We start from the raw sequence: 116,638 nt of genomic DNA, 5'->3' as shown, positions 1-116,638 counted from the left end.
ATTTCGCTTTGGAATTCCCCCCCCCAGCCCCTATGTTTTAAAAAATAACCCACCAGATATAGTTTGTTAAATTTTTAAAATCGCCCTGAAGCTCTTGGGGGCCATTTACAATAAAGATATAAACATGGACTCACTTGCTAATATCTGTACCCTCTTTGGTTTCTTCCAAAGAATCTTCACTGGCTGTGTGGGCTTCCTCCTCAGCGTCTTTTTCAAGTCTTAGTTCTGATGGAAATCAGAGATTTTTCCCATTAAAAGACCTAAAGCTTTGGTCCCTCTGCTTGACAAGAAATCAGGGATGCAATGTGCTAAAAGCTTCACTGCTGGGTGTAACTGGAGGAGGGAAAGGGGGGTATTGTGTAAAAAAAAATACACACACACACAGGGACAATTCTACAGGCAGGAATTTCCAGCAGACAAAGCACTCCACTTGGGTGTCAGAGCCGATCAGCTGTGTTTTCTGAAGGACCTCTGACATAGCAAACAGCAGAGATTTTTGATGTGATGGAGATCAGAAGCAAAGGGGGTGGATGTAAGCCAGTGTTTTTAAATTTGGCAACTTTAAGATGTGTGGACTTCAAGTCCCAGAGTTCCCCAGTCAGCATGCCACACAGGTTACAGTTGCCAAGTTTGAAAAACGCTGATGTAAGCGGTAGTCATTAAACTACAGAACCGAGAAGCTGCTCAGAGGCCATCTAGCCCAACATCTTGCTTCCTCTGAGAGGCAGCAGCCAGGTGGTTTAATGCTGGTTTATTTAATTAAACACAGTGGCTGGGGTCATGTAAGAGGCGGAGCCAAAGGATGGCACGAGCTTGTTTCCACCAGCTTGCCAGAATCAAATGTCTCTGCTGAATACTGAGGGAGCTTCCACTTTCCTCGGTGAAAATGTAAGGAACTAATGGCTTGGCTTAGACAGAGGATAAGCCCAAAAGGACACAGTTGACAAGCTGCCTTCTTGGAAATGCCTGCACAGACTGATAATCTGGCTTTACTTTACATCTCCTCATGCAAGCCTCTTTATTGATTGGCTGGGTTTACCCTTCTTTTCTCTAGCTTCAAATCCTTGGCCAAACAAGCCACTCTCCTCCCACACGGAACTGGGCCTGCGGCTGTTTTATTCACAAGTGTTCTGGAATATACGTTATAAAGTCTCCATTAAGTTGAACTGAATCTCCTCATATTGTCCATCCATTCTTGGGTATTATTATTTTCCTACTGGAATGTTTTTTTTTTAATTTCCCAGCATACCCTATGAGCATGGGACGCCCTGGGTGATCTCCTAGCCAAGTATTAGTCATGTTTGACCCTGTTTTGCTTCTCCAAGATCAGCCAAGGCCTTAGACTCTGCCGCTTGGGGAGACATCATACAGGCTAGCTTTGCAAAATAAAAATAGGGTTTTACAGCTTAACCTTTCCAACTTTCCTTGCCCTGCTCAAGTTCTTCAAGCGTATCCATTTCTCCTTCCTTGTTCTCTTCTATGATGGAATACAGATCAGGAGTCCAGTCCTCTTCTGAAATAGTATGGCATTCCATTTTGCTCATTTGGGGAAGCTCTCCTCTTCTCAAATGGCAATTAACTACAAAATAATATTAACAACTTGAAACAAAAACATGAAAGGATTCCTATTAGCCTTTTTACTCCTGGCATGTAACAAAATTTTCAGTACTCTCAACCCACCTCTCTCGGTTCTTAGACATTTCTTAAAGTCTCTCCTCTCAGAGAGATGGTTCAGATGGTCAAAAGGTGGTGTGCAGATGTTTATACATAAATATAAAGGAAAGGCCAGAACACAAGATCCTGCAGGAAAAGCACTGCCTATTCCAAACCACCTTTTGAGAACAAAGGAAAATCCATTATCTGAGCTGGATGAGGCCCTCAAAAAGTGGGACAGTGGGGGGATATGTCCCAGAACGAAGACTGTCTTTCCCATTAGGCGCAATTGCCTAGGGCCCATGAGAATGTTGTAATTTTTTTAAAATCAGAAAGAATAAAAATAGACGTTTATTTCATGCCTTGCCTTTTGGCCTTGAAAATGCACACAATAAATCAAAGACAGATCTATTATTTACTATTCCCTATTTCTCCGTAAAACTATGAACAGAATATTGAAAATCATATAATCTTTAATAGTATTATTTTTATGGAGGGAGGGACCCACGAAGGCAAAAGGGCCTAGGATCCACAACAAAAGCCGCAACGCAACCCTGCCTTGAACAAATCCGAAGGCAAAAGCAATACATCCGGACCAAACATTAGTACCAAAGGTTCCAGAAAGGAAGTCTGTTTGTTTGAAATGGCCTTAGCTGGGATCCAACCAACTGTGGTTTCCTCAGAAAACCAGGGCTAAACATATTATGGCTATACTCAATAGATGAACTAGGTATTTGTATGATCTGTGTCAGAATTTAAAATGCTTCAGTGAAAACTAGCAGCCAGAAACAGTAACAAAAAAACATGGACTTTCAGTACAGTAGTGGCAAAACAACACAGCCCAAATTCACACAACCAGCTGAGCCAACAGTCATGTTCTGCAATCTACAATGGCTGGGCTCGCCCAACATGCTAAACCTAACTAAGCAAGCCACTTCCAGGCTTAATACAGGAGCCAGCACTTACCTAATGATCAGTTACAATCTTAGCAATTACATTTGCCCAGCGGGCCAAGTTAGTGGGACTTTTTTTGCGGGGGTGGGGTGGGGTGGGGTGGGGGGAGAGAATGTATTGTGCATTGGATTCATTTATAAAGCTGGGTGAATTCAGTAACCAGGTTGAACAGGTTGTGCCAACTCAGTCATATTCTATTGCATTGCCCTTCTTTTATCCAGGCGGATTTTCAGGGCAAACGCCATCAGCTCCGCGAACCCAGCGCTTCTGCTGAATGAATAACAACAGTAATTATTATTACAGCGCCAATGCAAGCCTGGGGCGGATCAGTACCCTACGTTCACACCACCGTCCCGTCACATCACCCGGTCCCCTTCCGCTTACGGTACCTTCAAGCAAACTCGCCCCGCAACTTTGTGTTTCCGCGTTTCCAGCGGTCCGTTTGGAAACGCTCCTAAGGCAACGGAGACAACCAACTGGAAAGAGGAGCGGGTGACGCCAGCTTTTTTGGCAGGAGGAAAGATAACGGCGTTTTTTCCCCTCCCAAGAAGTCTGCGGGGCAGCAAGCGCCCGGCTCGCTCGCTTGCGCAATTTGCGAGCTGCCGGGGGATGCGGGAGAGCTCTCGCTCCCCTCTGCTAGGAAGTGAATGGTACATTCCAAGCAGCCCGTCGTTTTCTCTCGAGGTAGGCTCACGAGAAGCGGCCGCCGGTCTCATTCTCCGGCCAGGGAACTGCTGAGGGAGCAGCACCCTCGTGGCTGCCTTTCGAGAGCCTGTTGGGCCGCTGCATCCAAAATCGTGCGAGGGAAGCGAAATCGCAGAGGGAAATCAAGCGGAACGAACAAACAGAATTCCAGGTAACAGGCGCCCCCCAAATAAAACGTGGGTTCCTTCCACCCAGCACAAAGCCTAACCTGTTTTTGCGCCACCCCACTGTAGTCCTTACTCCTAGCCATCCAAGGGGTGGGGGGAGCGCAAAAATCAGCATTTAGCAGGCCTACCTGGCGCGGGGGGGGGGGGGCTCCACAGGTCCAGAGTTAGGCAGGACTGTCCCACGTTTCCTCCACAGTGCCAAAACTCCAGCAGCTTAGCCGCAGGAAGGCTGGCAGAAGACCCACAACAAGGAGGACCTTGAGGCTAAAATAGGATTATTTAACCTTTGGGGTAAGATAAGTTGCAGCACCAGGGTTCTGGAAATCAAAGTTACAATTATTGATGGTTGTTGCTAATTATTACCACCTCTACTACTGCTAATAAGCAGTGTGTCTCACCCGTGGCAACTTCAAGCTGTGTGGACTTCAACTCCCAGAAGTTAGAACAGTTGCAGCCAGTATACAGGTAATCCTTGCTTAAAGACCACAATTGGGACCAGCATTTTGGTTGCTAAGCAAGGCAGTCATTAGGCAAATTTGACCCAATTTTATGACCTTTTTGCAGCAGTTGTTAAGTGAATCACTGTGGGCGTTAAGCAAACCATGTGGTTGTTAAGCAAATCACACAGTTCCCCATTGATTTTGCTTGCTAGAAGCCAGCTGGGTAGGTCAAAAAGGGTGATCACGTGACCACAGAGTGCTGTGATGGTCATAAATGCAAACTGGTTGCCAAGCGCCCAAATTGTGATGATGTGACCGCGGGGACACAGCGATGGTCGTAAGTGTGAGGACTGGTCACAAGTCAGTTTTTCCAGCACCATTGTAAGTCTGAACCATCACTAAACAAATGGTTGTTAAGCGAGGACTATCTAATGCAGAAGTCAAAGGTATCAGATCGGGGAGCAAAAATGCAGATGACCACTAGATGGCAGGATTGAAATTAAAAATCTAATTCTTTGCTGCCATCTTCTGGTTGACTCAATTGCTACAGTGTAGATCTGCTAGCCCTGGCCTAAGTCAACAAGTGCCTCATCAGATGTTTTGGACTTTCACTCCCACCTGCACCAGCCAGCGTGGCCAGTGACAAAGGATTGTGGGAGTGGTAGTCCAAAGCAAATGGAAGGCACCAGTTTTCTTTTGCTTGTTCTTCCTCACTAGCCGAGAGTGACTCTTTAGATATCCTAATTCTAGGCCTTCAGAGTTTTGAATGACAGTGACGTGATTTGAATTTTGCTCAAAGACAAACTGGAATATTTTAAGGGCAATGAAATCTGTACAGTATGGCAGGAATAAGCAAATCACCTGATCACCAGTACTTTTCTGAACAGTATGAAGACATTTTTAATTAGTCTGCCAACTGGTTGGCAAGGAACTGCCAGCCAATTACTAAAAAATATGCCCGATTCAAATCACTTGGATAAATTCTTGTTTCGAGGACTCCAGTTGCTCTTATTCTCTGAGCTGTTCCTTTTGGCTCCCTCTTCCCCCCTTTCTATTTTTAGAGTTGGCAGCTCCTCTAAAAATTAATTCTTGTGTTTTGTTTGAATGACAGTTCCTTTGTGATCAGTTTCAAGTTGGATTTCACATTCCCTACACCTCCACCCATACACGAAGGGGGCAAAATATTTCTCCTTCCACTGTATTGAAGCTCTTTTGTTTCTTATGACCTTTATCCAAAGTCAGTTCTGACAGACCATCTTTGACAGATAAACATATTCTCCTTCCTTCAAAGTGCTTCTTCACATGCGACCATCGTTTTATTTACCTTCTAAGATGTTACTGCCCTAGCGTTAATATTGTTTGCCCTTTCTTAAGGAGTTATGTAGTTATCGCTGTACTCAGTACAAACACCTTTTACAGCTCAGCTTGGTGACAACAGTTGATTATCCTAAAAATTGCACGGTTTTAGCCTTAAAGTACACAACACAGAGCAAGGACATTTTTGGTTCAGCCCTCCTCAAAGAGCGGTAAATCAGAGGATCTGGAGACTAATATATAACATACTTTTTATATCTAGAGATTCAACCTACATGCACCAGCCTGACACCATTTGTTTGTTAAATGTCTCCTTCTCAGCAGATCTTAGATCTATCTGATTTATGATCCAATGTGCGGACAACTGTGGGACATCAGCCAATGGAGGGAGGCCTGGAAGTGATCATCTTGCTTCCCTGGAGGACCTTCATGGCAAGGAGAAGACCAGCCTGGCACAATCTTCACTGCTTGCTCTTTCACTTCCTCCCAGAAGAAACTATTCTGTTTTAAATGCTAATAAGACAGTGGTAGAATGCACACTTGGACTGCCAAGGCAGACTAGTTCCGCCTTTCAGGAAGGAAATCATTTGATTCCATTAATCCCATTGTTGGGTTCCAAGGGACACCCTGAACTAGAAACTACACAAGCCAACTTTGTACCACACACTCAGACAAAACAAGGCTGGCTAGTTTGTGGTTCAGTTTCTCTCTCTGTCTCAACACAACTGTGAACAATCCCGGAGGAGTCAAATCAAGCGCTGGACTCAGAATGTCCCTAGCTCGTTTTACCTGTTGGCCGCAGGCTACACAGAGGCAGAAAATGGGGATAACTGCTATAAGTGTCTCACTTGTGGATGCAGTGGAGAACACCGTTGGGTGTGCATAGCTGGAAATGGTTGCATCTACAGTGTTGGGTCCATGGGTATTAAGCTCTGTCTGACTTACATTTAAACAAAAGTAACCACATTTAACCGTAGCCAATATCTTGGTTCATTTTTTGTTAAAAATACCTCAAGGGTCCCAGAGATGCTCTTAGAAAATGTCAGCAACATAGGACTTGCTTGGAAATGAATGGACTCTTTTGTCCCCCTGCCCCCAAAGACCTGGGAGGAGAAAAAGACTTCCAGTATCATGGGAAGCTAAATGGGTGGCAGAGAACTATTGCACCACTCTGTCTTCTTATAAAGGGCTGTCTGAGGATTGGCCATTGCCATCACAGCTGCCATTTTGTGAGAGCACCCATGACCAGCATCAAAAATTCAAAATACTCCAGGTTAGAGAGGTTCGGCAAACTTGGGGTAAAATACTGCACACTTCTACATGCATTATGCAAAAAAAAAAGGGGGGGGGGTAATGTGATTGCTTTAATTCCTCCCACATTCTCAACACACACACACCTGCAAATCGGCAGGAAACGTAATTGTCTGGTCCATCCAAGACTCCAGAAGAATTTTCATATTCTGATTAATTACTTGTGGCAACGCTTTCTGTTGACCTAGCTCTGTCCAGCTGCCTCACAGATCAGAGATTCAGATTTCCTCGTGAGACAAGGGTTGCTCCAGCCACATCACTAACACCCACTCTTGGATGTATGCCAGATTAATAGTAAATTACATGTCGTATATTGCCAGTGCTATATATGGCAGGGAACATTTAAAAACCTATCTGTAAACATTTTTAGAGTAACAGTATAACTCTGAACGTGTTAGCTCCAAACTAACTCCCACTTGCCTGCCCCTGCTGTATTTCACATTAGGCTCGTTTAGCTCAAATGAAAGATTTTATGCAATCTGTAGTAGTGGCATTATCCTAAGCATGGTAAGATTCTCAAATGGCAAGGATGCCCTTGTGAATGCTCATGGACCTAATTCTGCAGTTGACTTGGCATTCAGTCTTACTTTACTTCTCTTGTGCTGTGTTACCAGCCCCTTCAACATATTGGAACAGCTGCGGGAAGAGAGGGGGCTTGGGAGAGAAAATAGACTTCAGAAAATATGCCTCTTCAAAACATGAAAAAAGTGGGGATAAACAGCCCCCCCCCAAAAAAAAACTTTCAGAGAAGATGGGGGAACTCTGCAAAAGCCTACAAATTTCTTGCTAGAAGTATCACAGATTTCCCAGGGGTGCTGAGAGCAAAGTAGCTATTAAAAGGATTACTGGGAGGTGTGTGTGGGGTGGGAATAATTGAAACAATTGGAACGCTATAAAGATGGCTTTCTGCTTTGTGGAGGAGGTAGGTATTGCATAAAAGAAATGCCATGTAAAGGCCTAGCTGGAGCTCCAATGTATGAGCTCCTGTTTCTTGTCTTCTCTAAGCCGTGCTAAGACAGACCCAGGCCTGAACCCAGCGTGAGCTGCTGCTCTCAGATTGTGTCCACATATCCTGCTAAACCATGGTTTGGTCAACTGACTGAGTAAACCACCATTGCCTGGGGTTGTATAAGACACAAAGCCATAAACCATGGTTTAAGTTTGACAATGCCCAAGGGTATGTTTAAATGTGATTTCCCACATTGGCCACAATTGGCTGGGTTTGCCCATTGTGCTAAGCCAGAATGTGCTTTGTTTGCTTGAGGCTTAAGAGGTTATTTGGCCTCAGCCAATTGTGGTTTATATGATAAAGCATGATTCAACAAACAGTGGTTTAGTGCACGTAAGGCCAAAATAAATCAAGTACTGAAAGAGAGGAAGGAGCAAAATGGATACAAGTGTGGGCCATCTACAAGCTATGCTTTTTTCCCTCTCCCACCATGGTTTACGGCGAGTGGGAACTTATATCTCACTTTGTAACACCTGAGTAGAAATGCCTGAAAAAGTGTTCATCAAGCTTTATTGTTGTTTTATTTTGAGGACCTGCTCTCCCCTTCTCTCTTGTACTCCAGCTCTCAAGTTTTAAAGGGGAGATAGCTGGCCTGTGCTGGGCAAGGGCAAGAGGGGTTAGCCTCCTATTTAAGATGGCTTACCCTAGGGGAACAAAAAAAAACACATTAGTTGGATCTTTATTACGCCCCCTCCTTTCTGCCAGGGATAGAAATTTTTAGCTTTTTTGAGAAGCTGTCACCTTGGAAACACCGAAAGGAAGAGAGAACATATATCTGTAAACAGTGGTACTATATATACAGCTATATACAGTACTGCCACAAAGTTGAAAAACTGCTGCCTCCTTTTTGTTGCCTTTAATTCCAGTATGCCTGTCCTCTGGTGCTCTTTAAAAAAAATCACTTTCAGGTTTTTGCATCCACACAGCCACCCTGTGTGGGAGGTCCATACTATTCAATGTCATGACAAATATAGAATATGGTTACATGCCGCCTCCTTCCTTAGAATGGGAAAATGTTCTTTGGCAGTTTAGGAAGGAAGATTGCAATGTATTTGCAATAGTTGGCTTTTTAACAAGGCAGGTGGAGTGTCCCAAGGTGTGGCTTGAGCTACTTCTCCCTGGATGCACTCAGTATAATCCCAGGATTCATTCCTGCGCTGTGCTAAGCTATGGTGTGATTGGGGCTCACGGACTAAGTTGTTATTGTCTGGGTTCACACAACTTGTTCGCCTATAAACTACTGTGCTTACAGTTAGTATAAAGTGCAAATGCTAAGCTATAAAGTGGCTTGTTTGCTTTTTGCTGAGCGCAATATTGGAACCTACCACTGTGGTTTGTAAATCATGGCTTATGGCTTTGGGGTGAGCATGGCCAGTTATGATGTTTAAACAAATAATGGCTTAATCCACCCAACCTTTAACATACTTTCCTCAAGTCCTAGACTCTTGTCAGACGCTGCTATAACTAGAAAGCACAGCCATTTTTTTTGCCATAATTAGACAATAAATTCACGCAATGCCTTCATAGCAACAGTCACTTTGACCAACAATTCCACATTTTGACATCGCTCTTAATTTTTACAGAACGGTTTTATGAGTTGCCTTAAAAATAGCAAAGATATTTTGTACATCTGTGAGCCACAAGGTTCTGCCAAGTATTTGGATTCTTTCCCCCCCCCCTCAATATCCTAATTTTGTCTCTCTTCCTCTTGGCATTCCTGACCATGATTAAAAGGATGGGTTCACAGAAATATTATTCAAGGGATGCTGATCCTAAGTGTAAAATTGGAGGCAATTCTCTCTGGAAACATCCTCTCCTGAAAGGGATCTAAATCTTCTGGCTGGGAGAGACAGCACTATTGTCCAGCTTGGCTTTTGAAAATAGGCATGAGCGTCTGACATTCACAGACATTTGGAGACACTGCCACACAACAATCACCCACTTGGGTGTCCATAGGAAAGAGCAACACTAATTATTGATGGTCTGCATTGAGTGGGCGGAAATGGGTATTTCATTTATTGCCTCATTGAATTGGCTGTCAGGATGCCAAGAAGAAGGCGCTTCTTGGAAAATGATCCATTAGCAAAAGCCAAAACAGCTGCAGTGCACCTTTACATTTAAATTTTAAAAAAATAGAGGCAAAGCACTTTGAGATCTACCTCAGAAATCCTCAAGCCCTTGGAAACATTTTCTCAGGTGAAGAAAGCATATTTCCTGCAATGGAATGTAATTCTACAAGACCTGTCCTATAATTAGGAGCTAAATTGCATGTTGCCCAGCTAAGTGGCAGCCCATAGTCAATCATGGCTGATTTGAGGGGGAAAAAAGCTAATCTGGGCCAGATCTGGCTAGTACTTGGATAGGAGACCACCAGAAATTCCAGAGTTGTCAACTAGACTGCGAATTTGAAAAACATACTAAATGAAGACAATGGCAAACCACTTCTGTATTGCTGCCAACAAAACCGCATGCATGTGTCCATGTAATCTGCCAGCCATGGTCATTCCCACCCTTCTTCTGGCCATCCTGAAGACTTCAAGAAAGCTAACACCACACTCATACAAATTAGTTGGAAGCCCATAATTTGTCCATTATGCTAAATGTGGTTAGTGACTTTGGGGAGAGGGGAGGCGGCGGCTTAGTGCATTGTGTGAAGCCAGCCCATTTGCTTCATCTGTAGGTCAGTGTAATCTGTGAACCCAGAAAATGGGTTAATTCAATATCCATGCTAAATGTGCTATGCAAAGCCAGCCGCAGAGTGGACAACACGCCAACGGGTCTGGAATGTAGCAGTTTCAGGACCCTGGAGAGCTCACCGTACATAGTTCCCAGCCTGCATTCGCAATGGAAGAGTTGTCCATTAGGGCTTGTGGCCAAGAAAGGACTTTAAAAATCCTGAAAGTTGGTTCTTCAGCTCTACCTTTGACTGCAGTTGATCCTACACTTCAAATGTCCTTGGCCATTTCTGATATCACTGACTCGTGTGGCTAGGAAACTCCAAGGCCTACAGAAGAGTCATTGCCTTAGCTCTCCAAAGGGCATATAAAGAAGGGAACCTGGCGTTCATCATATTCTACACCTTGCTGGCAATATTTTCTCTAAGGCTATGCCACCAAGCCCTCAGAATGACCTCCAGTGTGCCAACTCAGTCTCTTGGGGGGAGGGGGCAAGAGGTCACACTTTCAGGCCAAGCACTAGGCACTATTTTTATGTTCTCAAAAGATCTATGAGGGCCTTGAGGCATTCTTGGAAATCAAGAAGATGCTAGGGGAAGATGCTTGGCTTTGCAGAATTCTGTTTCCCATTTATCAATATTTTTTAATTAAAGGAAACTTTTAAAAGGTTTAGTCAGGTAAGTTAGGAAGCCTGACTACAAGGGAGGGATTCTCAGGCATGTGGCAACTGTCCTGTGAACCACTGTGAAAGAGAAGTTGTCTGATAAATAACTAAATGAAATTCTCAGGCATTTGCTTAGTAGTAAATGCATCCAGGATGGGGCAGGTTTTATCCTGCAAATGTTGGTTCCAAAGGCGACCAACCATCTGGCTGAAAAGAGAAAAAGTAAAGCAATCCCCATGGCTTCTTAAAGATTTAGAAGACAATGAACTGAAATAGATTTGACTCTAGGGCCCCAAACTGACTTATGTGGTGTGACTCCGGTTTACTTGGCTGAAACAAAGGACACCCCGGGGGCCCATGATTTCCTTCTAGCTTCTGCCAGATGTAATTCATTCACCTATTATTGTCTTTTATCCAGTGAGCTCACATCTGCTCTGAATTTCCAAACATTCACATGAGCTCCTTAGCCAAGGCAATATTTCCTTCCATTACAAAAAGCTGGACAAAAAAAAAAAAAAAGCCAAGAGAGGCACATCAGTCAAACTGTGCTCTTCTTAAAGCAAAATGACAAACTATTTGCATGGCCCACTGAACCGTATGCTAATCACAATTCAGGATGTTGGATCAGCTGAGCCTAAACTGGGGACAGAAACCCTTCTTCATAGAGCCAGGATTCTCTCATTGGGGCTACATGCTAGTAGGTGGGCGAGTTCAAACCAAGCGGGGAATGAGTTATCTCATGCTGTTCATGCATCGTGCTAAGCTACTATGTGTTGCGTCAAGTTTTGGATTACTGCAATTAATTAATTACTGCAAGGTTTATGGCTTGGTGTAATGTGTGAATGGAGATCCTCATGGCTAAATCAAATCATGGCTTAACACAGCCTATGTTCTTGGCCGTCATATTTTGACATTTGGGTTTCTGACACTGCCTTCTTACACAACAGATTTTTGGAAAAGACACAGAATGCACACCAACAGCTTCTGAAACTATTCTAAGAGGCACAGCATACACAATGCTCCCCCTCCTATTTTTCCTCATAACAACAATCCTATGAGGTAGTTTGGTCTGAAAGTGATTGTCTCATGAATCTTTCCAGGATTATTTTAAAAAAACAGGTTTATATCTTTGGGGTAATCATTTTCAAAGGTGATGCAACTCAACACTTCTGCAGGAATTTCTCCGCCCTGCCCCCTTTATCCTTAGCACCCAGTCTGCCCATTTCTGGTCTGGCAGGTGTGCAACCCAGGTCCCATACTTCAAAGCTACAATCTAACCAATCACAACGTAGCCTGGGATGTTGTGGGAACCTGGCCCAGAAAGCTAGTTTATAGTTCAGGGTACCCAGAAAATCAGACTGAACAAAACCACAGCTCTGTTAAGCATGGCTCAACATATCACTGAACCACAGCCACCAAAGGTTACCTTAGAGATTTGGCAGCAACTGTGGGTTCTCATCCCCATAGCGATTGGGCATTCTGCATTATTCCTGCCCCCCTGGGAGATGAAAAGTTGCGAGGGGAGAGGAAGGGAAGAGAAGCATTGCATTTAACCTCCAAGCCAGCCAGCATGCCTAAAACTGACAGCTTGCCCTCTTCTGGGAAAAAAGGAAAAACTCATCTCTGGCTTTCTCTGCCTGTCCTCAGCCCTGTCCTTATTCTTTTGCTCCTCAGATCCTCCTCCCCTGCATGCTCCAGAAATGCTATCCACCCTTCTCGTTTCTCTTTTTCAAATGCAACTGTTTTGTTTCACCTCCTCTGGCTGATCTTCCTTCCTTTTCTCTTGCACTTCTCTCCCTCCCTTCCTTTTCAGTCTTTCCATCATTCTCCCTTTTTCTTTCCTTCTCTCCCTCCCTCCTTGGTCCCCCCACCTCTCTTTCTAAATCTAGGCACTCAGTGAACACGTGTAAACGTGCTTCCTCCTCCTCCAGCTGTGGTGCTCCTTTGGTAACACTCAAAATCTGTAATTTCCGAAGGGGTTTATTTTCGGCCACCAGCTTTGTGCAGTTCTGCGCCTCGCTTTTCTTTCCTTATTTAAAGTGGCAGCCGCCGCCGCCGCATTTCCTCGGACTGGCCGAACCCGCGAGGGAGGGGTGGGCGGGGGTGGGCGGGGGTGGGCTAGGGGAGGAGGAGAAGGAACCGTTGCCCTCGAATTTTATTTGGCGCTCCCGAGGGTGCCCTTGGCAGGCACGCGGGAGGGAGAGGAGGCCGCCCGGGGTAGCGCCCGGCCCTTCTCTCCCTCTCCCTTTCCTACTCCGCTTCACTTCCAGTTCGCCAACGTGCGCGCCTCTGGTTGCTGCGGAGCCACGTCGCTTGGAGAGGCTGCGGAGCCTCCAACTTCTCGCTCCCCCCTTCTCCCGCTTTTACTTTCGTTGTGCGGAGCACGACCGACCTTCGCGCCGCGCCGCCCTCCGGAGCTACATCCGTCCCCCGCGCCCGAAGGGACTTTCGAGAACTCCCTGCCCTACGTCGCTCTCTCGCAGCTTCAGTCAATGTCCCTGACTCTGCCTCTCGGCCGAAGATGGAATCGCTCACCTGGGTTTTCCCCTCGCTGCTGCTGCTCTGCGCTCAGCAGCACACCTGGACCAGGTAAGAGCGAGCGAGCGAGCGCAGCCTCCCGGACTATGCTAGCCTGCGCCCGGGCGCTCTTTCCGCGCCTGCCTGGAGCGCGTGGGCCACTGCTGCGGCCGAGGCTGGCGTCGTCCTGCGTGTGCGCCCCGAGTTTTATTCGGCTTGCTAAAGGCAGCCGTTGGAAGGGAGGGAGGGAGAGCGGTCCCGCCGTGGTGCGGAGCCAGGCGCTATCCCCAGGGACTGGGCGATGGAAGGAAGGAAGGAAGGAGTCCCTTTGCGCGCCACCCTGCGCTCTCGGGGGGAAACTACGTTTGGGGGGCGACATTTCAGGTGGGTCGCCCGTCCCTCCCTAGCCTCGAATCCGATCCGCCTTGGGAGGGAGCCTCCGGGCGCGCGGGGAAGAGGCCGGATCGGGCTGCGCAGCGCTTCTGGCGCCATCCCCCTGCGCGGGGCTATTCGGAAGCCAGACCTTGCTGGCATCACACGCGGGAAACGCTGACCCGGGTCGAAGTTCCAGTCTCACGGAGCAAGCCAGCTTTCCGGAGCTGGCTTGTTGGAAATGCCAAATGCTCAGCAAATAAAGGAAGGAGGGGAGGTGGGGTTCTTCCCCTCAGGTGTTTCTGGAAAAAGGAGCACGGACTCCCCAAGACATCAGCCCCCCGTCTGCTCTGAAATCCCCCGCTTTTTACTGTTGGCACAAGAGGGTAGCCTGGCCAAGCGGCAAGGGGTACTAGGGGTACAGGATTCAAAGGGATCTAAGCCTTGGATCCCCCAAATTTCCCTCTAATGGGTTGCTTCTGAGCACACACAAGGGCAGCCGTGATCTGTACACCTCCGGGAAGGGGCTTCATCTCCTGACAGCCTTTGAGTCCCAGGCGATGCCTTCCCCCGCCAGCCCGCAAGGTTTACGCAGAAGAATGGGAGCCCAAAGCAGAGCCCTCCCCTTTGGAAAGAGATTTCTTGGCCTCCCCACTTGTACTGCAATTGCTTGGGGGGGGGGGTTGCTGGGTCCACTGGGCATTGGGTGGAACTCTCTGTACTTCACTGCAGGCAAGCGTTTGTGAGACTGTATGTGTGGCTCTGAACGTGCACATGCAGAAGTGTCCCCTTTTTGCCCGGAAAAAGAGGAAAAGCTGGCTTCTTTGCTTTGGCTTTCTAAAATGGGATTTGAACAGGGCCTCCACAGTTGTAAGGCCTTTGCCCTAAAGCTGGCTGCTTCACTTGGGAGGGTGGTGAATTAAGACCACCCCCTGAGGAGGCTGGGTCAGGCCAAGGGTCTGTCTAGTTGCCAACCAGGTGCATCAGGGATGCTCCTTTTCCTGTGGCTCCCCAGCAGCTGTTGGTGTCCAAGGCATGGCCTCTGTGATTGAAGCCAGCAATACTGTGAGAGCTTGGTTGCCCACGGCTTCGTCTAGCCCCCTTTTAAAGCCATCTAAATTGGTGGTCGTCACCACCTCTGCTGACAGCAAAACGCCATGGTGTTCACTCCGCCTGCCCTAAAGAATGTGGGTTACGCTGACAAAGGGCAAGGCAGATGAGAGAGTTTCTTGCTGGAGAACCAAAATACACGGTGGCCTACTTGCAATTCCAGAGGGACCCTCAGTAACAAGCTGAACATCCTCAGGGGGTGGTCTCAAATGAGGCAACAGTGCACTTCCTTCCTCTGCATCTCCTTTGGAGGCACTGGAGGTACGAAATGGGAAAGTGAGACAGGTCTCTCCCTTGAGTTAAACAGGTTCTTTTTTTCCTGGGGAGGGGGATATGAGTCCCCTTCCAATTTGGTTTAGGCATTTGCTTCTGAGTAAACTGGTACAAGTTCAGCCTTTGGCACCAAGCACATTATTTCAACTTCAGGCAAGCTTTTTTTTGTCTCTTTATGGCATGCAGGTAAATTGGGGAGGGGGAAGCGATCCTCCTAGCAATACTTTCCCCCCGAACCCCAGCTTTACAGGATGAACTGCCCTGTAAAGGATTTCCAACATTCCCAGAAAGATGGAGGTGTTCTTGCCTTTCCAGTCTCCCTCCCATTGGCAGCTACTCTGCTGCGTTCTCAAACGTTTGCCATTAAATGCTCACAAACAACTACCTGCACTTCGGAGAAGGGAAGCTTGCAGCTTGTTGCTTAAAAACAACAAAGCCCTCGTGCATACATTGTGTTTAACCACTGTTGCTTGATCATGGCTTGTTGAATAAGCCATGATTAGCTGGTCTTCCATAATACCAAAAAGGGTAAACTGTGACCTGTAAACTGTAGGTAATTACCTACAAGGAATGGGTTTGCACAACGTGGTCAACCAACCACCGAGATAGGGCCATGAAGGCTTTGTGAGTTTTGTGGACCCAGCTTCAGAGTCTTCGAGCTCTTAAGAACTAACAGGTTTAGTATGTCTAGCAATCTCTTGAACAGATGCCCCAAATTTCCTGCATCTGATGAAGTGGATACAGTCCTCAAAAGCTAATAGGATTTTAAAATCTGTTAACCTTTAAGATGGCACAGGACTCTGTTCTTTTACAGATCCCAAATTTCCCTCCTTCCATCAAGGGGTGTTTAACTGGATTAATTGTTAAGCATATCTTTTTCGCTTCTAATACTGTCTTAGACTTTTACTCAGCAGCTAAGCTAAGCAATGTGACAAACAGTATCAATATCCTACAAAAATGCAGTTAAAAGTACTTTTGCAAAACCCTTCATCGATCTCTTGATCTATTCTGCAGCTTGACAGAATACCAATTTACATTGTACATGTAAACAAGGAAAGATTCTAGTTTTTCAGATTCTGAAAAATGGATCTAAACATGTTGGCCCTTCTCTGCTTGCAGCTAAGAAAATAAAGATTGCAATGAAGGAACATCTGTAGATCTTTGCCATGTTATATCATTCTGTTGATTGATCAAGCAGGTCTATAAATCAGTAGGATCACCTTTTTCAAACCTTCGGCTTTTGAAAGGCTTGGTGGAAGCCATGTGCAAAAATATTGGCTGGGCTAGTATAAAGGCAATTTAACTGAACACTGTAATTGCTCCCCATATATTTAATAATTTCCCCCTTTTGACATAGTCACGATTACTGTTTTGATACTTTTCCGCAGGGGCTGTACAGGTGACACCTGAGGCTTCAATAATTGGGTCCGAGCCAATGAGGTGTGAGAAATAGTTATATTTCAAAGGTGACTGATACATTGTTTAATTCTGAACATTGTTCATGGCTTTGAGTTCAGTCACTATAATGGTTTAGGGGACTCAAGCACTGTGGTTTTGTATCCAGTAAGCCAGGGCTTAACAAGTCACAACTTAACACAAAATATGAACCCAGCCAAAGGCAGTTTATGCAGTTATGGTTAAGCCAATAATGGTTTAGCACAATGTCAGTCTGTAGCTGGGCTTAGATGCCACTCTAAATTAAAATGTGGCTTCCTTGTTGGTGGCTTTGGCATGCTGTGTGAATATGCATTAAAACGTTTCCTAAATAAACCGCAATTTGGGATTCATACAATGTTCAGCCATCAACCAATGTTCAGTTACGCACAGGCAAGCCACACCTTGGCTTTTTCTGATGCCTTAACAGACAGTGTGGTTTGTGAACCAGAGTTTGGATAATCCAGATGTAATTTTTCACTGTTATGTACGTTTGAACTTTATAGTGGCAATGAGTGCGCCATTGGGAGACTTGAAAGAACAAGTTAGGGACAGATTGTCATGGAGAAAATCTAGCTATGTGGTTGCTAGGAGTTGACAATAACTTGATGGCACATAATCGATCAACCAACCAATGGTGGTTAGAGCCTTAGTTTCTTGCCTGTAATTTACTTCAGGGTTCACTGCTAACAGCAGTGTTTCTCAACCCTTGCAACTTTGCAACCTTGGCAAGTTTAAGATGTGTGGACTTCAACTCCCAGAAGTCCCCAGCCAGCAAGGGGACTTCTTACCCATCTTAAATTTGCCACGGTTGAGAAACGGTGGCCTACAGTTTTTCTACAGCACCCTTCTGCCTTGATCTCCTTGTATAAAGCACTGATGCCCAGGTCTTCAATCAAACAGGCCGCAAGGGTATTTTTTAAATACTCCAGAATTAGACAACCCGTGTCTTGGGATGGCAGTCTAAAAGGCACCACAAAGAAGGAAAGGAACAGGGGAGGAAGAAAAGTGGGGCAAACATGGTAGCTTTGCTCTTCCTGCTTAGAGGTGGGGGGTTGTCTTCTCTTTGTTAAATGCCTTCAAGCAGAAGCGGATAGACATTGATCAAAAGATGCTACACTGACGGGTGGGGGATAGAGAGGGTCGGACAGATTAATGCCTTAAAAGCCCTCTTCTAATATCTTAAAAAAAACAACCACAAGTTATGGGTCTTGATGAAATGTCAGATGACATCTCACAAAGGCTGGGTAAAACTGCCTAAACTTCCTTAAGAAGTTTTTCACGCAGAAGATGCTGACCTGGTTCATGCACCAGATGGTTTGGTTTTAGTGCCATGTGAGCCCATTCATTATAGTTAGTGCTCCGGGCAATTTTTATGTTGAATGTAGAGAGCTGGGCTTTTTTTCCCTCTCTTTTGGACAGGAATATTACATGAGCTCAGCCAGTTATAATCGCTTTAGTAACCTGCAGTTAAAGAAAATGAGGCTTAGCACAAGAGATGAATGCAGGAACCACGTGGGGGGAGTTGGGGACTCCCCCCAACAGACCACGTGTGCAGTTTGGGGGTCCTCCTGGCCTCACAACTCCTGCTCGAAGAGAAGGTGGCAGTTGTGGCTAGGAGGGCCTTTGCACATCTTAGTGTTGTGCGCCAGTTGCAATTGCCTGTTCCTGGACCTGGAGGCTCTCCTCACAGTCACTCACACCCTGGTTATCTCCTGGTTAGATGAGTGCAACATGGTCTACATAGGGCTGCCCTTGAAGAGTATTTGGAAGCTTCAGCTGGTACAAAATGCGGCAGCAAGGGCAGTTATGTATGCCTCTAGAATGGCACATGTTACACCTCTGGTCTGCAAGCTGCATTTGATGCCAGTTTGCCTCCAGGTCCAATTCAAGGTGCTGGTTTTGACCTTTGGAGCCCTTCGTGGCATGGGGCCGGGTTACCTGAGGGGCCGCTTCCACCCAGTTACCTCTGCCCATCCCATCAGGTCCGGCAGAAAAGGTATGCCACAGGTCCTGTCTGCGAAGGAGTTCTATCTGGTGGGACCGCGGAGATGGGCCTGTTTTGCCGTGGCTCCTGCCCTATGGAACATCCTTCCCTCAGAGGTGAGGCTGGTCCCTGACATACTTCCGGAAGTCCCTTAAAACATGTTTGGGTCATCAGGCTGGGGGATTCTCAAGGAAGCGGTGAATGAGTGAGATGGCGGTGTTACCTATCATGGTTGCTCTCCCTGCTGCTCTGCTGATGGTAACTTTTGTGTCTTTAATTGCAGAATGCTTTTTAATTGTTAGTTTTTAGGATGTGTTTTTATTGTACGTCACCCAGAGTCACGTTAGGCGAGATGGGCAGCTATAGAAATGTGATTAAATAAATAAATGCATTTCAGTGTAAACTTTTGTGGGCTGTAGTCCATTTCACTGGATTATTTTTATGTGACAGGTGTGTGCAGGTGAGAGAAAAGAAGAGACCCTCCCTCTTCCTCCTGCCACCAAATGTTGACGATTACCTTTTTTTGCAATTTCTGGTGATGCTTTTTCGCCCCTGTATTTATCGACTGTCCTATAGATGGGGAAAGAGGTTTTTTGTTTTGTTTTTTAAATCCCCACCTTAGAGATTGTGGACCAGAATTCTTTTAAGATACAGCTCTACCCACCACTTGATTGCGTTGCTTGGCTTGAGTGGGGAGTGTAGCCGTTGGATGCTAAAATGTGGGTAAGTTTGCACTTGAAAACATGAGAGATTCCCGAAGCCTTTTAAAGGGAGGAAAAACACATGCCTGAGCAAAAAACAGGGTGGGTAGGTGGGTGCTTCTCTGCTTCTTTCTTTCCCTCCCCCCAACCCCCCCCCTCCAATGACTCCATGGTTTCTGGCAGCTCTTCACACAGTGACTTATTAAACCCTGATTACAATAATTGAGTAGAAATGAGTCATTTTTCCTCAGATACAGTTTCAACTTATGCTTGCAATATGTGTTTTGCAAAAGGAGGTGGGCTGCAGATCTTGTTTTCTCTTTTTTCCCCCCTCTTAGTGTGGTTATATATTTTATTATTTTATATCAAGAGTCCCAGACAGATCTCTGCCTCTGCCCCAAGGAGGTTCCAGCTTAACCCCAACAGTTGGAAGAAGTCCAGAAAGCGGGTGGAGGTGGGTAAAGTGAGAGCAGCCATGAATAAAAAGGTGAAAAATGGAACAGCCCTACTTGAATGTGAGGGCAAAAGGGTATGTTAGGCTGTGTAATTAGAGAAGTGGGGGAGGATAAGAGCCATACTTGATTATAACGATGTGCTAGCAGGAAATAGGATTGCTCACTATGAATTTCTTTACTAATCAGTCCCTTTTCATTATGTTAAAATTATAATTTAATGGGGCCTACAGCTGCTATTTTGTAGGAGTATCCACAACAGGCACTTAAAGTTTCAAATGTTGCCCCAGCTCAAAAGGTTGCCTGGTTCTGCTCTAAGTTGTTTGCAGATCAATCTGTGACAGTACCCACAACCCCCCAGCCATAACTCTAATCCAGGCTCTTTGTCAAAGGCTGACAAATGTCTCTTCCCTCCCCTCTGTTCTCTCCCAACATGAATTGAAACTAAGATAGTAAGATTCTTCAGGCAGAGACCTTGCACTCTTGTTCTGCTTTTTAACATCTTGTTCATCAAATTGTTTTCTTAACTGCCTCTGGTCCTCCCCCATCATTAAATTAGCCTTTGGGCTTAATTGCACTTAAAGCCAGTTAACAGTAATTCCTAAACATCTAGCAAAATTTTAATCTTTGTGACAGAAAGCTGCTGTTTTGAAATCTGTTAATGATAAATAAAATGTTTGGTTTTCTTCCTAATGCCTCCCTTCTTGTCTCTTTCTTTCTTTTAATGGAGAGCCCTGAATGACATTGGAGATTATATAGGGTCAAACATAGAAATATCTTGGTTGCCCAATTTGGATGACTTGATGAAAGGATATGCCCGGAATTTTAGGCCAGGAGTTGGAGGTAAGGCTCTTTAGCATGGAATAACTAAAGGATGTGTTACTTATAGATTAACATTGGGTTGTACTTTTTAATTCCTTCCTGTTACCCACTTTTGTCAGGGAAGAGACATAAAAACTGTTCGGATAGAAATTTGACAAATAAAATTGATAAATAAAAAACACATCAAAATAAGCCCATGGAGATGAGCCATGGTTCTTATCCTGTCTGGTCTGGTTCAAGGCCTCAGTATAACTTTTTGTACTAATTCACGCCTTACACTAATTCACGCAGGACAGAGAAACAGACTGGCCTAGGATCAAAGTAAATTCCAGTGCCTCTGTTTTAATCTCCCTCTTTGTCTCTCTTCAATCCAGGCCCTCCTGTTAATGTCGCTTTGGCTATTGAAGTAGCTAGCATCGACCACATCTCAGAAGTCAACATGGTAAGTGAGCACTAGAGCTAAGACAGACATCGTGACACCAAGCCCTTTGTTCTACTCATGGTGAAAATAGTAATTGTTTTTAGACTGCATAGAGTTGCCAGCAAGAGTGACCAGCCTTTTAATTTTTTTTAAAGGAAACTAGCTTCTGTCTCAGTATTTTAGGAGCCTATCCTCATGCAGCCAACAATCTGGAAGTACATTCCACTGATTCTGACTAGATTTTTGGGGTTTTATGAAGCAGTTAAGGGGAGATAGAGGCTGTGAACTTACCTCCCCAAAGGAATCGCTCAAAAGCCTTAGCATGTTGCCAACCTTCCACCCTGCTTGTTGCTGTGGAAAACTGCAAATATGGCTGCAGACCACTGAGAAGCTGGGACCCATGGGCCTGAGGAAACCGAGGTTTGCTGGAACACTTCCTGCCAATGACGTGTTCCCCAGCAGTAAGATTTCCAAGCAGTTGGCATGGCTGGATTTCCGTGCAGATGGCCAGGCAACTACTGACATGGGCTTATATGTTCCATAGCTAAAGCAAATACACATTCTTCACCTTGTTGTCATTTAATAATTAGTATACTTATATCCTATTCATTGGCCTAAAGAGCTCAGTGTGATTCACAGTTATACCCCTCCCTTTATTTTCACCACAATTCGGGGAAGTAGCAAGAAAAAGTGGTTGAATAGCATCCATCATGCAGTGGAGATTTAAAACAGGGGCCAAGTTCACATGTTAAATTAGCCAAGGATGGTTGAATAATCCCAATGGCTAGGATAACACATTTAGCCAGAAACAAACTGTAGTATGGTTTGGTATACCGTGTGAAGTATTGCAGAAAAGGTCGCCCTGGCTGCTGCTAACCGGCACACCAGCCTGATTCTGAATAAATTATCCCCACGTGACTATGGATCGCTAGCATGAAAAACATTGTTTAATATAGATACCTAGGTCATGAACCTTAAATTGTGACAAATAAGCTGCAAATCTAATTTAAGAATAAGCTGTTAGGAACATGACAGAATGGAGAAACAAAGGAAAATGCTCCTGTTTGGCCCAGAGTTGTCACAGCCGCCCCTTTTTTATATCGGAATTTTTTAAAAAAAATCTGCTACTGCTAATTCTTGTCCTTAGGAATATACAATGACTGTCTTTCTGCATCAAAGCTGGCGGGATGACCGGCTGTCGTACAACCGGACCAATGAAACTCTGGGTTTGGATAGCCGTTTTGTGGACAAACTCTGGCTGCCAGACACATTTATAGTCAATGCTAAGTCAGCCTGGTTTCATGACGTGACAGTGGAGAATAAGCTCATCAGGCTGCAGCCGGATGGAGTCATTCTTTACAGCATCAGGTAAACAGCAGTTTTGTGGCCAGAGGTGAAAAGCTGCATTCACCAGGCAGTAAAATGGCAGGTGGTTCCTCTAAGCCAGTGTTTCCCAACCTTGGCAATGTCCAGGTGCTGGGACTTCAACTCCCATAATTCGATGGCCGTGCTGACTGTGGAATTCTGGGGTTTGAAGTCCACATGCCTAGAAATTCCCAAGGTTGGGAACACTGCGCTAAGTGGTGCTGGGTAAGCAGAAAGGTGCTTGAATGTAAGAGCTGCCTTTTTTTTGCTCTCTTCACCTGGAGCAGGATTACCTCTACAGTGGCCTGCGACATGGACCTGACCAAATATCCAATGGATGAGCAGGAATGCATGCTGGACTTGGAGAGCTGTGAGTTTAACCCTGGGATGACTCTAAGGCTCAATCCCAAATAGGGAGTTTGGAGGAAAGAAGGGAGGGCTTCATATGACTTCATATGCTTTTGCCGTGTTTTTGAATCAAATTTATTAGGAAAACCTAAAAAAGAAGAAAACGGGGCCAGGTCCACACATTAGGCTAAACTCTAATGTGGTTGGTTTGGTTTGGGATTAATGGCGGTTAATCTGATGAATCTCACCTTTGTAGTTTGTCAATCACGGATTGGGGCTTGAGCGTGTGGAATGAGTCCCAGGCCCGGCAGTTTCCCCAAGAAATCAGAGTTAACCAAACCATGACTTCACATGATCTGTGAATCTAGTCCATGGGATTTTTAGAGCCTGATTGCTGGATCTGATTAGGAATAGGATGGGAGATCCCAGGCTGGTAGGCTAAGGAGGGAAATGGAAAACATTACTTTTACTTGCAGCGGCTTATTTAAAACAGAGCAGGCTTAGTCTATTATGTGAACCCAGTTATTTACCTTGCTCTTTATTTACTTTTATTTATCTATTTATTTTTATCCTGCCTTTATTTTTTTTATAAATAACTCAAGGCGGCAAACAGACCTAATACTCCTTCCTCTTCCTATTTTCCCCACCACAACTACCCTGTGAGGTGGGTTGGGCTGAGAGAGAGGGACTGGCCAAGGTCGCCCAGCCGCTTTCATCCCTAAGGCGGGACTAGAACTCTCCTGCCATGCCTGATTGGCTCTTGGGCTGAGAGAGAGGGACTGGCCAAGGTCGCCCAGCCGCTTTCATGCCTAAGGCGGGACTAGAACTCTCCTGCCATGCCTGATTGGCTCTTGGGCTGAGAGAGGGTCTGGCCAAGGTCACCCAGCCGGCTTTCGTGCCTAATGCGGGGCTAGAACTCTCCTGCCACGCCTGATTGGCTCTTGGGCTGACAGAGAGGGACTGGCCCAAGGGCACCCAGCTGGCTTTCATGCCTAAGGCGGGACTAGAACTCTCCTACCACGCCTGATTGGCTCTTGGGCTGAGAGAGAGGGACTGGCCAAGGTCGCCCAGCCGCTTTCATCCCTAAGGCAGGACTAGAACTCTCCTGCCATGCCTGATTGGCTCTTGGGCTGAGAGAGAGGGACTGGCCAAGGTCGCCCAGCCGCTTTCATCCCTAAGGCGGGACTAGAACTCTCCTGCCATGCCTGATTGGCTCTTGGGCTGAGAGAGAGGGACTGGCCAAGGTCGCCCAGCCGCTTTCATGCCTAAGGCGGGACTAGAACTCTCCTGCCATGCCTGATTGGCTCTTGGGCTGAGAGAGGGTCTGGCCAAGGTCACCCAGCCGGCTTTCGTGCCTAATGCGGGGCTAGAACTCTCCTGCCACGCCTGATTGGCTCTTGGGCTGACAGAGAGGGACTGGCCCAAGGGCACCCAGCTGGCTTTCATGCCTAAGGCGGGACTAGAACTCTCCTACCACGCCTGATTGGCTCTTGGGCTGAGAGAGAGGGACTGGCCAAGGTCGCCCAGCCGCTTTCATCCCTAAGGCAGGACTAGAACTCTCCTGCCATGCCTGATTGGCTCTTGGGCTGAGAGAGAGGGACTGGCCAAGGTCGCCCAGCCGCTTTCATCCCTAAGGCAGGACTAGAACTCTCCTGCCATGCCTGATTGGCTCTTGGGCTGAGAGAGAGGGACTGGCCAAGGTCGCCCAGCCGCTTTCATCCCTAAGGCAGGACTAGAACTCTCCTGCCATGCCTGATTGGCTCTTGGGCTGAGAGAGAGGGACTGGCCAAGGTCGCCCAGCCGCTTTCATGCCTAAGGCGGGACTAGAACTCTCCTGCCATGCCTGATTGGCTCTTGGGCTGAGAGAGGGTCTGGCCAAGGTCGCCCAGCCGCTTTCATGCCTAAGGCGGGACTAGAACTCTCCTGCCATGCCTGATTGGCTCTTGGGCTGAGAGAGAGGGACTGGCCAAGGTCGCCCAGCCGCTTTCATCCCTAAGGCAGGACTAGAACTCTCCTGCCATGCCTGATTGGCTCTTGGGCTGAGAGAGAGGGACTGGCCAAGGTCGCCCAGCCACTTTCATCCCTAAGGCGGGACTAGAACTCTCCTGCCATGCCTGATTGGCTCTTGGGCTGAGAGAGAGGGACTGGCCAAGGTCGCCCAGCCGCTTTCATGCCTAAGGCGGGACTAGAACTCTCCTGCCATGCCTGATTGGCTCTTGGGCTGAGAGAGGGTCTGGCCAAGGTCGCCCAGCCGCTTTCATCCCTAAGGCGGGACTAGAACTCTCCTGCCATGCCTGATTGGCTCTTGGGCTGAGAGAGAGGGTCTGGCCAAGGTCACCCAGCCGGCTTTCGTGCCTAATGCGGGGCTAGAACTCTCCTGCCATGCCTGATTGGCTCTTGGGCTGAGAGAGAGGGACTGGCCAAGGTCGCCCAGCCGCTTTCATCCCTAAGGCAGGACTAGAACTCTCCTGCCATGCCTGATTGGCTCTTGGGCTGAGAGAGAGGGACTGGCCAAGGTCGCCCAGCCGCTTTCATCCCTAAGGCAGGACTAGAACTCTCCTGCCATGCCTGATTGGCTCTTGGGCTGAGAGAGAGGGACTGGCCAAGGTCGCCCAGCCGCTTTCATGCCTAAGGCGGGACTAGAACTCTCCTGCCATGCCTGATTGGCTCTTGGGCTGAGAGAGGGTCTGGCCAAGGTCGCCCAGCCGCTTTCATGCCTAAGGCGGGACTAGAACTCTCCTGCCATGCCTGATTGGCTCTTGGGCTGAGAGAGAGGGACTGGCCAAGGTCGCCCAGCCGCTTTCATCCCTAAGGCAGGACTAGAACTCTCCTGCCATGCCTGATTGGCTCTTGGGCTGAGAGAGAGGGACTGGCCAAGGTCGCCCAGCCACTTTCATCCCTAAGGCGGGACTAGAACTCTCCTGCCATGCCTGATTGGCTCTTGGGCTGAGAGAGAGGGACTGGCCAAGGTCGCCCAGCCGCTTTCATGCCTAAGGCGGGACTAGAACTCTCCTGCCATGCCTGATTGGCTCTTGGGCTGAGAGAGGGTCTGGCCAAGGTCGCCCAGCCGCTTTCATCCCTAAGGCGGGACTAGAACTCTCCTGCCATGCCTGATTGGCTCTTGGGCTGAGAGAGAGGGACTGGCCAAGGTCGCCCAGCCGCTTTCATCCCTAAGGCAGGACTAGAACTCTCCTGCCATGCCTGATTGGCTCTTGGGCTGAGAGAGAGGGACTGGCCAAGGTCGCCCAGCCGCTTTCATCCCTAAGGCAGGACTAGAACTCTCCTGCCATGCCTGATTGGCTCTTGGGCTGAGAGAGGGTCTGGCCAAGGTCGCCCAGCCGCTTTCATCACTAAGGCGGGACTAGAACTCTCCTACCACGCCTGATTGGCTCTTGGGCTGACAGAGAGGGACTGGCCAAGGTCGCCCAGCCGCTTTCATCCCTAAGGCAGGACTAGAACTCTCCTGCCATGCCTGATTGGCTCTTGGGCTGAGAGAGAGGGACTGGCCAAGGTCGCCCAGCCACTTTCATCCCTAAGGCGGGACTAGAACTCTCCTGCCATGCCTGATTGGCTCTTGGGCTGAGAGAGAGGGACTGGCCAAGGTCGCCCAGCCGCTTTCATGCCTAAGGCGGGACTAGAACTCTCCTGCCATGCCTGATTGGCTCTTGGGCTGAGAGAGGGTCTGGCCAAGGTCGCCCAGCCGCTTTCATCACTAAGGCGGGACTAGAACTCTCCTACCACGCCTGATTGGCTCTTGGGCTGACAGAGAGGGACTGGCCCAAGGGCACCCAGCTGGCTTTCATGCCTAAGGCGGGACTAGAACTCTCCTACCACGCCTGATTGGCTCTTGGGCTGAGAGAGAGGGACTGGCCAAGGTCGCCCAGCCGCTTTCATCCCTAAGGCAGGACTAGAACTCTCCTGCCATGCCTGATTGGCTCTTGGGCTGAGAGAGAGGGACTGGCCAAGGTCGCCCAGCCGCTTTCATCCCTAAGGCAGGACTAGAACTCTCCTGCCATGCCTGATTGGCTCTTGGGCTGAGAGAGAGGGACTGGCCAAGGTCGCCCAGCCGCTTTCATCCCTAAGGCAGGACTAGAACTCTCCTGCCATGCCTGATTGGCTCTTGGGCTGAGAGAGAGGGACTGGCCAAGGTCGCCCAGCCGCTTTCATCCCTAAGGCAGGACTAGAACTCTCCTGCCATGCCTGATTGGCTCTTGGGCTGAGAGAGAGGGACTGGCCAAGGTCGCCCAGCCACTTTCATCCCTAAGGCGGGACTAGAACTCTCCTGCCATGCCTGATTGGCTCTTGGGCTGAGAGAGAGGGACTGGCCAAGGTCGCCCAGCCGCTTTCATGCCTAAGGCGGGACTAGAACTCTCCTGCCATGCCTGATTGGCTCTTGGGCTGAGAGAGGGTCTGGCCAAGGTCGCCCAGCCGCTTTCATCACTAAGGCGGGACTAGAACTCTCCTACCACGCCTGATTGGCTCTTGGGCTGACAGAGAGGGACTGGCCCAAGGGCACCCAGCTGGCTTTCATGCCTAAGGCGGGACTAGAACTCTCCTACCACGCCTGATTGGCTCTTGGGCTGAGAGAGAGGGACTGGCCAAGGTCGCCCAGCCGCTTTCATCCCTAAGGCAGGACTAGAACTCTCCTGCCATGCCTGATTGGCTCTTGGGCTGAGAGAGAGGGACTGGCCAAGGTCGCCCAGCCGCTTTCATCCCTAAGGCAGGACTAGAACTCTCCTGCCATGCCTGATTGGCTCTTGGGCTGAGAGAGAGGGACTGGCCAAGGTCGCCCAGCCGCTTTCATCCCTAAGGCAGGACTAGAACTCTCCTGCCATGCCTGATTGGCTCTTGGGCTGAGAGAGAGGGACTGGCCAAGGTCGCCCAGCCACTTTCATCCCTAAGGCGGGACTAGAACTCTCCTGCCATGCCTGATTGGCTCTTGGGCTGAGAGAGAGGGACTGGCCAAGGTCGCCCAGCCGCTTTCATGCCTAAGGCGGGACTAGAACTCTCCTGCCATGCCTGATTGGCTCTTGGGCTGAGAGAGGGTCTGGCCAAGGTCGCCCAGCCGCTTTCATCACTAAGGCGGGACTAGAACTCTCCTACCACGCCTGATTGGCTCTTGGGCTGACAGAGAGGGACTGGCCCAAGGGCACCCAGCTGGCTTTCATGCCTAAGGCGGGACTAGAACTCTCCTACCACGCCTGATTGGCTCTTGGGCTGAGAGAGAGGGACTGGCCAAGGTCGCCCAGCCGCTTTCATCCCTAAGGCAGGACTAGAACTCTCCTGCCATGCCTGATTGGCTCTTGGGCTGAGAGAGAGGGACTGGCCAAGGTCGCCCAGCCGCTTTCATCCCTAAGGCAGGACTAGAACTCTCCTGCCATGCCTGATTGGCTCTTGGGCTGAGAGAGAGGGACTGGCCAAGGTCGCCCAGCCGCTTTCATCCCTAAGGCAGGACTAGAACTCTCCTGCCATGCCTGATTGGCTCTTGGGCTGAGAGAGAGGGACTGGCCAAGGTCGCCCAGCCACTTTCATCCCTAAGGCGGGACTAGAACTCTCCTGCCATGCCTGATTGGCTCTTGGGCTGAGAGAGGGTCTGGCCAAGGTCGCCCAGCCGCTTTCATGCCTAAGGCAGGACTAGAACTCTCCTGGCACGCCTGATTGGCTCTTGGGCTGAGAGAGGGTCTGGCCAAGGTCGCCCAGCCACTTTCATCCCTAAGGCGGGACTAGAACTCTCCTGCCACGCCTGATTGGCTCTTGGGCTGAGAGAGGGTCTGGCCAAGGTCGCCCAGCCGCTTTCATTCCTAAGGCGGGACTAGAACTCTCCTGCCACGCCTGATTGGCTCTTGGGCTGAGAGAGAGGGACTGGCCAAGGTCGCCCAGCTGGCTTTCATGCCTAAGGCAGGACTAGAACTTACAGTCTCCTGGTTTCCAGCCCATTGCCTTAACCACTAGACCAAACTGGCTTTATCCACCTGTATTTATTCAGGATTTTTTTAAATAGATGGTTACTCCTCCGAGGACATTGTCTACCACTGGTCTGAGAATCAGGAGCAAATTCACGGCTTGGATAAGCTGCAGCTTGCTCAGTTCACCATCATCAATTATCGGTTCACTACTGAACTCATGAACTTCAAATCTGGTAAATGAAGCAATTGGCTCTTTAATGGTGGGATGGTTATTGGTGAGCCTATTTTCTAAGGAGACAGGAAACTAACCAGGTTGAATGAGCTATTAAGAGCCCAGTTCACCAAGATGGGTAAATTTGCATTTTAAAAGATAAATCTTGGGCTTTTAAATACAGGGCTCACTCATTATGGTAAATAAGTGTTAATCATGGATCGTTCTTTATTTAGCTAAGTTCACACAACACGCTAAGCCACAAGCAGCGATTCACAAAGTACAAAACTGGGGTTTCACACTGTGGTAAGCAGAAATCTTGTCCTATCTTAGAGCAAAGAACCATGCTGAGACGGTAGCTTGAGTCTCTAGTGTTTACTGTTCTACTCTACTAGACAGGAAATCCTGCCAAACTGAAAGGCCGTGGGAAAACCCACACAGATTAAACCCCAAAATCAAGGCGGGTCAGCTCTGAGTTTCTTTGAAGGGAAATTCAAAGCTTCTAAACTACGCATGTGTTCCTCCCACCCCCGGATAGGGCCCCCCTCCTGCTCACCATCAGTACTCATGACAAATCTAACTACATGATGGCTTCATGTGACCTGAATCTTTCTACTGCGGTTTGTAATCCATGGTTTATGGGTTCATATGTTGGTGAACCCAACCGATTAATTAATTAATTTCTATAGCCACCAATTAATTATTTGATTAATTAATTAATTTCTACAGCCACCCATCTCAACCAAGCGACTCTGGGCGGCGAACAATTCTAAAACCATTGAAACAATTATAAAACAATACAAAAATAAATATATATGGCAGCCAAGAAAATTATCATAATAATTAGCAGTACAGCCAAGAAATGGGGCCCTTAACACTTTTGGGGGTCGTGGCCCGGGCACATAGCCAGGTCTTTAAAGCCAAAAAGGCCAAAAAGATTGGGGTCATCCTAATCTCTGAAGAGAGAATGTTCCAAAGGGCAGGAGCTACAGCAGAGAAGGCATGTCTCCTTTATGTAACAAACCATGGTTAAAATAATCCACAATTTAGCGTGGCATGTGAATTCTGTTTAAAAGTGGAGGAATTACAAAAACACAAGGAAATATGAAAACCTGCTCAGAAGCCTTGTTCTTCTCTTTTACACACACGGGGAAGAGGGTGCGAGGTCAAAGTCATTGGGTGAAAAAAATGCAGGGGTGGGGAAAGAGGATGATGGAAGCCATTTTGTGGACAGGATAACAAGGTCAACCAAAAAAGACACTTCCTTTTAAAAAATCTCCATCCTGCAGCTGGCCAGTTTCCCCGCCTGAGTCTCCATTTCCACCTGCGGCGGAACCGAGGTGTCTACATCATACAGTCCTACGTGCCTTCGATTCTCTTGGTGGCCATGTCGTGGGTTTCTTTCTGGATCAGCCAGTCAGCTGTGCCTGCCCGGGTCTCCCTAGGTAAAAGAGGACTCTACCTGACCTTTACAAAAACAGAGCTAACCGTTTGGAGCTGGTGTGGCCCAGTGATTAGAGTGCCCAATTAGGATTAGTTGAAATCTTCACTCAGCCATGAAGCTCATAGGGTACCTTAGGGCCACCTGCCTCACAGGTTTGTTGCGAGGAGAGTATGAGGTGTGTGCTACCTTAAGCTCCTGAGAATCCAAGGTTGGAAAAGTAACTAAGTGATCTTCTGTCTCCTTCAGTCAGAAGTAGATCAAAGATGGGGGGTTATGCGTCATGCAAAGACATCATGAACCAGCTGCAAATTGGTTAAATAAACCATGTTGTTTGAACCCAGACAAGATGTCTTATAACAAGTCAGCCCATCTAGATCAGCACGCAAGCCAGCTGAAGTTCTACACAGATTGAGGAACTGATATAAATAAGGTTATTGTCATTCATTTGTGCAGACAAATTCCCTCTAGGTGCAATAAAACTTTCCTTGTTTCTTGAAGGCATAACCACAGTCCTTACCATGACCACCTTGATGGTGAGCGCCCGTTCTTCCCTTCCCAGGGCTTCGGCCATAAAAGCTTTGGACGTCTACTTCTGGATCTGCTACGTCTTTGTCTTTGCTGCGCTGGTGGAATATGCCTTTGCCCATTTCAACGCTGACTATATGAAAAAGCAAAAAGACAAGCTGAAGACCAACAGGCAGGCAGAAGAGGTCAGTACAATCTTCCGTGGGTTCTGGCTGAGATCCATCTGTTAGCTTGGACGGACGTTCTAGCTAAAAGAGGTGCTCTAGCTTTTGACGGAAGTCACGTACCACACTCAGCCATAAACAGCACTGTTAATTGAACTAACGCCTAGTTGTACAACACACCACATCAGTTGATATGGTCAACTGACTAATCAACAAAGTTATATGACATTACATTACAACACACACAAACCCTAAACTAAGCTTGACAAGCCCCAACGGCCAGGTCCACACAACATGCCAAGCCAAAGGAACCACTGCATGACTTCTGGTGATATATGAATCCAGGCAAAGTGTGTTATGGCAAAAGACATGGCTTAATTTGGCAGAAGGAAAATCAGTCTGAATTTCCTTGTAGATCTGTAGAGTTGACCAGAAAGGATGTTTAATTCCTCCTAGTCTGACATACACAGCTAAAATGTTTTCTCCTTCTAAATGATGTTGCTGAAAAGAATGCTGTAGTTTGCTTGGTTCTGGCTTAATGTGTTGTGTGGAGCAAGCCATTGGTAAAATAGAACTTGGTTTAAGGAGGGTGCATGAACCCGGCTGTTTTGGCTTATGCAACAAACCACGGCAGAAGGTAGTGTGTGAACTCAGCCTCTGTTTCTCTTTCTGTAACCTTTTGCTAAACTATTGCAGCCATATCGTTCCAGGTCTACTTTGGTAGGCTAAAACATCTGGAGGAACCCACTTTGGGGAAGGCTGGACCTCCTGTTGATCATCTTCCCGATTCTACCTGCTCTCTTTCCCCTTTCAGGTCAACGTGAAAAACGCCATTGTTATGTTCTCCCTTTCAATAGCTGGAGTCAACCAGGATGTTGCCGTGTCCAGTAGGCACCGCCGAGCCGCCCCAAACCTGCCTGCCTTGTTTGGCTCAGCGGAAGTAGAAACGGGGCAGACCAAGCAGCAACAGGGAGTGGAATCCAAGCCGAAAAATGGCCTCAAGTCTCTCTTCAAACCCATCGACGCCGATACCATCGATATCTACGCAAGGGCAGTTTTCCCAGCTGCCTTTGCCGCAGTCAACGTCATCTACTGGGTGGCCTACACAATGTGAGGATTCTCAAGAGCAGCCAATCCTTTAACTATTCCCTGAAATTGCCTGAGGACAATCTAGGGAACATCACAGGAGTGAGCCAAGCTTGGGAGCACTTTTTCAGCACAGCTGTTCCAAAGCCAGAATGATCTTTTGTGGACACGGTTGTTTTTCTGCCTTTTCTATCACCAATGGGAGTAAGTTGCATTAACAATGACGGCAATGGAAGAATGGTTCACTTTATAATTTGATTTTGTATGCTTTGGTTTTCTTGCAGACCCCAAATGACAGTATTTTCCCCAGAAGGGCAAGACGGCTCTGCCAAGGCTTTACCAGCACCTAAGCCTATGCAGTAAGAATGTCTTTTGCTTCCCCATTAATTATGCCAGTTTCTGAACTAAGAAGACTGCCTTTAGAGCATCTGATATATCTGATATATCAGGAATCTATCTGAAATAATTTGTTGTGACAATAGGACACAATTTATTTTGTCCGGACAACATGCATGGGATGAAATGAGCAAATTTACAAGATGAATGGGCTGGGACTTGGAATGGCTGCTCTGGATTTTGCCAGATTTTAAAGCCTTGATAATTTACAGGTTCAGCTACTCAAAGGTTGGCTGGTTGACATTTTGGAGACTTTCTTTCTTTCCTTCTTTCCTTTATTTATTTATGAATGAACGATCTGCAGCATTGCCATGGTCCTTTCCCCGCTTGGCTGCACAGTGGCCATATCATTATTTATTTTTATTTATTTTTCAAATTTCTATCACTGCCCATCTCTCCCGAAAAGGGGACTCTGCGCGGTCATTAATGGAATGACAATTTATATTTGGTAATTTTGAAGGCCAGGGGGATAGGGTGTGTATATGTTAGGCAGCTAACAAATTGCTACCCTTAATTATTTCTTACTTCTAAATCACTTTTAAATTTGGGCAGCAATGATAATGTTCTGTTTTGGGTCTTTGTATTTCTTCGTGTACCTTTTGTCTTGGATAAAGGATTTAGAACACTTCAAAAAAAAATCTAGCCAAGCGTACGAAACAAAGCCTACAGCGAAGAATTTTGCTGAAATGTAGTTCACTGCAAGAATCAAAATCCTGACAATTCTTTTAAAACTGTAAAATCATGTGTTGTAATAATTTTTAAATGCGCTATGATAACAAAACATCTGAGTCTTATTAATATCACTAGTAATAATTTTTTACTGGAGACAGGTAAGGAAGTCTGAAATTTCTACCCTGAATGCCTTACTTAAAATCCAGAAATACCCACATTGTTTCTAAAGCATTTGCTTTGCAGTTGGGAGTCCTCTTATGTTATTACTATTATCACTATTAATTTGCAAGCAGCGGTTTGCGTACATTTCCCTTTATATAGTATTATTATATAATCTATACTGTATGGATTTTTGTATCAATTGCATATGTTTGCTATGCAGTTGACACAAAATACATACAGTATAGATTATATATATATATATATATATATATATATATTTATATATATATAGTTATATATGGCACACTAAGTTCTCATGCAAAGGAAGGTCTGTATAAAAATGAGGATGTCAGGAGTAGCAAGGAGGAAAAACATACATGAATTAGGGCCAGATAGAAAAATACAAAATTGCCTGTCTCAGTGTCAAAGACCATGGCATGGAGCCTAGATGCCAACCTGGCTGGAACAAAACCAGAGCAGCTGAAAAATGTGGGCTGCAGAGCTCTCTTTTCTACTTCTCATAAAGAACAGAAGCTGGAAAGCACGGGATGTTTATGATGAACGGGATGGTGGCATAGTTGAACTATACCGTTGCATCTCAGAAAGTAAAAATGTAAGGCGAGGGGAAAGTGGGCTCACTGAAGCTGATGAAGATGGTCCTTGAAAGGAGTCCCTCTTTGGTCTTTAAAGGGAATTGTTTTCTACCAGCAGATAATGAACTTAAAAAAAAATCAGTGCCAATCCAATAAGTCTACAGGAGCACCAGACTCTATTCACTTCTTGATCTGCTTACAGCTAATAGCTTCTGTTGTTAGGCAAAGGAACTGAAACACTTTTTATGTTAGAAGTAAAAACTGACACCCACCCCGTTGTCTGTCTTTCCTCTATGCCAGCACAATTAAATGGAGTGGGGAGGAATTAATCAATGGAGCCTCCCCAAAGATTGCACACAAGGTGCGTTTTGGGACCAGCCAGCCATGCTCTGATTGTCTGTTCTGCTCTCCCCTTCTTTTTCTTTTGAGTTTTCTTCTGTCTCTTGCTATTAGCTGCTGCCCAATTAGTGAACCATTTTTATTGAACTAGGTTATTTATCTGACCCAGATTACTGAACCAGCCATCTTTACTTACCTCTCCCTTGGAGGGCCCTTGGGGATAAGTGGTATTGCCAGTCAGCTTTTCCGAAGAATCATTAATCCCAGAGATTTCCAATGTCCTAATTTTTTTTTCTTGTTGCTTTCCCATTTTTGTTCTATCTGGATTGTGTTTTTTTTTTCAAATTAACATACACACATTTGTTAAAAGGCTGTTCTGCAAACCTTGGATCTCTCCTAGATCCTAGGATAACTAACACAATTGGCTGGATATCCACATCACGTAAAACCCCATTCTGGCTTAGATGTATGAACCCAATCAATGTGAGTGTGGGGCACCACTGCTAAGCAATAATGTGGCTTGATCTGGTTTGGGTTTGGCATGATGTATGGAGATCTCATGGTACATTTTACAACACTGTACACTGAGCACATCTCTGCTTGCTTTCAGTGTTATTTGCCTAACCGAGATCCAGATTTTGAAGGACTATTGGGGCTGGCAGGAAAGTCTTTAGATAGCTGAATACATGCCAAAGAGTGTAATTTATGTGTACATTTAATGTGCTTGGAAATTCCTCACCCACACCCCATTCTTGAAAAGAATTTTAAGAAAAGGCTAATAGGAATACAGGACAGCACACATATCTCAAGGACTTAAAAACAGTGTTAAATAACATCACAGGAGCCCTTTCTGTCTTATGTGGCTCCTTTAAAAAAAAAATCTCTTTCCCTACCTCAAAAGAAGCATAGCTTGGATTTTGTGACATCATATCTTTATTTAGTTGTAAGGAAATAAGCTTGTTTTGACTCTGCCTGAATGGATCCTGAACAAATGTGCTGGAAGGATGGGGAGTCTGTTAATGCTAAATGTAGGAAAGACAGTTTTCTTCCCCCACTCACACCCCATCTGGTGTAGATAATGTAGGAGGTGGGGAAAACTGTATTTTGTGGTATTTGTAAGAGTCCCAACAGCCAGTGAGATTAAGCAAAAACAGTTGGCCAACTGAGTACAATCTGTAAGACATCTGGTACTGTAGCTTGCTTCAGCTCGGCCTTTTCCTCTCATGGAGGGTGAGAAATGCAAGGATGCTTCTTCTCCACCACAAACATACTACCGGATATATGCAGGTGCCCTCAATCTGCATGAAACCCTCTACATTTTATACTAAATGTTTATATTAAAAATGCTCAGGAGTAGCAGTGAGTGGCTTGTGTTAAGGATCCATCTGCTGGCTTAATTTTCCTTGCAGTTTCTCATGGTTGCAATTCTGTTAATTTCAGAAGGAGTCTTAGTACCTTTTCTGAAGCTTTCATGAACACTTATCCCTTTTAATAAAATTGGTTAATCTGAAAAGATGCTCCCAGACACCTCCTGATTTTTTACTACCATGGAGTAACATAGCTTTTCCCCTACACTGTCAATTTCAGTTTCTCATTTTTGGAGCTATAAATTTGGTCAGTCACAAAGCTTGGTTCGCTAGCATTCTGTACTAAAATCCATACGTGTTTTTACACATGTTCCTTCAAATGTACACATTTTTGGATGCAGCACTGCCTAAGCTAATTTTCCCAACTGTAATATACTGTATTTTGTAGACTGTAAAATATTTTTGTGCAGCCCTCACTCCAGTATGTATTGCTATTTTCTAGTGAATTGCATTACAAATTTAGGAAAACTGTGAATTCTGAAGGATATCTTTGATTTGTGCATTATTTCAAAAATTGAAAGTAATTAGGCTCATCATGAAATCAGAACATATCTTCAAATGCCAACTAAAAAAATATCTACCCTGTCCTTATTTTAAGAGGCCAAATTCTAGATTGGTGGAAGCTGTGAAGAAATTTCCTGGACTCAATAACTCCTGGAAAATGAGACAACTTTTTCCATTAGTAGTGCATTGAACGACTGTAGCTCACCTGAGTTTCTAATATACACAGGTCATGGAACTGAACAATACTTTAACCTTTCTCTAATTGGAGAAAAAGTAGTTTTCTTCCTGTAAGCGTTAAACATAGATGTGGTCTATATTAAGAAGCAGTTAAATAATATTGGTATGCCATCGATCATGCTTAGTTGCAAAGCAATTACCATGGAGATCAGCTTTTTTTTCATACATCGTTAGTTGATGGTCTCTATGCCAGATTGGCTCACATCCAGTTTTTGGTACACTAAGTGAGAACTTGTTCTCTGTACTTTCTATGCATGGTTGTGCTGACCTTCAAACTTGAAAGAACATAAATCTTTCTTTCCTTAAAAAAAAAATCCAGGACATCTCTTTTTCCAAAATACTAAAGTGCTTAATAATTAATCGTATGACCAACCACATCCCTTCTATCTAGCAAAAGGAATCCAACAGAATACATGGGGAAAGACATGAAATTCAGGATAAAATGCTCAGAAATAATGTATTCATTCATTCATTCATTAATCAAATTTGTCACCGCCCATCTCCTCCAAACGGAGGGACTCTGGGCAGTTTACAGCATAAAACAATAACTATACAATAAAATTCCAATATAAAATATAGACTAAAACAATTTCTCAACTACCAAGTATAATAAAATCCAGATGGCTGTGGTCTCATTCAGTCCTTGTGTAGGAGGGGCGCTTCAAGGCACTAGCTAACCCCAAGTATGACTATTCTCCTCCCCACCCCAAGCCCGGTGGCAGAGCCAGGTCTTCAATTCCCTCCAGAAGGCCACGAGCGATGGGGCTAATCTCACCTCCGGGGGCAAGATGTTCCAAAGGGCGGGTGCCACTGCAGAGAAGGCCCGCCTCCTGGACCCCGCCAGATGGAATTCTCTTGCAGACGGGGTTCGCAGCATGCCCTCTCTGCATGACCGGGTGGGGCGAGCTGATGAAGCGGGGAAGAGGCGGTCCCTCAGGTAACCCAGTCTCATGCCATGTAGGGCTTTAAAGGTGATAACCAACACCTTGAATTGGACCCAGAAGCATACTGGTATCCAGTGCAGCTCGCGAAGCAAAGGTGTTATATGCGCCCTTCTAGGGGCGCCAAAAATAGCCCGCGTGGCCGCATTCTGGACCAGCTGAAGCTTCCGGATACTCTTCAAGGGTAGCCCCACGTAGAGTGCATTGCAGTAGTCTATATGGGAGATAACAAGGGCATGAGTGACATCTTTAGAAGAACAAATAAGCCTGAAGCCTTTTTATAACGTATTAAAATGTTGTTTCAAAAAGCTCTGTCCATTAAAATATACATACATACAAAATAACCTTCTAGTTACGACAAAGTATTATGTCTTGACACCATGGAGATATTTCAGAGCTGACCATAATGTTAGACACAACTGATTCTGATAGTCATGAAAAGGCACCAAATGATTAATTTGCTATTATTGTAATATACGGGTAGTCCTCATTTAGCAACCACAATTGGGACCAGCAACCCGGTTAAGCCAAGTGGTCACTACGTGAAACTGTGACTGTACTTAAGATCTTACTTTGAGCTTTCCTTTGCTTTATAGACCTGCAAAGGTCATAAATGTGAGGATTGGTCACAAAGTTACTTTTTCATCACTGCCATAATTGCAAATGGTCACTGTACGAGACAGTTGCTAAATGAGGACTGCCTGTATAGCAAGGGAGGGGAGAAATACTTTTGCACTTTTCTGCCTCAGTTATCAAAATAAACCTTGGTTGCTTTTAAATCTTTAGAAAGAATGTGGCTTTTTTTATTTGGAGAATTCCAACTCATGAAGAGAAATGCTTAATGCTATTAACAGGGCAGTTTTATTTGATAGAAATATTCACACAACATGCCAATTGTGGTTTTCTGTACTAAGTCCTTTGGCTGGGTTCACATAATATGCCCAGATACCATGTTAAGCCAGACCTGCCAATTTTCATGCAAACCATGCCTTAACAGGGTAGCTGTAAAGCATCCTTTACAAATCATACTGGCCTGGTTCACACCAAATATTAAGCCATAAGCACATCAACTATGTTAAAGGCTTTGTGTGTTATCTGAACAGAATCAATGTTTCTCTTATATTGTCAATACCTAGAATGTTTACAGAAGTGGTAAGAGAAGGGCATGCTTTGTAATAGATATATACTTTGCTATTCAGACACTGGGGCATACAATTCTTTTTTTTGCCTTCAAATCAATTTTTGTCTCCTGGAGACTGCCTGGACAAGTCCCTGCAGTTTTTCTTGGCAATATTTCAGAGATGGTTTGCCACTGCCTGCTTCCTAGGGCTGAGAGAGAGGGACTGGCCCAAGGTCACCCAGCTGGCTTTGTGCCTATGGCGGGACTAAAACTCACAGTCTCCCAGTTTCTAGCCTAATGCTTTAACTGCTATACCAGACCAGCTGTCTGGTTAATAAAATACTGGGTTTAAATCCATTCCTTGTTTTAACCTCTATTTTTATTTTTTGCAATGGAGCAAAGTGGCATGCTTGCACTTTTCCAGTAGCAGTACAATACATTTTCACTAGGGTAAAAAAACTGGACTCCCACCCCTGCCACTACTACCACTTATTCTCTAATATTTGCAAATACAGAGATGTCTTCTTACAAAACCATGAATACTCTGTTGCCCAAAGGCCACTTACATTTCTTTTTCCTTTTGCTTTTTTCATAATGGTCTCTGAAATTCAAAAACAAAATTGAATCAGATGATTGGCTGAAATATTCTTTTCACTACCATTTAGCTAATGTTCTCTTGCCCTCTGCTGGAAGAAAACAATACTGTATAGGCTCCTTTTGTGCAGAAACCTGGTATTGTGTTTGGCATAAAATAAAGCAACAGACTATGTTTTTGTAGCTCATTCTACCACAAATGTTTACTTCTGAAGGTGCCTTAAGATAATGTTTTTGTATCGTAAGAATACGATCAGACTTGCACATTGCACTAAACCATGGTTTGCTTATAAGCCACATTTATTGTGCTCACATGATTAACCAGAACAAATCACATGATGCCTGGGATTACAGAATGCAAGGCTACATTGTGGTTGGCTGCTTTATGGCCCAATGTGTTGGGCAATCCAGATAAGGTGGTTATTTTATGTTTTAGTGTGTTGCGTGAACCTGGGCAATTGGGTTAATTCAGTAAACCATACTTCATTTCTCCTATCTATGGTACAAACCTTTCCTAAAGCTTAGTGCAATGTGTGACTCAAGCTGAAGAGAAGCTTCTTTTGCACATGGTTGTATTTTGATGTCTCCTATTCTCTTACAAGAGTACAAAGAATACAAGGAAGTTAATCCTGCAACTTTTATGGAAGAAAGAAAAATATAAAATATTAATAGAGATTCCTGTGATTTATTTATTTTAATAATTTTAAAGCCAAAGTTTAGGATTATGCTAATCTTTCCCATGGTTTTATAAGCAAGGGTATCTTATCAGGTAGGCAGATAAATGGCATTTTAACGATGTTTAAGTCTTAGCAATGTCTGGATCTTTTAGAACACAATCCCGTGCCATTAGCCCTGCTGCATGGGAATGATGGAAGTCCGAAATTTGGTGGCATCCAAATGAAATTATAACACATGCTAAGTGGGGAAGAACCTTATGTTGTGATATTCTTTGGAAGTTAAAAGTTTTGAACCCTTACATATCACATGAAAGTTGTAAGCCTTACAATTTCATTTGCACTCCGAAAAACCAAGAAACTGTCAACTTCAGGCCCATCTTTTTATGGTTATACTCAATACATAGCATGATATGGTAAATTCCCTTAAGTTTGCTTAAGAGAAATAACGTGCGTGGGAACAATGAATCCAGACCTGCTTTCCTGGCAAGAATGGTGACATCTGTTGGCAAAGATGGCTGGACTTTGTTTTCTAACAAACAAAACAGAATAAACTGTACGTGTAAATATCAGACATTTTTTTAGAAAGGAAAGGAAACTGAACCAGAAGTAAATAAAACAGAAAATAATAAAGGTGAAATGTAAGATTTATCAGTAGAAACTGGTTGAAAATTCCAAGACAGATTGCACCAGTTTTGATAGATAATCAATTTATATATACAGTATCTTGGTCTGCATAACTATCCATTTAAATGGGGTACAGGGAGGGAAAGAGGGCTGCATGCTTTATCTGGTTATTGGTTACAAACATGCTTAATCTGGTTACTGAATTAATCCCAATCTCTGCATTTGCACAATACAATTAAACTAAATGGGCTTTATTCACACAAGACAATAACCCACTAAAACAATTAACTAAGGTCTGCACTAACCAAGCTTAGCAAGACATGCAAATGCAGCCAACTTGGTTAAACATGTTGTGGAGACAGCCCAGAGTAACGAGAGCCATTTCACAGCTTTTGCTTGTTGCTACTCTTACCTAGCCAGCAGGGTATAAATGTAAGAAACATTTTTTTCCTCTTCCCTCCCCATCCTTTCTTCCTTTTATGCTGTAACTTTTAACCTGCAAGACTAAGGACCCATAAAGTGTCTCAGCATTGATACTTCAGTTTAAGCTAAAAATACGGTACAATAAGCTTCAGTTAAGCAATTACTTAACACAGTCGACTCGTGTCTGAACAATTACATAAGTCAGTGACGGCAACAAAATGTGGCGCCCTACAGGCAAACATTTTTTTAATGGATAACCTTTCATAAACTCCACCCTCCTTTATCAGAGGTTTAACATATAGTTTTCAGGTACGAGCGTCACCCACAGCCGCCTCGGCCAACCTGGCGAGCTGGACTCAGACCCTCGACCGCGCTTCTTTTTACCTCAGCCCCTTTTCACCTTGTTGCTAGGCGAATTAGCCCCACTAGGAATCCCCATTGGTGACAGGTGAGTCTCCTCCGCCCCTTCTCGGGTCTCGCTCCCGCCATTGGCTCGCCGCAATCCCGCCCTCTGCTTGTCGCCAGGTAAGGACATCCTGCCGAGCCCTGATTGGCCCATCCCTGCTCCGAGGGGAGGGCCGTGGCTCCAGGTGAAGCGCCAGCCCGGCCCTGGCTTCCGATAGGGCAGGTGAGGAGAGGCGGGAGCTGAGGAACAGGCCATTGGCTGGCGGGGGAGGCGGGCGCGGGCGGAGGTGGCGGCGGGGTTGGGGAGAGAGGGACTTGTCCCGCGGTGGGGCGGAGGCCGCCATGTTGGGAGGCTGAAGAGCGGCTGCGCGGAGGGCGCCTGGGGGGCGCTGAGGGGTGAGGAAGGTGGCGGGAGCGCGCGGGAGCGCGCCACCTCTACCTGCGGGCGTCCGCGCGCGCACACGAGCGCGCCTCCTTCTCCTCCTCCTGTGGGGTTAAAACCCGAAACGAAACAAAACCCTCTCAGGAAGGGGCGGACGCGAAGGACGACTTTGCGCCCTTCCCTCTGCCGCCTCCTTTGGGAAGTTGGAGCCAAACTTCCGCGGAGGGCGAGCCTTGCCGGAGGAAGTCGGGTGCGAAGTGTGGAGGCGCCCCCCGCCGCCCCCACCCCACCCTGAGCCTGGCAGTGGGGGGGAACCTATAGGGAGGGAGACTCCAAAGCAGGTGGGCTTCCTCGGGGGACCAGGAGGCGGGGGGGGGGAGTGGAGGGGAGGGGAGGAAAGGGGGCAAACAGGAGAGGCCTGGAATGGAGGGGGAGGGGGGCAAGGCAAACAAGACCCCCAAACAGCCCCCCCCCATCACTCAAGGTGGAACATTAAACTAGTGGGGACCCCAGGGAACGGTGGGTCAGGCTATTGCTGGTTTTATTAATATTTCCTCTCTCTTTAATTAGGTCACATTCTTTTACAGTTGAGAGCCAGTTGGTTGTGAGGTGCTGGATTGGAAACTGGGAGAGAGGTGAGTTCTAATCCTCCCTTAGGCCAAAAGCCAACTGGGCAGCGTCTTCTCTGGGCTCTTTCTCTTCTCTGGGCGAAGGTATTGGCAAGCCACTTCTGAAAAACGTTGGCGAGAAAGCTACGTGGATTTGTTCCTGTCGTCTCCAGCCATCAGGACTGACTGGAAGGACCGTAACAGCAGCAGCAGCAACAACATTCTGTTGTTCGAGTCGACAGAGAAGGATAGGAGGGACTTCCCCCTGTTACTGATACTAGTATTCTCTCTCCACATATCTAATTAGATCATATCATTTTTTTTTAGATCATATTATTCTTTAATTGAATGTAGATTAATTAGACATTTGGTAGAGGTTTATTTATTTATTTAATTTTTATCCCGCCTTAATTGTTTTTTATAAATAACTCAAGGCGGCGAACATAGCTAATACTCCTTCCTCCTCGTATTTTCCCCACAACAACCCTGTGAGGTTTGTTGGGCTGAGAGAGAGGGACTGGCTCAAGGTCACACAGCTGGCTTTCAGGCCTAAGGCGGGACTAGAACTCTCATGCCACGCCTGATTGGCTCTTGGGCTGAGAGAGAGGGACTGGCCCAAAGTCACCCAGCTGGCTTTCAGGCCTAAGGCGGGACTAGAACTCTCCTACCACGCCTGATTGGCTCTTGGGCTGAGAGAGAGGGACTGGCCCAGGGTCACACAGCTGGCTTTCAGGCCTAAGGCGGGACTAGAACTCTCATGCCACGCCTGATTGGCTCTTGGGCTGAGCGAGAGGGACTGACCCAGGGTCACACAGCCGGCTTTCGTGGCTAAGGCGGGACTAGAACTCTCCTACCACGCCTGATTGGCTCTTGGGCTGAGAGAGAGGGACTGGCCCAAGGTCACACAGCCGGCTTTCGTGCTTAAGGTGGGACTAGAACTCTCCTACCACGCCTGATTGGCTCTTGGGCTGAGAGAGAGGGACTGGCTCAAGGTCACCCAGCCGGCTTTCGTGCCTAAGGCGGGACTAGAACTCTCCTACCACGCCTGATTGGCTCCTGGGCTGAGAGAGAGGGACTGGCCCAAGGGCGCCCAGCCGGCTTTCGTGCCTAAGGCGGGACTAGAACTCTCCTACCACACCTGATTGGCTCCTGGGCTGAGAGAGAGGGACTGGCCCAAGGTCACCCAGCCGGCTTTCAGGCCTAAGGCAGGACTAGAACTCTCCTACCACGCCTGATTGGCTCTTGGGCTGAGAGAGGGACTGGCCCAAGGTCACACAGCTGGCTTTCGTGCCTAAGGCGGGACTAGAACTCTCCTACCACACCTGATTGGCTCCTGGGCTGAGAGAGAGGGACTGGCCCAAGGTCACCCAGCCGGCTTTCAGGCCTAAGGTGGGACTAGAACTCACAGCCTCCTGGTTTCCATCTCGTTCCTTAACCACTAGACCAAACTGGCTCTAGTTTCAAGTGGGACAAAGCCAACAGAGGTTAGGCGAGAGTGTAGCCCCTCTTACAGTTACTATTAGAATTCTCTCTAATTAAGTGTATTGATTTGTTTTTAATTTCATTATGGTAACCCCATAAGCTGCTTAGAGTCTATTTCTGCTCCATTTCTACAGTGGCGTATTTCGTTGTTTATTCGTTCAGTCGCTTCCGACTCTTCGTGACTTCATGTGGGTTCGTGTGTATATGTATCTTGTATATAATTAGATCATATTCTGTAGCTAGAGAGATTCGCGTGGCAGAGAACTGATGGAGAGTATACAAAGACTGTGGGTGTTGCTGTTGGTTTTTGTTACTATTGACATACTCTCTATTATATATAAACTTCAGTCTCTCAGGGCTCTAAGGAGCGCACAAGGAGCAACAGTAGCATATGATGGCAAATAATAAAATATACATAAAATATAGTAAGCTTAATATTGTATTAGTGTATACACACAACCTTTCACACAAAAACACAGTCATTCTGTACTTGCCACAGCAGGTATTAGAATCTAGCTGACCTGGGATAGCCTTAAAAAGCTAAAATTTGGAGCCCTTACTAAAAAAACAAGTTGCATGTGTTGGGAGTTACCATATGATTCTGTATTTAAATATAGGGGTGTGGGGTTAAAGTGATGGAAAGCTAGGAACAGTGTTGTTATGATTATTTTATATTTAGATATATGTACAAACACATGGACACAATAAGTATATTGCCATTATTGTGATAATATATGCTATTTATGTGTGTATTATCATGAATGTTAATATTGTATGTGCTGTTCCTTTTGTGTGTATGAACTTTATTAACATCGTGTAAGCGTTTATATGTATATTAGATTAGTTTACTGTTAGATTATATTAATAATTCATAGAGATTATATTATTCCACAGTGAAAGGCATAGATGTTATGTGTTAATACTTCTTGCAGTGCTTTCCTCTGCCGTGACACCTTGCAATCCACCAGGCACAATCAAGGATTTGTACCAAGTGGGACTGGGGGGAGTGTTGTGTCCTAAGAAAGACCCACCAGTGTCCCTGCACATAGACACACACACAAGAGTTTAAAGTACTTGCTTCTTACCTGGCAGTTTTGCAGCAAATATGGGTACATCCTTTTTTTGAGGGGTTGCCCATGCCAATGGAAAAGATGTATGGGGCCTACTTTGCCAGGAAGGCGTAGAAGGAAAAAATAATTGACCGTTTATATACTGATTGATCGATTTGCTTTGTATCCCACCGTTGGCTTAGATCTGTGTTTCTCAACCTCAGCCGCTTTTAAGATGTGTGGACTTCAACTCCCAGAATTCCCCAGCCAGCATGCTGGCTGGGGAATTCTGGGAATTGACATCCACACATCTGAAAATGGCTGAGGTTGAGAAACAGTGGCCTCGATGGTGATCCCTCCTGCCATTTTCTCCCAAAATAACAGCGAGCGTCCTTGGCTGAAGGAGAACTTCAGTCTGAGCAACTGGTTTCAGCAGGCTACCTGTGGTTGGTTGGTTTGTAATTTGGTGTGTGTCACAAACATGGGAATATCCTATTTGTGCGAATCGAAGGTGGTGGGGAGCCAAGGGATAGGGCTGGGAAAAGGCTGAGCTGGTACTATTATTAATTAATACGATGCCATCTGTGTTCAGGGCTTTTGGGCAACAGAGGCAGAATCTTTGTCCCACCATGAGCATGACAACAAGAAAACAGGCATTGGTGCCAGGTAATGAAAAAGAAGATGCAGGAATTTCAATTAAATATCATTGGGCTAAATTATAGTGGTGGGGTATTGGGCCAAGAGGAAAAGTTGATGCTATAGGAACAGGGAGAAGGTAAGCGTGTGCGATAAGTGGATGAGGCATCGGGATTAGAAGGTGTGTGTTTTGCCTTGTCTTGAATTGTAATGTGAAGAGGGCATGAGGAGGTATGTGAAGAATGCATGTCTGTCCGCCAGCCCGGAAGTTAACAGCATAGCTGAAGTTAAGAGGCAGCCCACAGAAAATGGGAGGGCTGCAGTCCTTTGCACACTTAAAAATAAGAGTTTTTGAAGAGAGAGAAGCTCATTCCTAAATAAATATACATAAATTGCATTGCTACTTTGGGAGATCCAGGAACAGAACAGTGATTAAGGTGTTGGGCTGGAAACCAGGAGACTAAGAGTTCTAGTCCTGCCTTAGGCATGAAAGCAGCTGGGTGACCTTGGGCAGTCCCTCTCTCTCAGCCCAACCCACCTCACAGGGTGGTGGTTGTGGGGTAAGTAGGAGGAGGAAGGAGTATGAGGTATGTTCGCCGCCTTGAGTTATTTATTAAAAAAAAAAAAAGGGATAAAAATTAAAAAATTAAATTCTTTTAAAAGGGGATGGTGGTGGTTGAGATAATTTCTGGATAAACTGAGCTGTCTCTGTGTATGAAATGAAGACTATCTGTTTTTCAGCTTTCCTAACTAAATGCAAGGATGTTAAAATTTGTACCATACTTCTGTGATTAAGATAGGAAGAAAATGTAAACTTTCCCCTTTTTAAGACTCCCTTGAGTCAAACCTGATTTGTGGTGATTGTATGGGCATATCATGTAGTTTTCTCAACAATGATATTCTTCTGGGATAATTTTTTGACTCAGTGTTTGCCTACCATCCTGGGTTTTCCCTCAGATCACTAATCCAGGTTTTGAACAGGTCTGACTCTGCTTATTTTTTTCAAAATCAGCCATGGATAACTTTCTTTTTAAGGTAGATGTTTTAATCTTTGATGGTGAACTACTTAAGAAAGTTTGCTTTTTGAACAGATTATATCACACATTTTGCAGTTTTTGTGCTTGGAAGGGAAGGGGTTTGGAATCAGGGAAGCAAATCTGTTTGCTAAAAATAATTCAGTTTTTCAAGTAGCGATAACTAAGGTTATTGGCCAAAGTGTTACCTGCTTTGTTTTGGCAGATGTAACTTCTATTCTAGAATGTAAACAATTTAAATGTGATTGTTCCTGCATTTTACAAAGTTGGTTTTTATTCTTAAGGGGTGACTTTAAGCAACTTTATAAAACTTTAATGTTGTAGCAAGGAAAGGTAAGATGCTGGAGAAAAATGAGCATAAACTGCTTTGTTGATTTGTTTGACTTTGCACGTCTTTTTAGTGCTTTAACACAATATTTGTTACGTTTTCCATTCATTTGTTTGCTTTTTTTTGTCTATTTATGCTTTTGTGTGCATGCAGTCTAATGAAGTTATTACTGGGAAGAAGCATGAAAATGTTGCCTGTTATTACAACCCCCATCTCTCTTTGAATGATTTGGAAGACAAGTCTATAAAACCAGGACATTGTTTCCCAATTTGAATGTTGCATAGTATCATGCCTAGCAGAATGGGATCAAAAATGGACATGAAGAGAGACTTCATTAGAGTAAAAACTCATTATAATAGGTAAGTTATATTAAGGGCTTTTATGCACTGCATTCTTCTTTGTCTGTTCATTTCGTTCCAGCCATATATTTTTGTATTCCCTTTTTTTTCCCCTTGAAAATGAACTTGTCTTGTACCAGTCGTGGTTGGCCCTGTGAAATTTTGGAGGTGCGGTTTGCATACTTTAGCTGTCTTGCTTTCTTAAACATCACCAATGTGACTGAAGCTCTTTCAGGGAGAAATAAAGAGGAATTACAGACTCTAGATCAAGGTTTCTCAACCTCTGCAACTTTCAGACGTGTGGACTTCAACTCCCAGAATTCCCCAGCCAGCCATGCTCTAGCTGAAGATGGAAAAAAAGTAAAGTTGTGCATTTGTCAACTGTTATCTATCAGTAGGTAACAGTGATAAAAACATTCAGATCTGCACTGTAAAATGAGTCCAGTGACGTCTTTAATATTTTCCTTTTTACTTGCATAGGACACTTACTGACAAAGCAAATTGAACTAAAAGTCAGACTGAACTGTTAGTGGCAGCAAGACAGGATGGACATAGGAATGAAGAGACATAATTTAGACTAGCCTAATTTGGCCACTCCTCCTTGTGTGAATTTGTGGTACCCAGTTTTGGAAGGTACCTGCCTTGAGCCTGGGAGGGGGATAAGGGAGGGAATTACAGAAATCCTAATCCTTGCCAGGCCAGGGGTAATGTTGCTGCCTCTGAACATGGTTTAAGATCCCAAACAATGTTCATTCAGATGTGCCTGTGCTATATTAGTGGCATTGTCTGGCTACTTTTAAACTACAGATTCTCCCAAATGTTATACAGCAAGCTGGGTTTTTGTTCTTTCCAAAAATGTATACTTTTAAAAAAAGATGTATAGGCACTAAGGGAGATGGTGAAAGTCTCATTTAAATCCTCTTTGAGAATTGCAATTGCGTGTACCTCTTTTAACAGCGTACAGCTAGCTTAGGATCAACTCACAACTCAGCCATAGGCTGCTTGAATGTCAGATTTGGCCTTACTAGCTTTAATGAACTGGCAGTCAGGCATGACCAACGTGTTGTTCGCAGATCTGCTTGTAAAGTCATTGTAAAGGTAGTGTAATGTTATTTTATACCTTGTATCAGTACCCCTGTTGGTACACCTCATTCTATGCTCTTATGAGGAATGGGGAATATAATGGGGAATATAATATAAATCTTAGGCTTAAAATAACTTTTAAGCCCATCTTCACATTAAGAACAAGTTTATAAGATACAAATAATTTGGGATAGAGATTAAAGGACAGCAGCTTTAAAACACAGTTTATCAAAAACAAATTTTCGAAGTGCAGTTTTGTGCTCACCCCAACCAGTGTACAAGTCTGAAAGAGCTCACCTTCTACAAAGTTTGGGTAATGCTGTAAGGCTTAGAAGAAGAAAAAATCCCTGGCTGCACCTCAGAGTGATTTAGGCTTAACTGAATTGTCAGCCTCCTCCTCTTCAGTGACACGGGCATTTGGTGGCTGTCAATAAATGGCATTTGGACAGCATTTCTGGATCTCCTTCATGACCCTATTTAATGATAATTTGGGGCAAATCCAAGTTTCACCCTTCTTTTAGTTTCACATACTCTAAAATGGATTTGGTGATAAACCTTACCCAGCAACACTATGTTCTGTTTACCACCACCTTCAACAGGAAGGGGTTTAAGTTGATGCTTGCAGTGTAAAAGTCTTTAATTACTAAGGCTGCGTTTATTGATCACACATGAAATGTTGTATAACTAATAATTTATCAAATTATGGTGTAAAATATAGAATGAAAGATTGCCAGTGTGTGCGAAGAATTCCTATTTTTATATGATCTGACGTGTCACACGCTGTGAAGGTGCAGACATTAAAATGTAAAATTAGTGTCAAGTATTATTTGGGAAGGTGCTAAATTATTTAAGGTGCCTATTTCTGGTACAGAACACCTTTGCTAGTATGACTAAATTGAAGCCTTGTAGTGTAAGCATGAGAAGTTGTACTATTCATGTTTGCTAATGTGTCTCCTTGGATGCTTAAAAGGTAGGTATTTGTACATCTTGGGTGTGACAGATTAATTGCTTGAAGTAGCATAAGTGTACATGCTGAATGACTAAAATACAGGTTGCAATAATGTAGTCTTCCTTTTGGAATGAAATCTGTTGAGGAATGTGGTGTTTTAATTAAATTTTCTCATGGCCTATACTATACAGTACTTCATGATGGAATAAATAGAAATTTTGAGTAAAAGGCAGTTCTTCTAAGTATGAGATCTTTTCTCCCATCTCCTGTAACTTCTCAAATCTTACTTAACAGCTGTTGAGTTCCATAAGTTGAAAACTGATTACCTGTCCTTTCTGCATTGCAGATTGCTGCTGTTTGATGCTCGTTTTTAAAACTGCTTTGTTGTAGTTGCTGTCATGTTTGAGTGATTAGGGTAAAGTAAAGGTTTCCCTTGACATGAAGTCCAGTCGTGTCCGACTCTAGGGGGCGGTGCTAATCTCTGTTTCAAAGCCGAAGAGCCGGCGTTTGTCCGAAGACACTTCCTCCGTGGTCATGTGGCCGGCATGACTAAACGGAACGCCGTTACCTGCCCGCTGAAGCGGTACCTATTAATCTACTCACACTGACATGTTTTCGAACTGCTAGGTTGGCAGGAGCTGGGACTAGCAACAGGAGCTCACCCCGTCATGCGGATTTGAACCGCCGACCTTCCGATCGGCAAGTTCAGCAGCTCAGCGGTTTAACCCGCAGCGCCACCGCATCCCTCATGTTTGAGTGATTACTGAGTGGTTATTTCTTCTTGATTCACAGTTTCCAAATTCAGTAATTCCACACACATCCACACACCCCAGTTTATGCTTTCTTAACCCAAAATGGGAATGAGAGTTTCCATTTCACTGTTTTACAACTGAAAATAAGGATGGCATTTTTCCCTCAAAAATGTGATGGCTCTTGAGATAGGCCAGTAAATGTCAACAAACAGAATCACAAAGATGGTCATTCAGTGACCTGAGTGCAAAATATCCAATATTTTTATTTATCAGTAAATAGCAGTAATTAGGGCAAAAATGGGTAATAACTTGGCCTTTAGACATAACGATAAATTTTACCATTTTCTGAGATGTCCAATAGCCATCTAAAATGTAAAGAACGAGCATGTAATGTGCATATGTAGCTAACTGCCATATAGTAATTTATTTGTCTAGAAAATTCTGGAATTATATCAGACTTTTGAGTATCTTAATGTGCTTTTGGGATTACTCCTTTAAGACCTTTTGTAGCTTTTGAAATAAGAAATAAGGTGGCTACACAGCTTTGGTGCTTATATTGTCTAGTTGGGTATAAAAATGAGACTATTTTACACTCTTCCAATACATTTAGCACTTTGAATGAGGCTAGTGTGTGTTGGTTGGTTCATACAATCTGTCCTATACATAGGATGAGGGGCTAAGTTTTAGGGAGCTTTCTGTAGTTTTTTGTTTGATAGGCCCTGGTTCCACACACAGGAATGAACTTGTTCCTTTCTTCACATTGGTCCTATGCCCTGTTGTACGTCCTACCTATATATCAAGAGGGTTCATGCATCCCACTTACATGTGATTGTTGAATCTTACCATTGGTTAGGTTCACACAATTTAATAACCTAGAATAAGTCACATTATATCTTAGTATACTTGTTTATCAAGCTGTTGTGGCAGTGTGTGGTCCTGCTCCATTGCTGTTTGAAGGAGTAAATAAATGTATAGATTAAGGGAATTTTGCATTGCAGCAAGCTAAGCAAGTAAGCTAAACAAGTAAGCAAGTAAGCTAAACAAGTAAGCAAGGTTATTAGGAAAATGTATGGAAAATTCATGGGTTCAGTTTATTTGTTCAGTTTAGCTGCCCAATTACATTCTGAGGGATTGTTCCTCTTTCAAGCCAAGTATTATTTACTTATATTTATTTACCTGTGCACAAATGTTACATAGTTTCAAAACTTGCTTCTAATATCTTGAACTAGGGAGCTGCTGAGGATCCTGACTGAGATAGTCTGTCTTTGCAGACACCAGGCGGTTTAAGCATGTTCTTAACTTAACTTGTGAATTCATCTCTTTCAGGGACATCCTCATCACAAACGTGGGTGCATCAATGAACTATGATGAACTTTGTGAAGAAGTGAGAGAAATGTGCAATTTATCTCAGGAACAACCAATTACCCTGAAGTGGATTGATAATGAAGGTATTTCAGGCTTTTGTAACTGTGTTTTTTGAAAATATTTTTCCTAAGGCACTTTACGGTGTAGTTAATTATCTGGCTGAAAGGGAGATATGATAACTTTTTATTTTGAATCATTGAAGCTTTTTCGCACTGTCACTTAATTGGTAGCTTCAGATTGGACAAATAAAACTGAAGTAATCAGGGATGTATTGTATCTCACTGCATTTTGAAAATGCATATATTGAATTAATAGCCTCAGATATTCAAACTAGCCATAGTCTCCCCTTATACACTGCATGGGTACATTTATTCCCCGCATGGACACTGTTGAGAAAGAATCCGCACCATACACAATCAAGTACTTTCTCCCTTCTTTAATGCTTTAATGTGTTAATGCACAGCAAGAAAGGGGCTTTGAAATAGCTGCATGAGCCTGGAAAAGGTGGCAGCCTGTTTTTTGCTAAAGGTCTTTAAGCAGAGACTAAACCCACCCCACCCCACAGGGTTGTTGTTGTGGGGAAAATAGGAGGCAGGAGTATTAGGTATGCGTGCTGCCTTGAGTTATATATAGAAAGGCAGGGTAAAAATCTAATGATTATTATAATAAATGACTGTCAGAAAGGCCATAATCTCATGCTCCGTTGTGTAGGGAGTTGAACTTAATGACCTCTGAGAAGCATTCCAGCCTTTAAAAGTTACAGGAAAGGTGAGGTGCAAGCTTCCTTTTGAAGTAAGAATCAAGACCCCAGAAGTAAATCAGTGATATGTTTTAAATCCCCTGTATATTTATCAGTTCTTCCAAGGTCTCAAGAACCTCATGGCCATTTTTTTTTTTAGCATTTTCATAAGGAAAATTTGGAGTACTAAACAAGTATTTAAACGTGATTCACATATATCACTGTTGTTTCCAGTTCTCTCATCCTTTAGGATGCTTTTCATCCACTACAGTTTTTCTTTCATACAGATCCTAATCTGTCTTGCTTAAAAATTCTCTAGAAAAACAGAGATTATCTTGCAGCCAGCCTGCTGATACTGATTACGATTGGCTTAGGGCTTCTTGTGGTATTTATTCCTTATCAGTCAGAATTAAAGCAAAATATGAGTTAATGCAGCATTGTTTCAGGGTGACCCCTTTTGCAGATAATTTAATATATTCCATTTGTGTTTTTGCGGATATGTAGGTGAAGGTGGTCCTTTATGGGTGAGCTCACCTATATTAAGCCACTGTGAGTTGAAAGCTGTGGTTTTTAATTTAATGCATTGTGTAAACCTAGCCAGTTGTGGTTCCTTAGTAAGCCATGACTGAGCCAAGTATGTAACCTGGAGCTATATTTGTATATCATCTTCCTCAGAGGGCAGTTCCCTTTATTTGTACTTACTATAGTTCACATAAAAAGTACTGCAGTTTGGGTGAAATATGTAATTATTATTTTATTTCCTTAAAGCACTATTAGCCTGTTCTTCAGTCAGCATAGCCAATAATACAGAGCGCCTGATATATTCAGATTCTGGTGCTTTCTAACTTGTTGTTTCACACTATAAATTCACCATATTCTTTGGTGATCTCATTGCGTACTTCCCTTGGAATAAGCGATACAGGTAGTCCTCGACTTAGAGCCATTCATTTAGTGACCGTTTTAAGTTACAATGGTGCTGAAAAAAGTGATGACCGGTCTTCACACTTATGGCCATTGCAGCATCCCTGCAGTCATGTGATCAAAATTCAGGTGCTTGGCAGCCGGCATGTATTTATGATGGTTGCGGTGTCCCGGGGTTGCGTGATTGCCATTTGCGAACTTCCGACAGGCAGACTCAATGGGAGGAGCTGGATTTGCTTAACTGCCATGTAATTCACTTAACAGCTGTGGAAAAAAAGGTACAATCAGGTGTGACTCACTTAATGACCACCTTGCTTAGCAACGGGAGTTACGGTCCCAATTGTCATAAGTTGAGGACTACCTGGATTGAACTCAGTGGCCTTTCTGAGTAAACAGACACAGGATCCATCCATCATCTGTTGAGAATTTGCTTTAGGAAAAGGGTGCTCGCCAACTAATGAAGACTTACCTAATACAGACTAGGTGATCCTACAGAATGATTGCCATTCATTTAAACATTTACTCTGCTAATTGGAGGGGAAAAATTCTGGCAGATGGAATGAATGTCCAGCTCTACGGTGTGCTATTCTGATTTTCAGTGTTTTATTTTTATGCTGGGGTGAACCACAGGGCTACCATCTTCCCATAGCCCATCCGATGAGTAACAGCAATGAGACTGAGCTACGCTCACATTTATGAACGGAAGGGTCTCTGGGTCCCAGCCTTGGTCGTAAGAGCACTTCTTTTTCAGCCCTTAAGTGTACTGTCTTTGTCTTCACTGCCCTGAAATGTATAAATGAATTCACGCGACCTCTAAGTTGCCCCATTTCAAAATCGGGCAGGGGAAAAACAAAAGACTTGCTTCCATAAACGACCTTATGTCTTTTCTTCCTTTTTTGTTCCTTTTTAAATAGGTGATCCATGTACCATTTCGTCTCAGATGGAACTGGAGGAAGCATTCCGTTTGTACTGTCAGTGCAGAGATGAAGGGCTTATTATCCATGGCAAGTTTTGTGCTACCCGAGAATTGTAGTTTAGCAAACATTTGAGCCCTGTCTTCTCTCACCAGAAATTCTCCTTTCGTTCTTCCTTTCTGTCTTCTTCCTGAAGCAAACTCAAAATGTGGTTCTGAGGCGTGATCTGGCCTCTTCTCTGGACAACAAGGATCTGATCCTTGCCAATGTTACACTTAGCATAACCCAGTCCTGTCTACATACAGCAACAAATAACCAGAAGATCTGCTTTCTTGGGTCCTTGGTACTGAAGCCATTGGTAATATATCTTTTCTCTGTTTGAGCTCTGGAACATCTTTCTGAGAAGGCCTTTCCTGCTGTAAACTCTCTTCAAGAACTTGGTGAAGATTTTCGCTTTGGGGGGGATCTTCAACATAGGACTGTCTCATTTTAATCAAGCTACTCTTTTACGGGTTTTCAATGCTTGTTAATGGTCACTGGAGTGCTTCACTGCTGTTTTCTTGTTGGCTTGATATCATCATAAGCCACATAACCCTTTTATCGAGCAGAAGTGCATGAATGTCTTTAATGATAAATAAATGAGATGCAGTTATGATTATAAGCTGGTTGTTTGGAGAAAAAATCCTGAAAAGATCATAGGAATTTATCTTCTGCCCATTAACTGTACTGTTCTGATTTGCCAGCTCGCCTGGATCTTTTTTATATTTCCTCTTTTGAATTTATGCTTCTTGTATGACAATATTCCTTGCACATGTTTCCCTTTTTCAAGGAGCATTCACAGTATAAATATTTCCTTTTGTGTGTATTGCTTTGGCAAACGGTCACCCTGAGCGTGACTTTGCTTTCAGGAAGTTGGGTGTCTTCAGAGACCCTAGCTTACAACCGTAAGTCTGCAAGGAACTGTCACATTTTAGAATCCCAATTTTGTGATTACAGGAGTAATCTGTCACTGGTGATTCATTCAAGAGTGAACAGCTAGAAAGACCACTCTGTAGGAAATGTGTATTTATTATGCGTATTTTATGTTTTGATGCAGTCTTCCCCAGCATTCCAGAACAACCAGGCATGCCTTGTCCGGGAGAAGATCGTAAGTATTGGGGGGAACAGAATTTGGTTTTTAGAAAGTTTTAGCACATGCCCCCCTTCTTATTTTCCTTCAAAATATTTCGGGTCTGGAAAGGAAATCTGCAATTTCTATCTGCTAGGTAGAAATCTTCTCATATGAAAATAATATTTAAATAGTATGGTGTTTTATTTAACTTGCATGGACATTCATGTGGCATTTGTCTGCATTTCTTTAAAGCAGCATTTTTCCCCCCCACCCAGGGTGTGTAGCTGCTTTACCCCATGATAGTGAGATTCCAGAAAAAGCTGCCAAGAGGTGCATTGTGGCTGCATTCTCTGAAGTACCATTTCGCTTTTCGATCCAAAGAACGGCATGGTCTTATTCTATATCAGTATTAATACAATGCCTGCATATTTATCTGGATGCCCCAACTGTGGATTTATCTCAGTGGAGATGAATACTAACAGCTTCAAACTTGGAAAGGCAAACAGGCAGTTACTCATTTTAGATTATTTTGCTCCTGATTGATAGCTCCTAATGTAATTAGAAGCAGAAAGCTGGGTATACAGTGGCATCTATTGGGTGGGGGGGGGAGAAAAGTAAAGGTGTTGCTCAAGACTGTGTCCCCATGCCCATCTCTTTGTGCGCACATGTGGTGTTGGTGCATGTACAGAAGAGGCAGGGATACAACTGCATGTTCACTAATGCTAGCCTGACACCCCTGTTAACGTGTCATTCCAATTCAGAGACCCGGTTTATGGCACCCCACATGAAGATTGCAATTTTGATCCATTGACAGTTCCCAAGCAACGATTCCCATATTAAACAACACTTTCCTGCTTTCAGTTTTCCTAGCGAGCCAGACAGTAAACTGGCTTGACCCGAAGCTTAGCAAACCACTCTGTTCTAACGTAGCCATTAATTTCACTGGGAATTAATTCAGATTTAATCTGGGCCTTAACCCATTGTATCCACCTGTACTGATGGCATAGAAGCAGCTTTAACTGGGTTCCTACCACGCAGTGAAGTTGTATTTTTATTCCAGGGCACAGATTTTGTTTGTGCGATAAATATATACAAAAAACCAGCACGTGTTAGTTGCGATAGGTAGACAAAAAAGAGTGTAGATTCTGAGAACTTGTCAAAAATTTGGCCTGGGTCAAAATAACTGCTTTAGCATCCATGAGTGTTCTTGATATATTTCTAAAAGAGCAGATTCAACTGCCATATGACAAGTTTTAAAGCCAAGGGGAGTTTTTTAAACCACTTCTCACAGTCCATGTAGAGGAGTGAATAAATAATCTTTTAATCTATATTATTCTGCAGTGAAGAGCCGTTTGCCGAGATGGGCGGTGGAGAAACAGGATAAATAAATAAATTTTCCACAGAAATGGGTTAGTTCAGCAGTTATATCATACCCAGTGTGGTCTATTGTGCAGTTTTGTGAGTTATACAGAACGGTTGTCAAGTGGCAAGGTCATCTTGTCTGAGTAGATATTTATGGATTCGACTGAAGATGTTCCAACCTATTTTGTAAATAGCTAGCCAACCCTTCTACACATACTGTATCTGTATTAATAAATTATTGATTATAAGGAGGAAAGATAATCCAATGTATGTAAATTGTCCCTCTCTGGAGGTAATTCCTGCGAGAGAGTACTTGACAAGTTATGGCTTATAGCTCTGTCCTAATTTCCATTTGCTTTTCATTAGGAACAGCATGGAAATAAATAAATAAAAACCCCAAGCAATTTTTGGTGAAACGAAGTAGGAGAGGAGAGGAGAGAGAACCGAACCCTGCGGCACCCCACAATGGAGGGGTCGAGGGCTGGATCTCTCCTCTCCTATCACCACCGACTGGGACCGGCCCTGGAGGAAGGAGGTGAACCAGCACAGAACTACGCCGCCCACCCACAACTCCTTGAGCCGTCCCAAAAGGATACCATGGTCGATGGTATCGAAAGCTGCTGAGAGGTCAAGGAGAGCAAGGATGGATGCGCTGCCTCCATCCCGCTCCCGCCAGAGATCATCCATAAGTGCAACCAATGCAGTTTCTGACCACTGTCTCGAGTCGGGTCCCGAATGATCTGGGACAGGCCCATGGCTGCCATGGTAGCCATGAACTCCCGAGCTGCCTCCGAGGCCCGCCCCAGGGACGGCAGATCGAAGTCCCCCAGAACCATAAGTTTGGGGAACTCCACCGCCAAACCCGAGACGGCCTCCGGCAGCTCAGGCAGGGAGGTTGCTACGCAGCAGGGGGGCTGGTACAGCAGCAACACTCCCAGCTGTTCTCGGGAACCCAACTTGAAGAACAGGGTCCCACACCCGGCAACATGTGGGGCAGGGCCCCTGAAGGCCACCAGAGACTCTCGGATGAATTTAATTTAATTTACTTTAATCCTATTTAATTTGTTAATGTATTGGGACTCTAATAATATAGCCCAGGATAACAGGACAAAGTTTATCACTGCCAGTAGGATTATATACCATGTCTATCAGACCAGTAATTTATTTTATTTTAGTTTTTTTTATCCCGCCTTTATTATTTTTATAAATAACTCAAGGCGGCGAACATACCTAGTACTCCTTCCTCCCCCTATTTTCCACACAACAACCACCCTGTGAGGTGAGTTGGGCTGAGAGTGGGGGACTGGCCCAAGGTCACCCAGCTGGATCATATGTCAGAAAAAAACCAGGTCAGTTAAAAGTGTTAATATAGCATATCTTCCTTTAACCACTGCCACCTAGATAGAATAAGAAATTGTGTGGTAATTTCTTACATCCGCTTTCCAAAATTGCTGCAGTGGTTTACTGCTTCCCTAGTCAAGTTAAAGGAGTTTTAAGAGTCGGCATGGGAATACACTCCCAATAATATTCGCATTCAGACATGTGTTTGCTCCTTGCAATGATCAAGAGCACTTAAACCAAATTAGATGGAGACGCTGTAGATCCAATCTTTAAAGGTTTGTTTGGCAGAAGAAAAACTCAAGGGGGAAAAATCTCTATAAAGATTTAAAGATTTGAAATACTTTTGAAACCATCAAGTATTTTACTGGCATAGATCTTACTTGCTGCAAGAAACAGAGGTTAGTTAATCTAATGTCCGGCGGAAAATCAGCTTCAGACAGAAATTGAATAATCTAATAATAATGTAAATCTAATTGGAATAAGTCTAGTTTCAGCATGAAGAAATGAATTGGGTGTGGAGCTGGGTTCCCCCAGAATTATCTCCAGCAATTTGTTTTGAAAATATTCAATGTTTGAGGAGAATTTTAGTCCTGATTCTTTCGCATGGAAGGAAAAACATGCAATGGCTGTATTTGTATTTAGCATGTACTAAAAAAACCCAAATTAATTGCTGAGATGGATTATCCAGCTGCATAAAATGGCTCTTCCAGATGATAATGAAGCAAGAAACTGCTTTGCAGTATGGGAGACAGTTTTCTGCTTATGTTTCAAAGACTTTTGACCAATAGTTGCAATAGTTTTAGCTTTATTGTGATAGCTAGTGAGTTTGGGGGGAATCTTTGTCTAAAAAAATTACACAGTCCAACTTGTGTATAAGAGATATCAAACACGTCATTGACATCAAGGAGAAAGGACCGGTTTTTCTCTCATAATTTGGCTGGGAAAATGTCATTACTATTACACAAAGCAGTGTCGTTGACAAATACTATAAATGCAAGTGGGACAAATATACAATTTTATTTGAGTTACTGGGGTAGTATCAGATAAGTGATCTGCAGGAAAAGAAAACCTCACTTGACAAGTTGATCCTTTGTCTGGCTTTGATGCTTAGACTGACTCCTAGGGTGTAATAATGAGATTATTTTACAGCCTTCCATGGCATTTAGCACTTTGAAAGACACGTAATGGAGTTTTTCTGTGTTCAGGTGTGACATTGATACTTCTCACAAAAACATTTAGGGACATTTGAGAAGTTATGCTTCTGTGATTAAAGATGCCCTTCCTTTTCCTCCTGAGGCTCCAAAGCAGATTTCTATTTGGTGTGTGAAAGGAAGAGGAAGCATATAGAGTACATCTCTCTCTTTGTAAGCAATTGTGCTGTTCCTGAGCTAGAACGAAATGAAAATCCAGTCGAAATTCTGGTTTGACTTGGAATTCGTTTGTTTATTTTATTTATTGATCACATTTCTTCACCGCCCATCTCGACAAATGACTCTGGGCGGTTAAATTCACTTAAATAAGTTGTAACCCAGCCACAAACTGATACCAAAGTAGGCAACTACATGAAAAGGAAGTGAATTATTGTCAGTGAAAGTTACCAATATCTTGAATACTTAAATATGCCTGATTGGTTATCACTCGTGCAGGATCTCCAACGGCAGTTGGCCCGTGGTGGATGCTTTGGGAGATGCGATGCTAGGCTTGTGCCTCTTCCCTCGGGCCATTGCTAATACCTGTATTGGGCGAGATGGGAAATTTGGGATGAACTGCAGACCCCTGTCTGCGTGGACCTTGGTTGGGTTGAAGTCTACCTTCCATCATTTGATTCCTTTGATGATACGTTGAAACTACCTTGAATCTCTGAAATGAGAGATTGCAAGTTTATACAGTAAAGCAATTACGTTTTGGTATGTTTTTGTATGCTCCATCTGGCCCCAAAACTGGAGGTGCATTTCTACAGAGGCAGACAGCATCCTAGGCCATCTTAGTCTGGTTTTTCAACATGTCACTGTCTTACGACAAAGTTTGCAGTCAAAACCCTGCACGTCCCTATTTTGCGATAGATGCATAGCAAGGAGCTTCTTGTCTCAATAGTTCTTTATTTATAGGTCTGCATAATAACAAATGTACTACGAAGACTTTTACTGCTTTCTCCTCGTAGTACATATGATATACTTTGAATCTTTACAGTATTAATGACAGGAGGTGGAGAAGTGTTTTTGTACTCTGCTCAGAAATAAATGGAAGGAAACACTTCCGGCAGCTAAACATAAAATATGCTTCCATAAATCTGCAACTACAGGGATTTAAAACACTGAAACCTACGGCTTTGTGGTTTGTTACAAGCTATCCTTTCCACGGTGGAGTCAAAGCCAACCAAATTTGGCTTCTTCAAACAGATAGTTAACAGTAGTTGCAGCTTTTAGAATAATCTCAGCGTGCAAGTACTTCAGTCATTTTAAAATGTTCATTTCAAGGATATGCAAGGTTCTCTCACTGCTCTAGGGCAGGGCTAGGCAAACTTTGGGCGCCACATTTAACCTATTTAAAGAAACCATTAAGTGATCCAAAGGGGGTGGCATGATTTTGAAGAGGTCTGGGTTTTTAAACATCCATTAAACCTGTTGTAGGTACAGGCAGTCCTCATTTAATGACCATTCGTTTAGCGATGGTTCGGACTTAATGACGGTGCTGAAAAATGACTTATGACCAGTCCTCACACGGCCGTTGCAGTGGTCACGTGATTGCCATTTTTAACCTTCCCAGCCAGCTTCCAGGAGGAAAATCAACGGGAGAACCGCGTAATTCATTTAATGGTCATGTGGTTCACTTAATGACCAATGCAAAATGGTCATAAAATCAGGTCAGATTCACTTACCAGCCACGTCGCTTAGTGACCAAAATTCTGGTTCCAATTGTCATTAAGCAAGGACTACCTGTATTGTGCTACAGTTTGGATGTGTGTCTTGCTATAGAATGGCGAGGAATTGGGACACCGACTTTCAGTAGTGGTGGTGAAAAAAGAATCAGGTTTGTAAAGAGGGGCTTTATTGCCACAGCTTGACCAACCTGGTCTAGAGTTGAAACGCTTACTGGGGCAGTCCCAGTAGATTGGCTACACTTGTTAAAGGTATCTCCATAGTATTAACTCATAAAGTCTCTTGATTTGACAGTCACGTTATAAATTATGGATTTGGATAGATTAGTGGAACTCGGTTGACCTAATTCTTCACTGATACATAGAATGCCTGCTCTCCTGCTGTTTTAGTGGTCAGGCTGAATCACACAAGAGATATTTGAAAAGCCTGCTTGGGAAAAGACCGTCGATGGATGTCTTTGAGATACACCGAATGAATCCCATATATTTCATCTTCCTCTGGTGCTGAGAAAAGTGGCTATATTCAGGAAGCAACTGATAAATGTCATTGATTCTTAACTATTAGCAGCTAGTATCTGCAGTGGTTGTGTATAAATCGGTTTGTTTCAAATCATGTTGTCGTCAGAGGCTTTTAAACACTTAAGTAATTTCCTTCTTTATGCCCTGTGTATCTGCCTGTAGACTAGTTTGTGCTCAATCGTGCTGCTGCAGTTCTCACTGAAGATGCCTTGAGGCTTTGAAAAACTTAGTGTAAACCTTGCTTTAATTGACCCTAAAATTCTCACTCATTCTTCTGTCTTGTGTTTACAATGAACCATCTTTAAATTTCTGTGCCTGGGAATTATTTTCAGAGACAAGAGTGAGAAATTTCAATTATCTGTTCACCCAAAATAGGCTGCCACTTAAATTAGCAATCTGTTGGTACATGCTAATTTTCTACAATTGCACAAAAATATGGACATTCTGGAATGAATTGAATAGACAGTATTTGGCTAATTGTCCCTCCCCTCTTTATCATGAAAGCGCATCTTGTTTGCATTAGGCTGAAGCACAATGCTTACATTTACTGCTTTGTGAAGTAAACACTCTTCTGGTTGCATTTTTAAGGGTCACTTCGTTTCAATTTCTTGCAGACCTCTGAACACACGGAAAGGTGGTGCAATTTTTGAATTCAGGCGGTTCTCTTTGGATAGGGTTGCATGGCAAAAGATGCAACTCGTATCGCTTGCCATATCTCCAGGGCGTCCTCATACGTTGGTCTCTCTTCCAACCGTTGTCCCAAACTGGGCTTGTACTGTGAAACTTTTATGAATTGCCTTCTGCTTCAGAGACGTCTTTTTTATGCCATTTTTTGTTGCTGCTGTTTTGAAGGCTTTCTTCTTGCCCTTGGGGCAATCCATCTGCAGCAGTGCTATCCTCAGGTAAAGCAGAGTTCTCAGTTGCTCAGCCCCCAAACTCCCTGTGATCCGGTTTCTATTCCCTCCCCTCCACTTCCTGTCTGATGGCTCAAGTGTGTGAAGATGCTCTTTCCTCCAAGGTTCTGTGCATGACCACAAGTTTCCTTAATCAGAGCTGATGATGATAAGTATGCAGATGAAAATGCACATTCTGATTTTTAGGATAAGACTGTACTGGAATGGGGGGGGCTTCCTGGGGATGGGCTCATGGCTGCTGTTGGCTTCACTGCATTGAAGGCAGAACGGTCTCCCTCAGGCAGAGCCAGGATCACCTGCTTACTCTGGGGGCCCAAGAGCCATGGATGTGGGCTGAATATTTGGCAAATCTGTATCCCAAGGCATTTGAAACTTATGCATTATTTTACTGGGGTCTTGGTGGCAAACACCCTAGTGGTCTTTTCCGCCCCGTGCCTTGGAGACAGAGAGAGCCCTTTGGAGTCTGCTCTACAGATTGCTTCTGAACGCAGTCTTGAGCTGGCTTGCGGCGGGTCCGATGCTCCGTCCCCCCAGGACCAAAACAATCCTCCTCTGTCCTTCCCTCTTGCTGTGGCCTTGCCCACGTATACTTTACAAGGAGCGTCTCTGTAATATTTGGGGAACCGATTTCTGCTTTCTGCCCTCACCTCCTGAGCATCCATGCCGTGTTTTAGTTGGTGCCTCGGCTGCAAGCTGGAGCCTCCCAAGGGGGCCAGTCCAGCCCGTGCCTGGATACATGAGGCAGAGATGTGAAAGAGAGAGAACAGGATAACCAGCCTTCCATTAAATATCGGCTCTTAATATTCTGGCTGGTTCTGCCTGTCGTCGTTTTCGGGGTCCAGCGCCAGTCAGACAGCAGCATCAATGAATTAGAGGGCAAGGGGGAGCCTTGCTGCCTCCCTACTGCATTGTAAAGCGTAAGGAATTACATGCGGAGGAAGGAAAGGACTAAAATCCAGTGAGTAATGCCTTTTTTCCCCCCCTCCCCGGAGATTTTCTGTGGTTTTGACTGCAGTCGTCGGGAGCCGAGCGAGGCCGTTGATGCAGTCTGTCTGGGCATAATAGAAACGGGCATGCATTTGGGTGGCCGAGCGCCTGACTCGCCAGCCCACCTGGGCTACCCGATTGCTACCAGCGCAGAATTTGCCGCTCCCTCTTGCATGCACGCGTCCTGGGATGTGGCTGAGAGAGCTCTGAGAAAGACGTGAGGGGGGGCGGGGGGGATTTGCCCTGGAAAGACGTGCTCTTGCCAGGTGACGGGCTTTGGGGAGTGGGGAGAGAGCAGACAGAGGCGAGTGCGGGGTGATGCTGCTCAGCAGGACTGATGAAGGATATGTATCCCAAAAAACCTGACGGTATGTGTGTGTGTCGGGGCCTGCGTATGGGGAGGGGGGTCGTGTTCGTTCTGGCTGGATTTCTTGCATTTTGCAAAGCAGCCTGAAAAGGAACTGGTCTGTTCCTCCGTCACGTCAAGGAGAAATGGGATGGTGCTGCATTGCTACATCAGGCTAGATCGATCCGTTTAATGGTCAAATTAGATCTTGTGCAGGAGCTGGTGCTAAGCCACAGCCACTTTTGTATCTGGCTTATTTTTCAGCCGAGAAACTGAAGGGAAGGTGCTTTGGGTGGCTGTTTGCTGGGAATCGCAGGCTTTTCTTATTAATGTCCCTTTTAGACACTGGTTCGTTGAATGTGATCAGGGAATCTAATCGGATCTGTTGGTGGAAGTCTTTGGCCTGTTTGTTTATTTTTGAGTCTGTCTTGCTTTGTCGGATACAGTTTTACGACCGATATTTGCCCCAGGTGACAGCGTCAGTAGTCTATATCCCTTTTGCCAGGTTGCTTTGAGTGAAAATGAAATCATAGGTCCCTGTGTGCTTTCCTGGTGTTCAGTCATCATTTTCCCAGGGAAATGTTCGTTGTATCTGACAGAGGATGCTACGCATTGTTACCTCAGAGGGGAGAAAGTAAGACTACAGCACATTATATGATTGTCTCTCGGCTCGTGGCCTGTAAATACCGTGCAACTCATAGGTTTTCCCTTCGTTGCTGTATTAGCAGCAGTGCTTCGGTTATTCACAGCACGTGAATGAAACCCGGTCCCCCGTGAGGAAAGGAAGGAGTGTGAGTGATGATGAGGCAACTCTGGAGATGGAGCTTTGCTTGCAGAGAGTAAATCTTTTGTACTACGACGAGGAAGGCAAGAGGCTGTGATTGGTTTGACTGGGTGTGCAAGGGAAATTGAACCGGCATCTTCATAAAAACAAACAAACAAACAAAAAAGGCATATTTACTGTATTGCAGCTATTCAGGAGCGCTTGTAATTCCAAGTCTGCTTTTCCCCTCATTTAAACAGACTCTTTGGTCTGAAAAAGAAACCCAGGCTTTCAGGAGGATAATTCCATCAGATGTTTGTGTCGGAGTCTGGTTACCTGGTTAGAATTGGTTAGGTTTGGGGCAAAAGTGAAAAGGCTGTCATTTTTCTTTCCTCCCCCCCCCCATCAAACAACAGGGATTTCTCCCCCAAGGAAATCTGCTTTTGGGACTCCAAGGGCTTTCAGAAGTGGACAGTGATCTTGGCATGAGAGGCTGCTGTTTCAAGAAGGGGGAAGATGGCACCAATCCAGCCTGAGCTTTTTGGACCTTGGAATGTGCATGGTTGGTTTTGGATTTTCAGAGTGCATATCTATCCCAGTTTTTACACTTTGAACTTAGAGCGATGGTATGGAGGCAGTTGAAAGGAAATGTGGTTAGTTCCAGTGTGTCTTGGGGTGTGGCTTTTATAATCCCTGCTACATACAATTAGGTGCTAAAGCTGCATAAGTATTATTTTTTAATTCCATGCGTGTTAGTTCTGTCTTCTAGAGCCCAGGATATAAGTCGCTTTTTCTGATTTTTAAATATTCCTCTTAACTTTAACCAGCAGGGGTTGGTTTCCAAGCCTGGTTGAGAGTGAAATCCTAGTTATGCTAACTATGGTTAACTTTGGTGCTGATAGTAAGGTAGAGGGATTGGCTTACTTATTAGATTTTGGTTCCACTTTTCACTGATGAACAAACAGGTCACTGAGGTGTTCATGAGCGGCAATCCTTACAGGCATATAAAATTCTCCATCTTTTGAATCATGGTTAAGCAAATAGGATTGTTACGTCTGTGTTGGGTTGGGTTGGGTTGTGACTCTTATGTTCCCATCTGAGCTTCTGAGTCTGCTCTGTGAAAGATTATATAGCTGTCTCGTTTTTAGGTTTCCATCGTTTCTCGAATGTCCTTCTGTCAAATTTGATCATAACTTGCTGGATTGTCAGTTATTTCAAATGGCAGCTATGCTGAATCTTTTTCCTTTACGCGCAGTAGAATCACAAACACTCTGCTTTAGAAATAAATGGGAATCTCAAGGTTACTTGCCATAGTAATAAAAGGGTGACAAGGATAAATCTGATGGCCCATCTCTAATTCAACCTACACTATTTTGAGAGTTTGGTGAAGTTGTCAAGACTTCCCCTGACAGAGGCAGTGGGGTCTGCACTTCTGGAGTGGAAGAAACAGAGGTGAAAATCGGTTGTCTAAAAGTGTGACCTAAAAACTGCCCATCTTTATTGTCGCTTCTTTGGAAAATGTCCCACAAGTCAACGCGTAACCCATTTGTGTGATGTAACAAGTAAGATGCATAGCTTTGCTACAGAGGTATTGATTTAAGTCATTAAGAGGAATCACTTTGGGGTAGTGTTCTGGTCTTGGGTTACCCCAAAGAAGGAACTTAGCAATTCCAGAGGCTTTCCTGCATGATGTGATTGTACCTTCAGATGAACAAGCAAGTATTGGGCAACAAAAGATGTCAATGTATGACTGTTAACATCTGTAGTTCTTGCTCTTATATGTATTCAGGGTATGGCTGAAGCAGACCTTGAATATTCCAGGGAGATCTGATGTACGTGTGAATTACTCAAGGGGAGAAACTGTTTTGGGAAGCCAGTATTGACACGGTTAAACACAGGCAAATACTGCAGTAGGTGTAAAAGTGTGGGTAGTTGTAATTGTGAAAGATTAATAGAACTTTCAGCAAGAATACAAAATGGAAATGAAGTATATTGCACTGAATGTATTAGAATAAGTGAATGTAGAGGAACCAGCACAGGCCACTATAAATTAGATGATTATGTGATTCAAGGCTTAAGGCCATAAAAAAGAATGGTGTGACACCGATGCTCAGAAAGACATTGCTAAGTATGTGCTTGGCTTTTACCCAGTCAACAGAGGATCATATCAGTTAGAATGAAGAGGTGGGTATCCATGAACATCACTGACACTCAGTATAGACGTAATATCAGGAATTATTTAGCGAGTTGAAAGAGGTGCAAAATGTAACATCAAAAAAGGACTACTAATTGGTGATTGGAATGAAAATATGGATTAGATAAGTACAGTAATGTTGGGAATAAGTTAATAGAATTTTGTGAGGAGAATTCTTCATTTATTGCCAACATCTGCTTCAAGCGATCCATGGACATCTGCAGGTACCTAACATGGGAATGAATGGAAGTGCATATGAGGAAATGGACCATGGAAAAATGTGATCCAGCAGCTAAGACACTTCCAGTTGCAGATTATGGAATAGCGGTAGTGTTAAATGCGTAGAAATACATAGAAAAAAATTACGAGAGTAGATGTGCCAGAAAGGTTTGACCTGCAGGACATGTAGTCAGAATATAAGGTCAGCGCAAGAAACAGATTCATCATACGTAACTTATGTGAAAGAGAAACTGGGAAGCTAAGGAAAGAGATAAGAGTCATGAAATCCAAATGGGGAAAAAAACCCTAAAATTTCAAAGAGGGAAAGATCCAAGTGCCTTTTAGAATAAGCTTTCATAATAGCTGAAGAAAAGTGGAACAGGAAGGCCTTGCATGACAAGGATATACAATGACTAAATGCAGGCTTCTAGTGTCACGCAAGGAGAAGACAAGATAGCTCATTCAGGAATGTAATCAGGAAAGGAAAGTGGAGATGAGAGATTAGAAAAATCACTGAAAATGTACCGCTAAGCTAGGACTACTCAAGGATAATTATGGGAGAGATTTAACAGTAGCAGATAAGCTTAAAGGAAGATGGTATGGCTGAAATGCAAGTGATAAACTCTGCACGGGATTTGGCCTGGTTCATACAGTGAAAGTGTTTGTGGGTCTCTTCCGAACACTCCTAAGGAATATCCACATAGCTCTGAGGCCTTTCGGTTACATTCCTGGATGTTATTTTTCATTATGTGTTTTCAGCATTCCTGTTTGATGTACGAACATAGCACAGATCAGGTTTTGCTCCCAACTAAAATTAGATGCTGGCTTCAGTCCCATTGGTGGTGAACCCTGGCTTAATCTATAGCTGGGTTTAAGGCAAGTGAAAAAGGGCCTGAGAAGAATGCCTTCCCATGATCTTGAATAAGAGGAAAGTATTATATTTTCATTAGCCCTGTAACCGAGAAGACAGTTCAACATAACCATGCGTGAGACTGTAGGTTAATGCCCATGGTAGTAAAGCAGTCTTCAGTAGTTCAGTTATCAGGAAATCTTTTAAGCTATCGTGTAAACTTTTTTGAATGAAAACAAGTGAGAAAAGTTTCTTGCTGTTTACCTAAGATTCAAAATGGGGTAGGTAACCTGTTTTACTGCAGGCATGAATGTGGAAGGACTGACTCGCCCACCCATAGTTTCAGAATACTCACCAGGTATTATAAATACTTCTAATTATGCATATCTTTTGAAAAGCTAATAGTGGTGTATTATTCTGCTACCACTTCGTATAGATTAGAGCTCATGAAGGGTTATTTTGGAATTCTTTCCCTGGAGGACAAAATACCATATTCCCTTTTCTCGTCGTGGAGATAGGGCTCTATTAGATATACTTGTCCAAGGAGGCTCTGCTAGTGGAGAGATTTATTTTATCTTGCATCTGACAACACTTAAGATGTCCCAAGCATCTGCAAAAAGAGATTCAATTGTCCACGTATAGCATCATAGTAATGTGTCCAGGTCCAAAAGATGGAATAATCTTCTTCATTAGTCTTACCAACGAGCTAACAAATGCATTACAAGGTCTGTTCATTGTGAGTAGTAAAGGCCAAACTCTGAGTAGCATGACAAGGACAAGTTTGATATTAGCGTATATTCTACTTAGCTATTTCTGGATGTGAGGTAAATTATAACATGCAGTTATATCCAAAATGCCAAGCTGATTAGTCAGCCCATGTGAAACAATTGATAAGAATGCTAATATGTCAACTAAGATGTGGTATGTACTTTTAGCTAAGTGATATGTTGGGAAATACCAAGCAGCGTGTCTATAACGTATGTCCTACTGGATGTCAGACTTTGTACTAATACTTAGCTTTGATTAATGAATGTGGTGGCCTTTAGTACAAGCACAGCAAAGAACCAAAATGGCCAACTTGGAGATTAGTAATAGATCTGGCTAAGAAGACTAGATGTGACTCCATTAAGGGCATGTGATTAATTCCTTTCAGCTGTGAATTGTCTGATATTTCCCTCTTGGATAAGGAACCATTGATCCCGTAATGCCCTTTGTACATTATCATCTCTTTGGTAGCTGCTGCGAAGAATGTTTGATCCCATTTTTGTCCTCAACATCGGTGATTGCTCCTTGATCAGTGTACGAGACAGAGGAATATAAAAGTAAGAAATGGGTAGCAATGGTAATTTAAGGGAAGAAGGTAGTTTGTCTAGCTAATCAGCTCCTTTAAGGCAAAGCCAGGCCCATGTGGTAGTTTAAGAATGTTCCCTGTCAAATTATTCATCTGGAAGGAACTGAGCATGAAAGGGAGAGATTCTGTTGCATTTCTCATATTCCCTTGTGTCCAACATCGTCTGGATTTTAGCCTTTGGACAGAGGTTGCTGCTCTGGGCTGCTTCATTGGACAGATCCTGCAAAATGATTTTTCCAAGGATGTGGTCCCCGAACATAATTTTTCATTTATGGGTTCAGCTTTCATCCCCCTCTGGGCCAAACCAAGACATTTTCCGGCCTGAGGTAAAGAACCAGATGCCCATCGCTGCCAGTGCAGTTGTGTCTTACTTCAGCACTGTCAGGAGAACAGTGCGTCCAACAATTCACGAGCATTGTGGATCCGCTCAGCGGGCGCAGGCACCCTGTGCCCTTCCATGCGTTGACACCTCATCCCATCACATGTGGATGTAGTGGGAGATTGGCTGGAGATGTTCATGTATGATTGGCTGCAAGACCAGGTCTGATTGCTGTGCCCTGTTTTCTCAAGATGGGTGTGGTTAGAAGGGACTTGTGAGAACAGATTGCCTGCTGTCCACCATGGAGATTGCTAGGCCTTTCAGCCTCACAGTTTTGGAAACCTGCTTGACAGAGGTTCTGATCTTGATCCCTCTTAACACCATTTCAGATTCCCTGAAGCTATGCTGGTCAGTATTTTAATGCTGAAGTTGCCACACAAATCTTAGAGTTGTTGATTGCACTTTGTAGTCATTGTACCCAGAAGTATGGAGTTGTATATGTTTTTCAAACACTGTATAGTTTGTAAGCTTGAGCTTTAGTTCTCATAAATATTTACGGTTTATATTTAGGCATCCAGATTTCAGTACTCTTAAAGGGAATTTCAGTTAGTGGTCTGGCAGCCAAGCAGGCTTGGGTTGACTCCCAGATGGATCTTTGAGGTCTAGAGTACTATAAAGTCTCTGACTACTTCTAAGGCATCACATGCAAAAGACACAGTGTAACATTATATTCTTAACTGCTCAAGACCATTCTCCGTTGTTGAGCAAAAAGGGTGCTTTTTAAAAAACAAATTGATATTTTCTCAGTGCTGCTGGGGATGGAATATTTCATGGACCACTTCCAGTCCACAAATTGTTGGTTGTCTTTTCGTTGCTCTCATAATGAAATGCTCTTTGCTGAGAATTAAGTTTTGATTTGTTGGCCATGTGGTAAGTCATGGGAATGGTATCGGACTGATCTTACTGGACCTTTTCAGCTTTTCAGAACCAAGGCGTCAAGCGATGCTCATAAGACAGAAGCCTGGGATGGTGCATATTTGCAAAACTAAGCTCCAATAAATCTCTTCAACGGGAGGCCTAGTAGTTTCTCATCAGGCTTCTCTGTGGCTTGACAATATACGTGAAGTCCCTGAATGAAATCCTGGGAAGATTAGGGTCGCCACACCATTTTTAGCGTGTCTCCTTTATTTTCAGAACTTGCACCCTAGCATCTCTAAATATTATGTATATTCGGGTTTTCAAACACGCAGCGTAATGAGAGAAAACAGCAGGAAAATGTCAAGAAGTAAACAGAAGTAAAATGGTAAATTGTGAAACAGCATCTTAAAAGCAGTCCCAGGAAAATCAGTTGCGTAAGGCCAAAATAAATAAATAAATAGAAACAATGAAGCGAAACGAAACATCAGTGGGTGGAATGCATAAGATCAGCCTCACATAAATACTACCTCGACCATCAGTGTGGGGAACGATACCTGAAATTATGAGAGATGTTCCTCCTCGGTTCACATCCAGCGGTTGGATATAACTGGGCACTGAGCACATCCTGGCCTGTGATAGTGGCTGGTCCTTCTGAAGATCCAGAGAGGAGCGTTTGGCAGGGCCTGAAATACCTGCATCGAGGAGGCAGGACAAAGACGCTTGCGAGGTTGAAATTTCAGATGGATGCTGTGTCTCAGGGCACTCCGTCTCTTTAGGGGAAGAAACAGCTCCTAGACGAAGTTCAGACAGCATGCTCAAGCCATGATTTGTGTAAGCTTATTGAGTAATAAACCCAAATATCTGGGTTTATGCAAGGCGCTAAGCCAAAATCTAACGGTTCACATTTTGGATTAGTGCAAATATGGGAACCAGGTTTTGGTTTCTTGTAACTTGTTTGGTCCTTTGGATTTAATTCCTGCAGCTTCTGTACACAGAGAAACCCTTAAGCTTCAACTAGTAGAGAACATGGTGTATTTGCATGTAAAAGGGTTTCCTTTTACATTCAGAGTGTTCCGCGTCAGCTGTAATTCCAAAACTTGGAGAATACTCCATATTCTTCTCTCCTTATCTTCCTTCCCTTTTTAGCTTCTGTTCTGACTACTGTGTGGAATTTTCTGAAAGTTAAAAATGTAAGAGCTTGTAAAAATGTCGCTTTCTCCCCATTCCTTCAAAATCCCATTTTGCAGTATAGAAGATAATTTGAAAAGTTTACCTACCTGTGACTAATCACCTTGTTAGATTACTACTGTGTGTCGTTTAAAGTTTCCTTTGAAAACTGGGTATTGCTGTTATTTCAAAATGTAGATGGTAAGCCACCAACTAAAACTGTTCTTTGGGAGCAAAATTTGGGGTTTGCCCTAGTGCCCCATGTTAATGTCTCTGGTGTGAAGCTAAAAAGAACTTTATTTTTCCAGGCATTTAAAATTTATAAGGTATAATATTTATTTTACTGTTTTATTGCTTGTTTTGTTTATCTTATGGCACAACATGAACTACCCTGGGAAGTTTTGTTGAAAGATCTGAAAACAAATTCATTAAGAAAAAGCGCCCCCCCTCCCCTTTGTCTTATCTTGTAGGGACTTTCCATGCCTGCCTATTACAGCATTTGTTGATAATTGGAAGCAATTTTGGATACATAGCACAATTCAAATTAATCTGCATTGTTTCACTGTCTCCCCCTTGCTTACAATTCATGTCATGGGAAAAAATCTGGTAAGAATACGAATGAAGCTTTGGGGGTGAAAATCTGACCTGTCTAAAACTACAATAAGAACAACTTTGGGCTTTGTTTGCAAAGAGGGATGCTAAGAAGAAGAAAAACCATGGCAATTTAGAGTTGGGGGAATAAAGGGAAGGATGGAAACAAGTCTAAGTCATGTGTAAGATTTCTGAATTGAGTAGAGAAGGTTTTGATGAGGTGCAAAGTTTACATCTTGCCTTACCATTATTTTTCCTTATAGAAATCTGACAGCAGGATTTCCTACCATGGCTCAGCTGGTCTTTACTTAGCCTGTATCAATAGTTGAATGAACAGCGTTCAGCAATTTCTCTTCTTATGTGATTCGGTGATTGGAAATAACACATATTAGTTTTGGCTTATTCAAGAGAACGCATGCCTCAAATCCCATTAGTCAACATCTTTTCTGGTCCTCCATAGAATAAACCAATTGTTACCTAAAATACAGTTCCTTCAAAATAACTTAAGAGCATTTGTATGGTGTCGTTTTGCTAGAAGGAGAGGGAAGTAAATTAAAACATTTTAATGAGTGTGCGTTTCCCTCAAAGTGGTTCTGAAGCTGATTTTTCCTCTCTAGGTGCCTCTTTTCTAATTTGTTCTCTGTTGCTTCTTATGTTGTTTAAACAGTGAAAGTATTCCAAATCACTTGTGAGAAGATGCATTAGCTTGTCTTTTTTAAAAAATGTGCAGGTTGGCACACCGCCTTCCTGAAGCTAAGCATGCAGTGACAATTGTCAAGCATATTACAAGGTTAAGAATCAATTAAACTTGGTTCCTGATGTCCTGTGGGCCCATTCAAAGCTGTATTGCCCAGTGTTTTGTTGATTACAAGAAGAAGGCATTTAGTTGTTGAACTCCACAAGTGTTATTCTAGACAGCCAAACTTCTCAACATTTTCGGATGCAATAATTCTCTCATAAAACACTCCCAGAACAGATAAGTATCCTGTTCTCCTTAATGTATGATTTTAAGAGTGAAGAAGGAACTACAACACTTGTCATCGAGACTCAAATATCTTATCTGTTTTGGCTGTGAATATTATGCCCTCAGGAAGAGTTAGATGATAGCTTCCATCATTTTCAGCCAACAAGAATGGCTGTCCTGCAATCCCTTATTCCCTGGGATTTTAGATTTCTAGGAAGTTGAATGATTGCGGTGACTGGGGATGATAGAAGTTATTGTCTGAAAAAACTTGGAAAAGACTGGTTGGTGTGATTTCCTACTCTTCTCTGAGAACCCATGTCTTTCATGATTATTTCTTAAAACAATTTTAGAGATTCAAACTGTATATATTTCAAGAGATGTCCAGCTTTTAATAAGAAAGTTGCAGTTTTGATTGAAACAGCCAGATTTCTCCTGAGAAATCCTTATCTTACCAGGTCTGTGTTTCTTTTCCTGCTGCTGCTGTTATCTGGAAGGGCTTCATCATGGTCTCATCTCCCCAAGACAGGAATCCTGGAGTGAACCTTTTGACTTCAGCACTCTGTAGCAGATCCTGTTTGGCCTTGCAAGATTCTGTTAATGTAGCCTAACAATAAAGTAGAATTAGCTCATCTGGATGTGTTTCCTGTCTGGTCTACCTTGTAAGGCTGACATCAGTCCTGCAACTCTGAAAGTACAGTTCTCCCGCCGTCACCTTTACAGTCTGAGAACTTAGGTAGGGTCCCCCCTGAGCCTCTTGCCCTGCCCACTGTGCGGCTGTGGACCATGTTCCCTCTTATCTGCCCATTCCCTAGGCAGCATCTCTTCGCTGGTCTCCTACGGTCATTCCCACATGCCATTACACAGTCCTATCACCTATAGCTTTTAAAGCTGCTGTCTTCCTTCTCTGTGTAAAGGTAAGATATATTCCTGCCCTAAGGAATGCGTTTGAAAGGGAAGAACAGTACTATTTTGTGATGTTTAGTTAAAAGCATTGCAGGGCCTAAACAGAGTGCTGGAAGACAAGGCTGTGTGTAATGCGTGGGGATTCCCTTTGGGTTCATAAAATCACAGCCAGCAGGAGAGCATTTGATCAGCAAATGTCCCATTTTTAGAAGACGTTATGAAGCGTCCCTGGGTTCAGCGAGACAGGAAAACCCTTAGAAGTGCTTTCTCTTACTTGGTAGCAGCGTTAACGGATTGCCACTGGTCTTGGATGTTGACTGAAGCAGAGTAATTAACTGGCCATAGATTGGCTATGGAAGGATTAAAGAGCAGTGTATTTATTCTTGAAGTTGAGCTTGGTTGCATTGTTCAGAATGCTTGGAAAACTTTACTTTCTCCTACGTAATTCATTGTTTGCCCCCATCCTTTTTGACGAGTGAATCCTTTGACTCCTGACTCGCAGCTGCAGCCCGTGGTGGTCCATTGCATGGCAGCAGGGAGCAGGTTTGGAAACTTCTGCGCTATCATCCCAAGCCAGATCTTGCATCAGTCTAGCTACTCTCTGCACCTGATGAACTCAACTGCAGCTCAGACAGGCTTCTGCCTTTGAACAAAAGCTCTGAGTTGGAAGAAGAGCCACCAGACTCCCTCTGACCATCAGCTCCCATGGACTAACCCGGCTCTCTTGTACTATCACCAAGCCTTGTGGTTTGACCTGAGAGGCCTTGTTCATATTCACTTCTCAGGTGTTTGCCAGATGTTTCTCCGATGGAAAGCTTTGGGTTTACCTGTGTGCAGGAGATGAAGGTCGGCCGTATTAAATGCTATTGCACTGGTTTTCTTCTTTTCTTTGGGCAAATTTCATTTTAGCTCCTTATTTTTCCAGCTTGCTTTGAAGGCTGTCGACGAGGGGAGGTGTTACTGCTTGAGGCCAGCCTCCATGTGGAATTATGACTCAGCAAATATTCTAGAGTAGAAGATTTAATTCTGGGTGGGATTAGGTCTACTGAGCACGAGTCAGATCGTTGTTCTAAAACTCAGTGGAAAGCTTGTTTAAATCTCGGTTTTGAGCATAACTGCATGTGTTTTGCGGCGCACTCCTCCTAACTGCGCTTTTTTATTGGTTGTGGTGCCTTCTAACCTGGCTTATGGTTCCTTTCAGTGGTGAACTTTTACTGTAGACACGCCTGTCAATGGATTCATCTCCCTTTTCAATTAGCCCTTTAATTCAGAAGATCGACATCTGCCTGGAAAGCTGATCTGCAAAGAAAGTCCAGTAAGGCCAATGTATCTGCTACAGTTGGCCCCAGCCAGTGGAGAACTCCAGTCCAAAATCTTATGCTTTGCTACTGATGTTAACTAACTATACTCTCATGGCAATTGCATGTCCCTTAGTATCAAAACCAATCAGCTTCCTTTGCAGTAATAGGCTCCTATTCCCCGTTCCGGATAACTCGTTGGAGTAAGCTTTCAAGGTCAGATTCCAGAATCTCTGATAGTATCATTTATAACTTGTTTAAATCTTTCTTGCTATTTAGAGACCAGAATGAATTTAATTTTCTTTTCCCCTTGCAACTATAAACATAGTTCATTACTAGACTGTGTAAATAGCAAATAGTTATCTCAGAGAAGCTTGCTTTTAAAGAATTAAGGGTCCTGAAGAAAATTAAGTAGAACACGGTGTTGAACGGTTGTGTACAGGAATGATTTATCAGGAACCATTAGCAAGCACGTACTATCAAATTATTTCTAAACTAAAATCTATTGAAGAATCATTAAGAATACTTGAGAATTGCTTCCTTATGAAAGACATTCTAAAAGGTTTGTGGAGGTAATCAGATGATCTAAAAGAACATGAGAAAGCTATACTTGATCAAGTCATTATGCAGTCTAGATTTCTTCTGTTACTGTCATGAGTACTGATAGGACAGTTACTGTCCTAACAGTCAGGAACCACGCTGAGACGAGGAGCAGGTCTCTAGTGTTTATCACTGCTACATAAGACAGAAAATCCTAACAAACTGAAGGAGCGTGGGAAAAACCCAGACAGATCAACCCTGAAAGTCAAGGCGGGTCTGATCTGTGTCTCTTTGAATGGCTGCTCAACTCCTCAGTACTACGCATGCGTTTTCCCCCCTGGATCGTGGCCCCCTCCTGCTCGCCATCAGCACTCATGACAATCTGTAATGGTATTTGGGCATGACCTTGGGAGACTGGGCAAAGAGATGCTGCCTAGGGAACGGGCAGATAAGGGGGAGCAGGGCCAGAGCCACCTAGTGGCGGAGCAAGAGGCTTAGGAGGGACTGCCCTAAGTTTTCAGGCTGTAAAGGAGATGGTGGGAGATTTGTACTTTCAGTGTCCTAACAGTCAGGAACCACGCTGTGACGAGGAGCAGGTCTCTAGTGTTTATCACTGTTACATAAGACAGAAAATCCTAACAAACTGAAGCAGCGTGGGAAAAACCCAGACAGATCAACCCCGAAAGTCAAGGCGGGTCTGATCTGTGTCTCTTTGAATGGCTGCTCAACTCCTCAGTACTACGCATGCGTTTTCCACCCTGGATCGAGGCCCCCTCCTGCTCGCCATCAGCACTCATGACAGTTACAGTGATTATGGAACAGCCTTTGAGAGACCCATAAGCATCAGACAAATTCCATAGTATCCTCCCTACATGGGAGTACATATGTCTATACAATTGGAAGCATTCTGCCAGTAGAGGTGTGTGTGTGTGAGAGTGTGAAATCTCCATCACAATTTTTTTTTTATTTGTATCCCACCTTTTTTGTACAGCTCAAGGTGGTGTCTATAGTGCTCCCTCCTCATGTTGTCCCACAACAACAATCCTGTGAGATGGGTGGGCTAAGAAAGAGTGACTGGCCCACGGTCATCCAGTTGGGAAGACTAGAACTCATGGTCTCCTGGTTTGTAGTCCAGCACCCATAACCACTATACCAAACTCTCTCTTTTTGTCATGTTCGCTGATTCAGTGTAGTTTATACATCGTACCGTTTCACATGCCATGGCGCTGACACGCGTCTCTGTTTGGGAGGGAGCTGCTGTGAGACCTTGTGCCAAGCTCTGTAGGTGAAATCAGTACAATGGAATGTATTTGGGTTATTTGCTCTGCTCAAGGACTTTTCCCGCAGACCATCAGAAACCGTTAGGAGCACCTGGGATTGTGAGCTTGGGAAGATTCTACGGGGGGAGGGATTTAATCTGCACCGAGGGTTTTTAGTTTGAATTTGGCGCGCTTTCATCATTCTCAGCTTTCTCTGTGATCCTGCATACTACTCTTTAATAAACCAGATATCTTTGCATTCCTACTCATGAGTCTGATGGTGTTTTAGAATAGGCAACCATTACACTTTTCCACAAACTTTTTCTTTCAAAAGCACCTTGATGGGCACCATTATTATATGGAATGGTATAGAGCATGGATACTTAGCTGGATCTTCCATTACGTTTAAAATGTATTTCAGGACTCAGATTTCATAGCACAACCTCCCATCAAAGAAGTATTAAGTTCCAATTGACCAGGAACCCAAACCAGTCTCATCCTAGTTCTTGGTCAGGAATAGTAACCATGGATTCATTGTAGGGCTGCTGTGAACTATTTTCTCTATACAGTATGGTCCTCCAACTTCACTAGGAGTGTAAATGAATATCCCACAGGATTCTTATATTCCGTTCTGTTCTTTCATCTTGCAGCGTCAGGCTGAAAGTGACCAATAAGATTGCAGTTTTGTTTTCATACTACCCAACCCTGGATAAAATTCCGAACTCTACCAAGGAGAGAAATGTGCAGGATTCCTATCTCAGAAACTTGATTAACTCACTGCTAATATTGAAATATACAAGAATAGCTAGAGGAAGGTGTGTTCTTTGGTGTATTGGAGATTTTCCTGTCTGCTAAAACATTAGAAGACGTTTTCTGAGAGAGGAAGCAAGTCAGATGGGCTAGGATGCAATGTGTTAAGTTGTCATGGACTTCAGGTCTGATTCTCTGAAGGATATAAATGCAGGAAGAGCCCTAAGCTGTGCAGCGTAGGACATCAGATACCAGTAGAGATTTTAAGACCTGAAAATGGCTTCCGAAGGATGCTCTGAGGAATTGCTATGCAAGCTGATGACTTTGGAGCTTTTTGCTCTTTGACTTTTAATACAAATCATCTATTTTGATAGCGATTTTAATTTTAGGATTGTCTTCCAGGTATTCTCTGTGCATGTGTGTTTGGGTATATGTCTCACGTACTTTGTTTATTTCAAATCATGAATATGTTTGGGGCATCCAGTTGTCATAGAAACAGCTACATTCCTTTCCATTTTCTCTAATAAAAACCACTGAAATAAAAGTCTAGCTCAAGATCTTTTGGTCTCATTTGAAACCTTCAGCTCCTGACGGGATACGGTTGACTTGGCTGCTAGGCGTGAATGTGGGAAAAGAACTTATTTTTGCGAAGGAGCAATGATTTTCCGTGAATGGAGAGAATGTAAGTCTTCTCAGCCCAAACTGTTATATGGACAAGCTTTATTCATGCTTCAGGATGGAGAAATAAAATATCTGGAGAACGTTTCTCAGGCTGTGGCTCTTGCAGAAAAGATCCATTGGAACCTTTGTTAAGTAGCTTGAAGGTAACTGACTTGGTTGATTTCCGTTTAGAAGTGATTAGATTGTTTAGGATGTGTCTGCAATCTGACAGATGTGAATTGTGGAACCTGTAGGTACGTTCGGTTCCTCTGAGATGTCCGTTCTGTGTCCTTTTTCTCTAGTCTCAAACATCATTGGTGGGAAGTCCTCTCTCTTCGGTTCCTACCTGTGCTCCGTAGAAGGCACCTGCAGAATGGCCTTACATCACATCATTTGTAGATTGGGTAGCAGTTGGAGATACAAAAGATCGGAGTCTAATTCCAATAAGTGTCTGATCCCAATGGTGCGAGACCCTTAATCTGCTTTTGTTTATAGGATTGATGTTTTTTCTCCCCTCAGATCTTTCATTCTTCTAATTTAACCTTTTATTGATCTTTATTCTCTCTCTATCTTTTCAACTCCCCTGGGAGTTCTCCAAGCTGAAATATTGCATGTATTTAAAATGAAGCTGGGTATGCTTTTGGCTTGATCAAAAAAAATCCTTTTTCTCCAGCTGCATTCAATGTAATTCTTAAGAGCCCAAAGATCAAACAATGAGGTCTGTGGACCCCAAGGCAATGTAGGACTTTTGCATCTCAAACAGCAACGCTTGTGCGGCTGAACAAGATGATATTGAAATGGAAGGGTGTTTTGGAGACGGGGGAATCGTATTCAAGGAAAAGGCTGTAACGTGGATTGGGTAGAAAGATCTCAGCCATTTCAGGGCGTTCTTTGATTGCCGATCCATTTTTGGATAGAGGGGTATGTTTCCGAAATAAGAAAGGGCATTTGATGATTTCTGAGTAAATGATTCTATGATGAGGTTGATCTGTTTGTATTTCTTTTTTTGTCTGGTTTCACCTATTTTATCTTCTTCCTTCAGAGAGGGGAAATTGATTTTGGAAAAGGGGACTCTCCCCACCTGCAGCCAAGCCTTGTTCTAAAAAATCCTCAAGTTAGGAATGCTTTTGTTAAAATAACTGTAGGGCACGCTTTGAAAATCAAGTGAAATCATCATCATCATTTTTTTAAAAAAACGCATGTAGTCACCCTGTTGCCCTGAACAGCCTGGGAAAATGTTCTTAACCTGGGTCTGAGTTCCATTTGGACAAAATTCCAGAGTTAAAATATTTGCCTTTCCTTGATGGATGCTGAAAGCCCCCTGGAACTGTTTCCTCTCGGCACGAAAGGATCCTGGTGACATCATCTTCCAGGAGAGAGAAAATGAGAATGGGAACCATAATTGTGCAACTGTGTATTGTCTGTGGTGCTCCCCAGCTCACTTGACTTGTTGGCATGGGTCTGCACATGCAGCCCCGGCTTAACGGCAGAGGCCATTCCTTGCGCCTGGTCGCCTTTCCGTCTCACCTGAGCTGGAAGCAGCCTGCAATCATAGCACAAGATCACAATCATGACGGGGGGGTGGAGGGATGGGGAAGGCAGGGGTGATGGGGAAACGGATCCTTCAGATGCATTTTGACAGCAGGTGCTGGCGGAGCCTTTCAGCTATGCGGGGCCGTTCAGAAAAGCCCGATCCAGACGCCACTGGCTCCACATAGAGAGGCCCCCAGGATTAACATGCTCCTGCTTTACACCTTTTTCATATCCTTCTCAGAATCAATCTACCGGCGGGGAGCGAGAAGATGGAGGAAGCTTTACCGAGTGAATGGGCATCTGTTTCAAGCCAAACGCTTTAACAGAGTGAGTACTGTGGCCAAAAGAGACGCCGGAGGGGCCAGAGGCCGGGGAGAGGTGTGATGGGTATGTAGGTGGGTGGGGAGTAGAGAAAATTAGCAGTGCCTTTTCTCCCAGGTGATGCTTTTCCTACCCTGGAAGGGGCAAAAGAAAGAGTCCATTCAGTTGATGCAGCACAGTTATTGAATAGCCAGCTTTAAATCGTTCACTCTGGAGAGGGAAAATACAAGGGCAATTTCCCCCTTAAATGCGTGTGTTTGTGTGTGTGTGTGTGTGTGTTCGTTCAGAGGGATATTTTTTTATGCTGGCTTTCCAGCTCATCTGCACTGATGGGAATACTCTCCCTGAACACACGGTGTGTCTTGTCTTTCCCCACTTCCTTTTTTTTCCTTATTGTTTATCTGGATTAGCCTCAAGATGCTTCGGATGCTCTTAAAATGCACGGGAGATAAATAGATGTGACCTAATTAACGACACCATAAATATTTTTATCTTTCGAGCTGCTGCGTGTGTTGGAGACACAGCTGTGTTAAGGATCTGACTTCATCCATAAAGCAAAGCTCCCCCCTCCTTTCTTAACCCAGCCCTTTAATGCTGCAGAATGTAATCAGTATAGAATCCATTTTTTGTGAAGATTTGTGCATTTTGATAAATGGGGGAAAGGTTGGATTACAGGTTTATTTAACTAGCAGGATCATAGGGCTGTCAGTACTTCTTGACACAGGAGGAGGTTGATAATGCTGGCGTGGGTGCCCTCACACAAATACACACCTGTTATCTCTAGTGCAGGAGATTTCTCAGTTTCCATCTGTTGAAGGGGTTCAGAGCAAAATTAGATTTTTAATGGCAGGCCAGATCTCATTCCTGGTGATCAAAATCTTTCCTGATTCTGGCCTTGATATAGACATTATTTATAGGTTCCTGAGAACTGTCATATGTCAATATGCCTTTGCTTTAATATTACCATGGTATTTTAGGAAGCAATTAAGGCACAAGGTTTGAATCAGCAGTCTTTAATAGTTTCATGAACCACAAAAGCTGGACCTGGATGGTGCGCAATGTTGTTAAAATATGTGGATTTTAACAGTGTTTTTCAACAGTAAATGGGGATTTATTTATTTATTTATTTTATTTAATTTTTTCAGATTTCTATCACTGCCCATCTCTCCCAAAAAGGGGACTGTTTGGTTCAAACAGTCAAGGAAAAGCTATTCCTGATTTATTCTGAATTATATTTATTGGCATTCATAGCTCTTGTTATTCCCTAGGTTCAGAGTATCTAGGTTTTGTTTTTTTTAAGTTCTCCATTTTACAAACCTCTCATGCACCTACGTCAGATTACTAGGTACAAAGATGTTTTAAAAAGTGTTTCTTTAATAATATTGGTTGGCTTAAAAATGCAACTAGTTATGTGTTCCTAAGGAAGCTAGACTAAGAAGTCTAGAGCGTTAAGTCTCGTGTTAATCCAACCAGGAGAAGTCAAACTGCACATCTCAGAAAAACAACAGTTCTGTATAAAATGTGTATATTACAAATATTTTGCCCTACAGAACAAATGCAGACTTGTGAGTTCATCCATTTATTCATTTTAATAAACCCTGTAGTGGCACTGCGGTGCGTGTTTGATTCCAAGATCATCTACAGTAGCAATTAAGAAATTAAATCAGCATCACAACAGTTTCATAATTAAATTTCAGAAAGATTGGGCCTGTACAGTATGCTTAGATCACGTATGTTGTTAAAGCCTGCCCACAACTGGAAGTGAGGTCTTCCGTCTCTGTTTGCCCTTCTGTATTTTGTGAGCTTTAAGGGCTATTTAAAGAAACAAACAAAAAACAAAAAAAAAACATTTCTATTTCAATGCTTAAAAAGATTTTGAAAAGGATAAAGAAGGTTTAGTTTGTTGCAGCAAAAACAGTCTCATAAAACTTTAAAAAGACCAACAGAAGTCTTAGGCCTTAAATATTATTTTGAAGTTGTGGGTTGGGATCTATGGAGGGGTTGCAAACAACTTGGGGTGTCACAATTTTTTAAATTAATAGGCTTGTAGGGGCCCAGCAGACACACTGTCAAAGCTCCCTCTGGGTTGGGCTCTTCCTGCATTTTGCATCCCCCTATGATCATAGAGATTTAAACATCATTGGAAGTCAATGGTATATTTATTTTTTGCCCAGCCCCGACCCCAGTGAAGTCATATGCTTTGCATAGAGGCACTCACACAACTTCCTGTATTGTTGGGCGGGGGTGCTGCAAAACGCCGCATTAAGTCCTATGCTTCTGCGCTCCCTTGATCAGCTGCAGCAGGTTGCAGAACCAAGCCACATCTAGTGATGCAGATGCACATCTGGCTGGCGAGACATTCTGGTGATCTAAACACCCTCTGCACTCAACTTTGCCCTTAAAAGCACTCCAGCCTCCAGATCACCCAGGCGTGTTTTTATTATTTTAAACGAAAGCACTTGGGTGCCTTTTCGTGGCATGAGTCCTTGACGCAAAACCGCTTTGCACAAAGCGCAGGCGATTTCACTTGGCTGCAGTGGCGCTGATGGCATGGCCCAGGCCACACAGGGAGCAGCATTCACACAAATGGCTTGCTGAAAATACTTGCTCCCACTCAGTTCCATTTCGAGTGGCCTCCCACATGGTATGGAGAATGTGTGAACTGGGCCATAGTAACTTCTGCTAAGATGTTCAGGGATACTCAGCCGGGTGCTTCTCTTCCTGTGATTGCTACTGCGGCCTGAAAATTAGGGTTTTTCGCAGAGAAACAAAAACACTTTTTATGCTGGGTAGCTTAGCTACAATTCTACAATGGCCTCAATTATATATAATTTTCCATTCTGCCAGCTGGCCTTCATTCTCATCCTGGGGGATTCAAAAATAATGAAATTGAGTATATTGTAAATTTCTTTATCCACATAGAAGAGGGACAGCCCCCCAAATACAAAGCTGAAATTCTTGATAATTTACCTGTCATTTTCAGCACTACTTTTACTGGAGCAAATCTCATCACTGTTGACATTTTTTCAGTCCTACTTTATAAGCTGTTCGTTTTCTCCCATTGTGAGTATGTCATTTTGTCTGGGAAAAGAACCAGAAGGGTCCTGATCCCATTAGCTGATAGGTTAAGAAGGGTACGTGGGGATATCATTCGGTTAAAATTGGGCAGGAATTGCAGAATTCATTAACGGGCCTTTATCACTTTGCCTGCGATTTAAGCATCGGATAGGATTGGTTTATAAATCCAAAGCCATTGTGTAACGCCATTAAAGGTTTACGCCATCAAAAACAATCTGACCGGGAACTTTGAAAAATGGATGTAAAACGAAGCGAGATTCACAAGGGCAAAGTTGTCAGCAAAGTCAAGTTGGGTTCAGTAAATTCGAACACTGCTCTCTTTCAGAGTAAGTTACAATGGAGAATTCAGCCCTGACTCTGCTCACTTGCCTTCTGGAGAACGCTAAGTAGGATGACTCGGCTGACAAATTAAAAAAAGAGGTTCAGTCTTTGGGAGGGAGGAGAAGAATCGAAAGAACTTGAACTTTCGCTTTCTGGAACAGTACAAAGATCGCTGTGAGGTTAAAGTAATCTTTTTACACCCCACAAAGAATAGCAGAATTTGAATTGTGAAACGTCTCAAAAGCTTTACCAGATTTATCGGTCGGAGAAGCGTGGATTTTATTTCTCCTTGGATGCTTCCCTGCGGGATGAAGGAGTTGTTTAGATTATTGTAACCAAACTCTTAGGCATAGCTTTTGCTGTTTTTATTGATCTGGGACCAGAACTAAATAGAGTTTATATTTACATGTGATACATAGCCAGATCAGACCAGCTTAGTGTCCATAATGTTGCATCTCTTATTTCCAGGCCATCATTCCGTGTCCCTATTTTAAAGGACAAGACTACTTTGCCCTAAAAACCAAATGCCGTTACATTTAATTATGTCACTTGCTACAGTATAGTTCTGTAGCCAGATTCCCTTACAGATTAGTTCATGCCCAGGAAGTGATCAGAAGAAAATAAAGTTTAACTCACCGATTATCGATGGTTAGTAGCATTAGTTCATGCTGACCAGAATGTTTGGACAGCTGTTTCTGAAATGCTTGTCTGCTAAAAAGCCACTTTCTGGGTTTGGTTTGGTTTTGTTTTTTGCAGAAACCTCAGAGTGGATGAAATTCTAATTTGCATGACTTGAAAAAATGTGTTAACATTTTGGATTCAAAAGGCAACAGACAGTTTAGGCTTGAAAACAATCAGAACACTGACAGTAATATTGGCAGAGCGATGATTTAAAAAATGTTTGCTCTCTTTTGGGGGAAAAAAAAAAGCGTGGACGCAATCTTTACATGCCCTGCTAAACACTTACCCATTAAGGTTCTCTCTGAGACCCTGTAATATTTTGTTCCTGCCTGTAACAAGTTGTCTTGGGTTTGAAAGTATCTGGTCAATTTTAGGACTGTGAGCCAAACCAGTGAAAGATTAGAGACTTTTGGTTCCCCAATCCTCTTAAAAAATATTCCAGGATTAATCAGTGTATGCTTTCTGGCCCTAACCCAGTGCTGAGCTGCTCCCTTTGAGATCTCTTGCCTTATAAAGTGCCCCTGCTAAGTTAAAAATCTCCACACTAATCAGATCCTTTTGATGGTTAATGCACCTCAGTGGGAATTCTTCGGCATGTGATGTGCAAGAATATCAACATGTTTGCCTTTTTTTTTTTAATACTTCAGCTCTGGGTTGCAGAACCTTAGTTTTCAGTTAGGAGGTAAAGCCGTTCCTGCCAGAGCAGCTGTCATGGTGCTCGTCGAGAGCCCATAACATCTACCAAGGGGTGGTTCTCATGTGGGGTAGCCGTGTGAGTCTGCAGAACCTGGGAAAGGGTCATCTGTTTTGCCTCAGTGCCCATTGTGCAAATTAAACCAAGGAGTATTTTCACATAGCAGCTCCAAAGTCAGTGTATGTAGGAAGAAAAAAACTTTTTTATTTATTGATTTACTGGGGCCTGTACGCCACTCCTGTCCAACAGGCTTCCGAGGGACATACCAGAGTAAAAATGGCACTATTTGCTTTAAAAGCTAACCACCCTCTTCGCTGTCTGCCAGCCTACTTCTGCAGCACATTTTGCTTCAGCATCACACAGTCTAACGGTGGGAAGGCATTTACTTCGTCCAGTGACCTGGAAAAAAAAAACCTCCCCTTCAGGCAAAGAAGTCCTCCATGATTACAGTTTGATCCAAAGCCCGTCGCTGTTCTTAGGATGGCCTTGTTCCCTTCCGAGTGCAGACTGTGTTCCTTACCATTTGCAATCGCTTCGGAGAGTAATTTCTATTTCCTAACTCGGGCCTTGTTCTATTTTTTCTATTTCTGCGTTTAGCAAGGGAGAATGAACGGACTTCTCTTGCTGTAACGGGAGTGAGCAGCTCTGGCTTCTTCGCATGGAAACTAGGGACTGGTGCAGAATTCATTTTCAATTACCATTTTGCAGCTGGCATTGCAAGCTTACATACAATGGATATATTACTGGGTGACTAAAATTGAAGGGTGTTGGTTAACTTGACAAGCCAGGTGGATTCCAAAAAAGCAGAACAGTCGGTCACCATGCTGTTGTGCTAGTGGGTTACTTTTGAGGGGAGACTCGGAAGTATTTGTTGTCCTCAATTCTCATATTCAGCACACTGTACTGATGAAAATGGAAGTGTCTTCTTCAGTATGTTGAATCCGAGAATGGACGACAACACAAACTTTTGGGTGGACCTGTAATTCACTACAACTGAACCTGCTTCCTAATGCAAAAGATTTGGTGGTGGCATTCTAGTTCAAAAGCTTAAATAGCAGCTGGGGGGGAAATCCTCCTCTGTCATTCACAAATTAACAGATGGTCGAGCCTGAAATTAAGGTGCTATCCTGGCCATCAGGGAGACCACAGATACACAAGGGAACCCTTGTATCAGCCCTTTAACAAAGTGCTTGGCTGTTTTTCACGGTTTCACTTTGAAAATGCTGTTTTGTTGATCTGGAAGACTGGGCGTAACTTCGAACGTGATTCATTTTCTGTTCTAGAGAGCATACTGTGGCCAGTGCAGTGAAAGGATATGGGGTCTGGGAAGGCAAGGTTACAAGTGCATCAACTGCAAGTTGTTGGTCCATAAACGCTGTCACATTCTTGTCCCACTGAACTGCAAAAGGCATATGGTAAGTTTGCTTCTTGCCAAAAGCTTTAGCTGGATTGTGTTAGAACGAGAGTGTACTGTAATGACGTTGGTCCAGATATGTAGCTTCCACAGTTTGGTGGGTTTTCTCCCCAACATCCGCTGATTTGTGACGTAGATGAGATCAGCGAGCTCTATCACAACTTAATGAATTCATTTTTACTGATGAGGAAGAACTTGATTTGTATTTTAAGTTTGGAACAATTACAGAAACAACAGCCAGAATTCCACAATTAATATGTGTGCTGGCCTTAGAGTCACATCTGTCCTTAGATTTCCCCCATTGCTACATGTAATGTTTTCTTTGTTTTGTTCAAATAGTTACTAATCATGGAGCCCCTCTGAGTGGATTTGGGGATTCTGTTACAAAGAGCAGTTGACTAATATTTCAACATAGAGCACCTGTACAATTTGACATTTAGTTTTTTTTTTTTTAATCTATGTGCAATCCCTGTTGTTTGGAGTAAACATCTCTATTAAAGATGAATTGTAAAGGTATTCCTTTCAGTATTGGGCTAATTGGCATTTGACAAAACATGTGATTAAAAAAAGTCTTTCCTTTAACAGGATGGATCTATTTTTTCATGCCATGTCCTAGTAGTGTTGCACTGAGCCCTTTGTAGGTTGTGTTTCCACAATAGTGAAGACTTCATTTGGGTCAGGAAGTTTTCAGTAGGTCTTTACGTGCTGTGTGAGCTCAACTCTTTTGCTTAGTTTATGATGTGGACATTGAGATGTTTCACTCACCAAATTAAATGAGTTTTGCAAATCCAGCCATAGAGCAAATAAATTCATCTTTTGCACAGTTGTTCTAGGGAATCAATTGTTTCTGCCAAGATTGACCTCACATCAAGTTTAGACCTGAGACACTGAACTCTTCAGAAAATTAGCTCTTCCTAAGTCTATACTTTTGTCCAAATCGTACTCATGTTGATGGAACTGCTCCAGAAGAATTCCTTGAGGGTATTGTGTCCTATCTTCTCCAGGCAATGTGGAAGTCTTTCATACCTGTGAACCGCTTTTATCATTGGTGGTAACTCTTTTTTTCAGAGAGTATTATAACTTAGTCATCCAGTGAAAAACTGCCCACTCATATCTTCTTTCTGAAAAATTTCAAAGGACAATTAGTAGGTTCCTTAAATGAAAGCATATAAACATGAACTAGCCGTTACTATTATTCCCAGGTCTTGGATAGATGTTTCAATAACAAGTGTGCTTATTTATTTTTATTTATTTATTTATTTATTTTCTATCCTGCCTTTATTATTTTTATAAATAACTCAAGGCAGGGAACATACCTAATGCTCCTTCCTCCTCCTATTTTTCCCACAACAACCACCCTGTGAGGTGAGTTGGGCTGAGAGAGAGTGACTGGCCCAAGCTCACCCAGCCGGCTTTCATGCCTAAGGCGGGACTAGAACTCACAGACTCCTGGTTTCTAGCCCAGCACCTTAACCCCTAGACCAAACTGGCTATCTCTTACCCATTGCCAAGTGATCTCTAGAACTTCTGGATTGAAATTGTTCAATCCTTTTTTAACTGGTTTCTAAATGTAGAGGGACGTGGTGGCGCTGTGGGTTAAACCGCTGAGCTGCTGAGCTTGCCGATCGGAAGGTCGGCGGTTTGAATCCGTGTGATCGGGTGAGCTCCCGTTGCTAGTCCCAGCTCCTGTCAACCTAGCAGTTCGAAAACATGCAAATGTGAGTAGATTAATAGGTACCACTTCGGCGGGCAGGTAACAACGTTCCGTTTAGTCATGCCAGCCACATGACCATGGAGGAAGTGTCTTCAGACAAACGCCGGCTCTTCGGCTTTGAAACGGAGATGAGCACCGCCCCCTGGAGTCGGACACGACGACTTAACGTCAAGGGAAACCTTTACCTTTACTAAATGTAAACTTAAAATTCTCAATGCAAAATGCAGATATCTAGAATATAGAGGAATTTAAAAATTCTCCCCTGACATCCTTTGGATGTTTCCTGGGACTGAAAAATGCTTATTCTTGCCTCGATTGTTGGCTGGCTGGCTAGATGGATGGATGGATTGCAGCCATTTTTCTCTTAAGCTCTTTCCACATACACACGCCATCCTTATATACTTTTTATTGCTGTATGTGGTGACTCCTTGCCTCAGAAAGCCTTAGAAACCTTTTTTTCTGCTTGCACTTTTATGTGAAATAAAGCAAACTGTGTTGATTTTACCTTTACATGGTTATTCAGAAATGGAAAATTGGTTTATGCTGTGACTACACAGGCTGTATAGGCTGTATTCTAGTTAATTGCCAAGGCAATTCTTGGTAAATTTCCTGCTTGGTCTTCAGCAGAACTGGCCGGTTACGCAAAGCCTGTCCTTGAGTTTTCACTGATCCATATTCTTACAGGATTCTGTGATGCCTTCCCAGGAACCTCAATTAGATGATAAGAATGATGAAGCTGATGTCCCTACAGAAGAAACTGATGGAAGTAAGTATTACTTCCTTCTGAATCTAAACTTGTGAAAGTGGTTGGGGGGTGGGAGGAGGCCAGTTCAGGTATCCCCATACAGCATTCTTAAACTTCAAACATCCCTAGGAAAAATGACTAATTGATAGGTTTCTCAAGGGGGCCATGCAGAAGAAGAAAGAACAGCTGTGATAGGGAGAGGGAGATGTCATGAGTACTGATGGTGAGCAGGAGGGGGCCCCTATCCAGGGGCAAAAACGCATGCGTAGTTTAGAGACTTTGAGCTGTCATTCAGAGAGACGCAGAACAGACCCGCCTTGACCTTTGGGGGTTTATCTGTCGGGGTTTTCCCACGCTTCTTCAGTTGGGCAGGATTTTCTGTCTACTATAGCAATAATAAAGCACTAGAGACTTCTTCCTCGTCTCGGTGTGGTTCTTGCTTAGTCAGGACAGGAGCACTATATACACCACCTTGAGCTTCTATATAAAATGTGGGTTACCAATCAAATGAAGAAATTAACATCGACCAGTTTCTTTAAGTGGGGCCCTTTGACCCTTAGGATCAGTGAGATACAGTGAGAACAAGCAACACTGATCTTATCCCTTGTCCCTGAATTAACTTCAGTTTGTAACTTTCCAGCTTTGGATCCAGCTCTTGGTTCATAAATTAGAGGCAGGGAGAAGGAGAAGGGATTGAGGTATCAAGAAATGCAGCAATGTGTCGTCCATCAAAAAAGGCTTGAAAATGACAAGTTCTCTATATTACAGATCTTGGTGGGTCTGTGTTCTGGCTCACAACCAGGTCGCTTTTGATATTCTTGGTGGAAGATGACTGGTGTCCTTTCTTTCTCCTGGTTGTCTGAAAAAAATTAATGGGTGTTTCACGGATAGCAGAGCATCTGCACTTGTTCCTTTTTGACTTGTATGGGATTAGCATTTTTAGACAAATTAGTGTTTCATTTTCTCTTGGACTGTTAGATTGTTAGCTGCCCTGAGCATTAATATGAAAGTTGAACCTATATGTTAAAAAAAAAAAAACAATGCAGCGGTCTTGGTCTCAATAAAGAATAGATGTGTTTCAGGGATTTTTGTCTGAGAATAGCCAAACCTTTCCACTTGGACTATATTAGAAAGTGCTTAAGAAAATAACATGACAAAATGGCCTCTTACATGCATCCAGTTAGTTTTACACTGCTCAGGATTTTTTTTCTGGGGTAGAGTCAAGGTGACCCAATGATGTCATTTTGGATATCTAGCTGGCCATTTGCCACAGAGTAGAAGAAATAATTCGTGCAAAAATATTGGGTAAGTGAACTAAAATGTGTTTTAAAGGTTTTCCTTCCCAAATCCCTATAATAACGTAGAGTTGCAATTAAACGAGTTCAAAACTCCCATCGTTCATTTGACACCAAGTGTTTAGATTGGCCATTTGGCTGGCGAAATGCAAGGTCCCATATCTTTGTCTGCTGTTTTTATATAAAAAATGGTGATTGATTGTTTTGTGAGTCTGCTTTCTCTGTTTTATCTTGCAGTATCTTATATTTCTTCGACTCGAAAACATGATAATATTAAAGATGATTCTGAGGTAGGTCTCTTTTTTCAGTACAACAGTTAATAGAACCACTTATTTCTGTTGTAACAGGTCCACTAGACAAAGTAAGGTTTAGATTCTCCTCGCTGTTACACACGGACTTCAACTCCCAGATTCCCAAGCATGTTGGCTGGGAAATTCTGGGAGGGGAAGTACATGCATCGCAGTGTTCATGAGGTTGAGAAACACTGGGTTAGAGCATATTCTCTCCATTTTTCCTTTGTATTTGTACTCTTCTCTGAAAAAGAATCTCAACCTGCCTCATTTAAAAATCCCTTGATTGGCTGCACAGTCAGGAAAACATGAGATAATTGGAAAAGGGCCTGGAGGAGGGCAGCAAAATTACCAATTCTTACTTACAAAGTTCTTAAAATGATGAGCTGGAGGGGAAGGAGTTGAGGAGGAGGAAAAGTCAACAGAGTCACCCCACTTCCCATCAGCTTGAGCTGTTATTTCTGACTGTAGAGCAGTCTGTGCCAACAGCTGCTGCAGAGTGATAGTTGTTGGAAGGACTTGATTGCGACGGTTGTTGAATGAGGGTGACCTTCCTTTCCTGCTTCCTGGAATCTTTTGTGCCTCCAAAGATCCCTTTTCTGCAAATGTGCACACTTGGTAATAACGTAATTGCACATTAACCGGCCTCATTTATTGAGGATAAAAACGTACCTTCTGTCCCTGGGTCAAACACTGTTTTGGGGAGAATGTTGGATCTCTAGAAAGTCACTCTCTGAGTGAGAAGTAGCTTCACCTTGACCCTAATGCATTTCCATAAAAATCTTCGTAACATGGTTCTAGAAATACTATGTTTCTCCTCCCCAAGGATCGCTCATTCAGCTAGTAAATCTTCATGAATGAATGAGCGTGGTGTTAATATTGATTCTATAATTTAATGTCTTGTGAGATTAAGAATACCATATTTTTCTTTTTTTTAAAAAAAAACTAAACTTTTCTACTCAGAATAATAAGCTGACTTCATTTATATGTAGCAGGGTGGATGGAGATCAGTCATTGACTGTTGCTGTAGGAATAGGAATTTTGGACCAAGCACATCTGTTTTTTCACCTGTCACATGTTGGAGCATTTAAAATCTTAGGACGCAACCCTCCATTCATTTATTTGGGGATAAACACCCTTGTATTCAGTGGGATTTGATCATGTGAACGCCCACAGGACTGACATATTAGTTTGTTTTTCTGTGTAAACTGGTAGTGTTAGAGTTATGTAAATAAATGCTACAACCTCAGTTGTTTTGGCCCCCAAGGAAATCAGTGTAGAGTATTCTAAGTTATTTCATTGCTCTTTCATAGAGGTCATTTCAGCAAACCAAAAGCAGTCCTCCTTCCCCTTGGGCATTAGCTTGATCAATCCTGAAATGCTTCAAATGATCCGAAAGGGTCTTTCGAAACAACTATTTCAAAGAACAAAAAGGTGCTAGAGGCATCTTGAATACCTAGAAGCCCTACAGGAAGTGGCATCTTAACATTTCTTCTGTCTTTGCCAACAGCTTTAATATTGCAAGGATGAGTGGCTTCTGCAGTTGAGCAGATTGTTTTTGCTTTCTGCATCCATGTTAGTTATCTTAAGTGATTATTATTTATGCAAGCTTGAGTTGAAATGCAAAGGTGGCTTTGATGCATTGCATCAGGATGATGTCCAATGGATCTCATATTCAGACATTAATTGTTCCCTTACTGGTGATTCCCATTTCTCCAGCCATTTGAATAATATGTCCTGATCAGCTGATTGCCCCATTTGCTGGACTGTTTAAGCTCCACTAAGTCTCCTGTAAACAGGTATCAATCCCAGATCAGGAGTCCATCTGTCAGTGCTTTCCCTGCTTCGGCTTTGACCTGGTGAGAACGGCAGTCTCGTGAGACCAAACAAAATGAGCGGGATGAGCCGTTAAACATTCTGCATAGTTGTAAAAGAAAATGAAAGTTACCGATTGGACTTGGCCGGCAAAGCAAACCCAGGCATCCTCTTGTGTAACTGCTTACAGATTTCGTCTAGAGAGGAGAATCCTTTCTTATGGGACAAATACTGTCTTTTTAACCTGCGGAAATCTTAGGCAGCGTGAGTTCTGGTTGCTAAATTTCAGAACTCGGTGGTCACCCCACATCAGAACGAGTCACAAATTAGTGTGATGTATTGTTGTTATTAATAACGATGAGTTTTTAATTACGAATTATACTTGAACTCAAGTTCAGGACCCTCACGTATATTTTGAGCGCGCCGTTTGTGATAAAACACATACAGCAAGGTGATAAATGATTGAAACTTCTTTTAAGCAAGTGTGTCTTCAGTGGCCACCTCAAAGCTAAGAAAAGGTAGCCAGTGGCTTTCTCCAGGCAAGGGGTTCTGGTGTGGAGGCTTTCTCATGAAAAAGGCCCTACTCTTAGCTTCGTCGTAGTTATAATGGGACAGGAAACCAGACTCCTGAAGCGAATGGTAGCAATCGAGTGTAATTTTGAAGGAGGGCATCCTGAGATGGTCACTAAATGCTCAAAAATTTAAAAGTCATCTCCATCACTGTAAATCAAGCTAGAAAATTATGTCACAGTATCACAGTTACATGGTTGGATTGGCTGGGGCTGGTATCGAACTGGTATTGAATTCCATTTTCAATACGTGCGTTCCATACCATTACACTTTGTAACACAGTGGGTTTCGCCAGATTCATTGATCGTTAGAAAACTAATTATAGCTAAGGGCTCAAAAAGAAGGCAGCATAGTGGACTTCAGGGGTAGGGGGCGTGCAAGGCGTTCTGTCAGAGATTACGCTGATCTTGAAATGGGTTGTGCCCAAGTTTGAAGTAATCCAAAAGCGATTCCAAGATCAGCTTGTTTCTGGGAAACGTAGAAAAGACCTGCTTCGTCATTGGATCACTTTGGAAACCTTCAGGCTGCCCTTACGGAATGCCTTGCACACTTCTATTTAACTGTAGAGATGTCATAGCTACTTGTAAGGTAGGAGTAGCTACTTGAAAGCAGGGACAGTTCTAAATGGATTTAGCTGCTGGGGTCACAGTTGCTGACTTGCTACGCGATGCCAGCACCCTGTCAATTGTGTCTTGCTCATTCTGAATCTCTGCTTCAGCTTCCCAAATGGGGATGTCCTCCATCAATCTTGGAAATCACTCTGCTTCTGAGAGTACCAAAGGAAGCTTAATTTAGAAGTTACAGTTGTACCCAGAGAGCTCACTGGGTCATAAATGCTCTTCGACCGAATGACCCAGGGAAGAAACTTCCACCCAAATCTTCTTTGGTAGGCTTGCCCACTTTGCTTCAGTACCAATTTCTATTCCAAAGATGGTTTCTAGTTACTCAGGTAGTTTCTATAAACTATATTCTGTAAATTGTTCTGTAACTGCTGAGGTCAATCTCCTTTTCTGATTGCAAAGTGGGTTGGGTTGGTTTTTTTTTTTTTTTGGAACTCTTCTCTAAAATAAGATGTGACGTCTTCCATGCTTCTTCTTCCTATAGGAACTCAAGCCAGTTATTGATGGAATGGATGGAATCAAGATCTCTCAGGGGCTTGGCCTACAGGACTTCGATCTGATCAGAGTTATTGGACGAGGCAGCTATGCCAAAGTTCTTTTAGTGCGGTTAAAAAAGAATGATCAAATTTATGCAATGAAAGTTGTGAAGAAGGAATTAGTTCACGATGATGAGGTAAGAAGCTGGTTCAAACACACTACAAACCTAATCTTGCTGAGGATCATGGATTCTAAGGGGGAAAATAATCTATATTAATATGACTAAAACTTCCAGTCTTGGCCAAAGCCCAACGTGAAACTGTTGTTGTTTTGACCAGACAAAGAAAGCAAGGTAATATAAGCAAGATTATAGGAGGAATGAAAAATCTGTCATTGGTCTTTGTGAGTGTTTATTAAAATTTTAGAGGGTGTGGGGGGGGGGCTTTTGTTTCTGTGTTGTCACAGCCTGTTCTACAGCATCCCTTTGGATTCTCCAATTACTCTCTTTCAGGATATCGATTGGGTGCAAACCGAAAAGCATGTGTTTGAACAGGCATCCAGTAACCCTTTCCTAGTTGGCTTACATTCCTGCTTTCAAACAACAAGTCGGTAAGTAAGCACATCCTTCTTTTTTAGAAACTCAAGCACTGTTTGCCTGGGTCTTAATGGACATGCGTGTTTCTGCCTGCTTCATGGCAGCCTTCAAGCCACGCTGCTGAAGTGGAGGCCAGCGAAGAATGTCTGCTGTTCTTTTTTGGACTGCAAGATGAGTTTAGAATCAGTGAACCATAGCATGCTAGGTTTGAAACGGGCCTTGGTAATCATCTCATCCAACGCCCTGCCCAGTGCAGGAATCTGCCGCCAAAGCAACCTCAGCAGATGGCCACTCCTCCTCTGTTTAAATTTCTCCAGCAAAGGGAAGTCTGTGCCTCCTAAGACAGACTGTTTGGTAGGGAACAGCTCTTACCGCTAAGAAATTCTTCCTGATGTAGTCTTAAGCCCTGGTTTCTTGTCTTGTCTTCTGGGACAATTCTGAGCATTTCTACCCTGTCTTCTGCATAACATCCCTTAGGTGCTTGGAGACAGCTTTCTTTTTCCCCTCTACCTGCTTCTTCTCCAGGCTAAACATACCCTCTTCCTCCACCTGTTGCTCCTCGGCTCTTCCTTCCAGGCCACATATCGTTTTGGTTGTGTGATTCTTTTTGCCTTGGCCTGTATTGCCATATTTCTTGGGATGTGAAGCTACTGTATTCAGGGAAATAACTGCTCCGCAAGGACAAATCGTTGGAGGAAAGTTCTTAGGGTTACGAAAACTACTTACCTCCACCTCAAGTTTGCTAGAAGGTAGGCTGCTTTGGTTCATTAGACCTGAAGTAGAAACTAGCAGGTTTTGGTAAAACACGGAGAAGGACACCATAGAGTCAAAGTCTCAATACATCTGGATTGTCCCAGTTTGGGAAAGGCTTCATTAGTTAGTGAACTGACAAGAGTCATAAGCAATTCCTGGTCAGGAAGGCTGGTAGGTCCAAAGAGAATTTGTGAGCTTTTATGTGGGGCACTGTTTTTCTCTGGAAAACAATGCTTATGTCTGGCATGACATCATCTTCAAGAGGTTCTGGCTCTCCTTCTGTCCTGGAGATGATCCAAGGATGAGCTACTGCGCCCAGTCACTTTGGAGGCAGGGCTATGCCAAGGACTTCATTCACAGTGCCTTCTCTAGTGCGAAGAGCCTCCACCACTTTAGTCCTACTTGAAGGAGGTGAGAAGGTCCAAGTCAAGTTCAGTTTTTGGTGGTCTTCCATTCAAGTTCTAATCCCATCCGGCCCTGCTTTTCTGGTTGATATCAGCAAGGTCAACCAGACGTCTGAATTAAGAGCAGAAACACTGCGGAAGTAGCCTGAGGGCCTAAGTCTCTCTCCATGAAGGGGATGAAGCCCAACATCATTTTCCATAACTTTGTCTCCAGAAGCCCCCACCTGTTTAATCTCTGTTCCAGAAAGAGGAGGAGGATATTTGGAACTGCCGGGTTTCTGCTTCTGGCCTGAGGGAGGCTAGCGGCAACGGGATGATTGATCTGTTGATCCCAAAACAAAGACGTTACAGCCCATTGTGCACATTCAACAAATCGCCAAAGAGGATAGTAATGCCGACAATTAAAAGGCTCTTAGTTATTTCTCTTTTAGAGGCTATATTGGCATGTGTGTGAGAGTGTTTATTTATTAATGGTGCCTTCTATTACATCAGGACAGCATCACTGCACACGATCTAGATTGATACACAATTTTGTCTCTTTTAGGAGCGTAGTAAATTTGAGCTGCTTTTATGTACTAAGGGATTTTTCCCCCTTGTCTGCACCAGCTCAAATACTTCAGGTTTTTTTTTAACCGACTAATCATAACATTCCAGGCATAATGTCTTGTTAGGTAGAAAAATAGGAATGCCCAGGTGGATCTTTTTTGTTTCTCGAGTGACATTTTCTCCATAAAGAGGTCAAGCTGCTTAATTTGCTCCTGGTATTCCTTTGGTAAGAAGTGTTGCCTTTATAATCCATGCAAGGGCTCTTTCGTCATTGGTTAGCTTGGCAGAGTGAAGCACATCACTGTACCAGCCCCAGAGTGACTTCAAATATTTTGGAAATTAAGCACATGAATGTGGGCGTGCCTAAGTTATCTCACATTGTATAGCTTCTGAGGCTTAGAAAATCCCTAAATAGCTGCTTAGGAAATGAATGTAAACAGCCTTGAGATTGGTTTTGGAAACTGCTAAAGAGTACCTGTCAACTTGATTATTGTTTTGGAGCTCTGTTTTCAAAAAGCATTCTTCTCAGCTGTGCTTTCTCTTTGGGGGTGGGGACTGATGTCATAGTATTTCATGCGCCAAAATACTTTCAAAGGTAATACAATTTGGGGGGCAGCCATTTCTCCCACGAGAAAAACCCCAAAGGCCTTCTTTCTAGTGACCATTTACGGAGAGTCAAATTGAGCAGGAGATGACCAAAAGACAACAACCCAGGAACAGGGGGGAGTTTGATTTGGTTCAAACCGTGTGAGCCGACCAAATTTGCATTTCCTGATCTGATCCGTGAATTCAGAAGTAATTGTCATTTGGTTTGAGCACTTCCTTAAATGTTGCCGTGCAGTTCTCACCAACTCTGGCTGACCTCAAAAAGCTAAGCATTGTTGGACCTGGTTTAGATCTCACTGTTGTAAGCTGGAGAGAGAAATCAACATCCAACCTCCAAATATCCATATTGTAGCCATGAAAATTATACGGACATGTTCATGGAGTCCCTAGCAGGGGACGTCCCTTCGTTGTACCAAAATAACAAATACGAAATCGCATTCTGGGTTTCCAGCTCCGTCCACAAAGGTTGGGCCATGTTCTCCATTGCTTTGGGCAGAAATGTTTCCGAGCACAGATATTTAAGGCTCTGTAAATTAAACTCAAGACCTAGAAGCTTGAGCTCTGGCCCTGAGGTGCAGGCTTTCTCATGCCAAGCGTTAAGGCTGCCATTATCTTAAAATTTCAAGTGACGTTTGGAAGTGCTTTCCAGGCCGTACAGCACCCGTTCCAAGGCTGTCGTAAGTTCGGACCATCGTTAAACGAATGGTCGTAAGTCGAGGACTACCTGTATTTAGGGTTTCCCTTGGAACATTCTGGGGGTTATAATATAATTCTGGATTCAGCTCCCAGTTGGACTTCCTTCCTTCTTATATGGAGGTTAAAAGATCACCTTGGCTCCATGAGTGGAAAAAACGTCCTTTTGCTGTTTCTCCCCTCCCCCCACCTTGATGCCCTGGGAAAAAGGGGATCCCGCCCACGGCCGCCTGCATGACCGCTTGACGTGGATTGGTTGGTGCAGAAGCGCCTGCAGCACCCAGCACTTTTGTCCGAATGGCAAAAGCAATGTTGCAGCGTCATCACACAAGCGCCGCCTTATTTCGGCAGGTGTGCAATATGATGCACGTGCAACAGGGATGGCATTTACATCCCGTTGGCACTGGCACAACAGTTTGTCTGCCCCCGCCTTCCCTCCGTGGACACTCCTGGGCTGGTATGTGTGCACAGTCTCTCCTGCTGAGTAATAGAACTTGCGTGTTTTACTTTCAGGCTGTTCCTTGTGATAGAATATGTGAATGGGGGAGACCTCATGTTTCACATGCAACGGCAAAGAAAACTCCCGGAAGAACACGCAAGGTATTGTAACCCTTCGACCTAAGTCTCTCTCTGTCTGCCTTGGAATCAGTATATGTCATGAGCACTGATGGCGAGCAGGAGGGGGCCCCGATCCAGGGGGGGAAACGCATGCGTAGTACTGAGGAGTTGAGCAGCCATTCAAAGAGACACAGGTCAGACCCGCCTTCACTTTCGGGGTTTATCTGTCTGGGTTTTTCCCACGCTCCTTCAGTTCGTTAGGATTTTCTGTCTTATGTAGCAGTGATAAACACTAGAGACCTGCTCCTCGTCTCAGCGTGGTTCCTGACTGTTAGGACAGTATAGCTCCACTAAAGGTGTTGAATGCCAGCCAAAACAGTTTATAATTTTCCTTGGTGGGTTTTCTTTTTTTTCTTAGCATACAAATTGCTAATCTCTCAACTGCAGAGACGGGATTGTTGTCCCTTGTCCTCCGCTGCTCCTTCTCCTAGCGTTTGTCCAAGATTTGATTCCTTGCTGTGGCATATTGCCCTTTATTTGGTTTGAATATAGCCAAGTTATTGCTGTGAGCACACTTGAAGGCAGTTTCTTGGCATATATGCAGCATATAAGAAGGTACCAAGAGATCACCATGTCTTATTTTAAGTGTGATCAAAACTAGCTGTTATCCAGGCGTATTATCTCACACACTAGCAGAAAGGAATGAGGCTGGTGTACTGTTGTCGGAGAATCCCTGCACTGTAGCTGAGCTAGAGGATGTGAGTGTATTTATTAGCATGCGTGCTCTCCAGAGAAGGTTGGTTATGTGGGGGCATCAAAAGCTTGCAAATCAATGACATTAATAGCAATTGTTAAATGGCCCTGCTGCTGAAGGAGTGAAATCACATTTTCCTTTAAGGTTTTATGCTGCTGAAATCTGTATTGCTCTCAACTTCCTCCACGAGAGAGGCATCATCTACCGGGATTTAAAACTGGACAATGTTCTCCTGGATACAGAGGGTCACATCAAGCTGACAGACTACGGCATGTGTAAGGTAAATTTGCTTTCCAGATGAATAGAGTCTCTTGACATTTCTCCCTGAGAATCAGAATCTGATTATGCGTGGGGCAGGTTTGAAGAGGCACTTCTTCTCCCTTTTCTGAAATCGGAAGAGCACTTCCTTCCCATCTGCCTCACCGCAGAGGTTCTCACTCTGATAATGAAAAGAGTCTCCTCTGTGGGGGAACCAGCGGGCAGGAGAGGTTCCCCGGTTCTTTAGAGCACGATGTAAGACCAAGAGAAGACAACTGGCCCAGACCGGAAGGAGGCACACAGATCTGTTGATGAGCACAGAGAGGGTCCATAGTCAAGTGCAAGTCCGATACAGTGTATGACTTCAAGGACAAAAAGGATAACGGGGGCATCAGGGACACCTTTGCCATGCTCCTAGCAGCTGTATTTTTACTGCATAGTTGAGTTGCTTGGTTTCTGGGAGTTGTAGGGTGACCTGAATTAGCAAGGGACGTGTTTCCCCACCCCGAAAAGGTAGGTTTTGGCAGGCTTTGGGGTGTCCCCTGTTAAGTCTGAAGGGGACCTCCCACAAGCCATTTTTCTCTTTCATAGATGCACTGCAGTGTTTCATTTTTGTAGGAAGGGTTGGGCCCTGGTGACACTACAAGCACTTTCTGTGGAACGCCAAATTACATTGCCCCGGAGATCCTTCGAGGAGAAGAATATGGTGAGTTGCCGTATAGAGCATGTAATTATGTAGTGACCGCAAAGCATTAGTGTTCCAATCTAGAGCACTGATTGCTGATGTGCTGTTTGTTTACATTAATATATTTATGCCATTAAGCAGAGGTCAGACTAAATGGAAGAATCTGTGCATTCCTTGTTCTTGGGCAGAAAGCAGCTGAGCGCTGTTGAAACTGTGCTTCGTGGAGAAGAATGGAGAAAAGGGCCTTCATCCGTACTTAGTGATGGAGGTCCAGTGGCCGTGTGCTTCAAGGCACCCTTGAATCCATTTTGAGGGAGCCTAAGATAATGAACTTTGGAACGTTGGTCAATGTCATTGAATGCCCTTGTCGGATGAATTACTGGTAGCTAAGCCTAATTGTATTTTATGGAACTTCATACAATTGCTATCATGTCTTCAACGTAAAAGGCTACAGAGATAAAGTGTTAATGCTTCTGTACTTAATTCCATTGCACGGAGCACATCGCAACCCCTTTCGTATTCATCCTCTTGGGATAGTTTAGCGGCTGTTCTTTCACAAGACAGATTTGAGTGTCGGGAAAAAACCAGGATTAGACGTTTGGTCTGAGGCACTTCTAAGAGCTACGATACGTATGGAATTGATGTTGTGTTTGAATTTTTAGCGATTAATAATTCCAAAAATCCTTAGTTTTATCCTGTTACCTTGAACCAATGGTTGCAAAATAACACCCCAGGGAATCTAAATTAATTTTTTGTTCTGGTGGTTTGTACATATTTGCCTTCCTGTTCCTCATTATAACCCCCCACCCCTTTTACACCACTAGAATTTCCTCTGGAGGGTCTCTAGTCCTTGAGGGCCGTTCTGCAAATCAAGGCAGAAAGAGTCAGATCTGTATCCTGAAATCTTTTATTGAAAGCATGGTTCTCCAATATTTTTACAGGATTCAGTGTGGATTGGTGGGCCCTTGGTGTCCTCATGTTTGAAATGATGGCAGGAAGATCTCCCTTTGATATTATTACTGACAATCCAGATATGAACACTGAAGATTACCTCTTCCAAGGTATTTTTATCCAGTGAGACTGGCAGATTTGTACCCCACAGATTTGCTTGAGTGTTCAGATCCAGAATAAAATTACACTTAAGATCACAATCAAAATTATTTTGAAAACAAAATTCAACCTTTTATATAGTTGTTAAAATATCTGAACTGGGCCAAAATCATATATCCAGCTGGCTTTCCTAATGCTTGTTGAAATGAAAATGTAGGACAGATACAAAACTGCCCTATTGAAGATCTATCTAGCCAAGAATTGTCTGCTGGGGCTAGCACACTTCACCTTGAACTTTTATATGCCAGCTACTAATTTTTTAACACTGAATATTCTTTATTTAGTACTGAAGAAATACTAGCTGATGTTGGTAGAAGACATTCTTGTTAGGGCTACTTCTTGAAATTCTGAGGCTACATCAAATTTTTAAATATCCTTGACTTTATTGATACCATATAGGCCTTATCTGAATGTGCCAGCAGTTCTGCACGCATTACTTAAATGTGTCTAAAACACTGAATCCATTTCTATCCGACTTTAGTTGAAAAACTGTAGTTCGCCACAGTCCTTTCCTTATTTAATCTGGGTGATATCTCTTCACTAATTACAGCCCTGCCTCCATCCCTACACAGTCTTCAATTAGTTCATCTATTTGGTCCATGTTAGTACAAGTTTTAATATACCGTAAAAGTGTCCATTAAATCCAAATGTCTGTTAAAACTGAATTTATGTGATCTGTGACAATTTCCATAATTTGAGTAATCACACACTTGACATAAATTGTGTCATTTACAGTAACCACAATTTAACATGCAGAACCCTCCATTTAATAGTCTGTTAGATGGCGGTGAAGCTCAAGAGGAAATTGTGTAGTATTTGAAGTCTGATAAACCAGGGGTTTACTGTATTGATATATTGGAGAATATAATGTGTTCTCTTTCCAAAACTCCTTTTAACAGTTATCCTTGAAAAACCAATCCGAATCCCAAGATTCCTTTCTGTTAAGGCCTCTCATGTTTTGAAAGGATTTTTAAATAAGGTAGGTCTACAATATATTGCCTTTTTTTCCCTCATCGGTTAAGCACAAGACCACTTTTTGGCTCCCCGTCCCCTCTGTTAGCCCTGGGATGGCTGTCCTTTCATGCTATCATTGCTGCTGTCTGAGCTTGTTGAATATTTCTGATTTTAAGAAGACAGTTTTTTAGGAGCAAACATCATGCAGTAAAGAATGTTGCGTTAATGGATGCTGTGGTCTCCGTAATTCACAAAAAGCAGTTTCAAAGGCAGTTTCACCGTTTTAAAAAGTTGTGGTTGGTTCATTTATTAAGATATGAAGGGTACAATAAATTGTCTAAATATTTATCTTTTTATTTAATTTGTATCTATCATATATGTTTGATCTTTTATAGTAAACAAAAGGTCGTAAACCTTGTTGACTCATAAGAAATTGCAGATGAATTCAGCAGAACGTGTCCTCTGGCTGAATTCACAGGCCATGCTAAGCTATAATGCAGTTTATTTTGTTATAGCTTATCTGTTGTGTGACTGTGGTTTATTCATTAAACCTTGTTTAAACCTAAGAGAATTTGTAAAATGTAAAAATAGGGAGATAGAGTTGCTAAATAAACTTAGTGAGTTCCTTTGTAAAGAAAAGTTTGTTTTTTTAAAGAATCTTGTCTTCACACTTTGGCCTCCCGTCCCTGTCATTTAGTAATGGGAAAATCAATTTTATTCTTTCTCCTAGGATCCCAAAGAGAGGCTTGGATGCCAACCCCAAACAGGATTTTCCGAGATCAAGTCACACACATTTTTTCGCAGCATAGACTGGGATCTGGTAAAGCATTTAATTTTTTTTTTCAGTGTTCTGCATGCGTATACAAACCATTCTTGTGCACCTGCTAAGTAATCTTGGTAGAAGACACTTTTGCGAATTCTTTCAAAAAAGGGGCGTGTCACTTACAGGAGGGGGAAGGATGGGCAAGTGATGTCACATGTATCGTAATACCCTCAGCACTGATGCTGAAGGTAAGATCATTTGCATCATTTGTGTGAGAACATCAAGGAGCGTGTGATATTATTATGTTCAATCATATCCAATTCTTGGTGCCTGCCTGGACAAGCCCCTGCAGTTTTCTTGGCAAGGTTTTTCGGAAGTGGTTTGCCATTGCCTCCTTCCTAGAGCTGAGAGAGAGTGACTGGCCCAAGGCCACCCAGCCGGCTTTGTGCCTAAGGCGGGACTAGAACTCAGGGTCTCTTGGTTTCCAGCCTGGTGCCTTAACCACCACACCAAACTGGTCTCTGTGTGATATTATAACTTATTACAAATACCGGTGACCTAGCAGAATGAGTGAGGAATAATAGTTTGGAAGACTCAGTTCATTGCGGTGGCCACCACAGTATAAAACGGTCAGACTGTTTTTATCATTGCAGTTGCTCCGTTAGACCTAAACCCAGATCGCCCTAAAGATTTGCAAAACCCTTCAACCCACAGGACTGGCTCCCCCATTGGGAAACCCAGTTCTCCTTCATTTTGTGGGAGTTTCCCCTTCCTTTCTCCGCATCCTTCCACGCTCCTCTCAGATCTGCTTCTAGGACAACTAGGAGAACTCAGTGTTTGGGCACAATCTACGCTGGTGCCGAAAGGGCGTTGGGTGGATGCAGAACCAGAATTACAGTGCCTGATTCTGTTTTGTTTGCTGATGTGCAGAAGCCTCTGTTGTCATCTGAGCTGTGACATCAAACCACGGTTAAGCTATCCAATCCTGATTTGATACATTTGCCTGGGTTGAGTGAAAGAATAAGGAGGAGCAAAATACCCGTTCTCTTCCAAAGCCAGTTTTGATGGGAGGTAGTCAACATGGAGCCACTGTCGTGTGGCTTGATGGGCTTAGAAGAAGTCCATGGTTTCAGATCCTCACTCAGCTGTGGAACTCCTTGGATGACCCTGAATCTTCACTGTATTTCAAGGATAGGATGGGGTGGCCACAGGTCCCTTGGAGAAAGACAGAGTCAGCAGGTGTTAAATGACAAATGGTCACGAAGGCTTTCTCACTTGCTCAGATTACGCCGCAGCATTGACAGACTGGCGACGGACCTTATTCCAGGTCTGAACGACCAGCTTCAGTTCAGAGAAAATGTGTGTGTCCTGCAAGCTCTGTAAATTCTCCAGAAATGTGCAGGGAATCAGGACATCCATTCTACTGCTTGATGTCCAGGGAAGAAGCATGAGATGATCAAGGAGAGATGGAGATTGGGACTCTGGCCAGAGAGTGTTTGATTTCTCTTTTCACCACTTTGATCGGGATTAGCTCAAGCAGATTCTTTCCTTGCTTGTCAAATTTGGGGTTTTTTTTTGTTAACCATAAAATGGTTAGACAAGGTCAAAGCAGATACCAGCTTTAAAAAAGGAGCTGTTGCTTTGATGGATTTTGCTCTCGGCAAGCAACCTGGGCTGCTTGGATGTTTTGAACTACAGCTCCATAATCCTCTGCCACCATAGAGAGGATGGGAGGTGCAGAATGAAACATCCGACAGACTTGCAGACTGCATGTATGAACGTTTAATTCTGATGATCCAGTTCTGCTAATGAAAATTCTTAACTTAGGCTTTTTTTTTTTTTTTTGCTTTTGGATGGTATAATTGTTAAGTAATTATTGGTGTCCCCCCCCCCCTTTTTTTTTTTTTTTTACTTTGGTGGTTGAAAAGGAGTTTGAGATTCTTATTACATGCCACAGGGATTCGTTAACAAAAAAAAATGGCTAAGAACCTGAGAATATACTTCATTTTGAAGGCTGTCTCTGCATGACAAAGACCCAAGAGATTTTTGCTTGGCACCTGAAGTACATTCTTTTCATTTAACAGCTAGCATTATTTCCTGCAAGTTTTATGTGCTTCAGAAAATGCCTCAACCATTTTTCAGATTTATCTATTTTATTTTTATGACCTCTCATAATTGCAGCTATTAGATAATACTGGACAAACCATTAGGGAATAGATGGTGATGATGATGGAGATGATGATGATGGAAAACCCTTTGCAAAAGATGATGTTCCAGAAGGAATATCTATGTCAGTGTGTTGAAGCAAAAACGATAGGAAGATTTTTAGCTCCTTAAAAATTAATGCCTTGATTCAGTTATACGCTTGTTGAGGTTAGAGTTCACTTCATAGATGCAGCACTAAAGATGTGAAGCCTTTGGTCGAGAAAAGCAAGCCTGCAAAATAACCTGGGGAAGCCTATGAATTATAGTATCTAGAGAGGGAACATTTTCTCTTTTAGAATGAAACATCTGAAGCACAAATTTGTACTGACTCAACATGTGTTGTAGGAAGGAATAAGGTAATGTGAATCCCAAGGTTTTTTTGTGGGGGGGGCGGGCGGTATCAAAATTCTCTTTTGGCCAGATGAATTCTTCATTTCTAGACTCAATTTCTAGGTCCTGTTTATGGCCACCCTCCATAATGATCAGAAGCAGAAAGGGTCCTCAGAAGACGTGGACAAAATACGCTGCACTGCAGTGTTAGAAAACTCACAACCCTGACCTAGTGTCCTAACAGCCATGACACCTAGGAATGCCTGTTTTGTTGGCTATATGATGTTAACTAGCTGGAGGGTACTTTAATATCTTTTAATAATACATCATCTCCTCTCTTCTGTCCCTTTCTCTCCTTTTCGCCCTGCTCTCAACTCAGCTGGAAAAGAAGCAGGCAACCCCGCCATTTCAGCCTCAGATCACAGACGATTATGGTTTGGATAACTTTGATACCCAGTTCACCAGTGAACCTGTGCAGCTAACTCCCGATGATGAGTACGTGTCATTGTTAAACGCGTTGTTCAAAAAGATAGCACTGGGTCATAGATTGGAAGGAACCCTGGAGGTCATCTAGTCCAACCCTTTCCCAGTGCAGGACTCCCTACTGCAGCATCCCTACTCGATTGCTGTCCAGTTTAAACCCCTCCAGTGAAGGAATGGCCAGCCCCTCCCAAGGCCAGTTAGGACTTTTTTTCCTGAAAAACTGCAGGAAATTTGCATTGCTTCCTTGCAATTGAAGCCTCTGGTTTCTTGCCTTGTCTTCTAGGACAATTCTAAATTATTCTGCCCTATCTTCAGCCTGCCTATATAATTCTTCAGAAATTGAGAGGAAACTACTGTGCAGTGTTTTTTTTTTTTGTTAAGGCTATAAGAAATTGTTCCCGATGTCAGTCCACTTTGTCAGATGGAGGCTGTCCTATCCTAACTGTAAAGATTGAAACAGGGAAGTTTCTATTCCTTGTTTTGGGAATGGTCGGTTTTCCTAACACACCTCTCTATTTCCTGGGTTTTTTTCCCCTCCAGTTTCACTGCTTGCCTACAAACTGAAAGCACACAGACACGCAAAGACCCTTCATTTTAAGGAAAACAAGTTTTTCTGCACAGGCCCCATCGGTTTTGATCATGCCTGTCCACTCAGAGCTGAGTATTCAGTTTGTAGGCCTCCGGTAAAACGGTCGCAGACAAGAGTTAATTCTCTCTCTCTCTTTCCTTCTGTTTCCAGAGATGTAATAAAAAGAATAGACCAGTCGGAGTTTGAAGGATTTGAATATATTAACCCATTGATGCTGTCAACTGAGGAAACAGTATGAGAAAGAGGCACAGAGAAAAATGCGAATGCACTTGGACCTTTAATCCTGAACTACAGTATATGCATGCAAGGCTGGGGGTAACCATAAGGGTTTGAACGGAGACCGATGACAAAACGGCCGCTGAGAAGAATCAAGATACACGATTTGGGTGGGTGGCGTCCTCTGTTTTTTTTAAGCCTGGGGGAACTGGCAGAGCTGGCTTCACGAGGGACACCGCACTCCGTGCCTGCTTCAACGAGGGGTCAGTGACGGTCGTTGCGTCCTTGGGGAGAGATTCCAGACCGCTCTGAAAGGAGCCCACTTCTAATGGACATTTCCATGCAGCAGCCTCCTAGACCAGTGGGACATCCAGAGTAGAATTGCTAGCGGTGTTGAAGCTTCCTTTAGATGCCTTTTTTCACAAGTGGTACCTATCCTAAATGTCTCTGTGTGCACGTGGGTATGTATATGTGCGCATACATACACAGATAATGTACGCACACATGTATACACACACTTGCTAAATAAATAGAAAGGAGTTGTGTTTTATTAGCAATGGTAACAAATTTGGGCACAGTATTTAAGTGCCTAAATGGATAATCTACATTAAAATATTCCATATTTGGAACATTAGATGAACCCTGTAAGTTCTGGTTATTTAAAAAGAAAAAGTATTTTACACATGGAACCTACAACTAACAGCTGCTATCCGATATTCATAATTGCCTGCATAGAACTTTCAGAATGGACAGGAATCTTAGCAATAACAATTCCAAATTAGAGTTCAGCATTCAGAAGATCTGGCTTATGCTGAACGTGGGAGGGAAAAAAAAATAACTACCAAAATCTCATCAGAAAATTTAAATTTGCACATGGTGGATTTATGAAAATACTTGAGCAGTGCCTACGATGACTTACGTTGTATACTAGATTTTTGAATAATATTTTTATCAATGCAATATTCAGAAGGAACAATGGGAACATAATAGATCTTAGCCTTAAAGTTTTGGGGGGGGGAAAGAATTCTAGGATATCCATCAACATACTACATTTTTTTTCTGATAAAGCACACCTCCTGCTTAAAAATGACTGCTTTGAAATGTTTACCCTGTATCACTGGTTAGCTCTCCCAGAGATTGTCATGGTTAGTGAAACACTATCAAAGCAGCAACTTAATGATGGGAAAAGTGACCACAGATACAAATATTATATGGGTATAAAAATGTCCATGTTTCCCCTTTGGAGAGCTAATTGCTTGTCAATTTTTGGAATTTAAAGAAAATTCAGTGCATTTCTGATTGAACTCGTGCGTATTGCTGACCTAATACGGTAACCCTTTCCGAATTCTGTTGGGTCAGCTGCAGTTTTGGAGGACAACATTCTGCAGCAGTAGAAAAATCCCGTATGTCGTGATTTGGTAGATGTCAAATGACTCGCAACCATTTTTATCCTGCTTTTCTTGTCTGGGTTTCTCAGGATATCACATTGCATTGGTTGTTGCACAGGAAATCTTAGTTGCATTCACAGCCATGAGATGCTAGGAATAAGACGGCCAAACTTGAAAGATCGATACATCTGGCAAAGAACCATTGGTTACGATTTCATTTGGGACTCTTCCCTTCCCTTGGCCGCTAATTAAAGCACATGTACGATAACAAAATGTTCGCACTCCCATGCAGAGTTCTTGAAACTTTGTTTTGTTTTGAGCAAGATTCTTAGGTCTGTTCTAACCAGCACTTAGTAACTCAGTTAGAACGGCTTTCCTCAGATGCTTTGGGTTTAAATAACCAAGATACCTAGTTGAGAAGCTCTTTGCTTTTAAGCAAACCCTGAAACTACTTTTCACGATCCTGTTTTTTTTCCCCTTCTCAACAACAAATTCAGTATTCCCCAACTCGTCTCTCTCTTCCCTTTGGATTTACAGCTGAGCAGCTGGTTTTGCAAGGCCATGTGACCACCAGGTGCCATCTGATTCTGGGGCAAAGGGTTTGCAAAAACGGTGAGAATACTTCACTCTGAACTTGTATACTGCCTGAACATCAGAGCAGGACTAGGACACGGATACACACTTGATCGACAGGCATAAAAAAACAAGTCCTTGATTTATTTACAATTTAAGGCATTTACAATGTTGCTGTGTTGCCAAATAAGTTACTGGTTACAAGTTGGTTGCTGCTCGTGTGCAATGTATAATGTTCTGTCCATGATGAAGGGGAAATTTTTTTATATAAAGTTCTTGTTTTATAAATTAAAGGAAAAAAATGAAGGATGTAATTAAATGTGTGGTTTAAAAAAAAATCCTAATATATTGCAAATGGAGCTGGTAATGATATAATTGTCTTAGTATGTAAATGAAATGTAAATGAAAACACTCTAGCTAATTTAATGATTGTAAAACAGTAAATATGTTCTTGTAGTTTTGTATAATTAACTAGTTGAGATCTTTGGCCAGTTTTATTTGTGCAAAAGATGGTATCCTAACCAGTTAAACAGCTAAGATCATTTATATTCTTGCACATCTATTAAAGACTTTAATGAAAATGTTCTGACTGTTTCACTAAGCAAAAGTAATGTAATTTCCTTTCTCCAGACAGAATTACAATGCTTTACTAATATGTGTTCAGTTCCATACGTGCCACGTACCAAATGGATTTGTTGCATTTGAGCTCTTCAAACAGAACCTGCTTGGAAAGAGATGTTATAATAAAAAGAGATTGAATTTGAACCCTTTGTAACTTTACAAGAACCTTTACCTGTAAGTGTGCAAAGATGGTAAGTTCAGTCTGTATGATGTTCCATTTCTGGGTGCACTTGTGTTCATTTTGCCAAGGCATTTGTGGAACTATACTTTAAAACTGAATGAAGTGCACGTTAAAGAACACGGAAGCATTCTGCAGAAACACAAGGAAATCACAGTACAGTATTTCCAAAACTTTATTTAAAGCCCTTGCTGACAAACAATTCAATACACTTGCCCTATTTCATTTCCAACAAGCTGATTATGTGGAACATCATTCCTCCAAAGTTATTGAAGTACATTAAAAAAAAAAACCTGCTGAATTTTATGGAATATTCCTCCATGGAAATTTTGTTTCAGATACAAATTCGTCAGCTGTACTTTAATTACACAGGCCTATATCACCAATTTTGTGGCCGCCTCCTGAACAATGCTGCGAACTTCTGTCCAGAGTTCTTCCGGGGCCCTATCTACTAAGTCCCATCCCTTAAATCGATTCTTCACCTCCACTGCATATTCCTTAGGAATATTAATGAGCTCATATCTAGCTGATCTGTGGGTCTTCCCTAATCTCTTTAGTCTGATCCTAAATTGTGCAATAAGTTTGTGATCTGAACTACAGTCAGCTCCGGGTCTTGTTTTTACCGACTGTATATATGTCCGCCACCTTTGGCTGCAAAGGATGTAGTCAATCTGATTTCGGTGTTGTCCATCTGGGGAAGTCCATGTATAAAGCCGTCTCTTAGGTTGTTGGAAGAGAGTGTTTGTTATGCAGAGTGAGTTGTCTTGGCAAAATTCTATCAGCCTACGTCCTGCTTCGTTTTGTTCTCCCAGGCCATACTTACCTGTAATTCGAGGTGTCATTTGACTGCCCACCTTAGCATTCCAGTCTCCCGTGATGAAAATAACATCTCTTGTAGGTGTGTTGTCCAGCAGGTGCTGCAGATCCTCATAGAACTGCTCTACTTCAGCTTCTTCAGCATCTGTGGTTGGGGAGTCTATTTGGATCGCTGTGATGTTAGATGGCTTGCCCTGAATTCAAATTGAGATCATTCTATCATTTTTTGGATTGTATCCAAGCACTGCTTTAGCCACTTTACTATTAATTATGAAGGCTACTCCATTTCTTCTGTGGTCCTCTTGTCCACAGTAGTAGATCTGGTGGTCATTTGATGTGAAGTGGCCCATTCCAGTCCATTTCAGTTCACTGACGCCCAAAATGTCTATCTTTAACCTTGACATCTCACCAATAACCACATCCAATTTGCCCTGGCTCATAGATCTTACATTCCAGGTTCCAATGGTGTGTTGATCCTTAGAACATCGGATTCACCTTTCACCACCAGCACCGTCGGCCGCTAGCCGTCCTTTCGGCTTTGAGCTAGCTGCGTCATCACGTCTGGGGCTAGTTGAGCTCATCCTCTGTTCCTCCCCAGTAGCATTTTGACCATCTTCCAACCTGGGAGTCTCATCTTCTGATGGTATAGTGACATATCTCTGGTTGTACTGATCCATTTAGTTTTCACGGCAAGAATACTGGGGTGGGTTGCCATTACCTTCCCCAGGGATCGCATTTAGTCTGACCTCTCTGTCATGACCTTCCTGTCTTGGGTGGTTCTTCAAGGTTTAGCTCATGGCATCATTGAGGTGCTCAAGCTCCAGGACTACGACAAGGTAACAATCCTTTGCTGAAGCAAAAGGCAACAGTGATAGGGGGAGATATGCCCAATTAAATGCAAAATTCCAGAGGTTAGCCAGAAGAGACAAGGAATTATTTTTAAACAAGCAATGCGCAGAAGTGGAAGAAGACAATAGAATAGGAAGGACAAGAGTCCTCTTCCCGAAAATTAGAAACATCGGAGGTAAATTCCAGGCAAAAATGGGTATGATCAAAAACAAAGATGGCAAGGACCTAACAGAAGAAGAAGAGATCAAGAAAAGGTGGCAAGAATATACGGAAGATCTGTATAGGAAGGATAACAATATCAAGGATAGCTTTGACGGTGTGGTCAGTGAGCTAGAGCCAGACATCCTGAAGAGTGAGGTTGAATGGGCCTTAGGAAGCATTGCTAATAACAAGGCAGCAGGAGACGACGGCATCCCAGCTGAACTGTTCAAAATCTTGCGAGATGATGCTGTCGAGGTAATGCATGCTATATGCCAGCAAATTTGGAAAACACAAGAATGGCCATCAGACTGGAAAAAATCAACTTATATCCCCATACCAAAAAAGGGAAACACTAAAGAATGTTCAAACTATCAAACAGCGGCACTCATTTCACATGCCAGTAAGGTAGCGCTCAAGATCCTGCAAGGTAGACTTCAGCAATTCATGGAGCGAGAATTGCCAGATGTACAAGCTGGGTTTAGAAAAGGCAGAGGAACTAGGGACCAAATTGCCAATATCCGATGGATAATGGAAAAGGCCAGGGAGTTTCAGAAAAACATCTATTTCTGTTTTATTGACTATTCTAAAGCCTTTGACTGTGTGGACCATAACAAATTGTGGCAAGTCTTAGCGGTATGGGGATACCAAGTCATCTTGTCTGCCTCCTGAGGAATCTGTATAACGACCAAGTAGCGACAGTAAGAACAGACCACGGAACAACGGACTGGTTTAAGATTGGGAAAGGAGTACGGCAGGGCTGTGTACTCTCACCCTACCTATTCAACTTGTATGCAGAACACATCATGTGACGTGCTGGGCTTGAGGAATCCAAGGCTGGAGTTAAAATCTCTGGAAGAAACATTAACAATCTCAGATATGCAGATGATACCACTTTGATGGCTGAAAGTGAAGAGGAACTGAGGAGCCTTATGATGGTGAAAGAAGAAAGTGCAAAAGCTGGCTTGCAGCTAAACCTCAAAAAAACCAAGATTATGGCAACCAGCTTGATTGATAACTGGCAAATAGAGGGAGAAAACGTAGAGGCAGTGAAAGACTTTGTATTTCTAGGTGCTGACGGCAGTCAGGAAATCAGAAGACGCTTAATCCTTGGAAGAAGAGCAATGACAAATCTCAGTAAAATAGTTAAGAGCAGAGACATCACACTGACAACAAAGGTCCGCATAGTTAAAGCAATGGTGTTCCCCGTAGTAACATATGGCTGCGAGAGCTGGACCATCAGGAAGGGTGAGCGAAGGAAGATCGATGCTTTTGAACTGTGGTGTTGGAGGAAAATTCTGAGAGTGCCTTGGACTGCAAGAAGATCAAACCAGTCCATCCTCCAGGAAATAAAGCCAGTCTGCTCACTTGAGGGAATGATATTCAAGGCAAAACTGAAATACTTTGGCCACACAATGAGAAGACAGACACCCTGGAGAAGATGCTGATGCTGGGGAAAGCAGAAGGCAAAAGGAAGAGGGGCCGACCAAGGGCAAGGTGGATGGATGACATTCTAGAGGTGACGGACTCATCCCTGGGGGAGCTGGGGGTGTTGACGACCGACAGGAAGCTCTGGCGTGGGCTGGTCCATGAAGTCACGAAAAGTCGGAAGCAGCAGAACGAATAAACAACAATATAACCAATTACTCATCTAGATTTTACTATATATTGTGTTAGAATTATAATGTATCTTTGAGGCTAGGAAGAATAGCTAAAGAATAATGAAATATTACGAGATGCTTCAAGGGATTTTTGCGAATGTCATTTACTCATTGCCTGTTTGTATTATGCATTTATTCTTGGTTCTCAAATCCCATCATCTTCACTTTCAAATAAACATTTAGCAAAATGACTATCAAGGGCCAGTTTGGAGTACCTATGAATTGGAAACAATTAACATAATTTGACTTGCAGATAAAAATCAGTATGTACCAATACACAAATCTATTATATTTCTAGGTAACTGCTAATTCTCTGTCACATTCTTCATCTAGCTTAATACAGAAAAGAATCCGTACTGTGATATCTCAAGTTAAATTTTTAATGGGACTAAATGGTAAATGGAGTTGAATAATTTCTGAATATGTTGTTGGGACATAAAACTTTGGTTCATTATTTTTTCACCTAGTTTTTACCCATCAATATTACAAAAATTGAGTGTTTCAATTTATTCCCTTGCAAAGATTATCCAAGATTATGGGTCAGATCCTCCTGCTGCTTTTGAAGCTTAATGCCAATCTATTACTTATATAAATTATTTGCAGGTTTTTCTTTTCTATTTATCTGGTTGATGATTCATTCACATTTATATATGGAGGGACAGCTTTGGACTTATTATTTATTTATTTATTAAATTTATATCACATTTAAATGAAGAAAAAAACCCAGCCAGTGGGTACATGGACATGTTTTCATGCTGTTGAAAAGCTCCCAACGTTATAATACCCAAGACATTTTAGTACTGAGTGCCTTTGTCAGGGGAAACCACTAATTTTCTATTTACTATATCACCCAACATCCTGTTTTCTGGCATGAACAGTGGTCTGGCAAGAGTAGTGGTCAGTAAATTAGTATTCATTCTTTTATGTCCACCCCCTCCCCAAATTGACTGATGATGCACATAGCTCCCATTTCTTTCTTAAAATCAGATTTCACCAAAAGATGGAACTTCTGTAACATTGTATGAGTTGGACTTGCCACTCGGATCCTCTTGGCCACTGATGGGAGAAACAGCAGGCGTCTCTTCCGGAGGTAATGCAGATGAGGCCTTGTTAAGTAATCTTGTATCATCCTATTGTTGATGGGCTACCTTTCATTTTTTCTTCTAGCTTTCCTTTCACTCTGCATAGGAGTCCTTTTCCATAACTTTGAAACTGAAGCTTTTTGGGATAGTTCAGAACTTCTGTTACTGAAGAACGTCTGGGCAAACTTGGTGAGCGGGCTAACACATCTCAGACCCTGCTTCACCTTCCAGCTCAACAGAATGTATTTTGCTTCAGTTAGCATCTTCAGCAGTATATTCCTTGGCTGTTTGAAATTTCTGCTTAGGAACCAAGGAAATGGCTATGCGTGCCTCATCTTCATCATTTTCTCCTGCTGAACTGTTTTTTTCAGAAGCAGAGTTTTGATGCCTTCCTGAATCTGTGGCTTTGTAACCTCTGCGGTAAGCTGGAAATGGCACCCATTCAAATGTCTTTGACCCACTATTAAACGTTTCGAGGTGTGGTTGAGGATCTGCAATTTGAGAGCTCTGCAACAGAAAAGAAATGAAGAGGTCAGCATTTTACAGAAAGGGCTATTATAGTACTAGGATTTCAGTGTGAGAAATGCATGGCAAAATAGCACAAAAAGAATCACTATGGGGTTGGGAAGCCATACAAGTGATCAATAAATAAACAAATCTCATCGAGGACTTTCGTTAGTTACTGGTCTCCAAGGCTTTTGGATGACAGGAATGTTCCCTTAGCAAGAGTGATGTTAAAATGGGCAGCTTGGAAGGTAGAAGAAGATCTCAAAGTGAAATTTCTCAAAGTGAAATTATACAGTGTATGGATGTATGTATATATGGGTGTGTGCACGTGTGCACATATATCTATATATATCTAAATATCTGTATCTATCTGTATCAATCAGATGTTCCTCCCAAAAATAGGGATACGAGTTTAAATATTCTTTTTCTCATTTTAACCTGCCTTGCCGCAGTGAACATAAAACATTCTGATCCTTAGCCAACCTCTGCCGACAAAATGGGGTGACGTAACCAGTAATTAAAAGCTAATATTCTGGAATATTACTCATTTTATCTTTGATTATGACTGTTTTGAAGAACTATTTGGCTTTAACGTTGGCAATGTCTGTTGGCTGATTTATGTCTGTCTAGATGGTCTGAAACTATTAATTTCCTAGCCCCCCCCCCCGTTTTTATCTACCTGCTATAAAGCATTTGATTTTTTAAATTTTGGCTACGAATAAACTTTTAACTAACTGGAAATTTAAACCTGACTATATTCAGCAAAAGGAAGGCTTCATTTTATAAATATTCTCTCTGAGACAATGTCAGTTGCCTTTTTCTAGTACCTTTGGATGAAATTCTGGGAAGTTGACAAATTTTTCTAAGCTTGAGCAATTCAGATGTGGATCCACAGCCCTGAGTAACATAATCCATGACGTTTCAGCATCGCTTAGATCTTGATTTTCAAACCAGGAAGCTTTGGTGGAAAATGTTCTACAGAATAGAAGAGCACAATTTTAACTGTTCCACCTTGCTGGAGCAAAACCAATATAATTTAAGATGCTTGTGAAATAAGAGTTCTTTATTCTGTTGTTTGCAGGATTCTAACTGAACAAGAAGTCTAGCTCTTCTAAGAATTCTAGAATCAAAAATAACTAAAATATTGAATTACCTTATACACAGTAGCAAGAACATTCCTTCTGGGTGATCAGGGTATACAGTACAGTAATTTACCTGCTATAGAAAAAGAACTTAACAAGTTCAGTGTTTGCCTGGTCTTGGCTAAGCAGGGCTGGGTTTGGATGGTACCTGGATGGGAGACTGCTAAGAAACTGCAGGGCTGTAGACTAGGTTGGGATGTTGGAAGAAAATCTTGGAAGAAGTCAATAGCAAACCGCTCCCATTTTATTGCCAAAAACCCTGCATAGATGTGTCCAAAAAACCACTGAGAGAAGCTGGACTGGCTGGAGAGACTTCACACATACTTACTGCATAAATCTGTATTCCACCCAATTTTTCCCAGATTACAGGTGACTCACAATCCACAAAATAAACTACACATTTTAAGCACCTAACAGTGTTCAAGGTTCTCTGTGTGGTATCTTTGGGGTCAGGAAAGGTCTGGATTTCAAGCAGATGTGTCTCTTCCCCTCTACTCAGCCCGGCCAAAGCCCCCCACCCCGGGGTTCCCCCACTTCCTTGCTGATGGAAAGACTTGCAAGGGTTTCGCCTGATGCAAACTTCGTCAGTGCAGGTCCGATGAGCTTCGATGGCACTCTGAACTCTGCAAAGCAAGGATCTGCAACCAGATGCCCCTCCCTGGATGGCTTTTTGCAGGGTTGTGCTACAGGTTGTGTATTGTGGGAGCAGGTGGGGAAAGGGCGGGAGGGAGGGAGGAGGAGGAGGAAGGGCAAGAGGAAGAGGAAGGAAGGAGAAATCAGGTAGGAGGGAAGGAGGAAGGAAGGATGGAAGGAGGAAGAGAGGAAGAGCAAGGAAGGAGGAAGAGGAAGGAAGGTGAAAGAGGAAGAGGAAGGAAGAAAGGGAGAAAGAGAAAGGAAGGAGGAAGAGGAAGAAAGGTGGAAGAAAGGGAGGAAGGAGGAAGGAAGGAGGGAGGAAGAGGAAGAAAGGTGGAAGAGGAAGAGGAAGGAAGGAGAAATCAGGTAGGAGGGGAGGAGGAAGAGAGAAGAAGATGGAAGAAAGGGAGGAAGGAGGAAGGAAGGATGGAAGGAGGAAGAGAGGAAGAGCAAGGAAGGAGGAAGAGGAAGGAAGGTGAAAGAGGAAGGGAGAAAGAGAAAGGAAGGAGGGAGGGAGGAAGAAGAAGAAAAAAGGAAGGAAGGAGGAAGGGAATAGAGAAGGAGAAAGGAATACAGCGAGAGAATCAGTGCAAAAGAGAAAGAGAAAGAGAAACAGATGGAGAGAAAGGAACAGAGAAATAGAAAGTATGTGAGAGAAAGGAAAATAGAGGCGAAAGGAAGGAAGGAAGAGGAAGCCAAAGAGAAAGAAAGGAATGGCGGAGGGGAAAGGAGGGAAGAAATAGCGAGAGGAAGAGGACGGAGGCGCCCGGGGCGCTCTCCGCCGCCCGAGCGAAAGGCGGGAAAGCGGGACGCCGCCTCACCCCAGGCCGCCCGCGCGGGCCTCCCGCCGCCGCTTCAGGCTCAGCTTCCCGCCGCCGCCGCCGCCCGCCGTCGGCCCGGCCATCCCTCCGCCCCGCCCCGCTGGCGGGGAGAAGCGCCGCGCGGGGGCTGCGGCCGGCCGGGGAGGATGGGCCGGAGTCCCCGGCGCCGGGGCGGGCCTTGACCGGCTGAGGGCGTCCTCGGGGGCGGCGGTGCCTCGGCCTCGGCCTCGC

General features: G+C 43.4%; 2 protein-coding genes and 1 long non-coding RNA gene across 4 annotated transcripts; 2 read left to right on the top strand and 1 right to left on the bottom strand.

Annotated features, from left to right (window-relative positions):
* The first annotated feature begins 13,413 nt into the window (after positions 1-13,413).
* On the top strand, positions 13,414-32,058 carry GABRD (gamma-aminobutyric acid type A receptor subunit delta). Its single transcript, XM_063317351.1, is given in 9 exon segments — positions 13,414-13,481; positions 20,469-20,581; positions 20,935-21,002; positions 22,129-22,349; positions 22,634-22,716; positions 28,696-28,860; positions 30,101-30,256; positions 30,754-30,965; positions 31,759-32,058. Coding segments are annotated over 9 exon segments (1,386 nt in total).
* On the bottom strand, positions 22,933-36,213 carry LOC134506959 (uncharacterized). The gene is made up of 3 exons (XR_010068849.1): positions 36,141-36,213; positions 30,773-30,913; positions 22,933-23,132 (listed from the first exon to the last, which is right to left on the bottom strand). It is a non-coding gene; the product is annotated as an uncharacterized LOC134506959 (long non-coding RNA).
* Positions 36,214-41,442: 5,229 nt separating this feature from the next.
* Positions 41,443-108,480, top strand: PRKCZ (protein kinase C zeta). 2 transcript variants are annotated; one of them, XM_063317672.1, is made up of 20 exons: positions 41,443-41,480; positions 42,037-42,101; positions 46,757-46,962; positions 51,052-51,173; positions 53,665-53,754; positions 54,761-54,811; positions 79,643-79,728; positions 85,780-85,911; positions 88,309-88,390; positions 89,902-89,954; positions 93,444-93,632; positions 93,948-94,045; positions 97,547-97,633; positions 98,490-98,625; positions 99,222-99,309; positions 100,230-100,349; positions 101,298-101,377; positions 102,083-102,172; positions 105,030-105,145; positions 105,873-108,480. In XM_063317672.1, exons 3-20 carry the CDS (start codon positions 46,877-46,879, stop codon positions 105,958-105,960), a joined length of 1,794 nt encoding a protein of 597 aa, XP_063173742.1. In that variant the 5' UTR covers positions 41,443-41,480; positions 42,037-42,101; positions 46,757-46,876; the 3' UTR covers positions 105,961-108,480. The 2 variants fall into 2 exon arrangements, with proteins under 2 accessions (XP_063173742.1, XP_063173741.1); XM_063317671.1 differs by lacking the exons at positions 41,443-41,480; positions 42,037-42,101; positions 46,757-46,962; ... (1 more) ...; positions 53,665-53,754; positions 54,761-54,811 and adding an exon at positions 63,080-63,144.
* The last annotated feature ends 8,158 nt before the right edge of the window (positions 108,481-116,638 follow it).

The sequence above is a fragment of the Candoia aspera genome, chromosome 18, assembly GCF_035149785.1.
Source record: "Candoia aspera isolate rCanAsp1 chromosome 18, rCanAsp1.hap2, whole genome shotgun sequence".
Lineage (NCBI taxonomy): Eukaryota > Metazoa > Chordata > Lepidosauria > Squamata > Boidae > Candoia > Candoia aspera.
Note: the sequence above shows the minus strand (reverse complement) of the source record. Positions and strands in the feature narration are given on the sequence as shown.

Bases quoted from the DNA above. Each gene is read 5' to 3' on its own strand.
- PRKCZ (XM_063317672.1), top strand. From the start codon at position 46,877: ATGTTGCATAGTATCATGCCTAGCAGAATGGGATCAAAAATGGACATG. The intron at 99,310-100,229 runs GTGAGTTGCCGT...ATATTTTTACAG, and splicing joins CCTTCGAGGAGAAGAATATG to GATTCAGTGTGGATTGGTGG. The intron at 101,378-102,082 runs GTAGGTCTACAA...TCTTTCTCCTAG, and splicing joins TGAAAGGATTTTTAAATAAG to GATCCCAAAGAGAGGCTTGG.